Here is a 144,179-nt window from a genome sequence, read left to right on the forward strand (position 1 = left end):
TGCCAGTCCATTCACTGCTACTTTCCCTTTCACACACAAGCTTAGGATTTCAGATTGTGGGCAGGTGTGATGCAAAATGGGGAGGTTCGCTTTAGAGAGGTGCTCTTCCATTGGACCAAAGAGACGGAGTTGGGAAGAGGGTCAGTCCTCAGCAAGTCCCGTCCAAACCGCGCCCTTGCTGTGCGGGTGCCAGTGGCTTCCGAGGGCGTTGTTTCGCGGGGCAGCTCGCCTCAGTCACCTGCGTCACCGCGTGCGACACCGTCTCGCCACCGTGACTTCACCCGCCGCAGCCTCTCCCGCAGGCTCCAGTGAGGCCCGCGAGGGGAGCCCCGTGGCTGCCTCTTTCTTCCAACAGAGTCAAGCAGCCAGTTTCCAGAGAAAGGTAGGATCTTCACGTTTTGTCGTGAGAGTTTCTTCTGCCGTTGCTTTGGTAGCGAGAGGGCTAAGGGTGCACTGAAGGCCTCAGGGTACTCAGATACATGACACGGAGGAGCCTCCGATCAGCCGTGCCCTCCACATGGTGGCCTTGAGCACGGGGATGTTGCTCCTCACCGTTGCGTTTGGGAACTGACGTTTGAACTCCGAGCAGAGACCCGTTCTTGGCGTGGCTACGGCGAGCACGTGGCTCTGCTGCGGGGATTTGCTAATGCACGTTCCCTCGTACAGACAGGGCTCGCCTTTCCAGCGAACAAAACCGTACTTACGTCCCAGCCCGCTGGGAACCGAGTGCTGCCGACGGCTGTCCAGCCTGGAGACAGGGGCTCCCGCGGGAGAGCAGCCGGTCAGCGCAAGGGTGAGCCAAAGGGATGCCCGCGTCCTGCTGGCCACTGTGCCTGCTCGCTGCAAGTCCCCTGTAAATAAGAGGCTTCATCTCTCAGACAGCCACGGAGGGCGCCGGGATGACGCTTGCCCAGACGTGTGCTCGTATTTGCTTTTCACCAGAAATCAAGGAGGAAGATAGCGAAGATAAGCTTACAATCTCCTCTTTACAACTGGGGAAACGGAGGCCAGGGCTGGATGTGCCTCGTTAGTGGTGACTGCCTGGGTTACAGGGCTGAGAGTCCATGCATGGCATATTTTTATCAACTTCGAAATGTGAGCCCTTGGGAGCAGGGACAGTATCCAGCCACCTCCTCATCTCTGTCCAGCCTTGCAGCCTGGCGGAGGTCGCTGTGCGGCGGCTCAGGAAGCCACGCTCCTGCTCCATGGTGAACATCGGAGGCCGCACGCTGGCTCTGGGTGCTGTGTGTTGGTGCTGTCGCTGCAGAGGCCTCTTTGAGCGATGTCACGGAGGTGGAGACAGAGTCAGGGGGACTCAGGCTGATTTATGAGCCCTTATTTGGAATATTCCACATGATTCACAGTGCAGCGTGGGAAGGGAATCAAAGCACGGTTTCCCAACACAGAGTTACTGACAAAGGCAGGACAGGGTGGCCACAGGCTGGCTGAGAATCCGGGAAGCCACCCCAGTGCCAAATGCGAGGGGACCAGTGAAGTCTGGGGCCCCAGTGGGTGACAGCGGGGGACACGGAAGAAGCCGCCTGTGGACAGAGCCTGACCCTAAATGCACGGCAGATCCCCTCCTGCTGCCTGGTCCCCAGCCCCAGCAGTGAAGGTGCTGTCCTGCAACAGCGATGGACCCAAGCCGAGCGCATGTTTGGAGCAAGGTACAAAAACAACAATAACAACAAGCACAGGACTGCAGAGGAAACTCTGAAGGGAAACTTAAATTTAAAAAGATGTTCTGTTACATCAGCCCTGGCCCCACACAGCGCCCAGGCCCCCAAGAGTCACTGCAGGGCTTATTTTGCTCTGTGTTCTTCAGATTTAAACATGTCACTTTACAAACTGCCACTCTTTGACATCTGTAAGGGCCAACTTCTCCAGAGTGACAATGTTGTCTGTTCTGGGATTAACTGCGTTTCCCCAAAACGTGTAAGTTGAAGCCCTGACTCCTGGTGCCTCAGAATGGGACTGCATTTGGAAATGGGGTCTTTTCAGGGGTGATTAAGTTAAAATGAGGTCCTTGGAGTGGCCCCTAATCCCATCTGGCTGGTGTCCTTGGAAGAAGAGGAGATGGGGACACAGACACACACGGAGGGATGACTGCATGAGGACACAGGGAGGAGGGAGGCCTTGTGAGAAACCAACCCTGCCCCCACCTTGATCTCAGACTTCCATCCCCCAGAACCCTGAGAGAATGCGTTTCTTTTTTTTTTTTTTTACATTTTTATAACAGTTTTATTACTTCCATATGTAGTCTTAAGTTCTATGTTGCTCAGTTTTGCTTATGTTTATTTCCCTTTAGAACATTTGTTTTAGACAATAACATAATCCTTAAAAAGTGAATATGCATTATGTCTCTTAATTAAGTAATAAATTGCTTTAACAAGTATTAAGTTCTCATGGTTAAACTTAAGATTCCAAATATGACAACATGAGATCACATCAGAAGGATCATAAAGGCCTTATTTCCTATTGAAAAATCTCCTTCAAATAATGCAAATCAGCATTTAGATTGGGCTTCATTTCTGTTAAAAAACAAACATACCCAGAATTTCAAAGTAGTTCTCTCTTTCTCTCTCTATGTAGTTTTGCTTGTTTTTGAGATTGATACGGAGTATCATATTTATGCAGTCTTTTTGGCCTCGCTTTTTCCATTCAATAGCCTCTAACACATTCATTCATGTTATCCCTGCAGTTGTAATCTATCCATTTACTCTGCTGAGGACATTCCACAATTCAGTTATCTATGTCCCTGTTACTGAAAGGGAGAATGCGTTTCTGACGTTTGAGCCGCCAGGTGTGTGGCACCCTGCCGCGGCGGCCGGAGCTAACACACCCTCCAAGATGGTGCAAATGGCTTCCCTTGAGCCGGCTCTGGCTCCTGCAGGGGAACTGGGTTTCAGGACACCCTGATCTCATTGAGAGGGCCGTGGGGCGTCTACCCAGCCTGCCACTGATGGGTCTTTTTGTTATCCTCACAGATTATTATTATGCTTTAAAAGACTTATTAGTTAATGATTATTTTTCCAGTTTTATACCTCATAATCAGAGCCTTTGGAGCAGCACAGCAATATTAGTTTTGCATGTAAAGTTGGTAGAATTCCAAAACAAAGACTAAATATTTTGGTCAGCAATGTTGGTGTAATGGTGTGATTTCTGTCAGGTGGATGCTTTTTCCTGCCTTTCTGGTCCCCTAGCCACGCAAGGGCTTGGGTAAATTTATGCCAGGAAAGCCAACAACAGACAGAGCAGACAAGTGTCCCGGCCTTCGCTTAAGCACGCTATGTCACTTCTGGAAACACGGGCACTAAGGAAAAGCTGCTCAACGAGAAGCATTTCCCCTAATGTTAATGGTAACAACTATGAGGTGTTTCATCCAGCCCAAGTGATGGAACAATTTTCACAGATAGAAAAATAGATCAATGGAACAATGAAAGCAAGTTTATAAAAGTTACAGGACAATCATTTGAAAGCAAATAAATAGAGTCTGCGCATGAAACACAGTTTAATGAAGTTCTGTTGTTCTGGACAGAGGAGAGAACTAAGACCTGGAGGTGTGGGGGTTGGGGAGGAGGGCATGGGAGAAACTTCTGGAAGGTGCAGCCTTCCTTATATACCATTTTCTTCAATACTTTTTGGCTCATGGTTATCTTTCACTCAAACTGCACTAAAAAAATAAGGTGTTAGCACAGAAAAACACTTCAAGGTAAAACAAATGGTGCACACCAGTACACTTAAAAATAGGTGGAAATACAGTAGTACCGTGCACCCGACAAATGGAGTCACGGGAGCCTCTGCCCCTAGGCCCCAGTGCCTGACGTTCAAACACAAATAAAATGTTTGGGTTCAGCCTTCACAGCCGCCCAAACTGCTTCCACATGGTATTCTCTGTCTGGAAACCGGCTGACAAAATTGGTGGATGTGTTGTGTCTTTGCTCGAAACTGCAATGTTAAAATCTCACACATATTAATTTAGTACGTTTTAAGGTGAAAAAATCATTATAGCAAAAAGTAAGTCATCGTCCGTAAGGCAGTCTCACGTTCTGAGTATAACCAAGCAGCCACGTGTGGCATGTCTGTGCGTGCAGTGCCCCTGGGGTGGCAGAGAGGTGGGTGCGTGTGCACAGGATGAAGAGATGGGGTGCCCATCCCGGGTAATGTGGGAGTGGGGGCCCCTGGACTGGGTTTCTAACTCCAGCTGGGGGTGACCCCTTCTCTGCCTTGGCAAAGCTGCACTTCTCTTAGGGACTAGGTAGATTTTGCCTGTGGACTCTCTGATGCTCGCAGTTAGTTGGTTTTCCTTACCCAGCAGTCAGCTCAGAATCCATCTGTGCTCACTTAGTGACTGAGGGCAGGCCACGTGGGCCACCCGTGCCACCCAGGCCACCAGGCCACCCTGGCCACTTGGCATTTCAACTTCCCTGTTCTCTTCTCACCTTGCACTTCTGTTTTCCTGTCTTCCTAATGTCTCTATCTTTGGGCCTATCCTGTTGTGTTGAGTATATTTCTTTAAGCCTCTTCAGTTCTTTTTGGAATAAAGCAGAATAGAAGTAGAAACAACTTGTTGCCAGTTTGCATGAGAAAAAACATGAAAAGGAAACAAACGTCTTATTTCGGTTTTGGAGGTTTTCGTATTTTATTAGGCTTACAGAACAGTCTTTAAAAAAAAGTCACTTCATAAGCTTTTTGTTGTTCACCAACATTTGGCCAGCTATTCAGTTATGACATATGTAAAGAATTAGGAACAAGCTTTCTTAAAGTCCAGAAAGTAAAAATATAGGGGCAAAAGTGTAGGGAGCTGAATATACAGACCAGAGAGGAAGGGGGAGCTCTGGCTTCGCCATCAAAGCTCGATTTCTTTGGCTTGCACACCCCAGGAGGGTGGCAGGTGGAGTGAGGTTGGTGGTGCTCCTGGGGACGAGGGGACATTCTAGACTGCTCCATATTGGAGCCTTGTCAAAACCTGCTGGATTGCCTGCCAGAAATAATTGAGATTATCCTCTCTAATTTGACCTGTGGTGGCATATTCATTCAAACAAAGGTGGTAGGTGAAACTGTGGAGCTAGAAAACACATGCTGGGGGCAGGGACTGTGGTTCTCAAACCTGAAACACAGGAGAACCCCTTGGATGGCTACTCCAGAGGCTCTGTTTCAGCAGGCTGGATCAGTGGCATTTATGACATGTTCCTGGGTGACGCCGATGCTGCTGATCCAGGCAGCACACACCGCGAGCTGGTGTGTGGCTGGGTAGGACACACTAACTCTGTTGCAGAGGGTGCACACCCTGTCCCTGTGTGAGCTCCCAATTTCCTCATAACAGCGGTGGGTGGCTCTGGGGGGACAGTTCTCCCTGCCACCCTCCCAACAGGACCCCTCTCTACTCAACACAAGCTGACCAGAAAATTAGTTTTTAATAAAACTTAAAGGTTTGCAAAGAGGAGAATTCAATAGTGAAGACTAGTAAAACAGACCAAATGCTAGTTGAGAAGTCTGCTTTTAGGGAGAAAACTTGTCATCAATTAACAAAAGATATTTTTGCTTACATTGTCTGCCCTTTTGGTGTCACACCCAAAAAATTGATACCAAGACCAATGTCCAGGAGCTTTTCCCCTATGTTTTCTTCCAGGAGTTTTACAGTTTCAGGTTTTACACTTAAGTTTTTAATCCATTTTAAGTTAATTTTTGTATATGATATAAATTATGGGTCTAATTTCATTCTTTTTCATGTGGAAATACAGTTTTCCCAGCCCTAGTTATTGAAGAGACTGTCCTTTCTCCATGGTGTATTCTTGGCACCATTGTCATGGATTAGTTGACTGTATATGAGTGGGTTTATTTCTGGGCTCTCAATTTGGTTCTGTTGGTCTATGTGTCTGTTTTTATGCCAGGATCATGCTGTTTTAATAACTATTGCTTTGTAATATAGTTTGAAATCAGGCAAGTGATGCCTCTAGGTTTATTATTCTTTCTTAAGATTGCTTTGGCTATTTAGGGTCTTTTGTGGTTCCATATGAATGTTAGGATTTTTTTCATTGCAGCATATTCACAATAGCCAAGATATGGAATCAACCCAGTGTCTATTGACAGATGAATGAATGAAGAAAATGTACATATGTGCAATGGAATGTTTTTTCTTCATTTTTTTTTCTTTTTGTTTCAGGATATTGTGGGGGTGCAAACATTTTGGTTACATGTTATGACTTTGCCTCACCCATGCCAGAATTGGAGGTGTGCCCTTCCCCCACACAATGCTCACTGCATCCATTAGTTGTGAGTTTACGCACCCCACCCCCCCAACTCCCAGTGAATGTTACTGCCATGTGAGCACCTCAGTGTCGATCAGTCAGTGCCAAGTTGATGGTGAGCACATGTGGAGCCTATTCTTCCATTCTTGTGATACCTCACTTGGGAGGATGGGCTCAAGCTCTATCCAGTATAATATAAGAGGTGCTAGATCACCATTGGTTTTGGTAATTGAGTAGTATTCCTGCAATGGAATATTTTTAAGCCATAAAAAAGAAGGAAATCCTGCCATTTGCAACAACATGGGTGAACTTGGAGGACATTATGCTAAGTGAAATAAGTCAGACACAGAAAGACAAATAACATATGATCTCACTTATATGTAAAATCTAAAAAAGTTATATTTATAGAAGCAGAGAATAGAATCGTGGTTGCCGGGGGCAGGGGTGGGGGAAACGGGGAGATGTTGGCCAGAGGGTACAAACTTGCAGTTATAAAGTGAATGAGTTCTGTGGGTCTAAGGTACAGCACGGTGACTATAGTTAAGAATACTGCGCTGTGTATTTGAAATTTGCTAAGAGAGAGATCTTAAGTGTCCTTACCCCACCCCGCCAATAGTGACTATGTGAGGTGATGGACGTGTTAATTAATTTGATTGTGGTGATCATTTCACAATGTATGTGTACATCAAATTATCATGTTGTATATCTTAGATATATTCAATTTTTATCTATTAATTATACCTCAATAAAGCTGGGAAACAAAAACAAAAACAGAAAACCAAAAAGAAAGAAAAAGAAAAAAGGCCGAGAAGTTAGCATTGTCCATGGCAAGCAGATGTAACAGGAAGATGTGGCCTGTTCCCTGGGGATGAGTGACAGCATCACGGGATAAGAAGACATGACTAGAAATAGCAAAATGCAGCAGCTCCTCCCAGGCGGCCTCGGGAAGCAGCAGAGCCTGCGGTAGCGACTCTGGAGAATGAGCTGCGTCCAGCACAGAGCCGGGGAAAGTTCTCGTTGTGTAGGACTAGAGGCTTGCCTGCACCATCTGTCCTTGACGGCGTATTCTAAATTTTTCCCTTGATTTGAATACTCTGCAGTATCCATTTCCCAGCACAACCAAGGCAGTCTAATGAGAAAACAAACGCCTGTGTTATTCCTGGAACTTGCCCAGAGCCCGGAGCGCGTCTCTGGCCCCCCGTCCTGCTCTGCTGCGCCCCAGTCAGCCTGTTCCTTCCCCAGCTGCACATGCAACAGCCGCCTGAACTCTGCCCCACTCCATCATCCTTGGAGGATCGCGGGTTGCTCTGGGCTCCACGGAGCCCCATGGGAATGCATCCCCAGGATGCTGACTGGGGAGAGGGGTAGGGCTTGGGGTACCTGGAAGATCAGACGGAGACATGGGCGTGTGGCACACAGAAAGGAGAGCTCTCACTTCAGGTTGTGTCCTTCCCTTCGCTCTTGCGGCTGACGCACGCCCACAGCTAAACTCTGAGGCCTCGGTGGAGCAGGAGCTGGCTCACTAGCATTCGTCCCTGGTGGTTACGGGAGGAGAGGCCGCTGCCCAGGGAGGCAGGTGTCTTCTAGTCCTAGTGAGGACAGCCTGCTTGGGTGATAGCTCTCGCATGGCAGTGTGGCCCGTCTGGAAGCCCCGTGCTTGCCTTTTCCAGGGGAGGGCTGGGCACCGTCTACCAGGGCTTTGTTAAGGGACTTCCTTCTCGTCGTGAAAGATGGAACTAAATTACCTTAAAATTCCTTCTAACTCAAATTTTAAAAGTTGATTTTGTACAAGTACCTACTCTTACAAAAAAATGAACCATAGAAACAATTAGTTTTAATAGAAACAGAGAGATCACTGACATGACAAAACTTTAATGGTGGCAAACAAAGGTCTTAAAATATATTTGGGAACAATGAAAAGATTCACACTCCAAAGATAAACCCTTTCGAAAGACATTGCTAGAAGTTTATGGTATCAAAATGGAGAACATCTACCCTACCCTTCCGTGGGTTTTGCCCAAGAGAGCGGAACTTGTGACAAGATTCTATACTTTTAATGCAGAGCATGTGCTTTGTGATTTATTTTTGGTATGTTTCCTGGGAAAACTGTAATTTTCCTTCTAAAGTAGCAACATTTTAAAGTCTAATATTTTATTATAACTTATGGCTAAAACTGTTTTCTGTGGGAACAAATGTCTGATTTTATCATGGAAATCAATGCAGAAACAGGGTTTTGTTTACTGGAATTTACTTTGCAGGCTGTGGAGCAAAGCGGAGCCCCAAAGCCAGCTGGAGAAGGCCCGCACGACGGCGTCGGCACCTGCACACAGCACGTCGTGCCCCTGGCACAGCCGCCTCTGCAGCTTGGCTGGTGGCCAGGCCTGGACCCCTGTGCAGCGTGGGCCTTGAGGCCCACACGTAGTTTCCCCGATGCAAAGGCATCACCACCCTTACAAAGCAGCAAGAATGAACTTGGGGTTTCTTTCGGGTAATTTTCAGGGTCTTTGTTGGGAAAGGAAATAATTTGAAGAGAACAGGTCAAACTAAGCTTTTAAGAGACTCTAAAGCATCCCAAATTAATGCTTCCGTCAGCCACATGTGTCCACCAGGACATACTGGTACTTCAAAGAGGCAGTTCCCATCAAACATCCTTCCAAACCCAAGGATGGGGCTGGGCGGGCTACGCGGGTGGGCAGCGGCCCTTTCACCAGCTGAAGCACTTAGGACCCCGTCTTCCCCAGGAACCATTGCCAGAGACTACTCGCCTGGAACTTTCTGTCTTGGCACGTTTGGAACTCGAAGGAGAGGCTGAGAGAGTTCATGCACGGGACAGTCAGAAACACAGGGACTGTTTGCAAAGCTCACAGCTCCTTGGTGTTCCGCAGGCCCCCCCTTGCAGCGGCGGTAGTGTCCACACCACAAACGTCAAGAGACAAGCAAGAGAGGCCTGTCACAACCAAGTTGTTGCCATCCCTGGGCCTGAGGGCTTGCTGGTGTCAGCCCCTCCCTCTCTGTGAGCACCTGGCTCCCTGTCCCTGTCCCCTGCCCCCTCAGCCCCCACACCTGGGCCTCCCCCACCTGCTGGCCACAGACAGCCTGCCTCAGGCTCTGGGTTCACAGCTCTGCCTCCCGGGGCAAGAAATGAGCGGCTTAGATCTGCAGCCCGCCCTGCAGAATGGAGGCAGCCCCAGGGCTGTGATGTCCTCGGTTTGTAAGCTTTATCTATTTTTTTTTTTCTCATCACAGAATGAATGTGCTTATGGTAAAAAAACAGTTATGAAAATAGAAATATGAAAAGAAAACGGGCTGCACTTACTCTGGCCGACCTCAGTCACCACCGTCGTGTCCCTGCTTACGCCTCTCCGCGCGCTGAGAGCACAGTCCAGATCCCTCGGCCTGAACGCTGCGGCCTCGCCCTCCATCCACTCCCTCTGCGTGTTGTTCTCACTCTTCCTTCTCTGTGCTCACCCTGGGCCGTGGCACTTGCCGTCCTTGTGTGTGGGATGTGAATCTTGGATTTCCTCGTGCCTGGCTCCTACCTGCCACCCTGTCCCTCTCAAATATTAGCTCTGCAGACAGGGGTTCCCATGCCCTTCCCGTCCCTCTCTCTACGTTCTCTGAACAGATCTCACCAGCATTTGCATCCTCTGCACTCGTCTCTTTTATTCACTAGTTCACTGCCATCTCCCAGCTAGAGGAGACAGCAGTGAGGTCGGGGCCTTGTTAGTCCAGCGCTCTGTCAGCAACAGAAAGAGTGAATTCCTCAGGGTCATCTGCCAGGTTAAAAGATGTGACAATTTCTGGGAGGTATTGTTGAGTTGTTCTTCAGAGAGTTTGTGTCAGTGTACACTTCTACCAACACACCCTGGAGCCTGCCTGTTTCCTCCCACCCTTGCGAGTCCTGCAGGGAACTTGCCCCGGTTCCCAAAGCTGTCTCCCGCCTCAGCCTTAGGTGGACATTCACCGTCCGTGCCAGCTCTCCAGTACCCCAGGCGACAAATACTAACTCTGTGACTAATCCACTCACTAATCCATCCCCCTCCTTTCACAGTCACTCTATCACCACTCCCTTTTCCTCCAAATGTCCGTGAAGGAGATTAAATTCTCAGAAGAAAGGCGTTGCCTTTAAGGAGCCAGGACTTGCCCAGTGAGCCTGAATCAAACCCCCTGCCGCGCGGTTAACCCCAGGCTGCCGGGCTGCCCGGCCACTTCTCGGGAGCGGTACGTGCTCAGTACCCGTGTGTATGTTTTCTGCTCTCATCTTCAAGGCAACCCAGAGAGAGAGTTACTGTAATACATTTCCTATTTTGCAGATGGAAATTCTGGGTTTTGAGCCGCTTAGATACCAAGTGCGTGACCCAGGATTTGAATTTTTGTGCCGAGTGCATTTATTACTTCATTGACTCTCTGACCACACCATGTGCTGCCCCGACGTGTAAGATGCGTGACACCAAGCCTAAGAAAGCAATTCTGAACACGACACTGTTCCTGTCCTTGCGGCGTTCACACTGGACTAGGGAGGAAAGACGTTTGACAAATAATGCTAAGCTTTAAACTGTGACTGTAATAAGGACAAGAAGGGGGAAATACAGAGGCCATGAACATAAAGCAGGGCTTGGGGACTGTTCTGGGGGTTCAGGACGGCTTGGAGAGAGGCATGTGGAGGGGACTGAGATGTTCCGGCCACCCCAGCACCAGCACCCAAGCCCACGACCTCCCAGCCCAGCCCAGCCCCAGCTCAACTTTGCCACACGAGTGACCCCAAACGAGACCAGAAGAGGTCAATCCACCACGAGAAACACACATTACTGTTTTTAAGCCACTAAGTTTTGGGGTGGTTTATACACAAGGACAGAAAACCAAAATAGAATCCAATGGCTAAACAGAAAATTACACCTTACATTTTTGCCTGTGGTCTCTTGGACTGAGGTGCTCAGCAGAGGCAGTGCTTTTGTAGCTGATCTGCTGCCACGATAAGACAGGATACGGAATATTAGCTGCTCAAGGCCACTAGGTCTCTAATGTAGGATGATTCCTTTTACTGGCACTTGGACAGATGAAAGAAAAAGTATTTCAAAGCCTAACATACATCCCCACACCACGGTCTTCCTAAGATGTGTGTCAATAGAATCTCTCATCTCTGGTTCCCACAGGGTGATGGTGGCTAAGAATCACACCCAGGTTGGGGAGCAGTGACACTGAATGCTGCCACAGGGAGATGCGGGAGGGCCCCAGAGCACCTGGGCCCAGAGACGCGCCTCAATACACTCCCCATCCCTCTTTTTGAAAATGCTGTCAGTCCTGGCCACAGAGAATTACCCTGTAAGAGGACCGGTCTACAATTATGCTTGCTCCTGGGGGTGAATTTCAGAGTCAAATCACACAAGCGAAAACTTCTGCGGTAGTTTTAACACATGTCCACAGTTCCGTGTGGCCTCCCCTTGAATCTGGGTGGGACTTTGTGACACTCTGTGATGTCCTAGGCTTGGTGAGCAGCTGTGCCCCTTTCTCTTGGGACACTTGCTCTGGGGCCTCCAGCTGTCCTGGAAGAAGTCGGCCACCCTGGGGCTGCAAAAGGACCACATTCAGGAACAGCCAAGAGGCCCCAGCTGTGACGGCTCCAGGTGTTCGCGTCTTTCCAGTCCAGGCCCCGGACATGAATGCAGAAACCTCAAAGCCTTCTTGAAGACGGCCCTCAGCCGCTGCCATCTGACTATAACCGAGCCAGAGACCCTGGTGAGAACTGCCCAGCTAAGCTCAGTTGAGCCACAGAACCAGGAGAGGTTATATTGTCTTAAGCCACTCTTTGGGGTGGTTTGTTTTGCAGTAATAGAAAGCTGGAATGCTCACCTACCAAATAAATTGCAAGGCAGTGCTGGTTTACGACGAGGATTTCCTGGGAATGGGCATGTGAGCCCGTGCTGAGGGTGCAGAGGGCAGCGGGCGCTCTGAGGAGGAGGAAAGAAATCTCATGAGACAGTGAGACGGGTCATTGCACGTGTAGCCTGGCCAGGCTGTGGTGCCCCGTTGTTTGGTCGGACATCAGTGCTGTGAAGACACTTGGTAGATGGGATTAAGAATTACCATCAGTTGATGCTGATTAAGGCAGATTGGCCTCCAAGGTGTGGGTGGGCCTCACCCAGCAGCTGAGGCCTTCAGAATAATGACTCACGTTCTTTGAAGAAGAAGGAATTCTGCCCCCAGACTGCAGCATGGAAATCCTGCCTGGTTTCCAGGCTTTGGACTCCTGACTGCAACCTCCACCCTCACCTGACACTCCAGCCTGCCTCCCTGTGGGTTTGCAGACCTGCCAGTCTCCACACCACCTGAGCCATTTCCTTACAATCTCTCTCTAGATACATAGATACAGATGGAGAAATAGGTTGGAAATAGACATGGATACAGATGCAGGTATAGGTATAGAAATAGATTAGTTATAGCTATGGATATACATACGGACATAGCAAAGATACCCTATTGGTCCTATCTCTGGAGAACCCTGACTGATAGGACAGTGAAGCCTGGCATGTGAGTGAACTTGCTGAGGGTGATGCTAGCACATCCTCTCCAAAGGGAAGGACAATTTGCTGGTCGTCACACCCCCGTCACTAAGAAGGAAACATAATACTTGCTCAGCTTCTTTAAAATGCAGTGGCAACAACACCAGATTGGGCATGCGAGTGGGCTGCCCGGGAGGATGGCGGATGTGCGCGGGGTCGGAAGCCCAGGAGGCTCTCCCACTGGACCAGTGGCACAGCCAGCAGCTCTGCCACCAGCCTTGGAGGCACTGCCTGGCCATGTGGCTTAGGGTCCTTGTGGACTCTGTGGCAGCCCCACAGGGAATGGCAGGGCCACCCCACAGCATTCGGAGCACAGTGGCACCATTGCAGCTTGGTGGCGGGTGCTTCTACAGCTTTGAGGAGCTAAGTTCTGCCAGCAGCCATGAGAACTTGGAAGAGGACCCCAAGCCTGACACGGTATCCAGCCCTGCTGGTCCCTTGACGGCAGCCTTGTGAGACCCTTGGCAGAGCATCCAGCCAAGCTGTACCCAGACTCCTGACCCACAGAAACTGTGAGATAATAAATGGGCATTTGAAAGCACCAACTTTGTAAGAGTTTGTTATACAGTGATAGAAAAATAATACAAACTCTAATTAACCATATAGCCTTTGTCACTGATTGAGCTTCCTGTGTCCTCTGAGTCATCTTTCCTTAAAGTTAAGAGTGTGCACAAGCACTCGTCATCTGGTGGCATCGGCAAGCACATTGGCTTGGTCACACCCTGAAGGCATCACTCTTGTCTCTCTCTCTCTCCAACCCCCTCCCCGAAAGCTGAGGGGAGCCAGATACTCTCTCTCCTGCCTTCTGGAAGCCGAGGTGGGGTAAAAAATCTAGGCTGGGCCAACTGGCAGCTCCCACTGGGGACTGTTGATCAATGACACAAAGATGTCAAGTCACTCAGAGACTGTTCCTGGGGGAAACGGCCCAGCCAGGAGGGTGACTGTGTGGTGGAGGAGGCTGTGGGGGCAGCAGTGACATCCCCAGAGGCAGGAGACCCCCACCCCACCCCATGCACCCTTGGCTCCGCCCTCTCTGCTCCTGCTGTGTTTCTGAGCCTGGCTCTGCAGCTCTCTGCATTCCGCAGTCACCTGATGACCTTCCAGTGCCTTGCTGAAGTTACAGGCTGTCTGCATCCGAGAGCCTTACTGGTCCTTTGATAAATGCTGGTCCCCTCCTTACTTTTCTTCTCCATGCATCTCCTCACTTGGCTAAGTATTAGGGCTAATTAGAATTTATCAATGACATCTCTCTAAGTGTGTGTCCGGCTGATCCTGTCTAAAATGAATGGCAAAACAAAGCAGGAACTGAAGGATTTCAGTGCTGGCTGACAGACAGCCGGTTGTTTTGTCTTAGCCTGTGTGTGCCCTGGTGAAGCTTGCCCGTGCAGCATGCTCTGATCATGCAGGGAAGGGAAGAAAAAGCTTTCTTTCTGCTTACTGTTGTTGCTTCTTCTTCATGCTCAGGGCTATGTCTGAACAATAAGTGATAGTTCCCCAGAAGCAGAGGAACAGCAGTGTCCTCAGTGTGGAGTGGACTGTGACCTGAGTGATATGTGTTAAAGAAATACATTTCTAGAAAAGACCAAAAATGCCCTCTTAGTGAAAAGAAATTGCTAGTAGTTTAGTATCAGAGACGAAAGAAGAAGGTACTATATGCGTGGAAGGAGTGCCTCCCACCCCCACATGCTGCCCACATTGGTTACAAAACTGGGGGTTGTCATGTGCATTCTAAATGGACACCTCCCTGGGACCACACACCGGCCCTTGACCCCTGCAAGGGTGTGGAGGAAGGGCTTGGAGGGGTACCAGGGAGAAAACCTGACTTGTTACTTCCATTAGTGCTTCAGTAACTCAACTTTCTATAAAGGGCCAGATAGTAAATATGTTATATGAGCAAAAGATTTTTTATGGGACTATTTTATCACTGGCATTGCTTAGATATGTTGTTGGCTCAGGATGATAATAAAAAGAACCATGCAAGGTCACAGATCTGGCGAGTGCAGTGCGCAGCTCGGGGAAGCAGAAAATGTTCGCTTAGACTGTGAAATAGGTAATAGAGTTTACCTCTAAGTGGATGCTAGAATGTCGGCAAAAGGCATAACTGAGAAATGGATTTCAGAGTGGTGTCATTAAGCCACAAATATATCCCAGACCCTGAGTCAGAACAGCCAAGTGCTGAAGCCTTATGCTGATGTTGGAAGGCTGGAGCTGCTAGAATTTAGCTTGCCTGAAGCCCAGAGGAGCACCAGGAGGCGAGAGTCCCCAACACCCAGGCCCAGATGCCCGGGGCACCATCACTCGGACTTAGCAAACTTTCTCTCAACTGGAGCTTTGACTTTTGGATTAAAAAACTCAATCAAAAGAGAAATTTCTTTTCTCAGATAAAAGAAAAAAAGATGGGCTTAGAACTAGTTTTATTTAGTGTAATACATTAATGGATATTATAATACAGCGGGAAGGTTAGATGAACTGTCATTTTCCCATTTGATTATTATTAAACACTGGATTCACATGAAAGTATTCACTAATCCTGCAGAAAATTTTATTTGGTGATGTGAATACTGATGATAGGAAGAGAGATTGGTATGGCAAGGGGACTGCAAGGAGTGGTAAGAAATGGTTTGTGCCTGGCTGAGGCCAGGCCCCTTTGAGAATTGCTCCTGACCTAGGGGATATTCTCATGGAAATTATTATCTGTGATCATTGAAGCTACAAGTTATCAAGCACCTACCTCAACCAGCCCTCTGCCAGGCGCGTCACGTGTGTTATCATCCCTGTTAGTTTTTAGTGCAAGAAATCATTATAAACGTATGCATGGGAGGGCCATACTAACACTAAAAATATTAATTGCTGCTTAAATTCGAATTTAACTGGGCGTCCTGTATATTTATTTGTTAAGTTTGGCAGCCCCGGAGGTATGCAAGGATAGAATGCCATCCTTTCGTTAAGTGCTTCCTACAGCGGAGCAAGACAAAACCTTCGTGGCAAGGCCGACTCTCCTCCGTCGCGGGTGTCTGGTCCCTCTGCGAGGGGTTGGGAACATTCTGACTCCTGGCTGCCCGCATGCCAGGCACAGGTGGGTCGCGCCCCTGCTGTGGGGCCTTTCACCTCTCCAAGTGCGTCTGACTCGCTTGGCCTCGCGGTGGATAAGAGGCGCTTTGTCAAAGTTGTGCCTCATTTGCCACTTCAGAGCATCGTGTCTGTTGACATTGCAAAATCGCAGGAGGATTCGACAACAGGCCTTTTCAGAATGTTCACCATGAATGGACAAAGGACAGTCCTCAGCGGGTCAGCAGCTGCCCTGCAGAGTTTTCCGGGTGAGGAATCGCATCTGTTTACGCAGCCTTCCCGTGACCTGCACTCTCCCCGTCGCCTGCTCACCCGACTCCGCGGGACAAAGGCAGCGGCGCGTCCCTCCCTCAGCGCCCTGGCGCTGCTCCGTGCGTGGGAGGCTTCCAGGGACGGCCTCCAACACCTTCCGGCTCTGTGGCATTTGGTACAAAGTTAACTTGTCGGTTGTCGGGGAGGTCCAGAGAGCCGCCACGTCGTGCGCAGTGGGCCTACGGCAGCGGTTGGGACATAAGGCAGTCAAGCCTTCACGCAGCCTTTGTGTCCCTCCTGCCCCTGTCCGCAGGGAGCAGCCGCATCCGCAATGAGCCGGCCTCTGCGCCCCACTGGCAGCTTATGAAGGTTTGGTGGGGGACGGGACTTCCGAGGGCGTGAGGGGCCGGGTGTGGGCCCCGTGCCCTGCGGTGGAGCGCAGCGTGGGCTGCACGGTCAGCGTGGAGCTGGGGACGGTTCACAGCCCCAGGATCGAGAGACCCCAGGGGGAAAGTGCCTGGAGGCCGCACTGCATGAGCCCGTCGGCTGCGTGGAGCAAAACCTTCCCCCAGTTAATTTACCCAGAAGAGTATCGTGGGAGGTTGAGATGCTCCACAAATGTCATGTTAGTGACATGGGCAGCACTCCATTATGGGACTGGAGGCCAAAGCTGTTGCTCTTGGATGATGAGCCGCAAAAGCCACCCGGGTTTGGTTTTCTTACAGCAAATCGTTTATGATTAACCGTCCTTTGCTATTAAGACATAAATAAGTAGTTCGTGCCAGAAATGAAAACACCAGTAACAGATGTCTAACCTTACCTGAAATCAAGTGAATTCATATTAAAACAAAATACTCATTTGATTAAATATTATTTAAAGATTGCAATACTCAGAGCTGACAACCATGTTGAGAAAAGAGCCCTATCCTATATTGATGGTGGGAAAATATTTGGTACAACAATTTTGAAGGGCAATTTGGTAGCACATACCAAAAACTTTAAATATACTCATATATTTTTACCCAGCGGTTCACCTTCTAGAAATTGCCCCAGGAAAATTGAATATGAGCTAAGTTTTAGCTACACAGAGGTTCATGGCAATATAAAGGCTGAAAATCCCAATGTTCAATAAATTATCATATATTCATATAGTGGAATATTCAAAATCATGATACAGATGTGGAAAAGAAAGTGTGTATTAATAGCACAGAAAATTCTGAGAAAGAAGATGAAGGAGAGGGGCTTGTTTTAGGAAGGCATACTACAAAATCAGAGATTAAAACAACATGGTAGTGATTCAGGAATAATAGATACATAAATGAAATAGAAGACAGTCCGTAAAGAGAACCATAATTATATATACATATACAATTTTTTGTTTGATCAAAAAGTATATCAAAATAGTAGGGAGAGGTTTTGGAGTAAGTGGTTATCCATTGAGACCCTTACCATAGTCTCAAAAATAAGCTATAAACTCCAGGTAGATTTAGAGAGGAACATCACTGGTAAACAAATAGTAGAAGGGAACGTAGAAGAAACATTTTTGCCCTTTGAAGGTGGGGAAGGATTTCTAAAGCAAGGAACAAAGCCAATATCTGTGGCCAGAGACTGGCTACATGTTCACCAACTCATGCCCTGTTCTCCTGGGCACACGGGACAATGGCATTTCCCAGTCTGCCCCGCATCTGGGTGGGCATGTGTGAGTGAGTTTGGCTGGTGAAAAGTTGGGGAAAGCGATGGGTACCATGCCCAGCCCGGCCCTCGCTGACGTCCAAGAAGTATAATCTGCTCTGTCTGTCTCCCATCCAACGGCTGCAGTGAGGGCCTCTGGGATGGCAAAGACATCAGTGGGAAGACCTCAGATCCCCGAGTCACTGCCTGGAGGAGAGCAGCCAAGAGGCGTTGCTGGAGTAGAAACATCTGCATTAGAAATAAAAATAATTTGTGTGTGTGTGTGTGTGTGTGTGTGTGTGTGTGTGTGTGTGTGTGAGTCAGGGTTCCTCAAGAGAAACGGAACCCATAGGAGATGTGAGAAGAAATTTATTGGGGAATTGGCTGACATGGTAGGCTGACTGCAAGCTGGAAAACCAGAGAAACTGATGATGTAGCCACCTGTCTGAGGCCGAAGGCCTGAGAGGCCCCAGAGACTGTTGGTGCAAGTCTCAGAGTCCAAAAGCCAAAGAACTTGGAGTCTGATGTGCAAGGGCAGGAGGAAAAAAGGCGCCCACTGCAGAAGGGAGGGAGGGGACGCACAGCAAGCTGAACACCCCCTTCTCCACCTGCTTTGTCCCTGCCACGCCCTACTGAGTGACGGTGCCCACATCAGCGGGTCTTCCTCTCCCAGTCCCTGACTCCCAGGCCAGTCTCCCTGGAAACAACTCTTCACCCACCTTCTAGGTGTCTCTCGATCCAGTCAAGTCGACACCTATTAAAATTAACCATCACAGTGTGAGTGTCAAGTCCCCGAGAACGGAGCTGACCAATAAATCCACAGCTGGCGCTAAGAACAGAATCACAAACGAAAAGTGTCCTGTTTGATCACATGAAAATTAGAACTTACGTACAGCAAAATTGATGCTAAGCAAAGTTAAAAGACAAGTAACAGATTGATAGAAAATATTTGCAACATATTAAAAGATAAAATATTGGTAAACGAACAGCACTCCTATAAATCAATAATAAAATATAAAAACAACTCAATCAAAATATAGGTGAAGGATAAAACATTCACAAAAAAAGATATTCACAGAAAAAATGTGAAGGACAAATGTGAAACTATGCTAGATTTCATTTCTAATCAAATTAAATTAGCAAATTTACATAAAAAGCAAATTAAAGCCACAGTATACCCAGTATCTGCTCATTCAGTTGGGGAATTTAGAAAAATTTGGTTATATTCAAAGGTTTGCAAATATGTGGAGAAAGAGGCATCTATACACTTTTTTTTCCAAATTGTTTTTGCAGCATGTTACAATTTAACATGTGCTGACCTTGGACAGATCAATTCTACTTCTCAGAGTCTACAGTAAAGAGAAGCTTAAATAAATTTTGACCTCTCCATACTTGGAATATAATGCAGTGGTATAAAAAAAAAACCTCATTATAAACAAAGAGTAGAGCTCATTGACCCACACTGTTATAGAAAATACCTTGCAATATTATTTGTGTAGAATGATTTCACTTACGTAAATGTTGCCCCCAGATGTCTTTGGTTAAGTGTATTTATGGGATAAATTGAACTAAATAAAATGTTTACTTATATGGAACTCATTTCTGAGAACTGATTTAGACCCAATTCTCTACCTGGGTCTGGTAGCAAATCAAAACAATGTGCCATCTTGGTCTAGATCCAAGTTGTCATGGTCTTTTTGATACGATTTAAAACCCAGTGCAGAGTTCTGAAAAGAACTTGGTCCTCCTGTTACTGGCATTCTATTGTTCCTTCTCCTTTTGAATGATCTGATGTCATTCCTATAAAAATACCACAGTTGAAAATAAACATTTCCCAGCCATGAGCAGTGTTCTTCCTGAAGACCTATTTCCTGCCAGAGAATGAAACTGCCTGTTCTTTCTATTGATCTGAGACATGGTGGGTCGCACGGGAGCAATTTAAATATCGGCATAATACAGGGTTTCTTAGTCTCAGCACTAGTGACATTTTGGACCAGATAATCGTTTGTTGTGGAGGGCTGCCCTGTGCATTGTAGGATGTTTACCTGCATCCCTGACCTCTACCCACTAGTTGCTAGTGGCACCTCCAGGTCTTGACAACCAGCAGTGTCTCCTGGAGGTTGACAGCTGGTCACGTAATACCACTACATGAACAACCTGCCTCTACTCTGATTTATTTGGCAATCAATAACAGCAGTGGTTGTAATCCAATAATGTGACCACAGATGCATTATTCATTACATATCTTATTTATAGATTTTTGATAATTCATATTTCCACTTTAGGGGGTGAGGGCAGTATGTTTCTCTGGCATGCCAGCTTCAATTGATGTTCCTACTTCAAACAAAACTATAATGAACAAAAATTTCAAATACTGCTTTAGGAGTGAAGATACATAGTTTCTTCATTAAATGATATTTTAGACCTTTTTTTTTCCTGATTTCTAAGAATCCTGTGTTCTCCTCCTACTGGGGAGGTAAGCACTGTGTGTTTGGCTCTGCCATTTTTGGCTGTATTCAAGAAAAACATTCTGCGAAGCTTCCATTCAGTAAATGGGCTTCATTTGATTGAAATCATTGTTCGGCTGGAAGACAGTTCTCATATTACAGCTTTAAAAACTTATAGTTTTCCACTCCCACTGCTTCAATTGACTAGCCTTAAAAAAAACTTGTAGTTTTATTTAAAAAAATTTTTTAGTCATTTCCATTAGTTTAGTACATTTCCCCCTAGTTTTTGATTCCTGATTTAGTTTTCAGAAACTAAATTCTTGATTTCTGGTTTTCAGAAACAATAGATCCTAGAAAGAATTTTACCCTTTCTGATTTGCCTTGTGCAAATTTGATAAGATGCATCATCTAGACTTAGTGCCCTGCAGAAGAGACATGCCGTAGCCATGGAACACCACCGGCTTCCACCTCACAGGGACTGGACATCCAGTCTTTAACTCCCTTGTCTGTAAAATGGGACAGTGCTGTCCTTCTCACAGTGTTCCTGGGAGCACTCAGTGAAAGCCCCAGCCTTTGTGAAGTCATCTCTGACCTTGTCCTACCTTGTCGTGGCAGAAAACACATATTATAAATTTACCCTCTTAACCATTCTAAAGTGTACAGTACAGTGTTGTTAACTACATGCACATGTTTGTACAACAGATCTCTAGAAAGTTTTCATCTTCTAAAACTAAAACTCTATACCCGTGGAACAACTTCCTCCTCTCTCCTCCCCCAGCCCCTGGCAACCACCATTCCCCTTGCTGTCTCCAAAGTTTGATTATTTTAGGTATCTCATATGGGCGGTCATGCACGATTTGTCTTTCTGTGAATGGCTAATTTCACATAGCATCATGTCCTCAAAGTTCTTAATTTCATTTCTTTTTAAGACTGAATAATATTCCATGATATGTATGTACCTCATTTTCTTCACCCATTCATCCATCAAGGGGCATTTAGGTAGCTTCTGTGTCTTGGCTATTCTGACACAGTGGCATAATACTGCAATGAAAATGGATGTGCAAACATTTCTTTGAGATTCTGTTTTGAAGCCTTTTGGATGTCTATCAAACCTGTCCTCCTTTTTATTTCATAGTTCTCTGAACATAATTTTATGGTTGGAATAATTTTTTAGCATGCCTTTCTGCCCCTATGGTTGAGTAACCTGATGTTAGGGACTGTGTGTTATTAATCTTTGTGTTCCTGGCCCTTAACTGGTACTCAGTAAGAATGTTGCTTATCTGACAAATTGAACCAACAAATTCAACTGATGAATGTAAGTGGGGATCTTGGCACAGAGGGCCGTGATAAATATGATGTCTTCTCCTGTAAGTCAGAAGAGTCATTAAGACAGGATTGTAGCAGCTGCAACGCATAAACATTATTCAATAACGTGTTCCCCATTCCCTCTAGGTGACAGAGAACCTCCCATGTTCAAATACGAGGTTTTGAAACATAGCATCAGATATTCTGATAAAACAACACTTTAGTTTGAAGGATACACAATAAATGCCTTTTTTCAATGCCTTCACTAAGATAGTAAACAAGGTAGAATCAGTTGAACACTAATATTTCGTTTAAGGAAGACAGGCCGTACACTAAGCTGGAGTTTTCTTACTAATGTAAGATGAAATTCCTGACGGCAACTTCTAGGTTGAGCTTTGCACCTGTAGACCTCCTTGCAGTTAAGTCAGAGAAGGGCTGCAATCATTCACCCCTGTAATGGACACATTTTTATCCCGCAGTGCCCTCTTTTTTTTTCCTGGCCTCTGTGCCTTCGTAAAACTTAAATGTCCATAGGATGTGAACCATGTCCAGGTGGTTTCCAGAAGATCTGATGAAGCTGATTGATAATTCACATGGACTTCCCATCGTGTGGAATTGATTTCTTCTTTGAAAGGAATCACAGCAGTCACGTCCAAAGGCAGTATTTGAGAAAAGAGGGGCATGAAACATCTTGTTTTGTTCTCTGTTTTGTCTTCGTTTGGTTGTTTTCTGTAACGTGGCACTGGTTGGTATACAATCTGGGGCTCTGTCACTCTGGTTTTTATTCCAAATGTTTTAGCTTGTCCTGAATTAGCTGTGGCTTCTAACACATGTAATTAAAGGACATCAGCCCTGGTCTCTACCTGACCAGAGGCACGCCACAGATGGATGATTTTTTGCAAATTACAACCTTGCAACCAAGGAACTGCGCTGGGCTCCTTTGCGGGTGGCGTAGAGGCAGTCGGAAAGTCTGCTGTGGGTCTCTGGGAAACCGGTGCTGAGACATTTGATAATAAACATGATATCATCATAATATTAACAAAAATACTTTACAAGTGGACACTGACTTACACTTTACCATGTGGTTTCTCAGTCTCCCCTGACGTTTGCTGGCGTACTGTGAAGGCTACCACCCAGGAGCAGCCAGAGGAAGGGACGCGCAGGGCAGGGTGTGGGGGGAGCATCCGCGCCGCTCGGCCGCTTTCCCGCAGCTCCGTGTGTCTGCCACCACTGGGCTCTCTGAGCACCCTGGGTATGGGCTTCCTGGAAGTCCCACCGTGTAGCTGTGACTGATTGCATCACTGGCCATCGGTGACTGAACTCGATTCCCAGCCCCTTTCCCCTCCCCAGAGATCTAACCCTCGAATCCCACAGTTGGCCCGTCTGGCAACCAGCGCCCCCTCCTGAAGCCATCTAGGGCCCCAGCCACCGTCGTCTTATCAGCGTACAAAAGACTCTCTTGCTGTTCTGGAGGCTCCAAAAATATTAGGAGGTCTGTGCCAGGAACTAGCAGCAAAGACCAAATGTATACATTTTCTTGTACCACAGAAATGAAATAACATCCTAAATGCCTGCCCCCAACAGAGATTTAACATAACTGGTCCCTTCTCTTCGTGCAGGATAGAGCCAGGGCCAGGCCCCAGGCCAACTAGTCAACCCCTTATTTTCTCCTAGGGCAAAGTCCTACCTCACAGGACTGACAAGGCAGAATAAAGGTGTCCATTTAGCCCATGAAGGCTGAAGAGCATTCCATTGTATGTATGTACCACATTTTCTTTATCCATTAATGAGCAATATTCTGTTATTATACTGTACTATCCTACTTGCCAAGGATCTTAATATCTCTATTTTCTGTTTGTAGCCAAATTTAGGCTCCCAGGTAGGACCAATTGTATGTTTTTTTGTGCAGCCTTCCACATTCTGTGGAAATAGTCATAATTAGAAAATCTCTCAATATTGTATGGATTCAAAACATAATATTGTACATGTTATAAATACATGCAATTTTTAAATGATACTGGTATTTTAAAATTTTTCTTTAAAATTGACAACTAATAGCTGTGTATATTTATGGAGTATGATGTGATGTTTTGATAGATGTTTATAGTGTGGAATGATTAAATCAGGCTCAGTAACATGTCCATCACCTCACATATTTTTCTTTTTTTATGGCAAAAACATTTCAAATCTACTCTTTTAGCAATTTTGAAATACAGGCATACCTCACTTTGTTGTGCTTGGCTTTGCTGTGCCTCACAGACTCTGCGTCCTTTACTAGTTGAAGGTTCGTGGCAACCCTGCGGCGAACAAGCCTGTCACCTGTTATCCCAACAGCATGTGCTCACTTCGTGTCTCTGTGTCACATTTTGGTAATTATTGCAATATTTCAAAGTTTGTCATTATTATTATACCTGTTAGGGTGATCTGTGATCCATGACCTTTGACATTACTATTGCAATTGTTTTGGGGCACCGCAAACTGCGCCCACATAAGGCAGTGAACTTGATCGATAAATGTCGTGTGTGTTCTGACGGCACCACTGACTGTTCCCGGTCTCTCTCCTCTCCTCAGGCCTCCCTGTTCCCTGACACTTAACAATATTGAACTTACGTCTGTTAATAACCCTACAACAGCCTCTGTGTGTTCAAGTGAAAGGAAGAGTCATAAACCTTTCCCTGTAAATGAAAACCTAGAAATGATTAAGCTTAGTGAGGAAGGTATGTCAAAAGCTGAGACAGGCTGAAAGCTAGGTCTCTTGTGCCAAATAGCCAAGTTATGAATGCTGATAAAAGGTTCCTGAAGGAAATGAAAAGTGGTACTCCAGCGAATACATGAATGGGGAGAAAGCAAAACAGTCATATTGCTAATATAGAGAAAGTTTGAGTGGTCTGGACAGAAGATCAAACCAGCCACAACATTCCCTTAAGCCAAAGTCTAATCCAGAGCAAGGCCCTGACTCTCTTTAATTCTAGAGTTAGAAGGCTGAGAGAGGTGATGAAGCTGCAGAAGAAAAGTTTGAAGCTAGCAGAGTTTGGTTCATGAGGTTTAAGGAAAGACCTGTCTCCATAACACAAAAGTGCAGGATGAAGCAGCAAGTGCTGATGTAGAAGCTGCAGCAAGTTATCCAGAAGGTCTAGCTAAGATCATTGATGAAAGTGACTACACTAAACAACAGATTTTCAGCATAGACAAAAACAGCCTTCTGTTGGAAGAAGATGCCATAAAGTACTTTCATAGTTAGAGAGGCGAAGTCAATACCTAGCTTTAAAGGACAGGCTGACTCTCTTGCTAGGGGCTAATGTAGCTGGTAACACTAAGTTGAAGCCAGTATTCACCATTCTGAAATCCTAGGGCACTTAAGCAGTATGCTAAATCTACTCTGCCTGTGCTCTAGAAACAGAGCCTGGATGGCAGCACATTTGTTTACAGGATGATTTACTAAATATTTTAAGCCCGCTATTGAGAACTATTGCTCAGCAAAAAGACTCTTTTCAAAATATTGCTACTCATTGATAATGCACCTGGTTACCCAAGAGCTCTTGAAGATTAATGTTGTTTCTATGCTTGCTATGATAACATCCATTCTGCAGCCCATGGATCAAGGAGTAATTTTGACTTTCAAGTCTTGTTAAGAAATACATTTTATAAGTGATTCCTCTGATGAATCTGGACAAAATCAATTGAAAACCTTCTGGAAAGGACTCACTGTTCTAGATGCCATCAAGGACATTCATCATGGGAGGAGATTCAAATATCCACATTAACAGGAGTTTGGAAGAAGTTGATTCCAACTCTCATGAATGACTTTGAGAGGTTCAAGACTTCAGTAGAAGAAGTAACTATAGATGTGGTGGAAATAGCAAAAGAGCTAGAATTAGAAGTGGAGACTGAAGATTGCTGCAATTGCTTGACAAAACTTGAACAGATGAGTTGCTTCCTATGGATGAAAAAAGAAAGTGGTTTCTTGAGATGGAATTTACTCTTGGTGATGATGCTGATGCTGTGGACATTGTTAAAATGGTAACAAAGACTTTGGAATATTCCATAAGCTTAGTGGATAAAGTAGTGGCAGGGTTTGGGAAGATTGACTCCAATTTTGAAAAAAGTTCTCTTGTGGGTAAAATGTTATCCAACAGTATCACATGCTGCCAAGAAATCTTTTGTAAAAGGAAGAGTCAATAGATGTAGTGAACTTCATTGTTGTTTTATTTTAAGAAATTGCCAGAGCCACCCAAACCATCAGCAGCCACCACCCCACTCAGTCAGCAGCCATCCTCGTTGAGGCAAGACCCTCCGCCAGCAAAAAGATTGTCTTGCTGAAGGCTCAGATGATTGCTAGCATTTTATAGCAATACGGTATTTTTAAATTAAGGAACGCACTTTTTTTAGACATAATGCTATTGCACACTTAGACTACAGAACAGTGTAAACATACATTTCATATGCACTGAGAAACCAAAAAATTAATATGACTCACTTTATTATGCCGTTTGCTTTATTGCGGTGGTTTGGAATTGAGCCTGTAGTATCTTTAAGCTATGCCCGTATAGTCACCATTCTGTGCAATAGATCACTAAAGGTTGTTCCTCCTAGCTGAAACTTTGTACTTTTTGATCAACATCTCCCTTTTCCCATTCACCCCTCACCCAGCCTGTGGTAACCACCATTCTACTCTCTGCTTCCATGAGCTCGACTTTTTAAGATCCCACATATAAGTGAGATTATGTGGTACCTGTCTTTCTGTGCCTGGCTTATTTCACTGAGCATAATGTCCTCCAGGTTCATCCATGTCATCATAAATGACAGTGTTTTCCTCTTTTTAAAGACAGAGTAGTATTCCACTGTGTATATATATATATATACACCACATTTTCTTTATCCATTCACCTGACGATGATTAGCTATTGTGGATTGTGCTTCAATGAACACGGGCGTGCAGCTGTCTCTTCAGCCTACTGATTTCAATATATGCAATTTTTATTTGTTAATTACATATCAATAAAAGGGGGGAGAAGGAATATATTGGCTCTTTGGCAAAAAAAAAAAAAAAAAGAATATTCTATTCGTCATGTCCTTTGTCCTAAAGCAAGAATGAATGTAACCAGCTGTTTCTGGGAGTCAACGCGAGCTGTCTGGGAAGAGAGAGCAGTCCTCAGCCACAGACATTAGCACTCACTTTCCCCCTCAGCTCAGGGCTCACTAGCTGTGACAGGCAAAAGCATGTTCCTGCCAAGTCCTTCATCAGGAAATTTCTTCCTAACTCAGGCAGATGGAGATTATCGTGAACTTCAAGAGCCCCCAAAAGATCTGAATGCTCCGCTAACTGGGACCACGTGCAGAAGTGCTCGGACAGTGTGAAGCTTCATTAGTTGAGCACTGTGTGGCCCGGGGGGAAGCCCTGGAGAACCAAGCCAGAAGTGTCCAGTCCAGACCCTCTGGCCCCTGTAGTCAAAGCACAGAGCTTCCTTGTTGGGTGATTCCCTTCATCTTAATTCCTTTTATGTACATAATGAAACAGAAAAGCTATTTTTCTGGTTATTTTAAAATGTAATGCATTAGCAGAAAATTTGAAGTAAAGTAAGGCCAACAGATAAGAAAATGATTTCCATTGAAAAGATGGTTTGAAGAGGGGGCGCAACATGCCGGGGGAGGGTAGTCACAGCAGAAACACCAGGACTGGCCATCGGGCAGAGGCACAGGGAGGACTGTGGGCAGGAGCCTTTGTTGTGGCTTCCGTGGGAAAGGACAGATGAGGCAGGGTTAACAGGCTTAGGATTGGCTAGTTTGAATCATTTCAGTGGGCCCTGTGGGGCAGGGTCTGTCCCTGCTTGCCTGGTACCTGCCTTGGGATGATGAGGGCAGGTGACAGTGGCCCAGAGTGTGGGAACCCCGCAAAGGAGGTGGGGGGGATGGACTCTGGGTTGGTTGACTTGAATTTGAAAAGTGTGCTCACAGGCCATCCCTTTACTCTCTCAAGGAATTGGCCAGCCAGGGAGGGGCAGTCCTCCAGGGTCCCCAAATCCCCAAGATGTCAAAGCATCAGAACCCAGACAATAAAAGACGGTTAATACACTGGATCCTGGATGCATTAACACTTGGTTAATCCGTTCAGGATTCACACTGGACAAACACGAGTGGCCTTGCCAATGCCAAGGTGAGCTGCGTGAGAATCCAGATCATCAGAGGCGACTCCTGGCCCCGCCTTTCCCAGGAACCTGCAGCTGTGTTTTACGTTCCGCATGGTGCTAACCGAGGAGCACGAATCTCAGGGGTCCCTCTGGCGAGGGAGGCTCAGCTGAGCTGCACGGGGGTGGGGGTTGGTGGCAGTTTTGACATTTTAGATTAAATTGGGTATTGGATCAATGAACTGCATAAAATATGTCACATGCAACCCAATTGCAGAAGCATTTACATGTCAGTTTTATGAAGATATTAAATTCTCTTTGAAACTGAGATTTTTACCTGGAAGCCTTTTTGTGACTTTCTTAATCTAGAGCTGCCTTTTAATTTTCTTTCTTTCGTCCTTTTTTTTTTTTTAGTAGAAAATTGATAACAGGACCTTAATGTAAACACTTTGCTTTTTTAACTTATGAGGCACAAACCCAAATAATAAAAAAATTCAAGAAGTTAAATTTTGAAACTCTCTATGAGTTTTTTCCTTATCTAAAATTCTTAATGGCTAGAGTTGTACCTTTAAGTATTCAGGCTTGATTCTTTTTTAAATGTTGGCAGGGTATTGACATGCAGTTCAAAAAATAAAGGCCTATTCTTTCCCCATATACACATAGGAAGTTCATCCACACATTCAAACCAGCTGCAAAAAGACTTCTCCAGGTGATATGACACCAAGGGCTCCCGAAATCTAAAGTAATCATTGGGGTATGTTATGAAAAAGGGTCAAAATGTAAAATTCAGTATTATACTCTTGTGTTTATCAAAATTCTCCAGTTAATAATTTCTAAAAATAATTTAAAGACATCTGCTAGACAATTTTATAATTTGAACAGAAACCTCTTAAAATAAATTGTTTTAACCAGACCAATATAAATCTCTGAATCAAAATTGACTTTTAAATTATAGCTTCTATAAAGCTTCCAGATATAAAGTAAGGTGTAAACTAAGATATGAAGTATTGGAATATTCAGTAATAAGCAAGGCAATGCCACCTGGAAGCTCAGAGCAGGGCTTCGCCCTACTCTTATGTAAGGCCAGAAAATCCTCCCTTCCTTTTCTCTCCAGATACACTTCTGACTTCTGTTGGGACCCAACTTTGCCTCCCTTTTCTTTGTCTACTTTTCTTCAACCAATAAACGTTTATTAAGCACCTACCATATGTCAAGCCCTCATTACATTAGGGGTTGGCGGATTAAACAGGGCAGACACAGTTCCTGATCTTGCACAGCTCAGCATCCAGTGAGAGGAAGGTACTTACACAGGCGAGTTTGGTTGTTCACTGTAAGTGTTGTGACAGGCAATTGCAGTGCGCAATGGGAATACAAGAGTCACCTATTGTGGACTTGTGGGAACCGGTCGTCAGTGGTAGGTGACTTACGCTCTTTTCTGAGGGAAGCCCTGGCCTTTTGTGCGATGTTTGAGAAGAAAGACTAAACCACCTGACATGACAAGGAAGTATTACCCTGACTTGCTGACACCACCCTGCCACCACGCAGTGTCAGCCTTCGGATGCATCTTCTCCTGCAGAAAGTGGACAAGAGTTGACACCACAGAACTGCACTCAGCCCTTGACTGAGTCCAACCTACTTGAGTCAATAGATGTCCTTTGCTATTTAATCAAATTGCTTTTTCCCTGCTTGCCCTTGACAGCATCCTAATTGACTCATTAGAAGGGATGGTGGAATGGAAAAGAACATTCTAGAGATAGTGAGCACATGCGAAAAGGCCCACAGTGGCAAGGGAATGGGAGGCCCTAGTGTGACTGGAGAACGGAGAGGGAAGACAGGGAAATCTGCCGCTTGTGGAAGACCCTGCTGGCTGCCGTATCCTCGGGGCAGTGGGAACCCACTCCAGGGTCTTACTCAGGGGAATTGTTTAATGACATTGTCTCACAGGAGACTGGCCCCAGGTCTGTTTCAACAAGCCAGCAGAGCTTCTCAAGCAGTTCTTCTCAGGACTCTTTCACATGAAAACATTATTGAGGATCCCAAAGACCCTTTATTTTTGTGGGTTGTACCTATTCATATTTGTCAAATTAGAAATTACAACAGAAATCTTAAAAAGTTATGTAATTCACTAAAAATAACATTAATTAATCCATTACATATTAATATAGCATGTTTTATAAAACACCTATATTTTCAAAAACCAAAAACTTTATAGGAAAGCATGATATTGCTTCACATTTTTGCACATCTCTTTAAAGCATGGCGGAATGGATGCCAGCCTGGTGCCATCCGCTTTCACAGCCGGTCTGCGGCGCGTGTGAGCGGAGAAAATATGGACTCACCCAGATAAGCAGCTGGAAGTGGGAGAGATATTTTAGTTGTCTTTTCAGATAATTGTGCATATTATTCTTTGATACTACACAACATTCAACAGGTGGTAGTTTCTTAAAGGTTAGTTGTAAAGGGGAATCTGAAACCATATCAATAAACTTGTATTCTGTTACACTGAAATCCACTGGTCTCTCTTGCACTGCGAGTCGCTTTTATCCACTCATGATCATGACCTTGCAGACATCCTGAAGCACCTTGGAGATCCTCAGGGGTCCCTGGACCACCCCTTAAGAATCGCTGCAGTAAATCAGAGAAGCTATGACAGAAGCCTGAATGGGGGGGCTGAAAGGAACAGCAGAGGTGGAGTGAGAGGACAGACACCACATCGCTGGGTACTGGGGAATGACTTGATTTAGGGGAACAGGAAGAGCTGCCTCCCCGAGTTCTGGCCTGGGTGGATGATGGCACATTCTCTGATAATAGAGCACAAGTTGAGAATCAGGTTTGGGCAAAACGAAGTGGACTTTTTTCAGTGTGTTGAAATTAGGGCACTTAGCAGACATCCCAGAAGAGATGGACGTGTCAGTCTGAAGCTCATGAGAGCTCCCCGTCAGGGACAGACTTGGGTTGAAAGTCATCGGTGTATCTGATGATAATTAAAGCCAGAGAGCAGGTGAGGCACTCAGTGGAGGGTTCTCTACAGACTCACAGAGATGAGCACTGAGAGCAGAAACCTATAAAGTATTGGCATTTAGGGGACAAGGAGGAGGAAGAGAAACTCCAAGAGAAGGTGGAGATGAAGAAGAAACATCAGGAAGATGCTTGTAATAGAAGGCAAGAAAGGAAGGGGAGTGCTTCAAGAGGAAAGAAGTATCCCACAAGGGTACACACTGCAGGTGGCCCAGTGAGACAAGAGTTGATGTGCCGCTTGGTTCAGAGCATGGACCCATGAGTGGCAGTGCCTGGGGAAGGGCCAGTGTCAAAGTCAGGACTCTTCCTGCCTCGCCTCAACCTTCATAACTTGCCGTTATTGAACACCTGCTGCACGTCAGGCACAGGGCACATACCATTTTGACCACAGCCCTCACTTTTACGATGATTATAGTTAATATTGCTGGAAGGGTAGAGAATAAACAAGTAAACTAATGTATGTGCTTAAAACTTATAGAAATCCCCAAACAAGCTCTAAAATGTAGAGAAGACAAATTGACATTTCCTTACATTCAATTCTAAGATCAAAATTGTTCTGGAAACTAAAAGTTTTTCATAACTTATTTGATGCCAAACCTAACTGAGAAGACTTTAGGATGGTTACAGTCTTTTTTCCCCCATGGAGTGACAATTAACACTACTCAATGAAGACATATCAGTGTGCCAGTTTTGTGGTTTTGACTCAGACCTTACTGGAGGTATGTTATAAATGATATTACCTCTTTGAAATCTGGCAACTTCTGAATTCCTAACAAATCCACAAATATTTTAGATAAGAGATCCTGGACCTATATTGTCTCCATTTTACAGATGAAGAAACAAGACACAAAAAGATTAAGTAACTTCTTCATATTCACATAGCCATGCCAGGCTATCACATCAGACTGTCTCCTTACTAGGATATCTACTATCAAGTAAAGAAGCCATCTATTCATCCAACCATCCATCCATCCATTCACCCATCCATCCATCCACCCATCCATCTATCCACCTACCCACCTATCCACCCATCCATCCATCTATCCACCTATCCATCCATCCATCCATCCATCCATCCATCCATCCATCCACCGACCCACCCATCCACCCATCCATTCATCTATCCACCTACCCACCCATCCACCCATCCATCCATCTATCTACCTATCCATCCATCCATCCATCTACCCACCCATCCACCCATCCATCTGTCCACATGTATTTGTGGATGAGCATCCACTCATCCATTCATCTATCCACCCACCCATTTATCTATCTCAAAACATTGACTTGAGACTGCATTATGTCCCAGGTTTTAAGACAATGGCTCAAAGTTACTGAAAAAGTACTAGAAACTATTTTTTTTAAATAAACAGGGGTTGCAGAAAGTAGTATTTCCATAGATGTTACTCAAGTGCTCTGGTAACTGAAGGGATGATTTAATCCTGAGCTGAGTGCTGGCTGTGTCAAGTATTGATCAGCAAGGGTTCTTCCAGCTCTCTTACCATTTATTCAAGGGCAGGGACCACATCTCATCTATTATGTCCTTTATATTATTCTCTTGGAGCCTATTTTAGTGTTTGGATACTATGGTCTCTCGAAAAAATGACTGGGAGGAATTTAATGACTGATTTGCTTTGTGCTGCAGAAAGTAGAAGGATAAAAACAAGGCAGTACAAATGCATTTTATATTGCAGGCTCCAAAAGAATTGTAGAACTATTTTCTGAAAAACGGAATAAGAGAAAGGATGCCTTAAAATCTCATTAGAGAAAACTACTTCAAAAGAAGAGGAAAGCCTATGGGAAAGGCACATAGAAAACCAGTACAACTAAGTACATATCCTTTCAATTGTGGGGAGGCCTGTGGGGTAAGGTATGTGCAAGGATGACAGGGCTGACAACATGCTCAGGTTATAGCATCACAACAGTAGTGCTTCGCTGGCTCGGGGCCAAGAAACACATGCCTAAGTGCATGGAGGGAACATCAGATGAGGACATTCAACATGGAGAAATCAGGGGCAAGGGTGAAATTGCATTCTGTGACAGAGAATAGAATGACATCTGCTCTGGAGAGCTGGGCACAGAATTCAGATTGCCTGGGAAGTACCCACACCATTTCTGGGAACTTGGGCTGAATCATGAGTGAAAATCTGGAACTGAAACTTCCCACAGCTATTGCCTGAATGCAGTGCTGTGTTTGGATTTGGCTCTGCTAATAACTCTATGCATGAAGTCGATTTAACCCACAGGTTCTAGGGAAGACCAGGACATTTTGCAGAAGATAACACAAACCATTGTTGGAAGAAATGGAGACAGACTGAGTCTTCATTCCAATGTTGGTATCTTGTTCGTTTTTTGACCCTTGTCCAGGGGCTTACCCACAGATCTGGCTCTGGGAATGCCCTGCTTCCACACTGGTACCTCTTATCCTTGTTGGAGCCTGTGTTCACCCTGGGGCCCCACCTGCCACCTGGTCTTGCCTGGGCATCTTTACCCTGTGACAACAGCACATCCCCAAGTCCTGAGCTGTGAGCAGGAAAGAACCTAGAATCTCAGGATGAGATTATTACTTTAAAACTTTTTTTTTTTTTTTTTTTTAGCATAAGATCCTCCCTCTGCACCCAACAAAATCTGTGCTCAACCACAATTCTTATAACAGATAAAAGAGGAGGCTTTCAGGTAGAGGCCGGGCTGTGAAGGGGTGGGACAGGGTGGACAGAGCCTGCCCCGCTCAGCTTCCCAGGCCTGGGAACTGAGGATGTGGTACCCTGGTAGGTCACTATTTATTACATGGGAGTTTTCATTGTGAAAATAGGCACGGGTATGTGCACCCTTGCACACACGTGTAAGTGTGATATGTGTACATACTTGTGGTATGTGGATCTTTTCTATACTCTATATTATACTTCCATAAAAGATGGAAATACTTTACTGATTAAAAGAGAAACAATAAGGATAGATATCATAAGTATGCATTATTTAGATGACTAAAATTAGAACTTCAGTTTTCCATATTACATTTCAGATCACACTCTAGAGAAATTAGAATCACGAAGTCGAATCTAATCAGTGTATGTATTGCCTATCAGTTTCAGAAAAAAATTATTTAAAAAATCAGGTCATGTCTCTCTTGATTCTGTAATGATTACGATTAAATTAAAACGAACATTGGAGAATTTCTCTCGTCCCTCCAGAGCATGGTTTTGAAGGGACTGTTTAAGAATTCACCACTCTTGGCTTCACTGCGTTTTAATCAGTTTCTCTTGGCTGAAGGGGAGAAATGGAGCTGTAGGGACGGAGGCAAGGAACTGAAAGAAAGATCCAATGATTAGAAACCCACAGCCAGAAACTAAACTCGACTTTTGTATCACTGCACCAGATCGGTCAGGGAAAGGCGGACGCACATCACCAAAACAGAGGAGCACAGACTGCAGGTGTTAGAACGTCAGGGGTCCGGGAAGCAGGGCGTTTCCTCAGCACCCCCTGAGGGTTGCTTTAACCACGTCTACGCTCCTTCCCTCTTTTACAAACCATGTGTTGCTAACTGGGACACATGGATCCTGCTCCACGCAAGGCTGTCTCGGGGGAACGTGCCTTGTCATGAGTGGGCATGCCTTGTCATGGATGTTGTCGGTTGATTATTGAGGGTGCACATTTGCTAGAAGAACATGCTTTTTCCCAGTTATCAGAAACCGGGATTCTATGTCTGTTGGAGAAAACAGTTTCACTGTGCTAAGAATTTTACATGGATACTCTCACTTATGTCTGACAAAGTCCTAGGATATACATATTATTGTCATATGTGAAATCAGGGTTTGGAGACATTAAGTTGTCTAAGATCACGCAATGAATAGGAGGTGGAGGCAGGATTCCTACTCAGCCTTAATTAAAAGCCTGGGACTCTTAATGACTTCACTAGCTATATAAATGAAATATTTTAGTGTGGCAGGAGGAATGAAAGTATATAGCACTCTAATTAGTCACCGGAATGTGTAGCTCATGTTGGCAATGACCTCATTAATTTGTAAGCATCTAATGGGAGGAAAGTTCCACTAATAAAATATAGTTTTCAGAAATGAGATTCGTGATTTCATCAGTAATATATTAACTTATTTCTTGGAATTGGAATACATGTAATGCTTTATTTCAGTTATATACAGACAGCAAAAAATTAATAGGTAGTAAAGATCCAAAAAGGTGAAAATAGAAAAGTAAAAACTCTCATTAAAGCAGCATAAATCATCAAGAGACAACCAAGAGTTTATTTTCCTTTTACAGAATGGAATAAACAGTCTCAGATCTCTCCTCTGCTACTTGCTTGTCTTATACAGACACTTCCTCTTCACACTATTAAGATGTCATTCCATTATCCTCTGTTTTCACTCTGAGAAATCTGCTTATATATGTCCTTACTGTTGCCCCTTTGAAGTTAAAATGTCTTCTAAATTTTTACTGGATGTGCTAAAAAATTTTCTTTTTGTTATTGATTTTCAGCAGCTCACTATGATGTTCTCTAGGTATGGTTTTCTTTGTATTTATCCTACTTGAGTTTCCCTGAATTTGTTTCTATGGCTTTCAAGACTTTGAAGAAATTCTCAAATATTGTTTACACCATAATCTCTTTCCCCTTCCCTCTAGCACTTCAATTGTATGTATATTAGACCATTTCACCATGTCACATTTGCATCTTATGCACTTTTTTTTTGTATTTTATGTTCTTTTTAATTCTCTATATTTTATTTTGGATATTTCTACTGGCCTATCTTCTAGTTTCCTATTTTATTCAACTGTAACCAATCTGCTGTTAAAACCACCCATTCAGCTTTTAATTTCAGTTATGGCATTTTTTAGTTCTAGAATTTTCATTTGGTTTATTGATTTGAATTTTCTGCTAAATCCCCATTTTGTGTTCTAATTTCTTGAACATATGAATCCTAATTATTTTAAAATCTATATGTGGTCATTTTCATATCTGGATCTGTCTCTATTTTTTTTCTCTTGGTTCTACCTTCTGGTATGCCTAGAAATTTTTCACTGCATGGTGGACATTGTGTACAAGAAACTGCAGAAGCTCTATCTGTGCTGTCTAATAAAGTAGCCACTTCAAAGGCTTGACACAATAAAAATAATGTAAACTAACTCATTAATAATTTTTATGTTGATTGTATATTAAAATCATATTTTAAATATATTGCTTAAACATATTATTAACATCAATTTCACCTGTTTCTTTTTGCTTTTATAATCTGGCTGCCAGAAATTTTAAAATTGCTTATGTGACTCAAATTATTTTTCTACTGGATAGCACTTTCGTGCATGACGTGCCTTCCCCCACGGTGGAGTCACTGTCACTGCCTTCGGGCAAGCCAGCAGTGAGGGCAGATCACATCCATCCAGCTACTGCCAAGCCAATGTGAGGCTGTGTGACAGTCTTCAACGCCTGGTGGAGTTTTGGTGTGCTTTAGTCCTCCAGGGTACCTGACCAAAATCCTGGGAGTGTACTGGGACCCCTGCTCAGTGCAAAGCCTGAACTCAAATTCTTCAGCTTCGTGAGACAAAAAAAGGTTCTGTTTCTCTTGCCAGCTGTCTTAGTCAGCTTGGGCTACCACAACGAAACACCATAGACTGGGTGTCTTAAACAACAGAAATTTATTTTCTCACCATTCTCCAGACTGAAAGTTCAAAGCACGGTGCCAGTGTGGTTGGTTCCTGGAAAGGCTTGTCTTCCCAGCTTGTGGAGGGCAGGTCTGGTTGTGTCCTCAAACAGTAGAGACACAGTGAGCCATCTCTCTGGTGGCTCATCTTATAAGGGCACTAAATCCCTCCATGAAGGTCCTACCCTCATGACCTCATCTAAACCCAATTACCTTCCAGAGGCCCCGTCTCCAAATACAGATGACTGCTGACTTAGGATGGGTTAACTTAGGATTTTATGATTTTAGGATGGTGCGAAAGCAATACCCACTCAGTAGAAACCACACTTTCAAGTACCCACACAACCATCCTCTTTTTTACTGTCACTATAGCATTCAATAAATTACATGAGATATTCAACAATTTATTATAAAATTGGCTTTGTGTTAGATGATTTTGCCCAACTGTAGGCTAACGTAAGTGTTCTGAGCACATTTAAAGTAGGCTAGGCTAAGCTATGCTGCTCAGCAGGTTAGCTATATTAAATGTATTTTTTTTTTTTTTTTTTTGAGACAGAGTGTCACTTTGTTGCCCGGGCTAGAGTGAGTGCCGTGGTGTCATCCTAGCTCATACCAACCTCAAACTCCTGGGCTTAAGCGATCCTACTGCCTCAGCCTCCCGAGTAGCTGGGACTACAGGCATGCACCACCATGCCCGGCTAATTTTTTGTATATATATTTTTAGTTGTCCAGATAATTTTTATTTCTATTTTTAGTAGAGACGGGGTCTCGCTCAGGCTGGTCTCGAACTCCTGACCTCAAGCAATCCACCCGCCTCGGCCTCCCAGAGGGCTAGGATTACAGGCGTGAGCTACCGCGCCCAGCCTTAAATGTATTTTTGAATTAAGACATTTTCAACTCATGATAGGTTTATTGTGACATAACCCCAGTGTAAGTTGAGAAGCATCTGTAAGTTAGGGGGCCAACATGAATTTGAGGGGGACACAATTCAGTACATAGCACCACTCAAGTATTTAAAATCTAAAAATGTCTCCAGGGGAAACCTGTCTCTGAATGTTAGGCTCACTTTTCTGCAATTTTCTATTCTCCAGAAGTCCCAGCATTTTGGTAGCCCCAACCCCCAGTGTTATCTTCTCGCCTCCACGTGACTGCCAGGTGCTCAGCCTGTTGCTCCACTCTTTTTATGAGTCTCTAAATTCCAGGAGGGGCAAAGCTGTGTCAAATGCCCAGCTCACTTCCGTGTGTTTCTCTTCTCTCGAGAACTTGGTCAAGTTCTAGCTACCAGGTCTCTAACATCTTCAGACAGATGCTTTGGTACTTTGTCCAGCTTTTCCAGTGAGACATCGGCAGGATCAGACTGCTACAAACTAGACTGTTGGAGCCACAAGTGGGTTTCCACCGCCAGCTCCTGCACTGCTGTACATATTAACCTCCTTTCTTTTCCTCTTCTCTGTTCATCTTTTGAATTCACGAAGTCTACTACAATATACTTTCCAGGGTGAAGTTAGTCTGGAATGTTTTGCACTCCCCTGAAGGTGAGGCTGCCTCATCAGGACCTGCCCATCCTGACCTGTTGGGTCCCTGGAGAGGACCAGGCATGGGCTCTGCTGGGAAGAGACATAGGAATTCTGACATCAACAGCAACATTCTTGACTTCTGTTACACTTACTTGAAAAATTTTGAGGTTAACCTCAAGCTCATATCTATGTTAGAGAACTTTGGGAGCTAGAGTGAGTCCAAAGTTACTGGTTCACTATCTCTAGAATGTTCTTTCCATTCCAACGTCCCTTCTAATGTGACAGTGGTGACCATTCCCTCTGCCTGGGTTGACACTTACGTGTTCACAGATAAGCAGTGACTCTAGCTCCAGCCAGGGAGCATGATCTTGAACTTAGTGCCACTCAATACTTGTCAAAAGCTGAGAAGAGAACGGGTGTGTAGCCCATTTTCCCCTCTAGATACCAATATCTGTGCCTGGAGGAAATCAACCATGGATCCTGAGTGTACCATGACAGGAGCAAGGGAATCTTTACTGAATTCCACATTGGATTAATGCCATTGGCAGCGTGGGAGATGGTAGAAGAAAGACCTAATTTCACTTGTGGAGATGTTCCCTTTAATGAAGGCAAGTATCTTCCTTTGAAGATCCATGGAAAAATTTCTCACTGGTCTTAGGATGAAGAATAACTGGCTTGCTCTTTGGAAAGTGGTTTGTTTTCATTTTGTAAACTCTGTGAATTATGTAGCTAATGGCATTTTCTTCTTGCATTGACAACTTAATAGCTTAGAGTCATAATGACAGCTTTTTCTAACAATAGTATGGGATCTCACCATGTGTGTTTGCCATGCTCATCCCAAGTCTGCCTTTGCATTTCCCCCTAACCTCGGCATGCTCTGTGTGCCTCTCACCCGGGCCCTGCCCGTGGTCTGACCCATCCTTCCCTTGCTGAAGCTACTGCAGCTGCTTCCAGTTGGACTTCCATTACCCCGTGTATTATCTACACTAGCCAGAGGAATCACCCGTGTTAGCTATCCAGTGATGTGTAACAAATTAGCCCCAAACTTAGAGATTTAAAACAATGAACATTTATTTTACCATTTCTGTGGGTCAGAAATCTGAGCAAGACTTAGCTGGGTGGCTCTGACTCAGGGTCTCCTGCAAGGATGCAGCGAAGGTGCCGGCAGGGGCTGCATCTTCTGGGGGCTCAGCTGGGAGAGGGTCCACTTCCAAGCTCGTTTGCACAGCTGTTGGCCAGCCTCAGGGAGACATCAGTTCCTTGACACATGGGTCTCTCCGTCGGGCAGCTCATAGCATAGGAGCCGGCTGCCCTTATAGTGATGGAGGGAGAGAGGGAGAGAGAGGCCGCAGTCCTTTTGTAACTTAATCTTGGAAGTGACCTCCTATCCCTTTTGTTGTTGTATTTTTTTCATTAGAAGCAAGTCACCAAGTCCAGTGTGTACTCAAGGCGAGAGGACCCCGCAGGGATGTGGACAGTAGGACCCATGGTCACGCGGGCCTCCTGGAGGCCGCCGGCCACCCTGATCACGCTTTTTCTGACACCCTTCCCGAGAGCCATTGTGCTCTTCAGGTAAAGTCCAGACTCACGACGTGGCTGGCGGGACTCTCCAGCCACTTCTCACTGCTCTGGTCTCATTTTGAGAAGCTTCATTCCTGGCCCATTTGGTGTTTTCTAGAAAGAAGAAAATGAATTCCATTAAGTCTCATCTCTTCTCTGTCCCACACGACTTTTCAAAAAGTAGCAAACTTATCTAAAAAGCATGAAACAAAATGTTGAAATGTTGCCAGACTAATGTACCATCCAGGAATTGGTCCCTGAATAATGTATGGTCGGCTGTAACTGAACAGAAATGGGTAAAGACTGTAAGAGTGTCTACGGCTTACTACCGTGTGCCAGGCACTGCCCAGAGAACTTCACATGGATTAATTCATTTAGCCCCAAACACCCTGTGCGCTGGGTCCACTTCACAGACGAGGAGGCAGGCAGGCCGGTGGGGGGGTCCGGCTCAGAGCTCGTGCCCTGAAGCACTAGGCATCTTGCTGCGACCAGGTGTGCAGATGGGACCCGACAGATGACTGCTTGGAACCTGCGGCTGCTTCCTCCGCACTTCACAATGCCCAGCACAGTGGTCTGGACGTGATTTGATTCCTGAAAATAGCCTTTAGTCTATACATAACATTGTAAGAGAAACAGCAACGTTTTGAAATACTTTAAACGTGTAGTGGGATCTCATGAATTTAATAATATAAAGAGGTTTTTTTTGTTTGTTTTTTTGTTTCATTTTTTTCCCTAAGTAATCCTTTGGAACATAGGCATTTAAAAAATTAAGGTTTCTTTGAACACAACATTTTGGTTTAGAAGGATTTTCCAGAAAGATTTCAAATGGATTCTTCTCTCTCCTAGAAAAATATAAACAATAATAGTTGTTGGGAACAGTCCTGTGTTGGAAGTTTTCACCATTGGTGGTCTGTCCAGGGTGATTTTAATTTTCTCTTATCTGTTTCTTCTTCATTCATCCTTTAGCAACTGTGATTGATTATATTTTTGAGATCGAGTCAGGTGATTTTCATCCAAAGGAGTGACATGACGACAGGGCTGATGTGGGCTCAACTGCAAGAACTCTCTTATAGTTGGGCTCGGTTTACTTATAATGAAGGAGCCTGCCTGCTGGAGGCCCCAGCGAGGGTGGCCATCCTCTGGGGACACGCAGGGAAGCAAATCACTCCCAGGCAGAAAGTCGGACAAATGGATATGCCCGTTGCTAACTCCAGGCTTCTGTGACATAATAGCTGGGACTCCTTTCCCAGCTCTAATTCTAACCCAGTTACGTTAGAATGACTTCCATGTGGTATGGACAGAAATGCAAATTGAACAATCATGTCTCCCTTACAAGTATTGGCCTGCACATTATTTAAAAAGAAAGAATGTCACTAAAAGATCTAGGTCTCTGATAACAGCACATGGGCCCAATTACTTCAGAAACCAGTTGTATCCCACGTGACCCAGCACACTGGGGACTTTCCAGCACTGTCATCTGCACGGTGCACAGCCTGGAGACCTCAGACTCCCTATATAAGGGATCACTTTTTCACTCATCCCACCCCATTCTCCCTTTCCAAATGCCAAATGTCATTTCTTTGCTTCTTTTACTTATTTAATTTTTAAGCGACAAATAATAATTGTATATATTGGGGTTCTATGTGATGCTTTGATATACCTTTACATTGTAGAATGTTTTAATGTATGTTTCATTAATGGTGAAATGATTTCTGCTAACTACTCATTTTGCAATCCTGAGCAGTGAACCGGAGAGAACAAAAACAAATTTGCCTGTCCCTAAGTGGCATGAGTTCAAACGGGCCTTTTCAGAATCTAAGCGAGCCGTCTGCCTATTAAGTCTGACTTCCTGTCTCCTCTGACCAAGGAAGGGAGTTTATCTTCCAGCTGAAAACATTTTTAAAGGGATCTTTAAGAAGCTAATCATATTAGGGGCTAGCCAGACCCCCTGGCCAGGGGCACAGGGGACCACCCAGCGACAGCTCTGCTCTCTTGGAGCCTCTTTGTCTCTCTCCGATGGCAACACCCTGTGTGCTCTAGGACCGGCCTCCTCCAAAGCACTGGCCCTCCTGCCTGCCTATGTCGACATCCCGCCCACTGAATTTCTCACTGTTGCTCTGCCCAGCAAGGAATCTACCAAAAATCTGTTTTAAAAAATGCATGTTTTCTCAGATCTCCTCACACTTGGAAAAATAGCTTTTTATGTTGAATGCACATCTCAGTTTACAAAGCAGTCATGTCATAGTCTCACTAATTCTCACCCAAACACAAGGAAGTACAGTCACTGCCTGTTCTTCAGGGCAATGAAACTGGCCCAGGGATGTGCCCTTTGTGTGCGGCAAAGCCATCAGGGGACGCAAGCTCACTTACTGCACTGCGCACGGTGCTCAGGATGCAGACGTCACTGGGTTCAGGGTTTTGGCCACATCTGGCTGAGTCTTCCCTCTGCCAGGGTCTCCTTTCTCCTCTCCCCCCACCCCCAGCTCCCCACAATCCCTGGACCCAACACTCACTTCGCTGATTTTTGCACGTGGGGATGTGGGCTGGGTGAGGGTGACAGAAATGTAATGGTCAGGGTGGGGCAGATCCAGGACACAAAATTGTAAAGGCATACTTACCTGAGAAACTTTACTTAGAATGAGAGAAGAAATCACAGTAAATTACACACCTTCAAAAGTTGACAAATACCAGGTATGTCATAGTATCATATAAATAACAGCATTTTATAAATTGTCTGATGTACATCTGAAATACTTGCTCCCTGAGGAATTTTACTGCATTGTCGGCAATTTGCACGTTTCATCAGGAGCCATCTACTTCATGAGGACGAGATGTGCTGCAATCCCTAATCTGCAAACTCCCCTGTCAGGCGGGTGAGATGTGGCTTCACATACACAGCTATTCATGGTGCTACTATGGCCGTTCGCCCTACAAAAGAGGAGCTCTGGTAAGTTCCACTGCATGTGACTCCCATCAAAATGGGAAGAAGTATGTTGCATTTATAATTAAATATGCTGCACTTTAAGCATTTTCCTAACCAAAAAACACTTTGCTTTTGCCGAGACAACAGTGAGAACTGCTTATGTTTGTAAGTGTGAGTTTTCCGTAGATTGTCTCCCGGTTCACGCTTTCAAAGCCTGTTTCTCCTGCACCCTCACACTCCCGGTGCTGCGGGAAACAATAGCACCTCCCGCCGAGACACGAGGGGAGCTGGCACAGTGTGCAGGGGAACGTTCCAGGAAGTCACTCCTATCCGGAATGGTTAGTGATAAGTTAGCTATACATGGAGGTGACTACACCACGAAGATGTACCCCTCCAAACTCAAACTGAGCATGTCTCCCAAACCTTCCCACTAGGTGGATCCCAAAACGCCTGCAGCCACTCCAGTGCCCCCCAACGGAGGAACAGTGTGAGCGAGGGGCAGTGAAGAGACCGTTGGAAACTAGTTGCTGTCACACCATTCTTTTCAAATCTCACAGAAGCAAGACCCTGTGAACACGTTGCTCCCACCCTGCCCACGGCCTTGGAAGGGGCCTGTGTCAATGAGGGGCTGGAAGCATTTGTCTCATGGGCTCAGAGTTGGTGGCAGGGACAACCTGGAAGGGCTCTCTACCTTCAGCATGAAGAGACTGGGTCGAATTCTACTTACAGTGGGTCACCTTGGAGGGCTTTGAGGCTGGGAATGATGTGACCAGCCTCAGCCTTGCAGGGCAGCTCTCCAAATCTCAGCGGAGCCCGGCTGTGGAACGCCAGGATGGAGGCCGTGCACATGAGTGGTGATGGGCCGGGCTCACTGGGGCCGGTGGACGGGGGAAGCGGTGCACTGTGGTCTGTTTTGGAAGCAGAGCCCACAGGACCGTCCACACGCGCCATCAGTAGACTGAGGGGGAAAGGGGCTCACGGTGGATGCTGGCACTCTTTGGTGCCCTCACTGGGGTGGGATTGGTGGAGGAAAGCAGGTTGGGGAAGCCCTGGGACATGGGTGGCAGTGGATGCTGACTCTCATTTGGGGCATGTAAGATAGAGATGTCTACCAGAATCCGAGGGGAGGTGCCAGGCAGTGGCCCCTGAGTTGCCTGTGAGTCAGGCGGGTGGACAGAGGATGCTGCCAGGACAGCTGGTGGGTGTTGCCCATCAAGAAGTAGCTGGCATCAGAACCCCAACTTCATGCAGCCACAAAGCCCAACCATAGGGCAGTCATCCCTGGGGACAATAGGCCAGGGCATGGGTTTGAGGAAGGTGAAATCCTCATCAATGCCTGGTCAGCCTCACTGAGGAAGGTTCTTATAGCTCACGCTGGAGGGGTGGGAGGAGGGTGTGCCATGGAGGAAGGAGTAGATGACAGCAACACTGGGGGAGGGACCCGTGAAGTCAAAGAGCCTGGAGCGGAGAACCCCGCAGGCTACTGTCTGAACAGGTGATATGGGAGGCCTCCAAGCATGCTCCGTGGGCAGCTGTTTGGCTCTGGCACAGACCGAGTGGACTAAAAGCCATTCTGAGATAGCAATTCAGGTAGTGCACAGAGCAACAATGGCTGCTTCCTTGAAAAGCTGGGGTATCAGACTGCCCCCGGAGATCAGTAGGAGTCTAGCAAGGAACAGATGGCACATCCAAATCAAGATATGCTAGGCAGGGCTGAGGAAAGAGGCCACCCGCAAAGGCGTTGGCAGGTGAGAGAGACGGTAAAGGACAGTGCAGCACTCCAGGACAAGGGACAGGCAGCAACAGCACTCCAGGGCCGCAGAGCGGTGGGAAGTCACGCAGTTGCTGAAGGCCAGAAGGAGAGAGTCAGGTAGAGGAAGCCACCTTGAGTCAGTCCCAGGTGACCTCAGGGACGGCCGTGCAGGAGCACGCGCCCTGACTTGTCTCTCATCCCCCCTCTGATTTCCTGCTGGTGCCCCGGGAGCCAGAGGGCAGGCAGAAGGGAGGAGATGGGGGAGGCTGGGAGGAGGTGGGAGGGGTGGGGGCAGAGTAAAGTTGTAGGGGACACGGAAGGTATTCAGGACAGCCCCCAAGGTTTAATCACCCTCCCTGACACCGAGCCAGCCACCAACCAGACTTGTGAGGGGGCTGTCCTAAGAGCTCCAGCCACGGCCACGGCGCCGTCCGAACGTGAGCAGTGCAGACCACCAGGCCAGCGGGCCCACGGAACTGTGGGAAATCATAAATGTTTGTCGCTTTAAGCTTACATTTGGGATGGTTTGTTATGAGGCAAAAGCCAGCTGACACAACCTCATAAGGTTGTCATGAAGAGTGTATCTTTTAAAAGGCTGGTTTAGAGTTTTCTTGTAGTAATTTCCTCAAGAAAGTTCTTTTCTGGTCATTTAAAAAATTCTTTTCGGCGGGGGAGGGGATGGAGGTATGACTACATGATGAGTACCAGGCGCACTGTCTGGAGAATGAGAACGGACGCGCTTGGGACTCTGACTCGGGGGGATGGGTGGGACATGGACAATGTATATGACCTGAACTTATGTACCCCCATGATGAGCTGAAATAAAAAAAAAAAAATTGGAAAAAAAAATAAATAAAAAATTCTTTTCATTATTTAAACAAGGGAAGCCATGTGTCTGGTAATGAGTCTTGTGATATTGAAAAGCTCATGTCAAAAAGTTGGTTTCTTTCCTCAGTACCGTCCCCCCAGCCCCGCCCAGGCCCCCCTCCAAGGGGTGGGCGGGTTTCAGGGACACGCTGGTGAGCCTGCCCGGCCGCCTCAGCCTCCGAGGACCCTCACTGTGCCCCGCGCGGGAGGGGCATTTTCACCCTGTACTATCCTCCACGCTCCTCTTCCGGTTCTGCCTCCCTGAATGTGCTAGTTGTCTATTTTTTATTTTATTGATTAATTTAAATGGTGTACTTAAACCTCTATTTTTCATCCCAGTAACTTTAGGGAGTATCTTGACTTCACCCAACATGAGATAAAAACATTAGTCTAAACCCTCCCTCCCTCCTCCCCCACCTTATGCATCCAAAATTGTCAGTTACACTTTTATATCTCGTTTGTCAAAGTGGGTGATATTTCCATGCTCTTTTGCCAGACTTCTCTGCTCGGGGCATAGGTTGAGTCTGAAAGTTGAATAAAAAATACAGACTTGACATCATAATTCTTATGTCACTCTTATTCACCACTCAGGCCGTGTGTGCCAAGATCACATCTTTTTCTCTAGAGGATTCTGTGTGCCCCCGGAAGATAAAACTCTGTGTTCAAAACCAGACGCACTCTCCTGGTACCCCGAGACTGCTCTCTGTTCCTACCAGGGCTGTCTCTGCAGCTTGGGCTTTTACTCCCGGAGTCTCTGTGGCCTTTAGTTTTCCTTTCTGAAAGAATAACGTGTTTTATTCATTTGCTTGTTTATTCTTCGAACGTTTATTTAGACACCTGTTTTGCCAGGTGGCATTCTAGATTCTCAGAATGAAGATGTGAGTATAACGGGCCCAGTCCCTGCCCTGCCTGGCGCTCCCATTCATTCCGCGAGAGGTGGAGGGGGCACAAACACACCGGGGGGGTGCAGGGGGCCACAAACACACTGGGGGGGTGCAGGGGGCCACAAACACACCAGGAGGGGGGGTACAGGGGGCCACAAACACACCAGGAGGGGGGTGCAGGGGGCACAAACACACCAGGAGGGGGGTGCAGGGGGCCACAAACACACTGGGGGGGTGCAGGGGGGCCACAAACACACGGGGGGGGTGCAGGGGGCCATAAACACACCAGGAGGGGGGTGCAGGGGGCACAAACACACCAGGAGGGGGGGTGCAGGGGGCCACAAACACACTGGGGGGGTGCAGGGGGCACAAACACACCAGGAGGGGGGGTACAGGGGGCCACAAACACACCAGGGGGAGTGCAGGGGGCACAAACACACCGGGGGGGTGCAGGGGGCCACAAACACACTGGGGGGGTGCAGGGGGCCACAAACACACCAGGAGGGGGGATGCAGGGGGCCACAAACACACCAGGGGGGGTGCAGGGGGCACAAACACACCAGGAGGGGGGGTGCAGGGGGCCACAAACACACCAGGGGGGGTGCAGGGGGCACAAACACACCAGGAGGGGGTGCAGGGGGCACAAACACACCGGGGGGGTGCAGGGGGCACAAACACACCGGGGAGGGTGCAGGGGGCACAAACACACCAGGAGGGGGGTGCAGGGGGCACAAACACACCAAGAGGGGGGGTGCAGGAAGTCACAAACACACAAGGAGCGGGGCGCGTCTGGGCGAAGGCTGAGCGAGAGCAACGCGGACTGGGAAGCTGCGGCTTTGAAGGTCGTCATTAGCGAGGGTCTTCCGGCCGAGGTGCCGCCGTGCTTCCCCGGGTTTCCGGGGGATCAGGAGTGGGGGGCGTCAGTGTGTGTGCGCTGAGCCCCCCGCCCGCCCAGGGAGCCTTGCCTGGGCGGGTGCCAGGTCAGTGTCGCGTCTCCCGCCGCCCCGCCCCCTGGCCACCCCCTCACAGAACCGGGCGTCCCAGCGCGGCCACGTCCGCATCTGCAGCGCGAGGGGCGGGGGCAGATTTCACCCCCGGCGCTGGGATTACGGGAAGCTTTTGCTAGAAGGGCTTCGGCCACGGCCAAAGGACAGTAACAGGACCAAAGGCAGTTTTCTGAGACATGGCAGAGTGAGGGTAGCAATTTTGGTGTGGTATCAGATTCATATAAAACCCCATTCACGATCAGAAGCACAGTTTTATTGCCAGGAAATATTGAAAGTGCTGACCTCGGGGGATTGCCGAGGACACAGATTGTGGGTTTCCAGGGCTTCAGAGCTGTCTTTCAGGCAGTCATGGATCCCTTGGAGAAACAGCACATGGCAGGACGGGGTCATCAGGAGGGGTTTCTCTTCTTTTATTTGGTGCTTTCCAAATTCTCCAGATTTTATTTAATAAGCTTGGCTAATTTTAATCTTCCGAGAAAAACTAAGTTTAAACAAAAAGGACACTAGATGTGGATAAGCAGGAGACACGTGTGTGATCCGTTGTTACTTCACAAGTCCCCCTGAGAGAGTTGGAACTCCTGCTGCTTCACCTTTGCTTTTGCACATTTCCGCAGCTGGTCACAGAGGGTGAAGCAACGAAAGCAAAGAAAACTAGGCTTTCTTAACTGCTCTAAAACATTTTATAAAACTGTATCTGGGCAAAGTGGCCTTTTGTTTGGGTTTAGACAATTAAAAACAACACTGAATTTTTTTTATTTTAAAGAAAGGGTGAGAAGATACATGGGCCACTAAAGATCCCTCCTTCAAAAGCATAGAGGCAGGAGGAGACTCCACTCGCCACCAGTCAGGGCCATCCCCGCGGGTGGGGCAGCTCCCCGACTGCCTGCTGCTTCTCCTTCTAAACACTTTGCTTGTTTTCAGAAGTGCTGCACCCAGGCAAGAGGCCTCTCTCTTCTTGGTTTTCCAAATTAACATGTATCTTAGGAAGGGGGTGGAACTGCGTGCCGTGGGCTTCACTGTTGGTGACAGATGACATGGCCATCCCTTGTCCCTAGGGCTGTGGATGGCGTGCTGGCTTGCTGGAATGACACCTCGGGGCTTTTATTGCTTCCGGGCTGGGCAGAGTCTCAGGGCTCCACAGGACACACCCATCTGAGGAAGCACCCGCTGCCTTGGCCTGGGCCTTTCGCAGGAGCTGGGCTCTCACGCGCTCTGCTGGGGCGTTACAGACAATTTGTGCAGTTTGGTGTGCCCCAAATTAACAAGGGCTCTGCTCTGTGGCTGCTTCCTAGCTGTTGATTCAGAGCAAGTGACCCACTGGAGTGGAACTTAGTCCAGCCTGGCATTCTGAAGACAGCTGTTCTAAAGTGGAGCAGAGACAGTCACATGAGCTGCCCAAGGCTGCAGTTTATGACTGGAGCTGGGACATGTGGACCTGCCACAGCCTCTCAGCCCTCGTCACAAGCACCTGAAACTGCAGAAGGAAGCCGATGTGGCAGAGGGAACATGGTGATTTTAAACTATGAGGAACATCAGGGTAGATCTTGCACACTGATTGGAATCTCGGAAATTTAATTTTTCTTAAAAGCGTATTGCAAAAGCATAATTGTAATGTTTTGTACCTTTCCTTCTATTCAATGGAGAAGTTGCACCAAGTATCACTCAGAACCCAGGTCTGGTCTTTTCAGGGAGGGAGACTTTAAAATAATAGCACCAGGTCAGGTATGGTGGCGAGTGCGCCTGTAGTCCCAGCACTTTGGGAGGCTGAGGCAGGAGGGTTGCTTGAGCCCAGAAGTTTGAGGTTGCAGTGAGCTATGATTGCACCACTGCACCCCAGCCTGGGTGACAGAGTGAGACCCTGCCTGCAAAAAAAGACATAAATAAATAAAGGCACTAGGTCACATTACTCTTGGTGAAACTAAATGGGTTTGCTCATTTCCACTCCAGATCCCCACGGAGAGTTTGTTGTGAGCTTTCCCAAGCAGGAAAGTTAAAGTTATAGTATTAAAAGCAACTCTGCATTGTAAATACGTCCGTGGAGGGAGAAGGGAAGAGCTGCGTATCATCAGAAGGCAGGTGTGGATGGGGAGTCCAGCGCTGGCCACACCTGGGCCAGTGAGGTGGGCACTCCCTGAGTGCTGCAACTCAGCCTGTCCTGTTGGGCACGTGGTAGGTACTCAATAAATATTTTTGTACGAACAGGAATTGGTGATCTTCAAGACATTAATAGGATCAAAGGATAAAAAAAAGATAGTAATAGGAGTTTCAGGGGACAAAGGCGTTCTGGAGGCCCAATTAGTTTGTGAAACCCTGGAATAGACAGAGTTCAGCAGGGCTTTTGCCCTGTATCCTCCCAGCATTTGTAATGTGCTGATGGGCATCCAAATTCCCAAATAGAGACACCTGCAGATCCTTCCTCAGTTTCCCTGACCACACACTCTTTGGAGAAGGGGACAGAGGACTTAGTCGCTTCCAATACAGGAATATCCAAGGAACACAAATTTGGAAAATAGCAATTCAGCTAAACCTCTTTATTTCACAGGTGAAAGAGGCCCTTTGGTTTAATGGAAAGGAGATGACCATTTAGAGTCAGAAAATGAAGATGGAATTTGCTTCCGACTGACTGTTGTAATATTGGCAAGTTATTCCCATGTATCCATTTACCCATCTGAGTAAGGGAATAGTTGAGGCAATTATCTGTAACTTTTACTCAGCACGTGGTAGGGTGCCTAGAACAAAGGAAGTGTTTAATAAATGATAACTCTTAAAATTGTAATTGGAAAACTGAATTGCAGAGAGTACTAACTATCCCATGGTCACCCAGTGATGTGGTGCAGGGCCAAGCGGGGTCCTTGGGCTTCTTGTCTCCCACCAACATTCCTGTCACTGCACTACGCTGACTGATAATGGAAGCTGTACATGGATGTATGTCTCTCATAAGCATAACAAATCAAATAGAAGTTGCCAGATGTTTCTGTTTCACAGAAGAATGAAGTTCATGGACGTATATCAGGGTTCAAACCTAAGATTTAAAGAAAGATTGCAGAGCATGAGCAGTCATAAAAGATGTCTAGGTTGGTATTTCAGCATTCCTGGGTAGCACAAACCACCATTTGGTCACATCTGGTCTCCATCAGGACTGAAGTGTTACATAAATATATGCACAGTTTATAGGGTGAGGAGGCCCTATTGAGACAGACCAGGCCCTTATCTGTTTCAGCTCTGCAGATGGGGCCCTGCAGACTGCCCGATAGCCCTGGGCAATGTTCTCCCAAGGGACAGAGCTCGCTGCTCCCATCAGTGCATCTGGGCAGAGATGCCATGCTTATATGTTTATTCCAGCTGCCCTTACTCATGTCCAACACACCCAGGGTTCAGCCTCCCAACAGAAAGTTTTGCTTACAGATGCCTGGGGGAGTTCAGTTCATAAGTTAGATAACAAAATGCTTTAATGATCCTGTGGGCTGCATCCATCTATCCACCCATTCACCCATCCATTCATCCACCCATCCACTCATCCGTTCACTGACCCATCCATCTATCCACTCATTCATTCATCCATTTACTCATTCATCCATCCATACAGCCATTTATTCATTATTCCATTTACCCTTCTATCCATCCCCATCCATATCCATCCACTCATCCATCCATCCACCCATTCATCCGTCTGTCTGTCTGTCCATCTCTCCACCCACTCACCTATCTACCCACCCATCCACCCATCCACCTACACCCATCCATTCACTTATTCAATGAATATGAGCTCCTTGCCTGTGTAAAACACTGGTTTGGGGACAGGGAATCCAGCAACAAACCAATCAGGCATGGGGCTGACCCTCATGCCACACTCTAGAGGGAGAGGTAGACACTGAATAGTTGCACAATTATTTGTTGGCCAGGGGGATGAATTCTGAGAAGAATTACAAAGTTCTCTGAGAGTGTGTGCTGGGAGCTTCCTCCTACTTAGGAGGCCAGAAAGAGCTTCCTGAGCACAGAGCGTGTGCTGTGGGCATCCACTCTGGCTGCTGTGTGGTTGGTTTTGATTCTTCCAGTCCCAGAGGTTTTACTGTTAACTCTTTTCCTGAGGGCATAAGCTTGCAAAACAAGGCTATCCCTTCTGTAGGTAAAATCATTAAAATGTTCCTAGTATCAAGCCCCCCAAGCCATCTAATCTAAAGGATCGAATCTCAAAACATAAACGTCCCTTGTACCACGGTGAGGGGTGCAGGAAAGATCTGGGTTCCCCGCACAGCGCTGTCCTTCCTCCGCAGGCCACGCGGGCTCGTGAAGGCTGTCAGACTCCGGGCTTTTCCTGTGGCCCGAGCTTCTGACCACACAGCATTGTGCATGTTTTGCTTTTTCAAAGGAACAAATAAACACAAATCTTCTCCACTCCCACCCTCACTGACACACACACAGTGGGCCTGGCCCTTCGTTTCCTCCTGGGGTATCATCTCTCTGTTTTATGCCCCTGCTTGTTGAACTTGACCCAGATAAGCCGCACAAGGAAAAGCAATCTCCCTACTGTTTGCCTCAGAGGAGCAGAGCCATTTTATACACATGAATACCTGGAGTGGGGCTGCCTGCTTGGAGGCCTGACCGTGGCCAGACAGCCCACGGCCGGGCGGCTCCACCCCAGGCGCTCAGCAGTAATTATACATGAGAGGAAATTACACTGGTCTTGTTTCCTCTCTGCGTCTATGCCTGGATATTCAAGGAAGAGACCTTCTGGTTTTGTGCTACTTTATAATTTCTTTGGAGGGACAGGGTTTTAATGAGACTCCCAAACCGGCTACTTGTGCCATGGCCACTCATTTCCTATCGTGCACAATAGCAATTATGCAGCCAGAGGCTGGCTGTGGGTGAGTTTGTTCTTCTCTGTGACATGTATTTTGTGAGACAGAAGAGAAGTCCTCTGTTTCTGAAAGCAACTCTTAAAATAAATACACCAGGCTCCTCTAAGGCTTATCTGCATGGGAAGAAGAAGGAAGCTACTGGGGCTAACAGGTTTTAAAGTGCTTTGGTGGGTTGGTAAGCAGGTCAGCACAGGGAGAGCTGGGAAGGGCAAAGACCCCTCCATCAACATGCACGCCTGGTCATGGGCAAGCTGGAATTTGCCCGCAGGAGGGGTGAGCTCAGGGCCTGACTACCTACAGGTGGATGCCAAGAACGAGTTGTGCCCTTTTTTTTTTAAAGCAAAAAAAAAAAAAAAAGAAATTCTTTCCAGCCATCCACATGTTAAAACACTGGCTAGTGTGCGTGAACCTATGTGCAGCACCAAGAGGCCCAAAGTGCTTGGCTGGGCCAGGTGGCAGTGGACGGCTGGCTCATGCCGTCTTTGCAAGATACCGCACAAGGTAAGACCAAGCCAGATGTTCTTTTCTCATCCCCCAGCTTTTCTGAGATACAACTGACAAATAAAAATTGTATACATTTAAGGTGTACAATGCGATGATTTGATACATGTATATATTGTGAAATAATTGCCACAATCAAGCTAATTAACACATCTACCGCCTCACAGTTACCATTTATTTTGTGTGGGAGAGCACTGCAGATCTACTCTCAGCACATTTAGAGTACACAATACAGTATTAACTGTAGTCACCATGCTATACATAGATCTCCAAAACTTACTCATCTTAAACTGAAAATGTGTACCCTTTGACCAAAATTCCCCGTTTTTCCCACCTCAGCCCCTGGTAACCAACGTTCTATTCTCTGCTTCTATGAGTTCAACTTCATTAGATCCTGGTATACACGTGCACAATGGAATGTTATCCAGCCTTGGAAAAGAAGGCATTCCTGCCATTTGTGACAACATGGGCCAGCCTGGAGGATGGCATGCCAAGTGCAAGAAGCCAGACACAGGCAGCAGATCTCGCAAGCCAGTTATTCTTGAGAATCAGAGCCGAAATCCATCCTTGACACCCACCCCTCATGTCGGGGGAGGAAGCTGCAGGCCTGCGGCCAGCCAGACTGTCCCAGGTACCTGATCACCCAGCGTCCAGCAAGCTTGGCCCAGGGCAGCGGAGTCCTTGGCACAACGCACATTTCCCCGTGGTTTGGAATCTGAGAGCTGGAAAGAGCCTCTGCTTTTCATTTTGGCCCTGCTTACAGGATTTGGGCTTGCTTTGTTTCATTCTTGTTGTGTAGGGAGTGACCAGGGTGGGAGAGCAATGTCCCCTGTAATTGTCAGGGTTTGTGCTGCTCTTGTATCCGACATGTAAAGCCTGGAGCTGAAGACCCATAATCTGAAATGAAGTGAGATTCACAGGCCCTGCTCCCAGGGGAGGGAGGCAGACCAACTTCCTTCACCCATTAAAGGAAAGCCCAGGTCTTGTTTTTTCCCAGACTGAAACTGCAGGCCTAGGTAAAGATATCTTTTATCCCACAGGTCTCTGGGTTTCTCTTCCTCTTCCTTTCTATTGCCTTTCCCCCTTTCTCTATTTCTATTATCTGTAATCTGGAAGACTCTGTATATTCTCTAACCTTTCCAAAAATTTTGAGGATTTACATTAAAAGCAACCACAATATTTCCTTCATTCACTCAGACCCCATCTCTATGAGTAAAATGGCCAGTGATCATGTCTCTGGTTGGCAAGGGAGAGACGCTGGGCACGGGAGCAGCTCCAGGCCCGCCAGCTTAGTCTGTACCTGGATACCGTGTGTGCGCTTACGTCACTGCGGTTTGCTCCCCATGCTGAGTGTCCTCACAGGCCGTGCTGACCAGCTCTGACCCCAGGCTGGGACTCTGCACTATGCTGTGGCTCTGCTTCCCCGCCAGTCAGTTCCCGAGCCCATGGGGGTTTCGGGAGAGGGATGCTTAGCTCCGAGTGTCGAGAGTCTTCACCAGGAGCACATAGGGTCCACCGATCAAGGCCCTCCCCGTGCCCAGCCTATGGGATCGCCAGGGAGGAGATAGAAAAGAGAGAAAAAGAAAAGCAAAACTGAAGCTCAATCCACACAGCCAGGCAGGGAAAATGTGTTGCTTCCAAGGGAGCAACAAATGGGGCTTCAAATGTAAACTCACAGAGAGGTGCGACACTTTGTGTCTGTCCATGTGGCATTTCAAAAGGTTTTAACAGCAGAGAAGTTTCAACCACCAATAAATGGCCTAGGGCAGGGATCGTGACTTTTAAATTTCGTGGATCAGCAATATTTTAAAAGGACATTCAAACAACAAAACTGCTATTTATTGTCTCCTTAATTCGTAAGAAAAAGGACAGCTTAACACGACCCAAAATGTAGGAAATACATAGTCTCAGAATAATGGACAATCTTTAAACAGGATAAGTTTGTCTTTATGAAAAATGTATTACAGTGTCCATATTTACCTAGTTTTATTATGGATTGGTAGGGACTTCATTACTGAGAGCCACTGGCCCTATCCTGTGCCGTACAAGGGAGTCAGGTGAGTGTCAACTTCAGGGCCAGCTTCAGTGGATGGCCTGCTGCTGACTGGAACACGGTGTTGAGAAGGACTCTAAGTGTGGTTCAGGCTCAGTCATTAATTAGCAATATCTCACATGGGCATTATGGTGATTTTGAAGTATGTTCACAAATCCTTTCCACTTCTTTTATGGAAACAGGGAATATAACTCTCTTCTCCTCAAATATGGGCTGGATTTAGTGACTCACTTCTGACAAATAGAATGTGACTTTTGAACACTCTCACTTGGAACCCAGCCACCATCTTGTGAGGAAGCCCACGGCCTGTGAGGCTGCTGGCCACACGCGGGTGTTCTGGCTGATGGCCCGGCCAACAGCCAGCACCCACCGCCAGGCGCCAGCTGATTCCGCCAGCTACCGTCAGATGCCGCAGCTGGAAGTGCGTGGAGCCCGAAAGGTGCTCTGGCCACATCCTGCCCATACTGCAGATTCAGAGTAAAAAAAATACTGCCGTTGTTTCAACTCACGAGTTTTTGGGGTGGTTTGTTGCACAGCAGAAGAAAACCAGAATAATCACAGGATGGAAAAGTGGCATTACATTCACTGTCCCTGTCCTAGAGCATTTGAAATTAAAACCAAAACACTCTAAGTTATTCTTTCACTATTTATTGCTGTTTTCATTTGGAAATTTAAAAACTAAATGTGCTTTACCTAAGTTGATTTAAAAAAAAAAAGGCCAAGGTCACATTGATTTCAATAGGATACATTCAAATCGACGAATCTTCTACCTTTCAGCTGTTGCTTCCCTTTCTGGAAACATTCCCCCTCCACCCCCGCGGGTTACCATGGCAACGCAAGCCCTGGCCCAGGGAGAAACGTGAAGCGCAAGCAGGCGGGCGCAGAGCCCCTCTTGCTGGGGACGTTTTCTAAAGATTTCTTTTCTCCAGGCCAAACTATCTGCAGCTGGTCTTCCCTTGGCAGGACGATTTCATCCCACCGTTTATCTTCTCTCCTACGAAAGCAAAATATTCCCTGTAAATAGCAGAGAGATTAAAAATATTTCCTTTGTAGCGCTTAAAAATAAACCTCTCCCGACTGCTATGGGCAGAGTAGACGTCAGTGCAGACCGCAAGGTTAGCGTCTGCCCGCGGCAGGTGCAGGACCCAGCCCCGGGAGCCCCTGCCCGCCCACCGGCGCCCACTGTGCGAGTGGTTGTTAGCACACCCCTATTCTGCTTTCTGCAGCGGTTGCACCAGAACAATCCAGCCCGAGGTTGAACCGGGGCGTGAGAATTTCAGAATTCAGAAGAGAGGCGTCCTGCACAGCAGCAGCCAGGGGACGGCTCGCAGGCTGAACTTGCAGACGCGCTGGATGGCGCGTGCCCGTGGCCGGGTCCTTTGTAAGACACGTCCTCTCACCGGTGACTCGCGCGCATAAACACGGGAGGTATCACGCTGCCGGTGATGGTTTGTGTGTTTCTACATGTACTTAAACTGGTATCCGTGTTAGGGGCTGGGTATGTCGTGATGACTAAGGCCTTTGAAGACTCAAGCAGAGGGGACACGTGGTCAGACACAAAACAGCCTAATTTCAGTGCACCTAGGGGAAACAGAGGAGTGGTGAAGTCACGTTTCTGCAGAGAATCCTCTGTGCTCCTTCCCAGGGACGAATTGAGTTAGCCAGGTGGAGACACAGGGAGGCCAGGGGGCTGGCGTGGCCCAGGGTAGGCACAGGGCAGCAGGTGGCATGTCACTCAGCATAGCAAGGGCGTCTCTGTGGCAGAGCAGCCTCCACTGCCACGGTGCCAGGAGGGAAGCATGCGGAGGCTCCTGCAGGTAGCTGAGTTGCAGCACCACAGACATGATGGGGCTGCCAGGCAAGGGAGAGGCTCTCTGAGACTTGGGGGCACCCCTACCTCCTCCTCCCGGAGCTCCCGCTCCCGTCCCAGGATCTTCTCAAAAGAAGAGGGGCCAGAAGGCTGCAAAAGGAAGATCTCAACTCTGCAAAGGGCTTCATTACTTATAGACATTGGGACTCCTTACCTGAAGTTTAACGCCCTCCGGACCTGAGCCTGTGTCTCCCACCTCACAGGCCCGGACTGGCCCTCGGAGCTTAACTTGCACCCGCACAGCACAGACCCACTCTGTGCTGCAGCCCTGGAGCAGCCTGTGAGGAGATGGGGATGGGGTGGGCAGACCACCAAGTCCCCAGCAGACTGCACCGTCCCTTCCTGACAGCATCAGGGTCTGGGAGTGCACCGTCCCTGACCCTCATTCCTCCCATGACACCTAACTCCAACTCCTGCTCAGGCCTGGACCCCCAGGTACATGCACACGTAGCACCTTGAACCTCGTGCCTATCACAATTTAAATGACAAATTGAAGATGAATGTTGATTTGTCACTGTTCACTATTGAAGTGTTAGCTCTTGAATGCCCACCTGGCACACGGGAGAAGCCCATTCCAGGGGCAGGGCTGAGGGGCAGGAAGAGTTCAGAGAGGAGCTGCAGTGGGGAGGGAGGGGCGGGAGGGAGAGAGAGAGAGAGAGACAGAGATGGAGAGAAAGTGAGGGCTAGAGAGAAAGTGGGGTGGTGGAGAGAGAACCAGGCACTGCCTTTCGTGACCCAGCTTTGGAGATGACACAGCATCACTTCCGCTGCATTCCACGCCCCAGCCCCACCCCGACAGTCACCAAGATTCAAGAAAAGAAAAATAGACTCCCTCCCCTCCTTTTTAAAAAGTTGTGGTATGACACACACAGCATAATGTTTACCATCTTAACCGTTTTCAAGTGTACAGCCCGGTGGTATTAACTATATTCACCCTCAATAAAACTGAAAAAAGGATAAAGTTCAGTTTTAAAATAATGGCTCATGCAGGAGTTCGAGACCAGCCTGAGCGAGACCCCGTCTCTACTAAAAATAGAAATAAACTATCTGGACAACTAAAAATATATATAGAAAAAATTAGCCGGGCATGGTGGCACATGCCTGTAGTCCCAGCTACTCGGGAGGCTGAGGCAGTAGGATCGCTTGAGCCCAGGAGTTTGAGGTTGCTGTGAGCTAGGCTGACGCCACGGCACTCACTCTAGCCCGGGCAACAAAGTGACACTCTGTCTCAAAAAAAAAAAAAAAAAAAAAAAAATAATGGCTTATGGACTATAGTATCATTTGAAGTATGCTCATCAGTGTGCAGTTTATGAGGTTGAAGCTAATAAATGGTACATGGTGGAGGGGAGTGCATTCACACCGTCCTGTAACCATCGCCACCACCCATCTCCAGAACTGTCCTTTGAATTAACCTTACCTGGAGGACCTAGACCCCGCCACACTCTGCAGGGGAAACTTGCTGCAAGAGAACTGGGCCTGGCCCTCAGGCGGCCACCACTCGCAGCACAGGTCCCCCAGCTTAAGCTGGCTCTGAGAGGATCCTGAGCTGGTCCAGATAGGAAGACGGAGTCTTGACGTGAGTTCCCAGCACCCACGCCTCTGGGCTTGGACAGCTCAAGAAAGGTCGACGTTCGAAAGTCCCCCGGATCCTGAAACATAAACACTGTGTAATAAGAATGTTTGAAAACCAAAGATGGTTTCCATCATTTCCCAGCTGTCTGAGTTAATGGGCCGCTCCTCTGAGAACCAGCGAGATTAGCCATAGTAGGACACGCAGATGGCCAAGTGTGAACCCCGGGGGACAGAGCTCCAGGCCCGCGCACAGCTGTTCCCTGATTCACTTTTCTTTTTCAGTAAACACTGTCCTGAGCTGCTGGTTTGGAAGCAGAGCTGGGCTATCGCGGACCCTTTGATGTTGAGGAAGAATGAAGCTGGATGTAGATTTCAATGAATGCAGGAACTAGGCCAAGAGTCTTAAAGGAATTTGTCCAACCCTCTGGAGCACGAGGATGGATGGGCTACTTGTGAAAGCACGACTTCCGCCGTGAGCAGGAGCTGGGGATGCGGTGTGGGAAGACTGCAGACACTGCTCCCAGCCCACCCCAGCCTTTGCCAAATGCTGCTTGTCTAAGGGAGTAGGTGGTTTATCTGGGACCAATATTAATAGAAACATGTCCATTCCTGGTTTCCATAATTACAGGTCAGGGTTTCCCAGCAAGCTCTGTTGAAATATTCCCACGCAGAAATCGAGATTGAAACATGAGGAAGGGATCTCAGGGGTGCCTGGGAACCAGGACTTGTGACAAAATGAAATGGATGTGTCTCTGTCCACGTCCCGCCCATGGGAAGCACGTGCTGGGAAATGGTAAATGGAGTCACAGCCAAACAGCAGCAGGCTCTGGGCGAGCCCTGAACGTCTGAACTTGACACTGATATCCAGACTGGAAAAGGGCGCCTCGCTCTGCAAATCTGACCCGGGTACTGTCACATCGCATGTTATGGAGAGGTGCATATGAGTAGATTGTGGGCAGGCAGCAAGTAGCTGTGTTGGTTGTCCACGTGCCTGAGTGCGAGGTCTGAGTGTGCAAACTGGCAGGGACGGTATTCCCTAGCAGGGCTGCGTTACACACATATGCATAGCCGCCTCACAGGCACCAGGCACAGAGGCCACATCCCATCCTGTTCCCTCTGGCTCTTTCATTTCCTTTATCTGACTGTGGGTGTCAGATACTACTTAGCATAAACATGCTGAAAACGGAACACAGTTTCCTGCTCTATATTTTGCCTTCTTCTATATCATTTTCTCAGAAGCATTTTCTTATTCCTGTGTCTACTGTGAAAGATCAAGGAACCTATGCTCACATTGTTCTGCTGTCCATAGGTGAGGGCTCGAGACCTCAGCCAGCCAGCCCAGAGCCGTAGCGCTGGCACGAAGGCACAGAATTGCCCTCGTGGACACTGACTCCATCAGCCATCGGCCCAGAATTCACAAGCCTGAGGACGTTTCCGGTTGGAAGAGGCCTCAGGCACTGTGATTCCAGTGCTTTCCTTTCCTTTAGGAAGACAGTGAAGTCCAGAGGCTTGGTTTGCCCACACGACAGGAGTAGTCGCAAGGCCCTCCCCAAATGCTCACAGCCTGGGCTGCTGCGTGCGAGGCCATGGATGCAGCCCCAGCCCGTCTTCCGCCTTGGTAGGTGGCTCTGAAACCAGGAAAGCACACTGGTTCTTCCGCAAAGAAACAACAGGCAGTGCAGCAGAAGTCAAGCAAGAGGAGAGTGCTGCTCCCGGTCCTAACTCACTGTCTCCACGCCCACGTGTGTTGCCACTGCGGGCACACAGGAGGGGAGGCAGTGCCCACCTGGCCCCCTCTGCGGCACTGGCCCCGCTTGTGAGTGGCTGGGGATGTGACTCCAGCGTCCGCCTGGATGAGCCACTGGGTGGATTCCTGCAACGGTGCAATGGAAGTATAGAGCTGTCACCACAAAGATCTCCCTGGTGCTGACCCTTTGCTGTCAGCCCACCCCTTCCCACCCTGTCCCCAGGGGCCTCCTGACACCTGACATCATTCATTTGTTCTCTGTCTCCATAACTGTGTCATTCTGAGAATGTTTTATAAATGGAATGATATAGCACGTGATGCTTTGAGATTGGCATTTTTCGCTAAGCATAATGCCCTGGGATCCACCCAAGTGTGTACTGACAGTTTATTTCTTCGTGTTGCTGAGTAGCATTCCACGGTACCTTGTAGCATGTTTGTTCCACCATTCAGCTCCGAGGTTGCTTCCAGTTTTCAGCTATTACAAATAAAGCTGCTATGAACATTTGTATAGATGTCTTTGTGTGGAGATTAATTTTATTTCCCGAGATCAGTGCCTAGGAGCATGATCGCTGGTTGCACGACAGGTGTGTGTTTTGGTTTGTGGGAAACTGTCATACTGTGTTCCAGGGTGGCCGCGCCCCTTTGCACACACACCAGCGATGTATGAGAAATCCGATTCTCTGTGTCACCAGCATCAGGCCTATCACTGTTCCCTGCCACTTGTTCTAACAGGTACGTATTATACCTCATGGCTTCAATTTGCGTTTCCCAGATGATTAACGAATGATGTTGAGCATCTTTTCATGGGCTTATTTGCATCTGCATCCTCCTCACTGAAAGTCTGTTCGTGCCTTTTGCCCGTGTTCTGTTTGGATTGTTGGTATTTTCACTGTTGAGTTTGAGAGTTCTTGTATTCCACGTGCAACCCCTTCGGCAGATCCGTGGTTTGGAGTGACTTGTCCCAGCCTGAAGCTTGTCTTTTCAACTTTTCACCAGGGCGTTCTCAGACCAAAAGTCTTCTACGTTGATGAAATCCATCTTATTAATTTTTTTCTTGGATGGATTGTGGTTTTGGTGTCATGTCTATTCACCCATTGGCCCCAAAGCTTTTCTATTATGTTTTCTTCTGCAAGTTTTATAGCTCTATGTTTTACGTTTAAATCTATGGCCTATTATGACTTAATTTTATATAAAGGTGTAAGGTTTAGGTCAAGGTTCCTTTTTTGCCTATGGATATCCAATAGCTCCAGCACCATTTTTTGAGACTGGGATGTAAGATTTTTTGAAGTTGTTTAAATGCCATTTTATGTGTGAATATATAAGTGAAGTTACATTTCTGTGAGAGAGGAACTGACAGTGCAAATCCTCTTCGGGAAGGCTTTGGACCTCGAGTCTGTGCCTCCTGGGCCAGCCCTCCTTAAGGGTGGGGTCTCACTCCGGGCCTGGTTTGGTGGGTGGGTGGGTTACCCGCTGTGGGTACTGAGTTTGTGGGTTGGCTATCTGCTGGCAGGTACCGACTCCACGGGGCACTGTCTGCTGGTGGTGCCTCAACACGAGCTCTCCCTGTGCGGGGTGCTGCTCCCTCTCCACCAGCTTTTCAACCAACGGCAGCCTGAAGCCCCCCTGGGGTGTGGGGAGAGCACACAGGGCACATCTGAGGCATGAGCCACGTGGCTGCTGTTGTAACTCTGCATACCAAGAGAGGCAAAAATTTTTAATAACCACATTGAATGAATGGATAGTTAAATAGTAGTTAAATCTATAAAACATTGTCAGCATGGCTCTCTTTCCAGGACATGACTTAAGTTTACAAGGCAGCACATGTCACTGCATTCTTGATAAGGGGATTTACCATAAAATTCACTTTTCCTCTCTCCCTGTCAACAAGAATGATTTTCTATCCCTGTCGTGAAGTGCTGGCACCTGGGTGCTCATTCTGTGAGCAGGCCTGGTCCAGGCGGAAGGCGGCAGGAATGGGGGCTCTCCTTCTCTTCCCCGATTGCTCTCTGGGGACCTCGCATGCAAAGGTGAGCTTTGCTCACCTGTGGGCCACTCCAGGGGGATGTCTTCTGTGACCACTCCATTCAGTTCTTTTGTTTTGGAATTTCTGTCCTTTAGAGGGTAGATCTTCATTGCGGACTAAGTGAGCTTCAGGGCAGACAATTAGTGGCAGAAGAAATGATCCCTGTGTCTGCTTAGTCCGTGCCTATGTCCGGCCTCTCAATGCCATCTGATCTCTGCTTTAGGCTGTGGTGGGATGTGCAGGCCAGGAAGACCTGGAGTTTGTCCCCGCCCTGGGGAGCTGGCTGTGGTACAAGATGCCCAGACAGGATCCTCTGAAGAACTCTGGTGCTGGCTGCTTTCCAGCGAATCACTCAGTCTTGCTCTGTCATTAAGAACACTGGGGGAAATTAACACACTAACTGCCACATGAGTTGTATTTAACTCACGCTAGTTTTGAGCCCGGGGCCTCATGAAGCGCATGTAATTCACACGTCTCTTTACTGCTCTTTACTCTTTACAGCATGAACTATTTTTCAAGTTGCATGTAACTCACATACAGAAAAGAATAAAAAATAACAAATGTTTCATTAAATTAGAAAGTGTCATTTTATTTTTGAAGTTTTTATTCTATTTTTATAATAAAACACCATGGCTCCAAGGAAAAAAATTTCTTCTAATGTAGCAGTCAGTGTGTTTGAAAGAGAATGTGAAATCTCACCCCCTCCTATCTACCGCTCCATGGCTCACTGCTGAACAACTCGAGTCCGCTCTGTGTCTAGAGCTGTGGGAAATTCAAGGGCACTGCCAGTGAGCTCTTTCCTTCCTCTTATCCCTCTACCTTAACTTCTAACAGAGCACAAAGAACACAGAGGGCTTTCAACTTACGATTCTTAATTTTTTGGATACCCAAACAAGTGGTATAAAGGAACATGACAAGACTTCAGAGAAGGGAGAGACACTCCCAGTATAGTTTGGAGAGGGAAACTGTCACAGATCAAGGACACTTAAACAAGGCCTGGCAGGGACTGTGCAAATTAAGAGGCCAGGCCCCTTTTTCTTCGGTGTCTTTGCAAGTGTCCAGAGGCCTCTTCATGGCATTGCATCAATACTACAGTGAGTTAGCACACACGGATTAATGAGCACAGCCTGATTGTACAAAATGAATTTCAGGAAGAAACTGAGTTGATACATTCCAGGCACTCTTCCTTGGGAAAATAAAGAGAAAGAGGTGAATCCCAGATGGTGGTGATGCAGAAAGTCCCCCCTGAGAGAGGCCAGCATTCAGGGACTGGGATGGGGGCCGGACGAGGAAGCCCAGACCAAGACATTCCAAACTTGCAGTTCCAAATCCAGAGCAGATGGGGAGTGTTAAGTTGCATTTCTGAGCTGGATTATAAATGACCTAATCAGCACAAGGTAGCCTTGGCATTTCCTGAAAACTCCATGACGGCCTCTTTGGAGTGGGGGTGGGAGGACATTCAACATTCCACTGCAGAGAGCTGCAGTGGACCTGCTGTTTGGGGCAACTAAACTGAAAAGACAAAGATTGGCAGAGTGGATTAAGAAAACATGACCCAATTACTGTCTGCTGTTTATGAGAAATTCACTTCACATTCAATAACATAAATAGGTTGAAAGTAAAGAGAGGGAGAAAGACAATACTATGAGAATATTAATGAAAAAAAGACATGCATGGCTATATTAATACCAATAATGTAGACTTCAGATGACTGAAGACAAACAGGAACATTTTGTAAAGATGAAAGGATCTATCCCCTAGAAAGACATAGAAATTCTAAATGTGTATACAATTCTCTGTGTAAACAACAGAGCCTAAAATACATGAAGCAAAAACTGATAGAGCTGAAGGGAGAAACAGACAAATCCACAGTTATGGTTGGGTGCTGAAACACACCTCTCAACAACTGACAGGACTACTAGAGAAAATCAACAAGGATATAGAAGATTCAGAAAAAAACAAGCAACCTACTTCATCCAACAGTAGCAGAATACACATTTTTTTTTCAAGCGCTCATGAACATTTACCAAGTTAGACCATATCCTGGACCAAAAACCAAATATCAAAAAATTTAAAAGAATTAAATCATTTAGAGTATATTATCTGAGCATAATGGAATCAAGTTGGAAATCAATAACACAGAGACATATGAGACACATAATTCACAAATTGAAAGATATAAAATCAACTTAAATGCTCATTAACTGGTGAGTGTATTAAGAAAATGTGGTATATATGTACCATGGAGTACTACTCAGCCAGAAAAAAGAATAAAATAATGTCTTTTGCAACAACTTGAATGGAACTGGAGGCCATTATCCTAAGAGAAGTATCTCAGGAATGGAAAAACAAACACTGTATGTTCTCACTTATAAGTGAGAGCTAAACGATGGGTACACATGGTCATACACAGTGGTATCATGGACACTGGAGACTCAGAAGTGGGGAGAGTTGGTGGGGAGTGAGGGATCAAAAATTACCTACTGGGTACAATGTACACTATTCAGGTGATGGGTACACTAATAGCCCTGACTTCACCGTTATACAATTTATTCATGTAACAAAAAACACTGTACTCCCTAAATGTACTGAAATAAGTAAATAAATAAATAACCCACAGAGACAAAGGAAAATCTGCAAACATATAGAAATTAAACAACATGCTTCTCAATAACCCATGGATTAAAGAGAAAGTCACCAAGGAAATGCAAAAACTGTAGGACAGAATGATGAATAAAAACAAAAATGCAACATATGAAAATATATGAGATGTAGCTAAAACAATGTTGAGAAAAAAATTCATGTCACTAAATGCTTACATTAGAAAAGAGAAAAAGTCTTGTATAATAAATCTAAGTTCTTACCTCAAGAAACTCAAAAGAAGAGTAAAATAAACTGAAAACATGCAGAAAGAAGAAAATAATAAAGATCATAGAAGAAACCAATAAAATTGAAAATAGGAAAACAACAGAAAAAACTAAAAGAACCAAAAGGTAGTTTTAAAAAAAATTAATAAAATTAAACATCCAGCAAGAAGTTTCACCAACATCAGGAATGAAATAACACTGCAGATCCTGTGACCACTAGAAGGATTAAAAGGATAATAAAAAAACACCGTGGAAGCTTTCTGTTCATATATCTGAATATTTAGAAGAAATGGACCAATTCCTTCAAAACTTAAACTCAAACAACATGAAATAGATAATCTATATAGCCCTATAATTATTAAATGAATTGAATTCATAATTGAAAACTCCTGAAAGAAATCTCCAGGCCCAGGTGCCGTCACTGGAAAATTCTACTAAATATTTAAAGATGAATTAACACCATTTTTACACATTCTCTTCCAGAAAACAGAAGTGGGAACAATTCCAAACTCATTGATTAGGTCTCTGATACCAAAACCAGAGAAAGATCTTTCAAAAACAGAAAACAACAAAACAATCTCTCTCATGAATTTATCTCAGCAAAATATTAGCAAACCAAATCCAATGATGTACAAAAGCGATTATACACTATGGCCAAGTGCGATTTGTTCCAGGAATGCAAGTCTGGTTCAACATTCCAAGGTAAATGTAACCCACCATATCAACAAGGCAAAGAAGAAAAATCGTATGATAATATCAATTGATACAAAAAGGATATTTGACCAAATCCAATACCTATTTGTGATAAAAACCTAGCAAGATTAGAACAGTGAGGAACTACCTAAACTGGATAAAGAGTATCTACAAAGAACATACAGTTAACATAACACTTTGTGGTGAAAGACTAACTGCTTTTTCGCTAAGACTGGGAGCAAGGCAAGAATGTCTATGCTCACTACTCTTATCCAATATAGTTCTGGAAATTCTAGACACTAAAATAAGAAAAAGATGAATAAATAAATAAGTAAAAGGCATATCAATTGTAAAGCAAGAAATAAAACCATCCCTATTTGCAGGTGACATGATTATCTATGCTGACAATTCAAACGAATATACAAAAAAAAAAAAAAGAATAGAAAAGAAAAAACCCTCCCAGAATTAATGTGAGTTCAGCAACATCATGTGACACAGAATCTACATGCAAAATCCATTGCATTTTTATATAATAACAATGAAGATGCAGAAACTATAATTTAAAAATAAAATACCAGTTACAATCACTGAAAAAATGAAATACTTAGGTACATACAAAACTTGCATGCTGAAAACTAAAAAACACTGATGAAAGAAATAAAAAATGGAAATATAAATGAAATATAAATGTAAATATAAATATAAATGAAAGTCATGGATTGAAAGACTCAACATAGTAAAAATATGAATTCTCCTTGAATTGATCATAGGCTTAATGCAATTCTTATCAAAATTCTAGCAAAGGCATTTGTAGACATAGACAAGCTTATTCTAAAATTTACATGGAAAGGCACAGAATCTAGATTAGCTAAAACTGTTTTGAAAAAGAGGAACAAATGGGAAGAATCACTACTCAGTATTAAGGCTTAGCATATGACCATAGTAACCAAGACAGTGTGGTATTGGCAGAGGCATAGACACAGAGATTAGTGGAACAGAACAAAGGACCATGAAATAGACCTTAGCAAATATGCTCAACCAGTTATTGACAAAATTGCAAGAGCAATTCAACAGAGGAAGAATTTTCAACAAATGGTGCTGGAGCAATTGGGCACCCATAGGCAAAAGTATAAACTTTGATTTAAACTTCACACCTTATACAAAAATTATTAATGTAATAACTCAAAATGAATTACAATATTGTTAACACATAAATGCTACTCAAATCTGTGTACAAATTCAATATAATCCCTATCAAAATCCCAATTACTTTTTTTCAGAAATAGAAAAATCCATCCTAACATGTATATGGAATCGTGTTCTGACTATGGGTCAAAACATATAGTCAAAACAATTTTGATAAAGAGGAAAATTTTGGGGTCTCATGTGTCCTGATTTCAAAACTTACTACAAAGTTACAGTAATCAAAATAGTGTGGTGCTGGCATAAAGACAGACATATAGACCCATGGAATAGAACAGAGACCTGAGAATAAACCCTCATTTATATAGTCAAAGATTTTCAACAAGGGTTCTAGAATCATTCAGTGGGGAAAGAACAGTCTTTTCAATAAATGGTACTGGGGAAAACGGATATCCACATGCAAAAGAATAAAGTTGGACCTCTACCTTATGCCATGTATAAAAATTAACCCAGAGACCTAAAAATAAAAATTATAAAATTCTTAGAAGAAAACATAGAGAAAAAGCTTCGTTTGAATCTTTGAATATGACAATGATTTCTTGGATATGCCACCAATAGTGCACGCAACAAAAGAATAAATTGATAAATTGGACTACATCAAAATAAAAAACTTTTGTACATCAAAGAACACAATCAACACAGTAAAAAGACAACACCCACATACACACAAATGAGTGCATGTAAAACTGGAGAAATGTGAATGAGGTCAATGGATTTCATAAATATCAATTTCTTGGTTGTACTGCACTTATGCAAGATTTTGCTGTTGGGTAAACTGGGTGAAGGGTATATGAGATCTCTGCATTATTTCTTACAACTACATGTGAATCTATGATTATCTCAAAATAAATAATGAAAATATTTTCTATCATTGTTAAAGAGAAAAATCTTAAAAACAACCAGACATAATAGGTACGTGGAAACAAAGATAAGAATGACAGCATCTAATTAGTGGATACTATGTAAGTCACAAGATAGTGGAAGAGCACCTCTGACATACAGAAAGAAAAAAATGTTAACTTAGAATTCTACACCCACTAAAAATGTTTTCTAAAACTAAAGGTGGAAAAAAAGGCCTTTCAGGCATACAAAAGTTAAAAGTATTCATAATCAGTAGATGCACACTGTAAAAAATATTAAGGAAAGTCCTTCAAGCAGAAAGGAAGGAGAAATGAAAGAGGGGCTATCACTGATAGTCTACAAACATTAAAAGGATATTAATAGAATATTATGAACAACTTTATGCCAGTATATTCAGCAATTTAGAGGAAATGAACAAATTCCTTAAAGCACACAAATAAAAAAGTTTATTCAAGAAGTAAGAGATAAAAAAAAAAGAAGTAAGAGATAACTTGAATAACTCTATGACTATTAAAGCCATGGAATTTGTAGTTAAAGCTTTCTCACAAATAAAACTTTAAGCCATGATGGCTTTGCTTTTGAAGTCTACTAAACATTCAAGGAAGAGATAATGTCAATTCCACATAACCTCTTCCAGAAAACTAAGGGGGGGGGGCTCATTCTATGAGGAGTACATTACCCTAATACCAAACCTAGATGGAGACATTACAAGGTAACTATAGACTAATATTCCTCATGAATATAGAGGTAAAAATTCTTAACAAAATTTTAGTAAATTGAATCTTACAAGACAAAGAAAAAGGATAATAACTCATGAAATGCAAGATTGGGTAACATTTAAAAAATAATCAGCCAGGCGTGATGGCTCACGCCTGTATTCCTAGCACTCTGGGAGGCCGAGGGGGGGTGGATCGCTCGAGGTCAGGAGTTCGAGACCAGCCTGAGCAAGAGCAAGACTCCGTCTCTACTAAAAATAGAAAGAAATTATCTGGCTAACTAAAAAATATATATAGAAAAAATTAGCCAGGCATGGTGGTGCATGCCTGTAGTCCCAGCTACTCGGCAGGCTGAGGCAGTAGGATCGCTTAAGCCCAGGAGTTTGAGGTTGCTGTGAGCTAGGCTGACGCCACGGCACTCACTCTAGCCAGGCAACAGAGCAAGACTCTGTCTCAAAAAAAAAAAAAAAAAAAAAATCAGTGTACTCCAGCATATAAACAAACAAAAAAAGAAAAACCATTTGATCAACTCAATGGATGCATAAAAACATTTGCTAGAACCCCAAATCCATTCTTAAGTTTTTCAAAAATAGGGTAACTTCATTAATTTGGTAAAGTGTTTTTACCATAAGATGTGCAAATTACATTATCCTTAATGATGAAAGACAGGATCCTTTCTTCCTAGGATCAATATTAAGCCAAGGATGTTTGTTCTCAGCACTTTTGTTCACCATTGTACTGGAGATGCTACCCAGTACCCTAAGGTGAAATAAATAAATAATGAAAGTACTAAAATCATACGGAATGGAAAGCAAGAAATAGAATTGCCTTTATTGGCAGCTAATATGCTTGTCTATATAGATAATCCCAAAGAATCTACAGAAAGTTACCAACACTGGTGAGTTTAGGACAGTTTCGATACAACGCCAAGACAAAGAATGAATTGTATTTTTACATAGTAAGAGAGAACAACTGGAAGTTAAAAGTAAAATATTATCATGTACAATTATATCAAAAATCATAAAATAATTAGGTAAAAACCTAACAAAATGTGTGCCATATCTCTACGCTGAAACTACAAGTCTCTGATGAAAGAAATCTTAAAAAGCCCTAAATAAATGAGGGGGGATACTATGCTCATAGATTGGATTGTCAAGTTGTCAGTTCTTTACAATATAATCTACAGATTCCTTGCTATTCCATTCAAAATGCCAGCAGAATTTTTTTTTGTATAAATTGACTAGCCAATTCTAAAATTTATAAATGAATCTAAAACAATTTGAAAAAGAACAAAGTTAGAGAACTCTACACGAACTAAGGCAGAGTCATATTGGCAAAAATCCAATTAAGAGTGAGTCTAGAAATAGACCTGCACACATATGATCAACTGATTTTTTACGAAGGCACAAAGGCAATTTAATGGAGAAAGTACGGTCTTTTCAACAAATGGTGCTGAAACAATTGGATGTCCATATGCGATAAAAAATGAACGTAGATCCACACCTCACTCCACATAGAAAATTAACAGAATAGTTAATCATAGACCTAAATGTAAAATCAAAACTATACAGTTTTAGAAGAAAATATAGAAGAAAAATTTTGTTACCTTGAATAAGGCAACAAAGGGAGGGAGGGAAAAAGGAAGGAAGGAGGAAGGAAGGGACTGAAAGTGCCAAATGGTAGTAGGAAGGGGGAGGAGCGCTAGAACTCTCACGTATTTTCTATGGAAAGCAGAATGGTACAGCTATTTTGGAAAACAGTTCTGCAGTTTCTCATAAACTTAAACTGAAAATTACCATAAAACCCTGTAATCCCATTACTAGGTATTTACCTATTTGACACGATAACTTACATTCACATAAAAACCTGCATGCAGATGTTTATAATGGCTTTATTTATAATCTCCTAAATCTGAAAACAACCCAAATCTCCTTCAGCTGGTGAAAGGACAAACACACTGTGGGACAATGGTAACCTACTCACCAATGAAAGTGAACAAACTACTGATACATGCAACTGTATGGATAAATTTCAGATAGATTAGTTAAGTAAGAGAAGCCAGACTCAAAGCCTACATACTGTGTGGTTCCATTTATATGACATACTAGAAAAGACAAAACAGAAAACAGATCAGTGGTTGACAGCACTATGAACCAAAACCCAATTGCAGATGCACACTCAATGGATGTGAATGTGAATGTGAAATATGAACAAGAAAGCCTCTAGAAGACAATATAGGAAAATATCTTCATAATCTTGTGGTAGACAAAGAATTCTTAAACAGGTCAAACAAAACACTAGTCATAAAAAATGCTGAATTGGACTACATTAAATTTAAGAATATCTTTTAATCAGAAGCACCACTAAGGGAATTTAAAAGGCCACCCACAGATTTAAAAAATACATTTGCAACACCTACAACTAATAAATATATCCAGAAAATATAGGTTTTCTCCATATCAAGAAAATGACAGATAAGCCAATTGAAAAATAGGCAGAAGACTGGAACAGGCACTGCACAAAATAGACTATCTAAATAACTTATAAATCTATTTAAGAATGGTCAACATTAGACACAAAGAAACGAGAACTTAAAACTGTAGGGAGATACTACTACAAAGTAGAAATTTTACTATGGCAAGTGTTGAAAAAATGTGGAACAATAGAATCTCTCACATACTACTGGGTAGGAGTGTAAAATTAGTACAACCAGTTTACAGAACTGTTGACAGTCAATGTTACTGTAGCTGAAACTCAAGTTAGCTGTGACCCAGCAACTAACCCTAGACAGAAATTCAACAGAAGTACAGGTATCAAAAGATATGCATAAAAATCTTCATGGCAGTGTTTTTTTTTAATAGCCCCAAACTAGAACACACTCATATATGTGTCAATACTAAAATTGGTAAATAAATTGTGGTACAGTTATATAATGAAAATGAATGACCTGTAGCTATATGCAACAATTTGGATGCATCTCATAAACATAATACTGAATGAAAGAAACCAGACACAAAAGAATACATATTATAGGATTCTGTTTTTATAAAATTCTTCATTAGGCCAAGTTAATCTGTGATGTTAGAAGTCAGAGTAATGTTTGATTTTGGAGAGGAGAGAGGAGGTAGCAATCAGAAATAAGTATGAGTGGGCATGAGGGAATATTCCTGGGAGCTGATAATTTTCCATTTCTTGACCAAGGTGGTGGTTACAAAGGTGTGATCATTTTATGATAATTCATTGAAAATTCCTCTTTCTTAGCAGATACTATAAAGAGAGGAATAAGCCAAAAGATATAAGAAAATATGTGCTGTATCTATAACCAACAAAGGATTAGAATCCCAAGATTATAAAGAACTAGAAATGAATAACAAAAGGAAAAACAGCAATATACAAGAATAGGTATTTTCCAAAAAAAAAAAGAAAAGAAAAGGAAAGAGAGATGGTTGATCCACAAATATATGAAAAAATTCCACGCTTCTTTCATCATCAGTGAAATGCTAATATTTAAAACCACCATGCAACCATACAACTATGAGAGTGATAAAAATTTAAAAATCAGAAAATACCAAGCACAGGGGAGGCTGTGGAACACTGGGAACTCTCAGACACAGTGGAAGGTATAGAGAATTGGTGCAACTACCTGAAAAATCATTTGGTATTATCTAGCAAAGTTAAATATGTACTTACTATAGATGCCCAGCAATTTCACCCCAAGAAACATGCCCTAGAGAAACTCTTACATACATACCACAGGAGACATGTTCCTAGCAGCACAGTAATGTCGAAAACCTGATTACAACCTAAATTCCCATCAATGTTAGAAGAATGAATAAGTTTAGGCCGGGCGCGGTGGCTCACGCCTGTAATCCTAGCTCTGGGAGGCCGAGGCGGGTGGATCGCTCGAGGTCAGGAGTTCGAGACCAGCCTGAGCAAGAGTGAGACCCCGTCTCTACTAAAAATAGAAAGAAATTATCTGGCCAACTAAAAATATATAAACAAAAAAAATTAGCCGGGCATGGTGGCTCATGCCTGTAGTCCCAGCTACTCGGGAGGCTGAGGCAGTAGGATCGCTTAAGCCCAGGAGTCTGAGGTTGCTGTGAGCTAGGCTGATGCCATGGCACTCACTCTAGCCCGGGCAACAAAGTGAGACTCTGTCTCAAAAAAAAAAAAAAAAAAAAAAAAAAAAAAAAAGAATGGAATGAATAAGTTGTGTATGCTACTTCCTTGAGGGTGGAGTAACTACATAAATTATTCAGAAGTCTCCATGAGAGATTTGTTTATTCTTCCTTCATTTATTTATTTATTCATCTATTTATATCTGCATGGGCTCCTGGATATTTATTTAATGCTTTGACATTTTATTTTGTTCCTCAAATTTTTCCAACTTTTGCCATTGGGAGCTCTTTCAGTTTGCACCCTTTGACATAATCCCATCATTGTGGGGTTTTTTTTGTTCATTTGTTTTGAGTAGCTTCTTACATCCTGACTATAAGATATTCCATGCTCATCTTGCATATTTTATGTGGCAGTCTGAGAATCATTCATTTTTCCAAGGAGTCCTGATACCTGTTACTGGAGAATGGTGTTAGAGATCAAGATCTGGGCACTGGTGTGCTCATTGTTACTTGGGTGTCATTGCTTCTGGGCTCACTCAGCTGGCACAGCAAAGAAATATTTGCATGTATAATCACCTGTGTATACATGTATCTATAAATATTTCTATATATGACCATCTGTGTTCACAATAAGCTAAACATGAGTTTGTGCTGAGGTCTCCAACTCTAGTACTTTACCACATAGACCATTCTAGCCCCCTCCCCTTGCTTATCAGGAACTTCTTGCTCCAGTAGTCAGCAACCTGGCTCTCACAGTCCTCCACTCATTCACTTCAATTCCGGTACACACGTGTAGCAAAATCAGAATTGTCGACCCATATCCCCATGGAAAGAAACTTCATCAACTAAAGCGCATATAAACAGGGTTTTTTTGTCTTTATTCCTCACCTCCTTCAATGAGGTTGATTCATATATTTGTTATACAGTTAGATCGTTTTTATCATTCTGGCATTCCATTCTGGTAACCTTCCAACCTTTTAAATGATTTCTTAGAAATCTGCATACGTTAAGAGCTTTGTGCTATAAAGTTCTATGGGTTTTGGCAAATGCATAATGTCATGTACTCATCATTATAGAATCCTACAGAATGATTACACCACCCTAAAAAAGAGTTCCTGTACTCACATATCCAACCCTCTCCTCACCCTGAAACCCTTGACAGCCACTGATAATCTTTGTATCATCTTTATAGTTTTGCCTTTTCCTGAATGTCATATGATTGGAATCATGCAGCAGTAGCTTTTTCAGACTGTCTCCTTTCATTTGGCAATATAAGTTTAAGATTCATATCCAAATCTTTTTGTGACTGAATAGCTCATTTATTTTTACCACTAAGTAATATTCAGTTTTATGGATGTGCCACAGTTTGTTTATCCATTCACTTATGGAAGGTCATCTTGGTTGTTTCTGGATTTTGGTGATTATGAACAAATACATGCAGGGTTCATGTCATCACAAATTTTTAAATTGACTAGGTAAATCCCTAGCAGCATGATTACTGTATTGTATTATAAAACTATGTTTAGTTTTATAAGAAAATGTGAAATTGCCTTCCAAAGTGGCTGTGCCATTTTGCATTCCCTTTAGCAATGAATGAGAGTTCCTATTGCCCTGCGTCTTCAATGGTATTTGGTATTGTCAGATTTTAAATTTTAACTATTCAAATAGGTGTGTAGTTTTGTTTCAATGTGCAATTTCCTAACTGCAAACAATGTTGAGCATCTTTTCATATGCTTATTTGCCATCTGTATATTTTCTTTGGTGAGGTAGCTGTTCAGATCTTTTGCCCATTTTTAATTGGGTTGTTTGTTTACTTATTGTTGAGTTTTAAAAATTCTTTGTACATTTTAGATACAAGGCATCTATCAGATATTTGTTTTGTACATATCTCCTAATCTGTGACTTGTATTTTAGTCTCTTAGTAGTGCCTTTCATAGAAAGGAAGATTTTAATTTTAATGAATTCCAACATCAGTATTTTTATCTTATGAATTGTGATTTTGGTGTTATATCTAAAAATGCATCACCAAACCTAGGTTCACGTAGAGGTTTCTCCTTTGTTTTCTTCCACAAGTTTCATATTTTATATTTAAGTCTATAATCTATTTTCAGCTAATTTTTGTGAAAGATGGAAAGTCTGTTTAGGTTCATTGTTTAACATATGAATGTTACAGCACCATTTTTTGACAACTACCCTTTCTCCATTGAATTGCTTTTTGCTTCTTTGTCAAAGATCAGGGTGGGCCTATTTCTGGGCTTTCTGTTCCATTCAATTTATCTGTGTGTCTGTTCTTTCACCAATGCCACACTGTCTTGATTACTACGGTTTTACAGTAAGTCTTGAAATTGAATAATGTGAACCCTCCAATTTTGTTCTTCTTTAATATTGTGCTGGCTATTTGAGGTCTTTTGTCTTCTCTATAAACTTTATAATCATTTTGGGGATATCTAAAAAATAGTTTTCTGAGATTTTGATTGGGATTGACGTTTTAACAGTACTGAATCCTTGAATATGGACTATCTCTCCATTTATGTAGATCTGCTATTTATATCTTTCATCAGAATATTGTATTTTAAGGTATATAGATCATATACATATTTTGTTATATTTATACTTAACTATTTCATTTTTTGATGATATAAATATGTTTTTATAAAATTTCAAATTCCAATTATTCATTACTGGTATAAAGGAAATAAATTGATTTTTGTATATTAGCCTTATATCCTGCAGTTTGTTATACTTGCTTATTATAATAGTTTCAGGAATATTTTTGTCAATTCTTTGAGATTATCTACATAGACAATCATGATATCTGCAACAAAAGGCAATTTTATTTCTTCTTGGCCTATCTGTATATCTTTTATTTCCCTTTTTTTTTTTTTTGTCTTTTGTTGAATAGGAGTCTTGAGAGAAGACATCCTTAACTTGTTCCTAACATTAGGGTGGAAAGGGTCCAGTTTCTTACCATTACATATGAGGTTAGCTTTAGGATTTTTATAGATGTTCTTTACCAAATCGATGAAGTTCCCTTCTATTCTTAATTTGCTGAGAGTTTTTTTTAAAAAAACAGGTATTGGAATTTACTAAAAGTTTTTCTGCATCTATTAATATAAAATTTTTATTCTTTAGCCTTTTGATGTGGTGGATTACATTGATTTTGCCGTCCCCTTCCCATATTAAACTGGGCTTATACAAATCCTTGCTTGGTAATGGTGTAAACTTATTTCTATACATTGTTGAATTTGATTTGTTAATATTTTGTTGATTTTTTTTATCTATTTTCATGAGACATATTGCTTTGTAGTTTTTCTTTATTGTAATGTCTGTCTGATTTTGGTATTAGGGTAGTGCTTGCCAGATAGAATGAATTAGGAAATATTCTTTCTGCTTCTATTTTCTGGAAAAGATTGTAAAAAATTTGTCATTTTTCTTTAAATCTTTGATAGGCTTCACCAGCAAACCCATTCAGGCTTTCTTTTTTGAAAAGTTATTGATTATTGATTCATTTTCTTTAATAGATACAGGCCAATTCGATTCTCTATTTCTCTTTGTGTGAGTTTTTGGCAGTTTTTATCTTTAAGAAATTGGTCCATTTCATCAAAGTTATCAAATTTGTAGGCACAGAGTTGTTCATCATAGTGTTCTTTTAACATCTTTTTAATGTACATGGGCTCAGTAATGATGACTTCTCCTTCATTTCTGATATTTGTAGTTTGTGTCTTCTCTCTTTTTCCCATGGTTAGCTTGAATAGAGGTTTATCAATTTCATTAATTTTTTAAAAGAACAGGCTTTTGAGCCTAGCCACTAGACCACCAGGGAGCCAAGAACTGGCTTTTGATTTCACTGATTTTTATTTACTTCTGTGTGTTTAATTTCCTTGATTTATACCCTAATTTTATTATATCTTTTCCTATTTGCTTTAGATTTCAATTATTCTTCTTCCTTTAGTTTCCTAAGGTGAAAGCTTAGGTTACTAATTTTAGATTTCTCCCCCTTTTCTGATATACACATTTAATGGTATAAAAGCCCTTTTAAACACTGCTTCTAAACAGATATATCCTGTTTCCATTTGCATTTAATTCAAAATATTTTAAAATTTCTCTTGAGACTTCTTCTTTGACTCATGTGTTATTTAGAAGTGTGTTGTTTAATTTTCAAATGTTGGAAATTTTTCAGCTATGTTTTTGTTTTTTGGTTTTTTTTTTTGTTTGTTTTTTGAGACAGAGTCTCACTCTGTTGCCCGGGCTGGAGTGAGTGCCGTGGCGTCAGTCTAGCTCACAGCAACCTCAGACTCCTGGGTTCAAGCGATCCTACTGCCTCAGCCTGCCAAGTAGCTGGGACTACAGGCATGTGCCACCATGCCCGGCCAATTTTTTCTATATACATATTTTAGTTGGCCAGATAATTTCTTTCTGTTTTTAGTAGAGACGGGGTCTCGCTCTTGCTCAGGCTGGTCTCGAACTCCTGACCTCGAGCGATCCACCCGCTTCTGCCTCCCAGAGTGCTAGGATTACAGGTGTGAGCCACCGCGCCCGGCCTGTTTTTGTTGTTGATTTCTAAGTTTAATTATACTGTGGTTTAAGCACATACTTTGTATGATTTTTAATTTTTTAAATTGGCAAAGTGTGTCCTATGTCACAGAATGTTGTCTATCATGGTGAATGTTTCATGTTCCACGAAACAAACAATAGAATGGTAGATGGAACCCCTAATATATCAATGATTACCTTAAATATAAATGTTCTAAATGCACCAATTACAAAGTAGAGATTAGTACTACTCTACTCTAGAGTAGATACACACACACACACACACACACACACATACACAGACACATATACAACCCAACTATATCCTGTTTACAAGAAACTCACTTCAAATTCAAGGGCAATAATAGGTTGAAAGTAAATGGATTGAAAAAGATATTCCACCTAAACATGGATTTTAAAAAGCAGGAGTTACTACATTAATATTCAGTAATGTAGACTTCAGAGCAAAGAACATGACTAAAGACAAAGGGACATTACATAAAGATGAAAGGATCTACCCATCAGAAAGACATAACAAACCTAAATGTGTACACAAAAAAACAAAAGACCCTAAAATACCTAAAAGAAAAATGGTAGAGCTGAAAGGAGAAACAGACAAATCTACAGTTATGGTTGGGATTTCAACTCCTCCCTGTCAGCAATTAACAGAACTGTTAGAGAGAAAATTAGCAAGGATATAGGAGATCTAATCATCACAATCTACCAACAGGATCTAATAGGTGTATACAGAACACCCCATACACCCATGAAACATTTACCAAGGCTTTCTGTATCCTGAATCATAAAAATGAACAATTTTATAAAGATTGAAATAATACAGAACATGTTCTCTAACCACAATGAAATCAGAGATCAAGGACAGACAACATGGAAATCTCTAAGTATTTGCAAATGAAATAACATACTTCTAAATCACCTATGGGCCAAAGAACAAGTCTCAGAGGAAATTAAAAAAAATAGAACTAAATGATGAATAATAATGAAAGTACAACATATGAGACTTTGTAGAATATAGTTAATAAAGTACTGAGAGGAAAATTTATAGCAATAAATGCTTACATTAGAAATGAAGAAAGTTCTCAAAACAATAATCTAACTTTCTACCTCAAAAAACTAAAAGAAAGGAAAAGAAAAATAAACTCAAAGCAATCATAACAAAGTTACTTTGAAATTAAAAATAGAAAAACAATAAAAAAAATGAAACAAAGCTGGATCCTTGAAAAATCAATAAATTGATAAATCTTTAGCAAGAATGACAAAAATAAAAAGAGAAAACACAAATTATCAATATCAGGAATAAAATACGGTATGTCACTACAGATCCTCAAGTCATTAAAAAGATAATAAAAGAATACTATGAACAACTTTATGCTTACAAATTTGGTAACTCAAGGGAAAGGAATCTATTCTTCAAAAATTACAAAACTCAATTGAGATGATGTAGATAATCTGAATAGTCCTAATAATTGACATGGTCATTAACAATATCCTAAAAATAAAATCACCCACTTAATGGTGGTTTTCTGGGGCACGAGATCTCAGATGCTGGTTGTAGGTTTTTCCACATAAGTTAAGGAAGCAGGGCTTTCAGTTTATCAAATTTTGCACTAATGAGTGAATTTCATTTATAAACATAGTGATGGATGTCTAAAGAGAGCCATGATTCACATCTCCAGTTACAGTAACATGATTTCCCCTTCTGTCTTTAGTTCTTTACATTATAAAAGTAAAATGTGCTATTTTTAATTTCATTTATCATGATGATAATTTGGCAGATTTTCTCATGACCCACTGCCTTGATTCTACACATGACCTTTCTGTGGCACTTGCTCTAACCTCCTCTTCAGGCAGAGTTAGCTGTTCCCTTATCCAGGTCTCCAGAGGACTGAAGACACAATGTGAGAATTATTTGTTTTCCAGGACACCCTCCCAGTCACATGCCTTTGCAGCCTGCCTCCTGGCCCAATGTCTGTGCTTAGTAGGCACCCAATCACTTTTGCTGACTTGAAATCCAAATCCGGAAGATTGCTTCAGAGTAAACCACTGAGAACAGAAAGTGGTATCCTCTCCTGATTTTCACCGAGTTGGTTTCAGATTATCAACAGGGATCAAATGGACATCACTGTTTTCAAAAGCACTTGGGAGGTAAAGGTTATCAATCTCCATAAAAATAAAAAATTTGTTTTGTGAGCTCAGTGAAAGATTTTGTAAGTAGTTTTGTTACCATGAGGTAAAAATGATTGGTTTCATGAAAATTATATCTGTTGAGTTTATGGTAAAATCATTTCTGCACAGAAAATCAAATCCCATCTTAATATTGCTAAATAACATATTTTATAGATAAGAAATAGAGTGAATTGTGAGTCTGGTCAGGGCTCAAATGACATTGTGATATTGAAATATCAATCCTGCCATATTTATTTATTTCCAAACAGTTTGAGGATTATATGTAGACATGCACATAATTAATTATTGGTTTTTGTAGTGGCATGCATTTAGTTGACAAACAGGTCTAGGTTTTTAATTCAAGGACACTTGTGGCTGTAGGGTTTCTTGGGAGATTGAATTATTTAATAATTGGCTCTTGACCTTCAACTGTAACGCCCCAAAGGCATATGATGGCTCCAGAGAGTAAGCTTGAGCCCCCAGTGCTGGAGTGTTAACTGGGTCCATGAGGAAGTCAAGAAGGAGGTGTGGGGAGAGCCATGCCACTCACAGAAGGGCACCACGTGCAACTGGCAAAACTCTCTTCAGTTACTGGGATTCCTCCACCTTGCTCTCTCCATTGAGAGGAAGCTCCTTTCTTTTGCGCCTCAGTGATCAAAGTAATTACCCCAATTCTCCAGTCTATGCACAGACAAAGATGCCCACAGAAAACAGAAATAAATTGTGACCCTTTCTGAAAATTTTCTTCCTGAAATATGTTTTTTTCTCACCTAAAAAAGAGATCCATAACTTACAGTTAGGCCTTTGGTGTGTCTGGTGGTTGGAATGACTAAGCAGGTCTTTGGCCAAACTACGTATTTGTTTAACTTCAATCTCAGGAGAACCGAGGAGTAAAACCGTGGCACCAGATTGATTGCAACAGAGGCTTCTTGCTTGATGAGCATTCTTGGCAAGGGAGCCCTTCGTATTTAGAAGGCTGTAACTATTGATGGCTATCAGCTTATGGCTATAAAACCAAAGGAGGCCTGAGGACAGTGCGTGAGCCAGAGGGGAGGGACGCAAATGAGCGAGCGAGGGTCCTGTGGGAAAGCGGAACCCGCTGCGGAGCCGCGCTGGAGCCGGGCTGGAGCCGGGCGGTGAACCAGCCTCCGCAGCTCCCGCCCCGGCGGTGCAGGCGAGAGCGCGCGGCGGGAACAGAGAAGACAGCGGGAACGTGAGCGCAAGGGCAGCTCAGGGAGAAGCGCAAAGTCCCCCGGAGTCAAAGGCGGATTGTCCCGGCTGGGACAGTGGGGATTCACCGAAGGGAAGCTCACTCTGGCCTCAGGCCTTTTGCCTGCGTGGTGGCGGGACCTCGGTGGAAGGAACCCAAGGTGTCGAGTCCTTAGGCACAGAGGATGTTACCCACGTGCATTTTGTAACAAGATAATAATAACTGCCACAAGGATATTGCTTCCTTTGTGATTAACGTCTGTTAACTGTTTCACTCTCACAACTCTTCCTCCCTCCCTCCCCTTTCCTCAGCCTTCTTCTTCCTGCCCCTCCCCCTCCTCCTCCTCCCTCCCCCTCTCCCTCATCCCTCCCCCTCCCCTCCCTCCCTCTCCTCTCCCCTCCCCTCCCCTCTCCTCTCCCCTCCCTCTCCTCTCCCCTCCCCTCCCTCTCCCCTCCCCCTCCCTCTCCTCTCCCCCTCCCCTCCCTCTCCCCTCCCTCTCCCCTCCCCTCCCTCTCCTCTCCCCTCCCCTCCCCTCCCTCTCCTCTCCCCTCCCTCTCCCCTCCCCTCCCCTCCCTCTCCTCTCCCCTCCCCTCCCCTCCCTCTCCTCTCCCCTCCTCTCCTCTCCCCTCCCCTCCCTCTCCTCTCCCCTCCCCTCCCCTCCCCTCCCTCTCCCCTCCCCTCCCTCTCCTCTCCCCTCCCCTCCCCTCCCCTCCCTCTCCCCTCCCCTCCCCCTCCCCTCCCTCTCTCCCTCCCTCTCCTCTCCCCTCCCCTCCCCTCCCTCTCCTCTCCCCTCCCTCTCCCCTCCCCTCCCCTCCCTCTCCCCTCCCCTCCCCTCCCCTCCCCCTCCTCTCCCCTCCCCTCCCTCTCCTCTCCCCTCCCTCCCCTCCCCTCTCCCCTCCCCCTCCCCCCCTCCCTCTCCTCTCCCCCTCCCCCGTCCCCCCCCCAGGAGACCATCACGGCGGGGACGGAGGAGGGAGGAGGGAGACGGACGCTCTGTGGCGGATGTTCAGAGGACTCTCTCCGAGTTCGGAAGGATTAGAAGGGACAGCCAAGTGCGCCGTGGGGACAGAGCCGAGGGGGCCTGGGGCCCACAAGGTCGGAGCGAAGGAGCGAGGGAGGAGCCCCCGCCGGGGCGGCACCGGGAGCGCCCGCGAGCTGCCTCTCCCCGGTTAGGACTTGAACGCTGGGATTTGCTTGTGAGGCTCAATCCCGCCGTGACAGTGTCAAAATTCAGCCGTGACAGTGTGAAACTGACTGGCAGAGGTCACCTGCTTCCCGCAGAGCCGAACCAGAGGGCGGAGCCCGAGACCCGGTGGGGATAATTCCCAGGGCTCGACCCCCATGGAGTTTCCCGGATGGACACTGGGACTGCCTGGCCTGCGGCCTGGCCTCTCCCCGCTTTCGGAACCAGCCCGCCTGCCATGGCCATCCGATGCCCTCCCGATCACTGGGTTTGGGAGTGGGCAGCTCACTTCTAGTTTCACAGGCGCACAGCGGACATCTGTGCTTCAGGAGGGATCGCACCAGAGCCCCATCCACCACTGTTCAAGGGGATTGAAATGATGAGGTTTTGGACTTGGAGTCGGTGTTGGAATGGGAGGAGACCTTTGTTGTAGAGGATGGGATGGGTGCATTTTGCGTATGAGAGGAACGTGGATCACGGGGGCCAGAGAGTGGACTGTAGCAGGCAGAATTCGGGCCTTCTACGACCTTCTCTTCCTGGTGTTAAGCCAGTTCCATCGCATGGCCAAGGGGACTTTGCAGATGAAATTAAGATTGCTAAGCAGCTGACCTTCAGAAAGGATGATATCCTGGGTTATCCAGGTGAGCCCACTATGCTCACATGTGCCCTTAAAAGCAGAGGAGATGATGCAGGAAAGGAAAGCAAAGAGATTGGAAGCTGGAGAAGGATTCCACGGCCCATAGTTGGCTTGATGTTGGACGGGGCCGAGTGGAAGGAGCAGGAAGGAAATGAATTCTTTGAATAAGCAGTGAACTTGGGAGAGGACCCTGAGCCCCAGTGAGGTGCATTCTTGGTTGAGTCCTTGATTTTTGTCAGTTGAGACCCTGAGCAGAGAACATAACTGTGCCATGCCAGACTCGGATCTACAGGACTGTGAAATAATAACTGAGCGTTAAGTCTCTGTGGTTATTTGTTACACCGTGCGGTCGTAACAGTGAAGAGAGGGATCAGAAATCATTGCAGTTTGGCCTTCATAGGAACAGACCTACAAGTCCAAGTGGAATTCATGTTTGCAGATATTCAGTTTTGTTACTACAAGAAAAACGGACGTCCTAAGACTGAAGGCAGTCCAGAGAAGTAGTATCAGAGTCAGAAAGAGAGAATAAAGAAGTCCTACTGTATCATGGGACAGAAAGAAATAAAAAATACAAAATAATATAGAATATCAAATAAATACCTATATTTTGTATTAGAGTCATAACACATGTGAATAATATGTGAATAACATGTGAATATAATATATTATATTATTATGAGTTGTTCTTGGTCTAATATGGCTGTGTCCCAGGCTTGGCCTCTAAAACATTAACCGCCCTACTTGGAGTCCAGGCTCGGAGCACACTTTGCTGAGGAGAAGTCTATGCACAGGGGAGCTTGGCTTGGGAAGTCAGAGTCTGGGTGAAGAGGGCATTTTTAAGTAGTCTAAGGAAAAGTTTGCTTTTCTTAATGCCAGATTTCTGTACTTCAGACATTAGCCATGCAAGGAGATGTAAAAATCAAACAAATAAAAATAACTGAAAGAAATAATAAGGATGGGTACCACGGCTTAGTGATTCATGACATAGAAATAGCAGTGGTCGCAGACAAAAGGCATGGACCTACACGTACACACACCCTGAAGAGAGAACAGACCTGGTAATAACAACTAAAAGGCAAAGAGGCAATGATGACAACCTGCAAGGAAATCCAGACAGTCATCTGCAGAGATAAATAAACAACAGCACCTTGCGTAAGGGAACTCAACACAGGCATTAGAAACAGTGATGGAGCAATTTTTAGTGGCAGTGTAAAACTTGCATATCCTCTTGGAAATCATCCCAAGGAATCCAGAAAGAACCAGAAAAGTTGAGACCCACTCATTGGGAGAAGAGCAGAGACTCCTCCTTGCAGGTCTTTCCTGGTGTTTATAGAGCAGGTTTCTACTGAGTCCTGGTTGAGTGGATGTACCAGTGATGTTGCTCCATGTTCACAGACATCAGGGTGAGACAGAATGTCACCTGGGCCACCCTCCGCACTGTCAGGCCTTGCCTGTCTGGTGGGGCTAAGGAGGAACTCAGATAGACTAAGGGTGTGGCGGGGCATAGGGGAAGACAGCGGGCTGAGCTGTGTAAAGTCACATGTCTTGCATGTGGCTTCAAAAGTATGTTATTTTACTGAACTCCTAGGCTATGAAGATATCATATGTGTGTACATATCATATATGTAACACATGTATACACACCACATATATGCACTATATATGTGTGTACGTATGTAAATTTTAAGCATAACAATTCATTTGCAGTTTCACTTGGGCAGCATGCACAAATGTATTATACTTTATATTTTACCTTTGTTTTATATTGGACTCACTTTGTCTTCCACTCACTTGCAACCATTCTCAAGGACAGAGGCCCCTGATACTAGATATGAGAAAACACATTTCCCGGTATGGCAAACAAGAATGCACCAGGTTAGATAAGAGCAAAGAGAAGTTTGAAAATAAGAAACATCTCATACTTTGAAAATACGAAGTGGGCAAGAAACAAGAGCCTTTAGGAAGTGTATAGGAACACATACACAAAGGTGTTTGTGTGAACAGGGCCGGGCTGTGGACTTGGTGTGCCGAGTGTCTCAGATGCAGCTAATACCTGGCAGTACTGGTGGTTCTTCTTCCTTCTGTGTAGACACCTGCGGGGGGGCCTGCTGTGAGTGAGTGCATGTTCGTGTGTGTGTGTGTGTGTGTGTGTGTGTGTGTGTGTGTAAGGCGGGCATAATACAGTTGACAAAACATCAGAGGAATCCTTGGGCTTTCATGTTGAAGAAATTGTTTCATGGTAATTGTCCTGTACTTTTATAGGGTATTGTTATGTACAACTTTTTCTTCTTTGTGGAGATTTTGGGGAAAGACACAGGGCACGTTTCCTTAGCTGTGGACTTTCCTAATTTCCAGAGGGCTGGCTCTCATATTGCCAAGTTCTCCTTCAGGCCAGGCTGCTCCACTGCCCCCTGCCCTGCAGCATGACAGTCACTTCCGTCCTGTGAGATGATTTCCAGGCCACCAAGGCAGCTTCTATTTTATTCTCTCTCCCTGTGTCCATCCTGGATTCTCTCTTTCAGGATTTGAGGATTGTCTTAATGACTCTTCAGCAGCCCTCCCAGGCTCTTTGTGCGCTTTTCGCTCTGTTTCTCCCCCACTATGTGGGGCCAGAGCCCTCTGAGCCTCATGATGGAATTGAGGTCACCATGCAGAAAATAGTGAGCACAGGAAAACAAACCCCAGGAGGCACAGTCTTAAACCGGAAGGTAGGATTAGGAGCAGCCAGCAAGGACAGCAGGCCAGTTCAACCGGATGCAAGATCATTTCCTGTTCTTAAAATTCCCTTTAAGATCCCCAGCCCTGCCAGCGAGTGGGTGAGAAGCTGGGGGAGGTGCCCTGGCTGGGGTAGGGGCCAGGCTGCAGGGGAGACCTGGGGGGCCGAGGCCTGGGGGGACCTCAGGCCTCCCCTTCTGGTCAGGACCAAGCAGCCTGCTCCTGCTGCTCCGACTCAGAGCACGGGAGGTGGTGTGTGTGTGTGGGAGTGTGAGTGTGTGTGGATGAGAAAGACAGGGTGTGCACACGTGTGTGAGAGTGAGTGTATGAGTGCGTAAGAATGCGCGTGAGTGGATCAACTGTGAGTCTGACCACCAGGACTTAGGAGAGATGCCCACACCCTCCCAGCCTGGCTTTTCCACTGTCCTCGGGGAGGGAACGGGAAGCTCACACCCGGGAGCTCCTGGCACAGGAGGGCGATGTGCAACTCCTTACTCACGAAGAGCTGTGCTAAGTCCTCGGAACAGGCGCAGCCAGGGAATGCTTCAGGGTTGCTGTTAGCCGTCCTAGTGACAGTGACAACGTGGCCTGGCCTGCAGCAACTCGTTCTCAATATTTCAGCACAAGGAAGCTGGATGGTAGGGAGAGGAGACATTTGACCAAGACGAGCCCGTTGTCAACAGGCACGTGTGGCATTGAAGCCCATCTGGGAATGTCCACACCATTCGGCCATGAGCACTTCTGTGCTGCCTTCGCCCTGTCCCCAGGCTGAGGCAAGGGCGTTGCTGTAAGAGCACCCATCTGGTCATGGCCATTTGCTCAGGGCTCCTGGCTCCCAATACACGAATTTTCCTGACAGGGACACTCAGTAAAGTGATCATCGGGAGCCATCCCTAAGGGGAGGAGTAAAAGGCAAATAGTAGGGTAGAACTGGGGACCATGGGGTGGGGGAGTGCCAGCTTGGTGTCTCCTGGCGTCAGGCATGACTGGGAGTATTAGTCAGCAAGCTTCTTTTAAACCTTTCTCCCAGCCCACGTGGCGGAGATAAACGCGAGGTGGGCAGGTTCTGCTGGACGGCATCCCCACCCCTCTGGGCGGCCTGCCCCCTCCCGCCCTGGGCCTGGATGCTGAGTCCCCAGAGGACAAGGGTACCCCACTGGATGGTGCCCCGTGAGTGCCCTCCGAGAGTGCAGAAATGGACCACGAGCTCTCTCATGTCGCTCGCTGGAATTTACCGACCGGCCGCTCCAGCTCTGGGGGGAAGCCATATTTCATCTCCGATTTACACACAAGGAACCCGAGGCTTAGAGAGCTCTGACTTTAGGAAGTCCAGAGCCCACGTCTCCTAGCTTTGGGCCCACGGACTGCCTCGTTTAGCGTGCTCAGGCACGGGTGGAGACAGGTGCGCACGAATTCCAGGGTCGCGCTGACTGTGCTCCTCCTCAGCATGGCCCCACCCTCCCGCAGAACGACCAGGTGTTCAGCAGAATGATTCCTGCCTGTGAGTGAAGACTTTTATTTCAAAACTTTTTTTGGTCTTCTTTATCCTTCTGAACTGGTAAAAATTAACTTCATTTCTCAATTTGAAACATCTTCCTCAACCACAGCCTTTTTTGTGGATACTAATAATTAACTTTTTCCTTTTTTTTTTTTTTTTGGCCTATACTTAGTTTTGAAAGGTAAACACTGTCCTAAACTATGCTTTAGAAAATGACAGTGTTAAATCCCACTTTTTCACATTTACTGATCATCAGTTACCATGTGGATGTTGTTTTATGGTTCAGATCATATAACCTCACTCCTCCTAAGGACCTCATAATATGGTCATTATTATTGTTATTATTATTACTGTTATTTCCAAGGGGGCACAAAAGTTGATAAGTAACTTGTCCAAGAGCCATGGAGCTGGCTTTCAAGCCAGAATTACAGGCCTGTGTCTGTTTTACTCAGCCATTGTCCCCAAGAATGATCTCGAACCATCTGCATCAGAATTAACAGGGCTGCTGACTGAAAATCCACCTTCCGACTCCAGCTGCCTCAGCCGCCAAGGGACCCCCACCCTGTGACTCAGGATCTAATGCCTCACATCATCGTGGTGGAAGGAGGCGTTCTTCTAACCTTCACCCCTTTTATTTACTTCAAGTACGCAAAAGAATAGAGAGAACGATACGGTGAAGTGCTCAGAGTTGCCAGACTTAGCAAATAAATATGCAAGACATCCAGTTACATTTGAATTTCAGATAAGCAACAGATGACTTTTTAGTACAAGTACAATATTGCCTGGGACATACTCATCCCCCAACGTTCCTGTTTCCTTGGCCATCCCATTTCCCCCCACTAGGTTTAACAGGTTTCTGCTCTCAGGTGTTCTGTCCCCCTCCTCCAACTCCTCCCCCAGTCCTGGCTTATCTTAGAGCCAATCTCAGACCTCCTAGCATTCCGTCTGGAACCGTGTATGTCTCTAAAAGGTAAAATGTTTTTTTTAAAAACATAACCACAGCACCATTATTGCACTTGAAAAGCTTAACAATAGTTCCTTAATACTGTCAATACCCAGTCAGCGTCTGGTTTTCTCTGACTGGCTCAGAAATGGTACCGTACAGTTTGTTTGTTGAATTAAACTCCAAATAAGGCTCTTACATTGCTCTCTCCCCCTTTCTCTGCGTATTACTAGTGGGATCAACAGTTCATTTATCCTCTAGAGTTGCTCTCAGCTCGAATTCTGCTTTCTTTCCTATTTTGCATCCAGGGCTTGTCATCGCTATGTTCCTCTGTCCCATGTCTCCCCTGTTAGTTGGTAGTCAGAGCCAATTAGATAGATCTGGTTAGATCTAGAGGCTTGATCTCCTTTAGGTTCCAATTTTTGTCAAGAATATATGCTAGGGGGCTTGTGTCCACATAATGCTGGATTTTTCTCCTTTTTGGAGATAATATTAGCAGCTGTTGCTAACCAATTCCTAGAGGTTTATAGGTGACCCTATACACAGTGAGAGTACAGTAAAGCCGCTCAGACCCGGGGCTAGAAGCAGAGGGGATTTTATGGATGTGCGGGTGTGGGAGGAGGCGGGCCGCGATGGGAAGAGCGCAGAGGAGACCGGAACTGCTGGCTGTGCGTGTTTGGGTTCCTCCTGCTGTGTGGTCTGCACGATGCACCCTCTTTTCTGCCTCCCAACAAAACGCCCAGCGAGGTGCCCACCGCTTGTTAGGGCAGTTGCGTTGACTCATTATTTTGAGGACAAGACACAGGCTGCATCTGGATTCACAGTGGGCCTGGGGGCAGGAAGAGGCGAGCCGTGTGGTCACAAATGGACAAGTGAAGAGGCCTAACGGCCACCGACCGTGAACAATGACGCTTCTGTGCAGACTTTGGTTTCCACCAAAAGGTTGCTTCACAGGGGGATGCCTGCACAGGGGGGCCTAATTAGGGACTCCTAGCATTTTTGTGCTTTTATGTCTTCCAAATTAGACTCAGAGAACAAAATGGTGAATGTAAACACAATTGACCGCTTTGCTGACACAACAGATAATGGTTCTAATGGTGAAAATTCCAAACCAGGTCTGTGACCAGCCTTTTAATAACAGAAAGATGACTAGGAAGTTTGGAAAGAGTCGTTTTGTCAATTGTCTGGTCAATGGCTAAAGAACAGGAGACAGCAGGTGACCTTCACATTCTATTTTCCCTTTTGCTTTTCCCTCAGTCTTTTATTTTTCTCTCCCAAATAGGAGATGTGATGTGCTTGATATTTTTGCAAAAGGAGAAAATGGGGGAGAAGGGCTAGTTCAAAAGTGGCCACTTTCATTTCACAACTCAGTGCTGACCGTTGGTTCTATTTGTCCCGTTTAAGCTCTTTCTCTGACTTCCTTAAGGGTTGTTTCTCATTGCTCTACGGGGCTTTTCCTGCTGCAACTTAGAGCTGGAGTTCCCATGTTCGCCATGAGCTGCCGTGGCCCAGAGCCTCAGTGTGGCCCCCAGCGAGGCAGCGTAGGGGGAAGTCACTGGCCTGTGGACACAGCAGTGGTGGGGCTGTCATGGCTTTTTCTTCTAGGGGGCAATGCAGGGGATCTGTTTTAATCCCCTCATCTTCAATCAGGTGGGGAGGGCGGGATTCCCGCTGCAGGGGCACGGGGGTGGGCAAACACAGGACGCCCAGCACTGGGCAGATAAGATGGACGGGAGTTCATTAGTCACATAGTCATGGCCCAGGGAAGGAGGGCAGGGCCGCATGCGGGTTGCACTCAGGAACAGAGTGCGAATCCGGGGCTGTGGGAGGCAGGCTTTGTAGTGCCAAGAGGGAGCGGTGAGCCCTGTTCCGGTGAAAGGTGGTGACTGGTTTGTGTGATAATTCTTCAGGCCGGCAGAGAACCGGAACCCACTGCAGAGGGATAGGCAGAAACTGCAGCTGGCCCATTGGACGGCAAGGCTGTTTGCCTGGGGGCCCTTGTCTGTGCACGCGGAGAGGCAGGGAGCACTGGCAGTCAGGCCGTGCAGGGCCTCGCAGTACTGCCAGATGTCAAGGCTGCACAGAATACGGAACCTCAGTTTTAAGCTTTACGCCACAAGTGCACCTGGAAAGGGGGTGCTCCAAGAAGTCACTGCTAGTAATGGAGGTGCCTGCCAGGAGGGAAGCCAGACACCTCGCTGGAGACTTGCGGCTGGGGGTGCTCGGGCCCTGCTGAGCTGCCATCACAGGAGGACGCAGGCAAAGAGCTGGCAGAGTATCATGGGCCAAAGCAGGCAACAGCCCGAGCAACCCAGAATAGGACTGAAGGAGACATGAGCGTCCCCAAAGGGTCTGGTCCTCAGTACTGAGGGGCAGGATGATGCAGACCATGGTTTGTAGGGCTCCATGCAGATTCCAGTAGTAGAGGCTCAAATGCAGTAGCTTAAATTGCAGGTTTTATTTTTCTCTCACACACCACAAAGTCCAGCAGTAGGTCATCTAGGGTAATAGTGTGGCTCCAGGATGTCGGCAGAGAGCTGCAAGGTGGCAGAACCTCCTCCACAGCTCGTGTTCCCTCAAGAAGGAGGGCAGGGCAAAGGGCAAAGGTTATGTGCCAGCGGACAGCTCTGGAAACGTTCATGTACATCTCATTGACCACACTTAGTCACATGGCCACTCATCTGCAAAGCAAGCAGAAGATATTGTTAATTAGTGCTGTAGAAACCACAAAGGAGTTTTGGTCTAGGTTCAGTTCCTTGTCACACAAAGATCCAATTATTGAGGCAACGAGGATTGCCAAGGAAGGAGGGAATTTTTAATATGACAGACATGTTGTCAGGAGAACGGGAGAAGCTGCCTCAAATCTATCACTCCTATTAAGAGAGATCATGGGCTTTTAAGGGACAGGCTGCATGTGTTTGGGCAGTTGTGGGAGATGGTGAAGCTCCAGGAGGTCTGCCCAGGGCCTTCATATTCTCGGCTCCTTTGTCTTGCAGAAAATCCACCATTCAACAACTCAGAGGGTCAAGCAGTTAGTCAAGGGAGAGGATTACACAGAGGTCACTGAAATTTGTTCAATGCCTCTCCTCCATTTGCATCAGCACAGAGCCAGCCCCTATGAGACAAGGGCTCAGTAATTAAGGAAGGGGGGGGGGACTAGAGATACGGAGAGCTGTGACTGGGTCTCTGCCAGGGGCAGCAACGCTGTGGGGTGCTCAGAGAAGCAGGCTGCAGACAGCGAGGACATCCCTCCCCTCCGCAGTCCTGCAGGCAGTGTGGGCTTGCAGGACCAAGGAGAGAGCGATCCACAGAGGACACTGGGCAGGGTATTGCCCTCTATCTCCACAGAAAAAGAGGAAATGCTGGCCATCCCAGAACCTGGGTGACAGCCCTCCTTGTCCATGGTCTGGAAAGACTCGTGGGCGCAGCCATCCCCTGACTAGATGAACGAGGAGCCTGTACTGACTGCTCACCCCACAGGGAACAAATGGCCCCACACAGCCCTTGCAAGGCAGTGCCTGGAAATACAGAAGGTGATGGTTTTCATGCCAACATCAAAGTGAACAAATGGAGAATTATGACTAGAGGAGAGGAGGGGTGGGGTCTAATTCACACACTGTTACACACCGTCATATCTTATGTGTGGATACAGCAGATGAGTTTTGTAGGTGGCGCTTGGCTGGTGGTGGTACCCAATGTCAACATGCAGCCTGTGCTCTGAATGCTGCACACGCCATTGTGTGACATGCCAACCCTCAGAACACAGCTTTGAAATAAGACAGCTTGTGTACATTTTGCACTCTACTAGGAATACTGGAGAGTTGGGGGTGCAGACAGGTAGAGTTCCTTGACATATTTCATGAAAATAATTACCTGAGAGAGCTCTTAAAGTGTTGTACACATGGAGATGTTGTATGATTAATCAGCCAACTCCTTGCCTCCCATATCTGAGTGGCCTTGTACCCAGGATCCTGTTAGCACCAGGAGGCAAGCCCAAGGTGTCATCTCTACCTGTGGTGAGTCAGAAACTGAACAGAGATGTGCTACACGCTAGAAAAAGATTGCGAAACAAATCTTGGGAAATCAAGGAAGTAAATAATACTAAAAGTACAACTAGTGGTATGTTTTTCTCCTCACCTCCAAATCTTTCTTCAGAAACAAAAGAAAGAAAGAAAAAAAGTACCAACAATTGAGATCAAGAAAATACCCTGTGGTTTAGAGGTCACGCCCTGGGCCATTACTGAGACTGCTCTACAGGTGCCCAGGCTGGGGGTGCAGCAGGAGGCAGCGGCTCACATCAGCCTGCCCCCAGAGGACGGCCGGAGGGGGCCCTGTGAGTGGGAGGGGGCAAAGGAGAAACTGGGTGGTCCCGGGAGAGCCAGCCGTGTGATCACTGGTCTGTCTCTGCTCCCAGGTCCTCACGAGCGATGCCCGGCCGGACTGACAGGCACTAGGAGATGCTTTTGCTTCCATTCATGTTAATTTTGATGTCTGAATGGCATTTAAAACCTTCTGGACCTTAACTCCGTTGTGCGTGTGGAGTATGTGTTTTTTTTTTCCCATTTTCATTTTTCTCTTTGGTCTGACCTCCCTCGAGGGGGGTCATTCATGTCTTTGGAAAGTCCAGTGAAGCCCTGTCCTGGCTGTGGCTCCTTTTGTGTTAAGTAACATTGGCTAGAGCCATTTCAGGAAAATGGAAGGCTTCTTGGCAGATGGACAGCGTCCTGCGTTAGCTGGAGCTGAAGCGGGAGGATGCAATAGTATGGGAGGTCCAGCATTTTCACCCACTACTAGTTTTCCTCTCTAAACCGACAGGCACAGGCAGACCCACCGAGTGCGTGTCTTACTGGCCAGTGATGGCATCTGTGAGGACTGGCTGTACAGCAGCCCTCTCGGTCCTGACAGGTCGACAACGGATGTGGAGAGGCTGTACCCAGACTTATTGACCATTTGTTTTCAAAATCAGAAAGGAATTTGTATGTGGTCAGCCAATATGGAAATTTCAGGACTTGCTGTGGTCCCCCTAATAACCGTCTAAAATGCTGTGCTTTCAGTTCAAGCTGATAGGAATACTCTGTCTCCCTGTGCGGGCATTCATTCCCGGGTGCTGAGCACGGGCGGCATCAGCCAACCTTTGGAGTTAGACTTTCTGGTTTTTTTATGCAAAGAGAAACCTGTGGATCTCAGAGGGTGGGGAGGAGGCTCCCTACACCCAGAGCTAGGCAGGAAGTGGAGCTCATCATATGACAATGTTTCGGGAAAGGCCTGGGAAACATTTCTGGTATTTTGTCGAATGTTGTTCATGTTTGTTGCCTCCATTTTTCTCTCCTCTCCCCTGCCTTTCTCGTTCCAGCTCCATCTGGGATTGTGCCCCATCCTCACCAGACTCTTCTTGTCAAAGTCATCCAGGGCCCCCATTTGCTAAACCCAATGTGCAAGTCTGGGCTGTCATCAGACTCGACCTGTCATGTTGTTTGTGGGGGCCGATAGCCCCTTGCTTGAGATGCCCCCTCCCCTTCCCATGCTTGGGCCCCCTGGCTCCCCTCGTGCGCAGGCCGCTGCTGTGCACTCCAGAGCTTCCCTGCAGACCCTGCTTTCCCTCCTCTGTCTGACCTCGCTCCAGAGCTGCCACCATCTAGTCTCATGGCGTTTAATACCACCTATGTGCTTATGAACTAAAATAAAATCTTAAGCCTCCCACTGACTGAGCAGACCCCCTCTTGCCCAAGAAGATCCCAGAAAAACCTTAAAACTGAGTCCCTGGCCATGAAGGGAAGGGAGGTTGGACTTGCCTCATTATACCTCCTCCCTCTTGGAGTTTAGATACAACAGTTGTCCTGCATTAATGTTAAAACAGAGAACAAAAGACTGAAAAAAACAGACTCTTTGTCACAACAAGATACTAAATTATTAACAGGACCCAAGGCCACGCAGGGCAAAGGGTAGATCACCTGCAGGTCGTCAATATCCTTAACAGGTCACTGAGTCTATATATTGTGGCTTGTCTCTGATTCACAGACTTCCTTCTCTTAACCTAAAATGCTGCAATCCTTTAGGCAAAACTTTATTTCTTTAACCAATTACAAATCAAATATCTCCGAAACCACCTATAACCTGTAAGCCCCTGCCTCGAGATGTTCCACCTTTTCAGGGTGAACCTGTGTCCACCTTCCATGTATCAATTTATGGTTTTACCTGTAATTCCTGTCTCCATGACTGTATAAAACCAAAAGGTAGCCCAGTGGCCCTGGATGCTTTTTCTCAGGACCTCTTGAGACCATGTTCCCTGGGCCATGGTCACGTATGTTTGTCTCAAAATAAATCTCTTTAAATTATTTTACAGAGTTTAGGGTTTTTTTTTTTTTTTTTTTTTTCTGTTAACATGCTGAAGACTCCCAAATCTGTATCTCCGGCCCAATCTCCCTTCTAAACTTCCTACCTGTGTCTCCACCAGCAAATCTGCAAGGCACCCCAAACCCAGCCCGCAGACACATCTCAGCCACCAACCTGCTTACCCTGAGGTGCCCTCCCCTCAGGAAGCAGCAGCTCCATCCTCCCTCAGCTGAGGTGCGTGCATACCAAGTCCTGCCTTCCTCTCACATCCCACTACAAAGCCTTCAAGGCTCCCTTGGAAATATACGTGGAATCTGACTACTTGTCACCACCTCTGCCATCAACACCTGGTCCAAGGCGCCACCACCGCTCACTGAGATCATTTCTGCAGATCCTAATGAGTGTCCCAATTTCTGCGCTTGCCCTTCCATAGACTATTCTCAACATAGCCTCCAAATAGAATCTTTTAAAGCCTAAGTCAGACCACATTAATCTCCCTGAGACGTTCTCATGATGCTGCTTCACTCTGAGCAAAAGCGAAAGCCCATGATGTGGCCCCCAGGACACTCCACGCTTGCCCTGGTTGCCTCTTTCATCCCGTGTCCAGCTACTGCCCTACCCTCTGTTCAATCCACCCAGCCCGCTGGTCCCTCTCTGCTCCCTGGACACGTGGGGTGTGAGCCACCTCCTGACCTGTGCCCTCCTGACCCGCTCCCTGGGAGACTCTCCTGCCCTGCTCTGTCACATCCTTGCAGGCTGTCCTCAGTGGAGCTGCGTCCGCGTAACCTTCCCTGACACCTTCTAACAGCAGCACCAGCCCCGCTCCCCACAGACACTCAGGAGTCTTTAGTCCCTTTATCTCCTTCGGTTCCCACTCCCACAGCACCAGGTGACATGCTGCTCATGAGCTCACGCAGTTTTGTTAAACTGTCATTTTCTCCCCAGTCTCCACAAAGGCAAGTACTCACTTTGTTCACTCATCCATCTCCTGTACGCAGACAGTGTTTGACACACGTAATATTCAAAAATATCTTTAGAATGAATTCAAGTCTCGATTAATATTCTTTTGGTAGCATGTCCATGTTGCTGTTATGAAGTTTAAAAAGAAACTTCAAGAGGAGACTACTGAAATGAAAACAAAAACAAAACCAAGAGAAAAGAAAAAGAGGAGACTGCTGACCATGTCCTCTGCCAGGTCCTGTGCTTGGGTGGACAGTGGGCGAGAGAAGGAGCTGGGTCTCCTGAGCATCCCCGAGCAGGGACGCACCGTGTGTCACCCACAGCAGGCTGGTCCTGTGCTCCAGTGTGGCCTGCAGTGACTCTGGGCCACACCGGCAGGCTGGGTGTGGGGGTAGCTGCCTTACCAGGGCGGGAGTCTTCAGTGGGCAGGTTCATACCTCCACTGCTCCATACCTTACATTAGTGAGAAATAACTTTTGGTGAGCAAGGTCTTGAAAGTGTAAGTCAGAAAAACCAGTAGTTTATTGGTCCCAAATCCCATTTCAGCGAAATTTTTTTTTTCTTTTAAAAAAAGGAATGCTAGAGACTTGATCATACACGATGTGAGAATAATTTTCACTTGTGTGTAGAACAAGAACAAATTGCTGAGGGGGGTTTCAGAGCTTTTTCATGATGGAGTTGTGTCTAAAAGGTACAGGATTAAGGTTGAAGAGGCCTCAACTGGTCACCACTTAGGCAATTTGAACATCAAGATAAATTGATAGTAACAGGCTTCAACCCACTGAAGGAAATAGGCATCCCCAAGTCCACACTGATATAAATGAATGAGTAAGTGGAGAAACAGAGCAAGCTCTTCCTTAGAGTGCTGACTACTACATGCCAAAGGAATTTTGGAATTAGAAGATTACCATTTGCAAATCACCATTCGGGTGGTGATTCAGGCAGGAGTCCTTACTGGATGCTGTGGCTGGTGGAAGTTGCTGAGAAAAGGATGCAGTCCTAGTCTCAATGCATCACCCACGGAGTACTCATCAGTTACAGAGGAGGAACTGGAGACTTTGCAGACTCCAGGGTTATCAGGGTGACCCTCTGCAGGGTGGGCGGTGTTGGCACTGTGCCCCATGCACAGCGTGGCCTCTATCAAGGAGGCACAGCCTGTGTCTGCCGTGAGCAAACCCTGTGCTTCAGTCTCTAACGCCGTCCAGACACGAGAGACAGAGGTGGGTGAGGAACTGCTCCAGAATGAAGGAGACTGAAAAGACACAACAACTGCAGAGGAGCTGTGAGCCTGGACTGAATTCCGGGCCAGAAAGGAAATAGAGAAGGTGTTGGGAAGGTGGGCAAAGTTTGCGTGGTATGTGTGGGTTGGGTGCCGATGTTGTCTCTGGGTTGAGTCCCTGATTAGGAGAGTTGTGTAGTGTTTATGTAGGAGAGTGGCTTTGGGGGAACACACACTGTAGTAGTTAGGGGAGTCTGCAGTTTGCTCACAAGCAGTTCCAAAAAAGACCAGTGATTTATGATTATAGGTGTGTACAGAGGAAGCGTGATGGAGAAAATGGTCTTACAACTTAAACCACTGCAGGAGACACAGGAATATTTTATACTGTGCTAGTAGCTTTCCTGTAAGTTTGATCTATTTCAAAAAAGATCATTAAAAAGAAAGTGGGGAAATTCTGAGATAAAAATAGTATCCTGATAGTATGAGTTAATGAGTTTTCTATCAGTATCAGCCAAAAATTTAATCATCCATTAGCATAATCTACTCTCTCAGGTTAATTATAGGGAAAATATCCAACACGTGGAAATGAGACACTCAGTTTCCAGTCAGGTCACAAGGACACAGAAGTCTATTACCCACAGCAAAGCAGTGCTCGCTCTCCAAGAATTTCCCGGGGAGACCTGAAGATCCCAACATTTTATTTCTCTTTAAATTTTAAGATAAAATTTTCTCATTTTCACAGTCCTTAAAGAAAATTTTTAAAAAATACTGAGAAGTGGGGGAAAAAAGAACAAAGAAAATCTAATTTTCTTTGTAGCCCTTGTTAACATTTGGGTCCATTTCCTTGCATGTTTTTGAAGAGGCTTTTGTTTAAGACCAATCTAATTGAAATTATGTACTTTTTAATTCTCTGTGTCTCTCTCCTACGTTTAAGTAGTTTTCCATGTTGTTACGTGGTCTTTTTCTATGAAAATATCACTGGCTCATAACACTCGCCACGCAAGAGTGCCTGCAGGAGTCACTTAGCGCCGCCCGGGGACGGCAGAGCGGGGGGCAGACGGATCCTATCCAGCTGCTGAGTAGCCTGCGCCAAACTTCTGCGTCCAAGACAATACGTTTGCCAACTAAGTCGACTTTGCAAAGAAGGGCTTTTCTGTTACTTATGACCAAAATCATTCTTTCTGACTCAGTGAGCTCCTGAATTTTTACCTTTTGACTGGAATGATAAAAGAGCTCATGGTTCAGAGGTCTGTAAATGATCTGTCAGTGACAGAGGAAGGAATGGCTTGGAGAAGACAGGGAAGCACCGGGCCAGGAAATGTTCTCCTTCAGGGCACAACGTAAGGCAACACAAGCAAAGGTTTCCATTTGACTTGGGAAGGCTTTCGTCCTTCATCCACCCAAAGCCAGGGCCTTTCACTTGTGAATAACTGTGACATTGGGCTGCTTTGGGGTGTGGCTTCGCCGTTGCTCTGGGTTCCCTTCGGCAGTGGAGACTCTCTCTGGATGAGGAGGCCTGCAGGATTCCCTCCACGCATCCTCCGCGTGTCCTTACTGCAAGATGAGCACGACCAGCGCTGCCTCCCCCACAGGCATTGCTCTTTATGGCTTCCATGGTGTCTCGACTCATCTCACCTCGGGGGGCTCTGGCAGCCACTCTTGGAAGTAGATGGCACTCTCATCGTGATCCGCTTGGGAGATTTGGAAGTTAGGGACTAGAAAGGTTAACTGTCACATACGCAGGAGGTGTAGGGTCGTTTGTACGTGTGGTTTTTCTAAAAGTGAATGTAATGTCCATGTTTGACTATCAGTAGTGGTTAAGAATGCAATACCGGAACTTGTCATCAACAGGTCTTACTGTCAGTCATTTACTTTAACAACCCTTGAATTTTTAGAATGGTGTGTGTGTGTGTGTGTGTGTGTGTGTGTAAGTTAACACTGATCTAACCCCCCCAGGGCTGTTAGTTACCATTTGGAGGACATTAGTGGGGAATCCACTCTCTAGGAGTGGTTACTTATCACCTGAAGGACTTTAATTTGGAAACAGCTAGGACAAGCTTTCAAATATTACCATCAGAATCAGCAGTAGCAGATCATTGATCAGCATGTAAACTGTTAGAAATAATTTTTCTTTCATGAAATATAATAAGTGGCATAATTATATGTTTTTGGCTGGAAGATTTGAAAAGATACCTCCACTCTTGCATGAACAGAGTAAAAGTATCCAGCAAACCCAATAGTCTCACCCCTTTGGAGTGGCCTCTGAATGTAAAACTCTGTCTGGTTCTTCACTTGTTCCAACGAGAAGCCCAGCTGTTCCTGCCTTGCCGTGAGGGTTGCAATTGGTTTCATGCTCAGCGTGTTTCCCACAGGGCCTGAAAGGACACAGCAGCACCGAGGTTCAAGGGATCAGGTTGTATGAAGGTTTCTTTATCATCTGGTTCATAAATTGAGCCAATAAATGTCTGTATGAGTTCAGTCTGAGGCCTGCCTTCAACACAACTCCTGGTAAGGAAGCTTGAGAAAAGAGACGTGGTTTCTGACCACCTCTAATGTTCAGAGGCTGCCAGTATTTCCCCAAAGAATTTCATGTTTGGGAATAGCCAATGTTCTTAGGTCAGATGGCAGCAATCTCAGATTTTCTTGGATTTTTGTGTTTAGGGCTCTAATATCAGCCATAATCCCTGTATCTGTCTTCACAGATGTAAACTACATGATCATCCTTTTCACACAGGCTCTGGCTCCAGCAGGACCTCAGGCAGGGAATGGTCCAACCACACTCAATATGTCTGGGTCTCCCATAATCACGCATCACTGTGGGATTCCAAGGAGCTTTACATGAGTTGGGGATAGAGAAGTGGTTGGGATCCAAAGACACTGAATTCTATAGCTGCACTCTAATTTACAGATCCAAATCACAGGCCCACAGGGAGCATGCAAAGTGCTCACGCTGGACAGATGGTGAATAATTTAATTGGTGCAATCAGCCTGTAGTAATGTTACCGTAAGTTCGGCACTTGCACCCGAGGCTGCATCATTACTTTGCCAGAGGAAAAATGGTAGACTGTCACCTGAAAATCCAATTTTTCCTGAACATAAGCAGAAATACAGAGTTTTTTTTAAGAGAGAGCCCTCAGTTCTAGGCTATTGTGTTAATGATGCTAATGTCCCATCTTTGCTGAAGACAAAGCCTATGTCCTCCACCCACCTGGGCCCACCTGGGAGGCTGAGCTATCTCCTGTAACACAAAGAACAAAAGACATTCTCCCTGCCTGAGGAGGCAGGGATGCAGGCCAGGCCACAGTTTCCAAAAAGAGTGGAGGAAGTTTTAAAGAGACAGAAAATATTTTTGCCATTTTTTCCCCCAGGCCATTCCCTCTGTTACAATAATTCCTGCAGACTTGTTGGGAGTTCTATTATGGTTTATTCTCTCATGAAGCTGGACTTCATGCAGTCTGGGTATATAGTGGAGAAACTTCCTAAAATTATTTTTTAAAAGTTAATCAGATGTCTGGTTTTAGCTTTGACATGTCAGGAGCTTGGAAGTCATCAATAAGAAAAAGAGGAACAAACTGAAATTCAAAGACTTTCCTAGACCCATCAGAGAAGTGAGGGGACAGAGAAAACTACACTCTGAAATATGTTGAAACAGGTGCTTCCACAGGGACAGAGCTGAAATCTGTCTGCTCACCTGGGCAGAAACTGCTGGAGCCATAACTGGTAGGAAGACTTAAATAGTAATTCTGATGAATTGCTAAAGACTGCATGTGGACTAGTGTGAGAGTGGGCATCTGTTATGGGCTGCAGTTCTAGGGGGCCCCCACTTTTATAGTTTTTACCTTCAGAAATCCCAACAGGTTCTCACGATGAAGAGCCAAGCAAGACCACATCCTGTCCTGGCAGTGAGAAGGGAGCAATAAGCCTCATAAAATTCCCCCAGAAGCTTCTTCACACTGAAGGCCTACTCTTCAGGGGAAAAGACTTGCTAGAGTCTGACCCAGCTGGAGAGAGGGCCTTGCTCCCGCACCAACCCACCCTAGGCATCCTGTCCTGCCAAAAGGGGAGGAAGCCACGCGACTAAAGAAACACTTGTGAGGGTCACAGCCTTGAGACAGAGGCCCATTATAAGACTGAAACCTAATCATGAGATTGTGAAATGCTTCCCCTCCGACCTGTGTCAGCACCACACTCACAGGGGTCCAGCAGAATGAGAGTGGGTTACGACAGAGAGAGCTAAGTCACAGACTCTCTGAGGAAGAGCATTTAGGGAAGCCCAAAGTCAAGAACAGGACAAAAACGAAGAGAAATTTGAAGTCTGTGGCATCTACAGCAAGTATTAATCAAAGCCCAACTCCTGGCCAGCTTAACATAAATTCTCAAACTAAAAGCTATTTACCTGTAGTTTCCATTACTCCATAAGACATGTTCATTTTCCAACAAGGCATGCTAAAAGTCAAGAAACCCAACCCAAAATTCACAGTCTGCAAAGAGAAAGAAAGTGTCAGAAATGGACTCAGGTATTACACAGATGTTGGAATTATCAGACAGGAAATGTAAAATACTATCATTAATATATTCAGAGCTCTAATGGAAAAGTAGACAACCTGCAGGAAGAGATGGATAATAAAAGTAGAAAGATGGAAACTCTAAAAAAGAATCAAAATGAAATGCTAGAAATCAAAAGTACTATAAAGGAAATGCCTTTTATGGGCTCATCACTGGACTGAATGTGGCCAAGGAAAGGATCAGTGAGCTTAAAGGTATGTCAGTAGACACTTCCGATACACATGCACACACACACACACACACACACACACAGACAGACACATACACACAGTATCAAAGAAAGAAATACAATTACAAAAGGTATAACTAAGAGCAATTGTAATAACAGAAGGAGAAGAGAGAATAAAGCAGAAGAAATATCTGAAGTAATAACGGCTGAAACTTTCCAATGCTAATGACAGACAGCAAAGCCCAGACACAGGAAGCTGAGAGAACATAAAAAGCCTAGGAATGTAGAGAAAACATTTACACCTGTGCATATCATGTCAAAACAGCAGAAGACCAAAGACAAAGTTCAAATTTTGAAACAAGCCAGAGAGAGAGAGAGAGAGACCAAAATACCTTACCTATAGGGAAACAAAGATAAGCGTCGCAGCAGAGCTCTCACAGGAAATCATGCGAGCAAGAAAAGAATGGAGTGAAATATTTAAAGTGTGAAAGAAAAACTCCACCAAACTAGAATTCTGTATTTAGCAAAACTCATTCTTCAAAAATGAAGGAGAAACAAAGATTTTAACAAAAATTGAGGGAATTCATCCCCAGCACACATGCCCTGCAGGAAAAGTTAAAGGAAGTTTTTAAAGGAGAAGGAGTATTACGTAGGTCAGAAATGCAGATCCGTATATGGAAAGGAAGAGCACTGGAGAAGAAAAGAATAAAGGTAAAATACAATATTTTAGTTTTCTTAATCTTATTCATCTAAAATATAACTGATTTCTATTCGTTTCCTCTGTTTTTTGTTCCTCTGTTTCTATTTGTTTTGCTTTTGTGGCACTATATATATTAATTTTTAGGATTCCATCTTGTATTTTTGAAAGTATTTTGTGTTTTTTGAGTATATCATATTGTATCATTTTCTCAGTGGATGGTCTGGATAGTATAATATGCATATGTAACATTATAGTCTACTAGTACCAGAATTTTATTACTTTCAGTGAAATGTGGAAACCTTAATTTTATTTAGGTCCTTTTACTTCCCTATTTTTAAATATTGTCTTATGTATGAGATTATGTTATGATTTTTTTTCTTTTTAAAATTTTATTTCAAAATATTAAGGGGGTACAAATGCTTTTGCTAAATGGATAGCTTTTGTAGTGCTTGAATCAGGGCTATAAGTGTTCATTGTACCCACTAGGTAGTTTTTTGCCCCTCCTCCCCCTTCCCCCTGCTTAATTTCCAAGGGCTTTTACTTCCCTCTCTACACGTGTATCCATAGCTTAGTCCCAACTTACTAGAGAGTACATGTGGTGTTTGTTTTTCAATTCTTGAGATACTTCACTCAGGATAATGGTCTCCAGTTTCATCTAAATTGCTGCAAAAGACATTAATTCATCCTTTTTATGGCAGAGTAGTACCCCATGGTATACATATACCACATTTGTTAATACACTCATGAATCGATGGGCACTTGGGTTCATTCTGCATCTTTGCAATTGTGAATTGTGCTGCTATAAACATTCTAGTGCAGGTGTCTTCTCGATAAAATGACTTCTCTTCTTTTGGGTAGATACCCAGTAGTGGGATTGCTGGATTGAATGGTACATCTACTTTTAGTTCTTTGAGAAATCTCCAAACTGTTTTCCATAGAGATTGTACTAATTTGAAGTCCCACAAATAGTGTATAAGCATTTCTTTCTCTCTGCATCCACACCAGCATCTATTGTTTTGGGACTTTTTAAATAATAAGAGCCATTCTGAAAGGGGTAAGGTGATATCTCATGGGAGTTTTAATTTGCATTTCTCTGATAATTGGTGACACTGAGCATTTTTTCATGTTTTTTGGCCATTTGTCTATCTTCTTTTGAAAAACTTCTGTTCTTTTGCCCACTTTTTAATGGGGTTGTTTTTTTCTTACTGAGTTCTTTGTAGATTTTGGATATTAGCTCTTATCAAATGTATACTTTACAAATATTTTCTCCCATTCTGTAGGTTGTCTGTTTGCTCTGTTGGTTATTTCCTTAGCTGTGCAGAAGCTTTTTAATTTAATCAAGTCCCATTTATTTCTTTTTGTTGTTGCTGTAATTGCCTTTGGGGCCTTTGTCATAAATTCTTTCTCTGGCCTGATATCTAGAAGAGTTTTTCCTACATTTCCCTCTAGAATTCTTATGGTGTCATGCCTTACATTTAAGTCTTTTATCTACCTTGAATTAATTTTTGTGAGTGGTGAGAGATAGGGGTCCTGTTACATTTTTCCGTATGTGGCTATCTAATTTTCCCAGCACCATTTATTGAATAGGGCTTCTTTTCCCTACTGTATGTTGTCTGCTTTGTCAAAGATCAATTGGCTGTATGTAGATGGTTTTATGTCTGGGTTCTCTGTTCTGTTTCATTGGTGTATGTCTCTATTTTCTGGCCAGTATCATGCTGTTTTGGTTACTATAACCTTATAGTACAGTTTGAATTCTGGTAATGTGATGACTCCAGATTTCTTCTTTTTGCTTAAAATTGCTTTGGCTATTTGGGCTCTTTTCTGGTTCTAAACAAAAGCATGGAATTATTTTTTTCTAGATATGTGAAATATGATATTGGTATTTTGATGAGGATTGCACTGAATCTGTAAATCACTTTAGGTAGTATGGACATTTTAACAATGTTGATTCTACCAGTCCATAAGCATGATATGTTTTCCCATTTTTTGTGTCATCTGTGATTTCTTTCTTCAGTGTTTAATCATTCTCCCTGTAGAGATTTTTTTACCTCCTTGGTTAAGTATATTCCTAGGTATTTTATTTTCTTTGTAGCTACTGTGAATGGTATTGAGTCTTATGTAGAAATGCTACTGATTCGTGTACAATGATTTTGTAACCTGAGACAGTGCTGAATTTATTTATCAATTCCAGGAGTCTCTTGGTGGAGTCTTTGGGGTTTTATAGATATAAGGTCATATCAACAGCAAAAAGTGATAGTTTGATCTCCTCTTTCCCGATTTAGATATCCTTTCTTTCTTTCTCTTGCCTGATTGCTCTGGCTAGGACTCCCAGCACTATTATGAATAGAAGTGGTGACAGTGGGCACCATTGTCTTGTTCTCATTCTTAGTGGGAGTGCTTTCAACTTTTCCCCATTCAGTATGATGCTGGCTGTGTGTTTGTCATATATGGCTTTTATAATTTTAAGATACATTCCTTCTATGCCTAGTTCATTGAGTATTTTTATCATTAAAGTGTGCTGGATTTTGTCCAATGTGTCCTCTGCATCTATTGAGATGATATGATCTTTGTTTTTGCTTCTGTTTATGTGGTGAAACACATTTATTGATTTATGTATATTGAGCCATCTTTGTATCCCTGGGATGAAGCCCACTTGAACATGATGAATTATCTTTTTGATGTGCTGTTGAATTCAAACAGAAGCTAGCATTTTGTTGAGGATTTTTGCATCTATGTTAATAAGGGATATTGGTCTGTAGTTTTCTTTTTGTATTGTGTTCTTCCTCACTTTGGAATCAAGGTGATACTGGCTTAATAGAATGAGTGGGAGAGAGGAGTCTCTTCTTCTCTATGTTATGGAATAATTTCTGTAGTATGGGCACCAGCTCGTCTATGCAGATCTGGTAGAATTTGGTTGTCAATTCATCTGGTCCAGGGCTTTTTTTGTTGAAAAACTTTTTATTACCACTTCTATTTCGCTGCTCATTATTGGTCAGTTCAGGAATTGTTACTTCCTGATTGAGTCTTGGGAGGTTGTGTGTTTCCGGGACTTTGTCTATTTCCTCTACATTTTCTAGTACATAAACTAGAAAACTCTGTGTGCATAGAGATTTTTGTAGTATCCATGCATGGTGTTTTGCATTTCTGTGGTATCAGTTATAATATCTCCTTTTTCATTTGTGATTGAGCTTACTTGGGTCCTTTCTCTTCATTCCTTGTTAATCTAGCAAGAGGTCTATCAATTTTGTTTATCTTTTCAAAGAACCAACTCTTTATTTCATTGACCCTTTGTATTATTTTATGTTTTCCTTTCATTTAGTTTTGCTTTGAACTTTGCTATTTCTTTTCTTCTGCTGGCTTTGGGTTTTGTTTGCTCTCCTTTTTCTAGTTCCTTGAGATGTGATATTAGATTGTTAATTTGTGATCTTTCTGTTTTTTGATGTAGGCATTTAAAGCTATAAATTTTCTCCTGAGGAATGCTTTTGCTGAATACTGTAGATTTTGATAGCTTGTGTCCCCTTTGTTATCAGCTCAAGGAATCTTTTGATTTCCATCTTGCAGAATTTTCTCCTTCATTTTGACTTTGACCAGATTGATTACTACATGTTTTGGAGATGTCCTATTTGCTATGAATCTTCCTGGTGTTTGATGACCATCTTGTATATGTATGTATGGAGGTCTGGTGATATCAGGGAAGTTTTCCTTAATAATTCCCTAAAATAGATTTTCCATGCATTTAGCTCTTTCTTTTCTTTTATCTCCCTCAGGGATACCTATGATTTTTGTGTTAGCTTGCTTCGTGTATTCCCATATCTGTCTCAGTGATTGCTCAGTCTTTTTTATTCTCTTCTCTGCCTGTTTGAATGACTGGGTTAGCCTGAGAGTCTTGTCTTCAAGATGAGATTCTTTCTTCTCCTTAGTTTAGTCTGTTGTTGAAGCTTTCTGCTGTGTTTTGAAATTCCCTAAATGACTCTTTCATTTCTTTAAGTTCTAATATATCCTTTCTTATATTTTCTAGCTCTTTAGTGACTTTTTCATTGATTTTCTGAAAGATCTGTTTGGCTTCTTTTTCTTTGTTTTCAACTTTCTCTTATTTGCCATCCATATTCTGAATTCCATTTTTGTCATTTCGGCAGTTTCCTTGTGTTTGGGTCCCCAACTGTAGCTCCACTGTGGTCCCTGGAGCTGTTTAACACTGTATTAAACTGTTTTGTTTTTTGATGTTGCCGGGGTTCTTTTGCTGGTTTCTTCTTATCTGACTCTTCTTCTCTTGGCCCTGGGCTAATAGGATTGCTGGGCACCTGTTTTCATTTGCTGGGAACTCTCCTGTTCAGTTAGGGGAAGTGGAGGACCCTGGATGGAGCTTTTGTGACCTACTCTGGAATGTTGACCCATAAGGGGAGGGGCAGGTGCACTGAGAGCCTGTAGAACAGCTGTCCTATTTTGACCCATTCCACTGTGATGGCCTCAGTTTGAGCCAGAGGTGGATGATCTTCATGCAGGGTTGTGGGTTGTTCCCCAGCTTGTTGTTAGAAGTCTGAGTTGGGGGCTGGATGAAAACCTCTCCATGTAGGCTGTTGTTGTGGGAGATTGCTCTGTCTGGGGTCACCCTGTGGATGTGATAGTGGCAGCTGAGTGAGTCTATCTAGGCAGTGGTTGTGGGTGACTGGGCTGTGGGCATTTGCATGAAACAGGTCCAGGAGCAATGGGGTGTCCCAGTGAAGAGTTGGACCTCAGGGTTGTTCTGCTGGTCAAGCAGCAATGGTAGAGACTCAGGGGTGGGGTTTAGGGGCCCAGGCAAAACTCTGGAATCTCAGGGATGATGTGACAGGCCTGGAGGTGACCCTGGAGCCACAGGGCATAGCCTTGGGTGCAGTGATAACCTCAGAGCTGGATGTGGGGATTTTGAGGGCATAGCCACACAGATGGGTGGCTCTTCCACAAGCACAGAGACTGCCGATGCCCAGTCATGCAAGCAGGGCTTTGTCCCAGCAGCCCAGGGACCATGGAAGTGGGCCAGGGCTGCTGGTCGGCCGTTTCTCTCCGCCCAGCCTAGGTCCTGCTGAGGCAGTGGCCCTTTCAGTCTTTCAGAGCTCACCTTTGTTCGTTTTGTTATGTTATTTCCAGGGTTCATGGTTGTGCTTTCCAGTGGGAGGGGAGATGAGTCCAGGCTAACCATTTGGTAGTTTTATTTTAAATAGCAAATTCTGTGTTAATTTTAATTATCATAAAATTATTCAAATAAATATCCTTTTAGTACTTTGTGCTGTAAAGGAACAGGTTCATTTGTCAACTTTGTAAAGTTTCTTCTCAAACTTTTTACAGTTCCAGAAATTTAAGAGGATTCCACCAGCCGTGGCTTCAATTTGTAACCTTCAAGGTGTTCAACTAAAAAGTAAACTAAGATCTCTTTGCCATCTGTGGTGAGAAGACTTTCTCTTCAAAATAGATAATATTAAATACAATGCTGGAATCCTCCAATGAATATTTCTGACATTTTCAAGAAAGAAATCATTAGCAGCTTCAAAATGTTTTAATATGGGACTCAAAAGAAGGGTGCCCTTCTTGAGTTTCCAAAATGTCCACAAAGACTCTGGCATCCCAGAGCTTTCTTATTTGTATCCTGTTCTTTCATTTCTTCCTTCTGGGGTCTCCACCCACCCACCACACGGCTCTGCACTGTGAGATGTGGCTCCCCCTCACATCCATTGTGGCTGTCTGTCCAGGGTGACCGGAGTGTCCCCAGCTTCCAGACAGGAGCTCCCCCAGCCTTAGAAACAAAGTGTTAAATCAAAGTGTAAACAGCACCCACCTTTCTGATTTTTTTTTTCACCAAAACAATTCCCCCTCTGAAAGTGAATAAACACATGGCAAAACAGGGAGTCCTGCTTCTGTTCCCTGATTTTACATTCTTTATTGCTTCTAGTTTTAACATTTTCAAGGTAAAGGTCCTTCTTTTGTTTCATTTTTACATTTTCCTTATTTATTTTTTATCCCTTTTTATGTGGTTTAGGGGAACATAATGCTGCAAGTGACTGAGCGAAGGCACGTTCAGTTCAGGCACAGGTGACCCATCTGATGCACACAGCACCCTCCACGACTCTGCCAGGCTCCCAAGGCCCTTGCAGCAAAAGCAGTGGGCAGCTTGGGGTTTGTCTGTGAGGCAATTACAGAATACAGTTGTGTCTTACAAAGATTGTTTTTAGTAAATGTGAAAAAGGAGCATCTGTAGACATATAGGGATAAATATATATTCTTTGTAAAACTGAAATTTTGGAAATCATGGGTGGGTGAGGGACGGATGCGCGTGGGTCAGAGAAAGATGGTGAGTGGTGGGATCCCTAAAGAGGCCAGAAGAATGGGTCGGGGGCTCTGAGAGCAGGGACACTCCTTTTTGGAAAGACAGAAAGAGTAGCAGGAACTTCGTCACCGATAAAGCTCTTGAAACCCTGAGATGGGGGGAGGCCAGGGGAAACCAGAAGGTTAAATAGCAACATATAAAAAAGGGCAAGATAAACTTCCACCAAAGTGAATGTTGGATTCATAAGATAAATTATATGCAGTTATTAAAAGTACTCTTTGAAGAATATTTAATAAGAGTAAATCGCGTATATCAATGAAAATTACAATCTTAACTTCTTTCAAAAAAAGTATGTGAATTCCCGTTTGAGCAATAAGGCAAACTAAGCGTAAAGGTACCGTCTAGCAATATAAAATAACAAATGTTGTTTTCAGTGCATAACTTTACAGAAAAATGGTTCAAAATGAGAGTTCAGAAAGAGAGCTATTATGTTTGGAAATATAATATGCGACCGACATGGCGTTCTCCTGTCGGGAAATAGAGGCTGTTAAGGAAATGGACTGCTCCGTTTGCTCTCTATGGGCTGGAAATGTAAAACCCAACCCTAGATCTCCATATACGGAAATGTGATGATAGGTTTTTACAAGCAAACACAGAAAATCATCTATGCCCTCAGGGGAGGAAAGCATTTCTTAGACAAGGGTCAAAAGCATAAGCCATGAAAGAAAGAAAGTGATAATTTCAATTAAGTGAAAATTGCTGAATAACAAAGTATACTTTAAGAGTTTCAAGAGATACCCCTGAGTTTAAGAAAGATATGGATAATGCTATAACTGACAGGGGATTAGTAAGAAAAAAATGAATATTTTCTACATCTCAATGAGAAGCAGAAAACCACAAAGACCGTCCACTACATCTGGCCTCTCTGTTCACTAACCCCTCTGCTTAGGCTGGCCAGGTGGCTAAATTTGGCCAATGACATTTGAGCAAAAAGATGTCCCTCACTGTAGGTCTGCCCTCCAAGATGTCCCAGTAATCTTCCGTGAGCTCTGTCTTCTCTGTTTTCATGGGCTTCAAGATGGAGAGGCACACAATGGAATGTTCCTAGATCCCTGAATCCCCTGTGAGAGGGGCCGTCGTCTGGGCTAGAGCCACATCAAGCTAGGATGTGAGCAGGAAATAAACGTTTACTGTGTTAAGCCACTGAGATACTCGAGTTGTTCGTTAGAGCATCCCTAGCCCTGCCCTAGTTGCAGATTTGTGAGCTAAATAAATAATTTTTGTTTTTTTAAGCCAGTAACTTTTGCAAGTGTTTATTACATAGCAATAGATGACCAGAACAGCCCCCAGGCAAGATGCAGGCTTCTAAGGCTGTACATTTCCGAGGAGGAGTCTGGGAATGTTTCTGCACTACCTGTGCTTCATATATGACCAATAAAATGGACAAGGAGGAGCCTCCTAGATGTTGGTTCCGTTGGTTGTCAAAAACAATGGAACCCATTTGTATCCAGTGAGAACCCATTGCAACTTTGATCAGTAATTGTAATGTGTCTTCCATTCTTTGCTTTGCTGAACAAGGTTCCTACTGCAGGTGCACAGCCTGCTCCACTGTGGTCTATGGAGTCTACGGGCAGGAGAGGTGGGTGACTTAACTTTTTAGTCCATTGAGAGACTTCCCATCTGGTCCTGGTGGAGAGGGACATACATCACCTGGAAATTCTGGGCTTTGAACTGGATGCAGAGATTCAACGCCATCTTGTATGGTCTCCCTGGGGGAACATGAGTGTTCTCCATGTATAGGCAGGAGGGAGTAAATTGATATTTTGTGACCAGCAGGGCAGAATTCACAGAGATTATTAGTGCTTACCTGGATCCACATTGCCTTTACATTCCCAGACTCTTGAAGCTGGGTGGATGATGTGAGTGACTTCTGGCCAGTGGAATGCAGGCAGCCCCCTCCCCTTCCAAGCTTGGCTCCTAAAACATCCCACATCATCTTCCATGTTTTCTCTCTCTCCTCTGCCCCCGTGGCTAAAAGCAAAACCCCTGAGATGGTTAGGTTACTCAATAAAAAAGCCCATATCACAGATAGCCCCAATGAGAGCTGATTCACGTCATGTATGCAGTGAGCAAAGTTAACCTTTTTTGATGCTAAGCCACGAAGATTGGGGTTTATGTATTACACTGTGTGTGTTAATTATCTTGCTAGTGTAACAAGCAGAGAATGTGAACAGATATTGAAACAGGAAAAACAAAGGCTGTCAACATGGGGCAAATCAGAACCATTTTCCTACCCACGAGGTTGGCAAGAAGCAGTACACTAATACCAAGGAAAAACAGAAAGTTTTCACCACTGCTGGTGGGAGTGTTTGCAGGTCAGAGTTCAGGGTAGGGAACAGAAATCAACCCAAGTATTTTAAGCAGAAAGAGATTTCCTGCAGATAGTGGCATGCTGGCCGGATCAGGGGAGGGACTCTGTCTCCAGGAATTTCCTCAGAACATGCAGAGATCCACTTGGGTGGCAGAAAATCAGGAGGCTCCTGTCGGAAACTTTGGGGTCAACAGCAAACCCCCTTTACCTGTGTCCAGAGGTAAGAGAGCTGGAACGGCGTGGCCGCGACAGCTGCATGGCGTGGGAGTCAGCTGAAGGCAGCAGGGGGTCTTTCTCTGTGTACACCCACTGAGGGGAGCGCTCTGCCAATAAATACCATCACAGGTGAAACCACACATAACCTGTGGCTGGAAATCCTCCTTTCTGGTGAGCACAGGACACGTGGGTAAAGGGGTTTTTCAGTATTGTCCGTAACTGAGAATTTTGCAAACAACAAACTGTCTCTCAGCATAGGAACAGAGAAATGGTTTATTCATATAAAGGAATATTACATAGCAGTTAAAATAAATGAACCAGATATACATATATCAACAAGGCTAAATAGCAAAAACATAATAATTCAAGGAAAAGACATGTAAAAATATTAACATATGATGCATAATATCAATGAGGCATATTTTTTAAAGTATCCAAAGCAATCGCCTTATTTTTAGATATACACATTGTAATGATAGTTCACAACATGTATGGACCTACTTCTACCCGGGGGTTACCTCTGCAGGGTGGGGGGGTGGGGCAGCAGATAATGGAGGGATTTTAACTTTATCTCTAATATTTTATTTCTGGAGCAATGATGACAAAATTCTCACATGTGTCGATTCCTGGTGGTCTGGTATGCCATTCTGTGTGTTGGCTGGCTTTGAAATGTTTTCTCAATTAAAAAGAAAATTAGAAAGTGTATTCACAACAGAATTACATAAATATAAAGAAAACTGAAAGTAACTGAGATTGCTTCTATCTGGAGAAAAGATGAACCATGATTGTAATTTGACGTTCATACGATTTTGTATTTTCCATATACACACACATAACACTTACAACCCATGTCAACATCTACCAGCTAAAGATCAGCAGGGACACATCTGTAGTTGACAAAGTTAGATTTCTTGTTAGCTGCAGCCAGGGGACCACACACCGTGGGGAACCACGGGTACTGAGGGTGGGGCAGGGCTCTGCTTGGAGGTTGGTTGGACGAGAGGGTGGAGTCAGTTGTAGGAGGGTCTTGCCAGGGACTGGTCAGACCTTGCAAACGAGGATCTGCTGGAAGAGTGAGTGGCCTTATCTTTAGAAAATTTGTTTCCATGTGAGAATCTTATCTGGGAACAGAGTCAGGGAACATTTCAGAGAAGGGCCATTGGTTGCCAGGTAGTTGATGACAATGAATTTGGGCCCAGTTTCTTAAGGTAGACCTTTGAGAACATGAACAACTAACTGTCTCTGGTTTCCCCAAAGTAAAATGTAGGGTCATACTGGATGGTCTCTATGAAATAGAGTCATATTTATCCTTTCTCCTTATACCTTGTACTTCTTTACAACTTGCCTACTTCCATATTTTGAAAACAGTGATTAGATGTACTAGCTTTGGCCTAGAGTTCTATTTCTGGTTTTTCTTTTTAAGGAAAAAAATAGTTGAGTGGGGAAAATGCCTGATTTTTTTCTCACTTCATCTCTCTTTGGGAAAGGAACACTGACCATGTGGTCACATGTCTTCGTGACAGAGAATGCATTGAGGATAGAATAAATAGCTTTGACATATCTGCCCTGAAAAACACAAACTTATGAAGTGACAGCAACGGGACATAACCAAAGGTCTCCTGTGGTGAGGAAGCTGAGTTTCTGGAGCCAGCCTTGGGCCCACGACAATGTGTAATTACGGCCACAAACTTGTGTTATAGTCCCTTTTCCTTTCAGCTTTTAGCTGTGTCTCCAAAATGCTCCATTGGGGATACCAAGCTGTGGGTTTATTTTGCTTTAACTTATTTATTTTGTTATTTTTCGTCAAGAGAATGTGACTTTGGAAAGCCCGTCTTTCATAAGATCATTGCAGGGACCATTTCTGGTAAGCTCGACTTCATTCCTTGTCATCTCTCTCTCAAAATAATCACCCCACCAAACGACAGATTTGTATTCTAGAAGAATCGCAGCCTTCAACAAAGGACAGGGGAGAATCTGCCTTCATATCTGAAGGGAATGTGGATTGGTTTGAAGAGGGAGCTGCAAAGAGGGTGCTGGTGGGCACAGTACCCTCCCTGAGGTCTGGGTTCAGAGGTCACGGGGTACACGCGCTCAGCCTCCACCCACTGCCGCTGAGCTCTCCTGGATGAGGTCCTTCAGTGTCACAGATCTCTGGGAATCAAATATTGAAGTGGAGGAATGTCTCCTGACCCAGTCTAGTGGGGCAAGAGTCCCAAGTTCAACAGTAAGAGGCACTACGTGGTCGGTTCCTCCTTCCTCCCTCTCATGGCGCCGCCTCTTCCCTGGGCATGTGGTTTGAGGGGCTGGCCCCACCTCCCACCCCTGCGCCCAAGAGCGGACGTGACCGCCTTAACCCAATCAAGACAACCCCCAGCACGTTGGCTCCGAGGTAATCGTGTGACCCAGGCCAGTCCAGGCTGGCTCAGCAGCACTCCAGTGCAAGACGGTGGGGGGCCAGGCCCGCAGGAGGAGGAAGCAGCGGGCCGCTATTCTGAGGGGATGGAGGAAGGTTCACCCAGCACTGACGAGGCACACTGGAGACACAGAGGGAGGAAAGGCCTGCCTTCGGGGAGCCGAGCCGGCATGAGGCCGAGAGCCCTCTGCCTGGGAGGAAGGTGAGGCCGGTGGGAAGGAGGGGACGTGTGAAGGGACGCCCCGCCTGTGCAAACCAGTGGGCAGGTGAGGGCCCTGTCCCCACCACAGACCCACCCCAGGGGCTGCACTTCTACTCACTGTGACAAAGGTGGCTGGGAGAGTGACCTTGCTGCTCTGAGTCCACAGAGCGGGCACCTGGCCTGACAGGCTGTTGGCGAGGATTCGAGGGTTTGATTCCGCAGAAGGGCTCCGAATACTTGGGAGATGACTTCTTCCATGTCTTTGAGAGCTGCTTTGAGAAGGTCTCAAAGATTTGCTCATTAATCCATGTAGTATCTCCAGGAAGCAAGTTATTTTCTTTGCTTGCAAAGAAGTCAAAAGACCTGGGAAGACAAGGAGCCAGTGGCAAGCGCCTGGCCAGCTGGAAACACAGGCGCACAGGCGGGCAGTGCTGCCTGGTGCAGGGTGGCTGTCTTGCCCGAGGCCCCGGCTGCCTCTGGAGTGCCCACTGGCAAGCGGCCCCTGCCAAGTCCGGCAGGGTCTGCTACTCCATGTGTGGAGGCCTGCTCCGTGGGAGAAGCAGCTGGGCCCGCCAGGCTCATGGGCCCCATGGCCACACTCCACGCTTGCTCCAATAAACAGCTCCACAGGGCAGCTCTCCCGCCTCCCCAGCCTGGGATGGCTTGTGTTGACTGTGTCTTTTATTTTCTGTGTGTGATGCTTTGACATCCGTGGCCTTGCTGGCCCTGGAGGGGCTGCCCCTGGTAGTAAATGACTCATGCAGGAGCATGCTTTTCAAACAGAAACTGACCAGTCCAGAGCACACACCCCACCACCTCCCTTGTTGGACTCGCACACTCTGGGCCACTATGCCCCGGAGACGGCCTCTAGGCCCCAGCGCCCACTGAAGTTAGGTTTGCTGCAAGCCAGTCCTGAGCCTGCTTACCCTACCCGCCTGCTCCTTCCCACAGAAACTTCCATAAAGGCTCTTGCCTATGTTCTCCTCCAGCTGCCCCAGCCTTCTGACTGGTCCCGGCGCTGCCCAGTTGGCCCTGCATGATGTGACATGCCCCCCTCTTGGAATCTGTAACAAAACCATCCTTTCAACCACAGTCCTCTCCTGACCTGTCGGCCTTGCTGTACCTCTGGTTTTCTATTAACGCACCACATTTGGAAACCTGGGCGTGGTGACAACAGCCCTCACTCAGACTTCTGGTTTCAGCCATATGTCCCAAGAGGAGCTCAGTTATACTTCTTGCATTTCACAAATGTCAAATCATTGTTTTTTTGTTTTTGTTTTTTATTTCAGCTTATTATGGGGGTACAAAAGTTCAGGTTACATACATTGCCCATGTACCGCCCATCCTCCCGAGTCAGAGCTTCAAGTGTGTCCATTCCCCAGACAGTGTGCATTGCACTCATCGTGTAGTTATACCCCCGTCCTGTCCCCCACTCCCCCAATTCATTGTTTAAAGCTTCAAATTTCTCAACAGAGTGGGAAGCAGTTGTTGTTGTTGTTCTTTCCATGTCTCCACAGCCCAAGAGATAAACATCAGGCTAGAGTTTGGAGAAGGAGTTGCTTATTATTCTTGGAAAATGAAGGAGAGAGGAGGCGAGTCTTGCATCAGCGAGCTTGCCCCTGGAGAGCTGTTACGGCGCCTCTCCCCCCATGAGCAGGCCACCTTGTGAACGGCAATAGCTGCTACCTCCTTCCTTGGCACAGTGGAGGGTTCACGCAGGATGGAAGTGAGGCGGGTGGCATGCCCTGCCCTCGGGACTCATCAGCTTGGAAGCTCCTGCCCTCAGGGATGCAAACTTCCAGCCCCAAGTGGCTCAGAGTTAACTGCTGCTCAATCCCCCAGCATGTGGCTTTTGCTTGACTCGTTCCAGTTTGGAAAGACAAAATCTATGTGGATAAAATTCACACATGAGCCAGCCGGCCTCATCATCTTCATCACTGCACACTAGCGAAGTCAACAACAGTCTAGTAACCGAACTCAGAGGAAGTTTCCCCTTGTCTATCACATTTATTTTTCTTTTTTAGCATAGCCAGCACATTTCACGTTTTTATTGTCCCGTCTCCAAACAACGCCAACATTCAAGCACAGCAGACGTCCACGGTACGTTAGAGAAGCTGATGACTTAGGAACAACATCAAAGGACAATGAGTCAAATGAGGATAAATTGACCCTCATTTGCTTGCTTGCTGCCATTTTATGTACTAAGGGAGGAAGGGTGGATTTTATGGATCTTGAAAAATAGTCTTATGTCATTTTAATTAATTAGAGCATGCTGGTGAAATCATGAGGATGAAATGGGGATTTTTCCATTCCTGGCTTCCCTGCAAGCTCTGTAAGGACAATCATGAGCCAGTTCTTTGGGGACAGTGGGTCCTACATGCCCTGCACACAACCCCTCTGTAAAAATTCCGAGAACTAATGATGATGCCCTATAACGCTACAACTGCAACACACTGGAACACGCCACGGCCCACCCTTTTTACACGCTATGAAAAGGAACCTCATTGCAAGAGGCATCTGAGTGCAACTTACCATGTTTGCAGGTAACGCTGCTCTGAGGAGATAGTCTACGCATACCTCCCGGTGAGGGTCCCCAACAAAGTCAAAAACAGCAAAGTCTGATAGCAAAGTTCTCCCTCACTCCTTTGCAGGTTCACTCTCCTTAGCCTCTCTCCCAGGTGTCCTGACTGCCTCTTTCCAAGAAATGGCTGGTCACCTCCCCAGCATCATTTATGCCTTTTGTCTTGAAAAGGAATCTGATATTATTCTGGGTGTTGGTGTGTCAATGTATAAAAATGAAACTTCTCATCCTCCACTACAGCTATGGGTGTTCAGGGGACACAGATCTAGCCAAAGAGAAGTACGTCGAAACCAGTGGGAAGGGCTTCCAAGAACAATACCTAAAGATCTACTGATATTCCTTTAATTCTTCTTCCTCACTGGTATCTTCTTTTTAAACCTGAAATGCAGATTTGATGGTTGAAGATACAGCTGCTATTAGAGATAATGAAAAAATTCTGAGTGTAGAGGCCATGTCTGAGGAGCAGGGGCCCTGAGTGTAGAGGCCATGTCTGAGGAGCAGGGGCCCTGAGTGTAGAGGCCATGTCTGAGGAGCAGGGGCCCTGAGTGTAGAGGCCATGTCTGAGGAGCAGGGGCCCTGAGTGTAGAGGCCATGTCTGAGGAGCAGGGGCCTGAGGTGAGGCCATATCTGAGAAGCAGGGGCCCTGAGGCAAGGCCATGTCTGAGGAGCAGGGGCCCTGAGTGTAGAGGCCATGTCTGAGAAGCAGGGGCCCTGAGTGTAGAGGCCATATCTGAGGAGCAGGGACCCTGAGGTGAAGCCGTATCTGAGGAGCAGGGGCCCTGAGTGTAGAGGCCATGTCTGAGGAGCAGGGGCCTGAGGTGAGGCCATATCTGAGAAGCAGGGGCCCTGAGGCAAGGCCATGTCTGAGGAGCAGGGGCCCTGAGGCGAGGCCATATCTGAGGCGCAGGGACCCTGAGTGTAGAGGCCATATCTGAGGAGCAGGGGCCCTGGGTGTAGAGGCCGTATCTGAGGAGCAGGGACCCCCCGAGGTGAGGCCATTTCTAAGGATGGCCGAGTATAAAGTTAGCAATAGACTGAGACTTTGAGTCATCATGGAATCCTCTACCAGACCTGGACTCCCTTCCTGGGACGTTCATATTATGTGGGTGAAAAGTAGGCCCCTGTAGCCTTCAGTAAGGTATTGCTTACACTTTCATATTCCTACCTGCCCTGCACACACACAAACAACCTGGACACTTGTTCCTGTATAGAATCTGTGTTTTGGACTTCTGTCCATTCAATTTTCTCTTCTCTTTTTTTTTTGAAAAGTGACCCATTTCCTTGGGTGGTGACCTATTTTTCAGTGAGAAAGAAATGTCATTGGTAGAGAACAATTTCTTAGTGTCTCCCACACAGGACAAGCTTTTGCACCGTCTTGCTTTCCCACGACCTGCTGTCCCTCAGGGACATATGTTCCTCCCCTGGTGTCTCTCTAATAACTCATGCACATCTTTCAAAACTCAATATAGTATACCCTCTTCTGAAAAGCTCCCCTAACCTGCTTGGGCAGGGTCTGGGGCTCCTTTTCTGGGACTTGAAAATGACTTCTTGTCTCCACCAAAACCTGCCACTGGGGTAATTGGCTATTATTTGACTCACCCCTCATGGGATCTTGGAGAAGTCAGGGTTGCTGTTCATTTATCCAGCCTCTCCCTAGTTCCTGGCTCTCTAACAAATGTTCATTGAATGAATAATGAGTGGCTGGACAGTGTCCTTCAAATTTAGCTGAATGCCTCTGTTGTGACACTGTAGGGTACTTAGCCATCCTAAGAACACCTACATCCGGCATGGCCCAGAGATTCCTCTGCTCCCTGAGGAGGCAGTGGAGAGTGGAATAACATCTCCAGCTGCATGCATGAGTGATCTCATGCCAGCGCAGCAGCAAGCTGCCCTAAAACCTACAGAATTGTGCAATGACAGTATCATGTTCAGCCACTGAATTTTGGGTGGTTTGTTACTTGACAGTAGATAACTTCTATATGATCCTTTCTCCCTAATTTCTTATTGCTCCCCTAAGGAAGCAACCTGGGCCTGTCTCCTGCACCCTAAAACAGTGGACAAGAGGTCAAAGACCTGAGAGAGACACATGCATCACCTCGAAATGATGTGTGCCCCAGTGACTCCAGAGCAAAGACACAGCCCCTTCCTCTGGTGATGGGTACAGTGACACAGGCCTTGGGCCAGGAAAGAGGACACTGGTGCTGTTCCAGCCCAGCTTCTCTGGCCTCGGTCTCCGCTGCCACATGAGCAGCCTGAGTTGGTACAATGAGTTTTCAAAATGGGCTTTAAAAACTGTAAGTTTTCCACTCAGGCGCCACGGGGCAGGGCCACGGGCATCCCCATAACCTGGGTGGTAGTACCACCCCTTCTGGGGGAGACGGATTTCTCACTCTTGCATGGGTCTTATATATTGGGACTTAATATTTGAAAATCACTGAAGGAGATTATTTCTAAGGGCCTTTGGGGATGTAATGTTGAGTCAGTCAAAGACCACGGCCTCAGGATCCCACTCTCATTCAGCGTCTTGACGCAAATGTCCAGTAGGAGCTCGTGCCCAAAGCCCCGTGGTTTCACAGTTTCACACGGAGCCACAGAGCGTGCAGGTGAGTGACGGGTGCTCAGAGTAAGGACCTGACAGGCCTGCTGAGGTCGGCAGTGCGGGCATTCATGACGTCTTGAGGACTGCCATTTCAACGTTCTCAGGTGCAGCTAAAGTATCACAGACTCTGGTGACATGTCACCCATGGGGGGAAGGGTTTGAAGCAAACATTCTGCTGCAGAATAAAAGTGGCCAATTTTAAAAAGCTACTTTAAAAGGGCCATATATTTGCACCAGGGATAAACGTGGGTTTATCCTAGTCCCAGCTCATGCACCCCTCTGTGTGCAGATGCCGGGTGCTGTGCTCACTCTGAAGGGGGCTGACAGTGCCTTTTACTAAAAGCATCTGTTGTGTAAAATTTAGACTCAGTCAAAAGGCTGCACTCACGGATCCAGAAGGCCACATGTGGCCCCAAGTCTGCAGGTTCCCACCCCAAAACCCTCTGCCCTGGCTGGAGGTGGAGGGAGGAGGAAGGTCGGTGCTCCTGTCCACCCCCCTGCCTCCTGCCCGGACAGCCAACCTCAGCAGCACAGCTCTGACCGAGACTCTGCCAGACGCCTCCTGTGCAGTGTCACGTTGAATTCAGATCACAGCCCCATTGCATGGAAGCTGATTACCTCCAGGCTACAAATGAGAACGGTGCACCTGAAGAGTTCAGCAAAGTGACCCAGACCAGCCGGCTACAATTTGACCAGGGTAATTTCCTTTGAGCCTCCTGTAAAAGCTCAAGTGAGTGGGTGCCACTGGGCCTCGGGTGGGTGTATGTTCACCCTGGAACTCCCCCAACATCATACAGTTCTACAGTCTTTCCCTGAAACTACTAGAAACCCATCCAGACCTTGCAGGAAGACAGAAGCAGAATAGGATGTCACTTCCATGATCCACCAGCATCCTATCTTATTAATAGGGGAATTAACTATCAGGGAAGCAGCTGTCAGCATGCTTTCTGCCACTACTGGTAAAGCAGCTGTCTCTTTGATGAGGACAGCAGGGGGTTTGCGCAGGAGTATTGGCAGTTCCAGCCACATGTCACCAGGAACATTGTGGCCTCCTACCTGCTATCCATGGACCCTAGTGTCCTCTGCCCTCATCCATCCCCGGCCCACGTTCTCAGACATGTGGCTTCTAGCAAACATCAAATGCAGTTTGGAAAGCCAACACAAGGCTGCTTTTCCATGGAACCATGGATACTGGCCTCAAACCTGCAGCCCACCCTCTCGTGGGTTCACTGCGTCAGCAGGCGGGAAAGGTGGAGCCCAGACAGCAGGGCCCCCTGAGCCTGCAGAGGCCGGTCCCTCCTCTGCCTCTTGCTTCAGTGGAATCTTATCTTCACACGAAAAGATTTAGTTCAAAGAAAAAATAATATATTTCTTTTTTTCTTTCCTGCGTGGTATTAGAAGCAAATGCCTCCATTCCCTTGTAGCCACCAAGTTCTCAGGCTGCACCAAGCTCTTGAGGCGATTGGGGGCCGCTGGTGGCTACCGAAGGACCCTGGGCAGACTGCGGCCGCCGGTCTATGATTGGCGCTCACAACGGGCTGTGACGTGCAGCACCAGTGCCATCGACCGGGACACAGGGACATTCAGTGTGGAAGGCACACTGCTTTTTTATATAAAATCACTCCCCCCAAAATCCCCCATCCAAATGAAGCAGAGCATATTCCAAATGGAGAAATATAGAGGGAAAAGGGAGACAGGCAGGGACAGCCCACCCTGAATCCTGCCCAGGCTGGGTCCCCAACCCTGTGCTGGCCTGTCCTCAGACCAACGCCACTTCCTGTGGACCACCAGACCTCTCTGTTTCATATTCTGAGTGTTGTTTTCTTTCTGGTTTCCACCGTTGGATTTTCTAAATTTGCATCGTTCATGGAAGTATTAATATTTCCAATCCCTCCTCCATGTAGTTCATGTGACTGCACTATGCAGAGTCCGGACTCAATTGACACCAACAGAAAATAATCTCTTTGCCTCTCTGTACCTTTAGAAAGTCTTTGGTGGAGGGATTCCTTCCCCTGCCCTTGGATGGTAGCGCCAGCAGGCTTTGTCCTTCTCTTGCCATCCTTTTAAGCCCTTAATGGAAGGATTCTGGTTATTCACATCATCAAACGTCTCAGAACATAGTATAAATTCAGGAATTTGTGTTCAGTTCCCGTCAATCAACCCTCTGCCAGAGGCCCGTGCTGGCCAGCCTGGGGGCCGGCGTCTCCCTCCCGCTCACTACCAGGCTGGACTGGCCCACACCAAGGCTTGGCAGAGGGGGAGGGGCAGGAGAGCCCCTAGGCACCTGTCCTCTGGGCCTGGGGAGTGCCTCCAGCTGGCCCTCTTAAGGGGTGTTCTGGCTGCCGAGGCTCCCCCCTTGCTGGGGGGTCTCTCACAGCAGCCCCTTCACCTGCAGTCGGGTTTGCTTCTTCCATGGTTGCTGATGTGGGAAGTTAGAGGTCAGCTTCCCCTCACTGGAAGCGCGGAGCTGGCCCTCGATGCCGCCTCCTGCAGCAGGCCCTGGGAGGGCATCGCCCCACCCTCGCGGCCAGGCCAGCGAGCCTGGTGGAAGCTCCAGTTCTTACCCAGGAGGGGCAGGGCGAGCTCTGCACAGGCTCCTGTGGAGCTCTGACTTGAGGTCAGATGGAAAATGCCCTCCACTCTTGCCAGGGGGCTGGAGACACCACCCAGATCATCGGCCTCACGAGTGGTCTCCCAGCCTCCCACTGAGGCCTGCATGTGCTCTAACAGGGCTTCAAGTGGCAAGACCAATTTTTAGTGAATTCCTGTGTAACTTTTGCGTAAGATCCAGCATTTTGTTCGAGATGCAGCCATTAATGTGCCCTGCTGTCCAAGCTGCAGCTTCATTTTAACATCTTCCATCTCTGGGAAGGAATTATTTCAACTGAAATATATAGATAGCAATGGGATTTATAACTCTCTTTAATGAGCAAAACAACAGGCGTGTGGAAACCTCTAGGAAATGATCGCGTGGGGTTTCCCCACTCGGAGCCCCACCCCGGGGGGGTGCAGTCCCTCCTCCCTGGTCAAGGTCAGAGCCCGCAGGTTCCCCATGTACCTTGGTTGTTCTACTGAAACAATCCTCTGCTCTTCTGCTCTAGGGCACTTTTTTGTGACCTATTGACCATAGACTTTTCTAGCTTTTAGATAGAAAACTGCATTAAAAAGAATTGGCAAACGAGCGGCCCCTCTTAACATTTGATACATCTCGCAAGCGGAGAGGGTCTAAATATACCCTCCACCCCTGCGCAGCTTGTTCCAGCAAATGTGGTTTTAATCCAGAGCAATGAATTCTGCAAACTCACGTCTCAGGCACGTTCCTAATAATAGACGCCTCCCCGCCCCCACGCTGGCGGCCGAGTGTGGCGGGTTCCCGGGAACACTCTGTCATGATGCAGCGCGGCTGTCAGGGCTCCGGCCCAGCGGCAGCCGCGCTGATTACGGCTCGGCAGCCGGCTGTTTCACTTATGACCCCCCTCCTCCCTTTCAAATTCCATCGGGGCACACGCATGGAAGTGAAATTAGAGGCCCCAGCCAGGGCTTGGGCTTGGGAAATGCACTTTCCCCTCCTTCCTCTCAGGACGGTGGCATCCGAGGAGGCCGCAGGGGGCTGCACGGAGGGAGAAGCCCACGCTAACAGACTCATGGTGCTTTTAGTTTTTTTCTGAAATCCCGTCTTCCTCTCCTTCTACCACCCTGGCTTGAGTCCCCACTCTCCGTGGATATTTGAGGACCTGTGCTCACCTTCCAACTGTGCTCACCGCTGCTGCGGACACTTGGTGGGAATGAGCGTGCCCTTCAAAGTCACCGACTGTCACTGCGCCTTCAGTCCCTGCCCACATTCTGACTTTCCTTCTAACTAATGACAGTCATCCTCACCACTGAGTGACCCCTCCCAGTCATCCTTCCGGCCTGCTCTCTGGGGGTGGGGGTGTTGTCTGAGCTCGCCTTTCCCTCCACAATCTGGGCCAGGGCCCACCCATGCTCGGCCTCTCTGGTCCATTCTCCAAGCCGCCACCTTCACTTCCGAATGTGAAATTTCTATCCGACAAAACTGCATTCTTTATCCGTCTCTGGAGACACATACTCATTTTCAAGAGCTTTTGGCTCCTCATTAAAACAAAGGGAGTCACTTGGTCAAGGACTTCATGGAAAGACATCATTAGCTGGAGTAGCTCTTCCCTGTGGTGGCCCAGAAAGCGTTTCCAGTGAAGGCTCGGTCCCGAGCACTAGTGGCGCTCACTCACGTGCCAGGGGCACGTGCAGGGTGCTCAGACGAGGTTAAACCGAGCGCTGGCCAGCGCAGTAGCAAATTAGAGAAAGAGCTGGAGGAAAATTAAGAAGAAATGAGAGCGTTCAGATGCCAGAAGAGAAAAACAACAGCTCTGACAGTGGGGCATCTGCTCAAAAGTTTCAATTTGTGAAAAAAGCCACAAACCAAAGCAAAAGGGATTATGTTCGCTCAAATGTATGTTTTGATGGATGTATACAAAATCAGTTGTTCTAAGAATTTTCTGAGCATTTCATGCAGGTCTCTCAAGGGAGAGAGGACTCTGCAGCCCTCCCGGCCCAGTCTCTTGCTGGGAGTCCCCGAGGGAGGAGTGCTCCTGACCTGCCCGCTCCAAGTCCGAGACAAACGCCAGGCATGTGCTGGGGTCTCCCCGGAGAAGTGCCTTAAAGTCAGAGCTCACGAAAGACCTGGGCTGCCTCCTCCCATCCACACCTGTAATCGCTGGAGAAAGTTAGAGTCTCTCTCTCTGCCTGCCCCATCCTCCTCATGCCAGTTATTCCAAGCATGCTGGTCCCGAGATATGGATCTGTAGGGGACGGGTGAGGAGAGTGAGGCGGAAACCCAAGTTCTCCCAAAGCCCTGCGTGGGAGCTGCTTGTCGCCTTCCCAGCCCCCGACAAAGTGCTTCAGCAGCCTCCAGTTTGCTCTTGTTTTCCTGCCTTTGCCTCCTTGGCTGAGGTCTGAGCATCACACAGATCACCTGCCTTCTCTGTGGGTCCTTGGGGTCAGTTGCTGGGTTGGGACGGGGCAGACATGAAAGCCTGTCTTCACGGAGCAGGGTCTGGCTATGGAACTTTCCCCTTGTCAGTGTCCGAATCGGGAGTGATGGTCACTGGTCTGGAACAACAGCTGACCATGGGAAGGGAGGGATGGACAGGACCGAGATCCAGGGCTTTCAAGTTATGGTCCTCCTAGGGCCAAGAGGTGGCGTGGTGTGTGAAACTAAGGTTTCATGATTAAATTTTGAAAGTTTAGGACTAAAGTTTGAAAAGCAGTGATGAGATAACTTTTTGATGTTTTGGTTCTTTCTTGGTAAGTGTTGATAAATGGTTCCAGGGTAATCACATGTGCTCCAACAACTAGCCTTCTGAGCGGACAGCCGCACAAACTCCCTTGCTTCAGGCACACCAGGTGTGCTGGGATAGCCGGTGTGCCGGGGGCACCGGGTGTTCCTGAGGTATCAGATGTCCCAGAAATACCAGGTGTTCCAGAGGTACCAGGTGTCCCAGAGGCAACAGGTATCCCAGAGGCAACAGGTGTCCCAGAGGTAACAGGTGTCCCAGAGGTACCAGGTGTCCCAGAAGCAACAGGTATCCCAGAGGCAACAGGTGTCCCAGAGGCAACAGGTGTCCCAGAGGTAACAGGTGTCCCAGAGGCACCAGGTGTCCCAGAGGCAACAGGTGTCCCAGAGGTAACAGGTGTCCCAGAGGCACCAGGTGTCCCAGAGGCAACAGGTGTCCTAGAGGCACCAGGTGTTCCAGGGGTGCCAGGGGTAGCTTAGCACTTTCTCTAGCTGAAGATACAGTATTGACTATTTTCTTTTCCTCTAAAATAAAAATTTTGTTTACTCCTTTTCACAAGTGAAAATGTTTTCTAAAGAAAAAAATATTTTTATAGAAAATGCAGATAGTAAAAATTAACTACAAAAATTATTTTTATAGTAAATACAAATAGAAAAAAAGAAAAAAATTAAAACTATTTATAATCCCTCATTCAGGAATAACCACTTTAAATACTTTAATGCCAGCCATTCCAATAATTTTTGGTTTTATATATGAATATGCATATGCATACAGATATGCACCTCCATGGGGACTTGTCAGGATTCCACCATGGTCTGAAGTGCAGGAAACCGAGCTCTGTGGGCCAGGAGCCAGATTAAGCAGGACGGACTCCAGATGCTCTGCAAGGCCAATGCCAGCCCAGAGGTGGAGGTGGGAGATGTCCCCTCTACTCCCTCCCATAGGCGTAGGGACCTTCCAGGACAGGTGGGCACTGTTCCCTACTAATTCTGCCATTTCAAGGATGTTATGCAAGGGGAACCATAGAGCATGTAACATTTTAGGATGGGCTCTTTTCACTCAACATAATTCCCTTGAGATTCACTCAAGTCATGGTGTGTTTCAAAGCTTTGCTCCTTTTTTGTTGCTGAGTAGTGTTCCACGGTAAGGGTATGCCACATGCATGCAGGCCACCTGAGGGCTTTTGCTTCCATGTGGAGGAGACTGTGGCTAGGTTATGGCCAGGCCACAGCTGCCAGGTCACAAGGGCATTGTGCTTTATCAGATGTCCCCACACAACTGACCCTACCTTCAGCCCAATATAGAAATGGCAGAAATCCTCCTTCTCTGGCGAAGTTCCTCCAGCAGAGGGAAAGCATAGCATGGGGTGTCAGAGGAAAGCTTAATGGAATTCCATTCTTTATCATAGAGCACATATTGAAGTGTGTTTTAGAACTGAGAGACAATAAATAAAAAACTGGCATGGTTGACACGGTATACATAAATGTGTTTATCTCTTGAGTCTCTCTTCTATTTGATTTATCTATGTGTCTCTCCCTCCACCAGTATGAGACTGTCTTCATTACTGTAGCTTAACATAGAAAGCCTTAATGTCAGATACAGTGATTTTTTCCACTCTGTCCTTTTTCAGATTGTTTTAGACATGTTCCTTTCCATATAATTTTATAATAAGCTTGCCAATGTTCACAAAAAAACTTGCTTGGGTGTTTAGAGGAATTGCATTAAACATATGGAACAGAATTGTCTTTATTATGTTGAGTCTCCCAGTTCATGAACATAGTATGTCTTTCCATTTATTTAGGTAAGTCTTCTTTGATTTTTTAATTAGCACTTTGTAACTTTTAGTACACAGATCCTATCTATGTTTTGTTAAGTTTATATTTACGTATATTTATTTTACCTCTTTGTTTTTCAGATCTGGTAAATTCTATTGATCTGTCCTCATGTTCATTAATTCTATCCTTCTCAGCTCCATTCTACTATTGAGCCCATTTAGCAAGTTTTCAAAATAAAAATTTGTTATTGTATTTTTCAATTCTATACTTTCCATTTGATTCTTTTTAAAAAACTTCTATTTATTTTCTAGGATTGTCTGTTTTTAAATTTTATCAAGATAATTTGTAGTTGCTAATTGCATCATTTTTATGATGGCTGTTTTACAATTCTTGTCAGACAATTCCAACATCTAATTCATCTCAGTGTTAGCATGAGTTGATTATCTCTCATTCAAGTTGTGATTTTCTTGGTTCTTGACATGATGGGTGACTTTCTACTGTATTCTAGACATTTGCCTATTGCATTGGGAGACCCTGAGTTTTATGAAACTCTTTATGTTAGAAGGTAGACACTGTGCTGGGGTTAGCACACAGTTTGCCCATGTTTGTGTGCTGTGGTTTCAATCCCGCATAGGTGCTCCTTGTGGTGTGATCACCCCGATGGAGCTGCTCGGCCTCTCTGGTCAGGGGAAGGAACTCTTCCGATTGCAAGAAACAAAGTGCATCCTGCTGGGCACATGTTGGGCTTGCCCTGCCTGTGCTGCCCGGCCTCCTAGTGTCTCTATGCAGGAGGGGCTCTCGGCCCCCAGGGACACAGAGCGCTTCTTGGCTGGGCCACCAGCTGTGGGGGCATCTCCCCAGCTGTCCCACTGCCCAGTGTCTCTCGCCAGGGGAGGTTCTCGCAGCCCAGGACCAGTGGGGAAGGAGAAGGCCTTTCGGAGGGCCCCAAAACCCACACCCACCGCCAGGCTCTGGGCACTGACAGAGGAAGAGCCCACCTGGCCTGGCCTCTGTTGCTAGACCGGGCATTGAGGAATGCAGGGTCTAGATCACCTCCTGTTGTTGGGGTCAGGGCTCATAAGACTATGATGCTGTTTTGTTCCTTCAGTCCTGGAGTCACCGGCCAGTTCACCTTTCTCTTTCTCTCTTCCAGAGTCCCTGGTGACCTCTTCTGCCATTTCCAGGGCTCATAGTTGTTCTCAATGGGAAGGAGCAGAGAGAGACACGTCTATCCATCTTATCTGGGCAGGAAGTCTAGAAGAGAATTTCAAACAGAGATTGGCAGGAGCACAGCGTGCATGGCGAGTGTGTCATCGTGGTGTGTTTGTATGTGGTATGTGTGATGTGTGTGTGTGTATGTGGGGGTGTGTGTGTGGTGTGTGCAGTGAGTATGTGAGTGGTGTGTGTGCGGTGTATGTGCGTGTAGTGGTTTATATGTGCTGTGTGTGGTGTGTGTGGTGTTTGAGCATGCATGACTGTGAACGTGCATGAGTGTGTGTGAGTACGAACATGTGTGCGAATGCATGTGTAGGAGTGTATGAATGTATAAGAGAGAGTGTGTGATGTGTATATGAATGTTGTGTGCATGTGTGTGTGAATGTGTGTGTCTTCATGATGAAGACAAGATAAAGTTACTAACTGGGTTATTTTTGGCACACCATGCCAAGTACAGAAGCATCCGGACGCTCTTACTGACTTCCTGACAGCATCCTTGTCCCTCTCTTTCTGGGTTGCCTCGACCAGCTCCGCTGTGGAAGGTGCCACAGCACTGGCACTGAAGACGTGAAGTCAGTATTATTTTCAAGTTCAGGCAGGAGGTTGCCAGCCCCACCTCAGCCTTCCTTATCTGTAACTTCTTTTATTTCCCTTGGTGACCTAAAGCCAAGAGAGACATCAACAAACCCAAACCTCTGCAAAGCCAGGAAGCTTCAACTCTCAAATACCCACAAGGACCTGAAAAGGTGTAGACTGATCACCTGCTCAGAATGGGTGTGGTCCTGGGCAGGGGTGGGGCTCCAAGGCCAGCAAATGTTTGACTCCTACCAACCAAACCTGCTTGAAATGCATGAGTTTAGCCTGTCATGTGATGTATTGCACCAGGGGACAGAGCCCCAGACCATGGCCTATGCAGGGGCACAGGGAGAGACAAGACTCCAGCCACCCAGCTGTGGGCTGCCTGGGCCCCACGGCCACCAGGCGGGGAGATCAGAGCAGCACAGGCCATCGTGGGGCTGGGGAACCTGAGGAATCTCTCTTTTCCTCTTCCTCTGGGCAATTTGAAAAATGAGGCCAGGGAGGGGTGATATCTGAGACTCAGAGCGCTTGACCTCTAGTTGCTGTGGGACCAGCTCTAAAGAGGCTTTTCCCTGCTCTCCACTGTAAGTGGAGATTCTCAAGGAAGAATCCTGTGGACTGAATGTCTGTGTCCCCCCGAAACTCATATGTTGGAATCCTGAACCAAAAGTGATGGTATTAGGAGTTGGGGCCTTTGGGAAGTGATTAGGTCACGAGGGTGGGGCCCTCATGAAGGGGATTAGCGGCCTTATAAAGGAGGCCCCAGAGAGACCCCTCACTCCTTCCACCACTTGAGGATGCAGCAAGAAGGTGCCATCTGTGAGGAAGGGGTCCTCACCAGACACCAAATCAATCGGGGCCTCCATCTTGGATTTCCCAGCTTCTAGAACAGTGAGAAATAAATTTCTGTTGTTTTATGTCACCTAGTTTATGACATTTTGTTATAGAAGCTTGGATGAACTAAGACAGAAAATTGGTACCAAGGAGTGGCTGTGCTGCTGTAAGGACACCTAAAAATGTGGGAGTGGCTTTGGAACTGGGTAATGGATACACGTTGGGAGAGTTTTGAGGTGCAGGCTGGGAATAGCCTACACTTCCACGAATGGAGCAGTATGGGTGATTCCAGCTAGGGCTTGGAGGAGGAAGAGAGCTGTGGGAAAGCCACAATCTCTAAGAAAGTAAGTAAGTGATCATAAACAGAATGTCAGTAGAAGTACGGATGGTAAAGGCCATTCTGGTGAGGTCCGGACGGAAATGAGGACCATGGTATTAGACAGTGGAGGAAAGGCCATCCTCGCTATAAAGTGGAAAAGAACTTGCTGAATTGTGTTCTTGTTCCAGGGATCCGTAGAAAGCGGAACCTGTGAGCCATGAGATTGGACATTTGCCTTATGAGGAAATTTCTAAACAATGTGTTGAAGGTGCATTTTGCCTTTTCTTGAGTATTTATAGTCAAATGTAAGAAGAGAGAAATGACTTAAGGACAGAATTGTTAATCAAAAGGGAAGCAGAACTTAAAATTTGGAAAACTGGCCTATTCGTATTGTAAAAAGTGAGAAAGCGTGTTCAGAAGAGATCATCGAGGGTGTGGCCCAGGGACTGTCTGATAAAGAGATTAGGATAGATGACCGTCTTAGCAGAAATCAGGGGCTATTCACCAAGACAAAGGACGAAAGACCCAAAGGCTGCCCTTCCGTCACAGGCTTGGGGAGCAGGGGCCTGGGGGCGGAAGGGCTGCCGCTGCCTGGTGCCACCTCACGCTGTGGGCTCTGCTCCACCTCAGCACAGCTCTGGTGAGCCCCAGTACTGCCCGTGTGGTGCCCAGCAAAGCTGTGGGGATGAGGCTGCCTCCACCTAGATGTCAAAGGATGCCCCAGACAGCCACAGGGTCCGGGCGGAGAACTGCTGCAGGGGTGAGGCCACCATAGGGGGCGGGGCCTCTCCTGAGACCCCCTCACCAGTAGAACCACTGGAGCATGATTCCAGCCCAGGGCAGCCAGGGACACGTGACCAAGGCACAGAGCTACCACAGAGGTGAGGCCATAGCAGAGAGCTGCCTCAGAGCCTTGGCGGTGAGGCCAGCAGCCCAGTGGGCCCAGATGGCAGAGCAGTCAGCCAGAGAACATTATTTTCAAGCCTTAACATTTGGGACTCATTTGAGATCTGTGATCCCTTTCTTCCTTCCTATTTCTCCCTTTCGGAATGGGAATGTGTATCCTGTGTCTGTCCTGCCGTTGTCTCTGGAGGCTCACACCATGCTCGACTTCCCAGGTTCACAGACGGAGGGGGGGGGCAGGAATCTGCCTCAGGGTGAATGGCACTTTGAGTCTCACCCATATCTGATTTAGATGAGACTCTGGACCTTAACTTTTGAGTTGATGCTGGAATGAGTTAAGATTTTTGTGGCTATTTGGATAGAATGAATGTTTTTTGTATGTAAGAAAGGCATAAATTTTGGGGCCAGGGCAGAAAGCTATGCTGTGAATATTTGTGTCCACCCCAAATTCATATGTTGAAATCCTAACCCCCAAGGTGATGGCATTAGGAAGTGGAGCTTTTGAGAGGTGATGAGGTCATGGGGGTGGAGTCCTCACAAACGGGATTGGTGCCCTTATAGAGACTTCAGAGAGCTAGCTGTAGTGCCTTCCACCGTGAAAGGGCACAGCAAGAAGGTGTCATTTATGAACCAGGAACTAAGCCCTCCTCACACTAAATCTGCTAATGCCTTGATCTTGGACTTCTAGCCTCCAGAACTGTGAGACATATTTAATAAATTTCTATGTATAAGCCATCCAGTCTATAGTATTTTGTTATAGCAGCCCAGACAAACTAAGACAAAAACCATACTCTTTTGTTTTTGTTTTTGTTTTGGGGTACAGGGTATCATTCTGTTGCCCAGGCTGGAGTGCACTGGTGTCATCCTAGCTCACTGCAACCTCAGACTCCTGGGCTCAAGTGATTCTCCTGCATCAGCCTCCCAAATAGTTGGGACTACAGGCACAAGCCACCATGTCTGGCTAATTTTTTTTTTTCTTTAGTTTTTTGTATAGTTGGAGCCTTGCTATGTTGCTCAGGCTGGTCTCCAACTCCTAGGCTCAAGTGATCCTCCTGCCTTGGCCTCCCAGATTGCTGAGATTACAGTCGTGAGCCACCGTGCCCAGCCCTAAACTATACTCTTTGGAAATAGAGGTTGTAGGATGAAAATCTTGAAACCCATTGTAATTAAAATCATACAATTAGAAAAAAGCAACAAAGCAAAACAAAACAAACCGGTCCTTTTCAGGAACATAAGGACCCTGAGTCAGGTGGGAGGCTGCGAGCCCTGGCCTCAGGCTCCCCAGCTCACCCTGCCCCCACCTTCTGAAACAGCTGGAGTCTAATTCCCAGCAGAGAAGCCCGTCGGGGCTCTGATACACCTCTGGTTCTTTTCCTATATTTCCTGCTGGACAAACAGTAAAAGCAAAAGAATTGTGCAAGTATTCATTAGGTTATATGCTGTGGTTACTTTGCTTGTTTTTCAGAAAAAAATATTTGTGGGCAAAATAAGAATTTGAGAACTATAATCTAAGAGGGAAAGGACTGTTGCCCCCACAGGTAAAGGTTCCCTGGAGACACATAGGCCCACTGTGGCCAGGGGAGGACAAGGGAAGGCTGACAGGCCCTGAGGGTCATCTGGAAGCCCTGCCTTTCTACCATCCAAAGCACTTTAAGGTGGATATGCTTGAAATTTAAAAACTCTCCTTATTTCTCTCTTCTAAACCAGGACCTTCCAAATGGAACAGGCATGTGACTGGAGGATGCGGAAGAAATCTTCAAAGTTGAGGCTAGGAAGAAAACACACTCAAGTTGCATGTGCATGCTTGTGAAATACACCCCCTCCTTCACTCACCCCGCAAACGCATCCCGCGCCGACCTCTTGTGTGGAGCAGGCCACGGGCACTGTGGTCTGAACTCGCAGCGAGGGCAGGTGGACAGGAGAATTTGGGGTATTGAAAGCAGCGGCTGTGGTGACAGTAATGCCTAGGGAACTAACAAAGGGGACCTGAACATCCTTAAAGCAAGCAGGAGGACCAGGGGGGCCTTGGGGGCTCTCCCGGAGGCAGCGAGACCGCCTAGCTGGGTGCATGGCGGAGCTTGGGCGCCACCCCCCTGAGGGCAGCCCCGAGGCCATGCAGCGCAGCGGACACAGGGTTCGGGGACAGCCGCGGCGCCCCCGGACAAAGACTCCCCAAGGCCGTGACTCTCCTCTTTTCAGTGAGTGGGCGTGCGCAGAGGCCGTGCTGAGGACCGGTCGGGGAGCCATGGGATCTTTGGCCTGGAAGAGGAGCGAGGGGTCAGAGTGTGCTGATTCCATCTCTCACAGCCAGTGGGCAGGGTCTGGGTGAAAGGGGACCCTGGCGGGGCGCCGAGAGGGGGCTGCCCTCGTGTACCACCAGAGCACCTCCGCGGGTTCCTGGGACAGCCGCGGCCCCATCCCTGAGCACCCGGAGTCCCAGATGCAAGAGGTGCTCGCCAAGGGGTGGGGGAGACGAGCAGCCAGGCCTGGGCGGCCCAGGTGCAGCAGGGAGAGGACTGGCCCCCGGCTGGGGAACAAGTGGCACGGAGAGGCGGGAGAAAACACCGCGAGGGCGGCGGCGACCGGGAGGAGAGACTGGACCATCGCCGCGAAGGGAGCGGAGCCGCGCGCCTGTGCGCGCTGCGGGTGGAGGCCCGTGGAGGGGGCGGCGGGATAGGTCTAGAGAAACTGGAGGAAGGACGCAGGAGAGGGTGGGATTAAAAGAAAAACAACCGGTGGGAGCGCGGACGGCGGTGCAGGAGCCTGGGGTGCAGCCCTGCTGAGCGGGAGCCTGGCCTGCGCACCCAGGAGCCTCCCGCTGGGAAGGCGCCCTGCGTTCAGGACGCCGTGTGCGTGGACACATTTTAGGACAGCGGAGACCTCTTCCTCCTGTGCTCACAGGCGCTTGCGGGCCAGGAGTCCAGGGTGGGGGAATTTCAAGGACATGCACTTCGAACTAACGCAAAAGAGATGGAGAAAGCAAAAGGCTGCGACTAGCAGTAAACGTTTCCTTTCTCTTTCAGATTTCCCAAGTGGCTTCAGAGGCTGCTCTTGGCTGTTGTCATCCTGGAATTATCCCAAAGGCCATGTTTCCCAGGGACAGAAAGTAACGAACAAGAGTCTTTGGGTCTGGACCTATGCAATCATGCACATGGTGGTTTTACAAAACCTGACAGGCTAGGCCAGCCGAATTAAAAAAAAAAACATCAAAATGAGGTGTTTAATTCCCTGGGCATTTGAAAATACTTAGCAAAATTCTTTCCTGCTATAATCCATGTCAGATTTTTAAAAAAGTACTGTTGAAATACAAACCCTGGCTACTTTTGTTTAATGCAAGCCCAGAGCGACTGGCTATCCGCTCGAGACCATGAGTAAATGCAGGACTTGTAAGGCCATTTACCCATCGAGTTCACCAGCTTGAATTTTTGCCAGCCATTTCCCCTCTCAAAATGATACGGTGCAGCCCTTGGTCTCTGCTGAAACTGAGGGTCGCAGCGTCCCTTTGTCTGCACTCTGGGCTGATGTGGGCAAAGGGAACAGCCAGAGCACGTGTTTTGGCTTCCGTAGAAATCCACAACCCACCATGGAACTATGGCGTCGTAGACACGCGTATCGGTTCCAACCTGGTCTCCTTAGGAGCTGTGTGGTTTTCAGTGCCTGACTTCACTTCTCTGTTTATCACAAATTAAAGAGAGTTCACAATATGTCTGTCATGGAGCTGATGCCATAAAGCCTTCCCAGTGTGGGGCACAGCCAGACGCACAGGCTGGTAAGTGGTAGTGATTACTATTACTTATCCTGTGGAATTTTCCAATGTGTTGTGTAATTATTATTCAAAAGAAATAAACCTTACAAAACCAGACTCACTACTGGAGCTGAACAACCCCAGACACGGTTCCAGGCACACTGAGATCTGTGTGCTGGTGACGAAGTTTAGTGGCACTTGCTCTGTGATATTCGTGAGGCTGCGGGACAATGAACTGAGAGAGTAAATAAGAAGGCACTTTATGCTCCATTAAACCACAGGCACTGGATGGGGTGACACTCCACGGAAACAGGACTAGGGGTTAACTCATCACCTTCCTCTAGTTCTGCTGAGAGTGTCAGGGCATGAGACACCCAGAACACAGTGAGCTTGTGACCTATGAGAACAGGAGCAGTCCCTCAAGCACAGTTCCCTCCCCACAAGGCTGAGAGCTCTGGGGAGGGGACTCTCATCCTCTGTATCTTATGATGGACCACACTGTGTCCAACAGGTTTCTTTTTCCTGCCATAACCAATGCAGACAACCCAGGAGGAGGACTCGGGGTACTGAGCCATCTCCATGCCCAGGTCTGCTCCCCAGGGCAGGAAACACAGGCAACAACAAAGATTCCGTCTCCCTGGGGAAAGGAAAGACACAAAAATGGGGAATGCTGACGCTGAAATGTGTGCTTGATACTTCCTGTTTCTGCCTTGACCGCTTTGAGAGGGCACCCAGGGAGCTTGGATGCTGCCGGGCCCTCAAGGATCTCCAGCCTTCTTTCTCATCCTCAGCCCTGACCAACCCTTGTCCCCACTTTTGCTCCTTCCAGCCTGCCCTCCTGCTGGACTCTTCCTTACACAAACGCCTTTGGGGCTCTTTTCTTCACGTTGCCGTTCTCGCATACGGCCACAGAATGCAACTCCTGTCTTCTCTCCGCGGAGTAGGCCCCACACAGCCCCTCTGCCTGCCTCTCTCTCTGAAACCTCACTGTGAAGCCACTGGCACTGTACTGTGCTCCTCCAGCCCCCTGTGCGGCCACGTGGGGCTGGCGGGAGGACCCTGGGCTCGAGAGGTCCAGCCTGGGTTGTGCATCCCACCCCCACCACTTGGCAGTTCTGTGTTCTTGGTCATGGTCTTTGAAACTCCTGTTTATTGAGATTTTGCCTTGCTGGTCTTCTGACCATTTTGACTGGGTGTTGTTACCTGTTTCATGTATGAGGAGACCATGCCTCAGAAAGCGGCTTTGCAGACTTGCAGAGCCTGTGAGCACCACAGGTGAAGTTCACACCCAGGCTCCTGGGCACCCGAGCCGGCGCCGCTGGACACTTGATGATTCCTCTGGTCTTGGCTCTTCCTGCGTGAAGTGGGGTGGCGATCGCTGCTCCTCAGAGTTGTTACAAGGTGCAAATGAGCCTCCAGCCCTACTAGGCCGTGAGGTGTATGGGAGATACATGTTTTATCCACTGCAGTCTCCCTAGCACTCAGAACACGGTGTCTGATGCGTAGAACAAGTACGAAAGCAGTATTTATTTGAGTGGATCATATAAGCAAGTCCCCAGCTCACTACCTGGCAAAAAGGTGGGCATTCCAGACACGACAGTCATAGGAGGAAGATATTATATATATATGTGCACACACACACATCCTCAACCAAGTTGCCATGTATTTCATCCTCACCACCACACTGCGGCCAGGGACGTCCGGCCCAGCACGGAGCCTGCACACACGCGTCACTCAGCACCTGGGTGTCTGTCTGCTGAGGAAGTGGGTGGCCACGTGCAGCCCAGAAGGGGCCTGCCGACCCTCCAAACTCAACAGTCCTGAACGGCGGATCCACGTAAGGAAAATCGAAACATTTATGTGGTGCTCACTGTTAGGCAATGTAAACTTATTTTTCTGTGATTCATTTAATTCCCACAGAAAGCAAGAGGGCGTGGTGCTTTTGCTCTGCCCTTTTCATAGGTGAGGAGACTAAGGCCTTGAGCAGTTAAGTTGTCCACAGTCATGAGAATTAAATGAATCATGGAAGAAATAAGTTTACAACATCTAACATACAGTAAGCACTAAATAAATGTTTTGATTTTCCTTATTTGGAGAGGACTGCTTCCCCTTACCCACTGCTCCGTGTGGCTACCGAGGAGGCAAAGTCCCAAGGACACCTGTACCCCCATGTCCCTCGCAGACCTTGTCTGGGGAGTCCGCACTGGGAGGCGCCCTGGGGACAGCCGGAGGAGGCCGCACTCGCTGCCTGGAGCCCGGAAGGAGAAGAAGGAACATCTGGGGTTCTTCCTCCTTTCCAAGTACAGCACAGGCTGCTGTTTCTCTTCATTTTATTTTTTTAAGTTAATAAAGGAAAAATATCCCCTCACAAGTCTTAGGGGAAATCCAAAGACAGTTATTCCCATCACGTTTGAGGAAGTCTTGAGCCCTTCACTGGCTGGTAGCAGATTCTCAGAAAGCAACTGACCTGCAAAAGCCATTAAACAACCTCATCTGGACCAGGCTTTCAGGAATGAAATACTGCAGCCCCGCTGGGCAGGAAAACAAACCCAGCCTCGGAGCCTCCGCGGGGCACGGTGCACGTACCGGCAAGCGTGGAGGGAATCGGGGCCCCGGGGCGCACACGGGCTGAGCACACATGGAGGGAATCGGGGCCCCGCGGTGCACACGGGCACGAGCACACGTGGAGGGAATCGGGGCCCCGGTGCGCACACGGGCACCAGCACGAGTGGAGAGAAGGGCTGCAGCCGCCCTGCTCTCCCTCAGAGGCCGGGGGCCCTGGCACGCCGCGTGCTCCCACTCCAGCAGGCCAAGGTGAAGCTCAAAGGAATGCTTCATTTCCCAAACGGGCCACTTCCTTTTTAGTGGGAGAGGAGGCCCACACTGGAGTGTCCCCAGGACTGCCGTTAGGGTTTTTCACTGAAGTAGAACTTTTTCCTTAATAACAGCAAAAAAATGAACTCACATTTGTAGATAATTCTGGGTGATATACTGTGTGCAACGGCCTTAGCTCTATTTCCAGTTGTGGGAAATGAGACTCGGACAGAGAAGTAACTCGCTCAAGTCCACGTAACTAGTAAGTGGAGCCGGTGCCAGGGCCCACACCCACCTCAGAGCCACGCCCCGATGGTGGTCACGCAGCTTCCTGTCGACGCTGTGTGACCTCCAGTCTATCATGTACCTGCCAACCGTCACGGTGATCTTGTCTCTTCCTTGCTTAGACCCCTCCCCGCTGCCAGTGCAGATAAAGGTTAACCATTCCCCTGTGGCTCCAGACTTCCAGGACCAGGTCCATGCGAAGCACTCGGGCAGGTGACGAAGGAGGGTCAACATATTATCATATGTCTAAATACTTTCAAGCCCCGGTCCCACCCCAGCCCCCAGCCTAAAGAAGACCCTTTTGTACTCAGGTACTGAGGTCCCCGTGCCCAGTCAAGTGGACATCCCAGCCTGTACTCCCAGCCTCTGTGCACGTGCATATGCTCAGCCACCCTTGGGCCCAGGGGTGCATAGTGGATGGGTGGTCAAGCCTCAGGAAGAGACCTACTACAAATGAGCTTGGGGCATTTGGGCAAAGAATCCTGGGGTTTGGGGCCCCCCAGTGTTATCTGGAAGGCAGTGTACAGGCCCCAGGTGGGCACATCTTTTGTCCACATCTTGTGGACAGGCGCCCTGCAGGAATGGACCCAACGGAGCAGGACCAGTGTGGACTCTGTAAGGGCCAGCCCAGGTCCCTCCTTCAGGCTGAGGGCCTCTCTGGCCAGGCCCGCATCCACCTGGCCTCATCTCCTGTGTGTGATGCCAGCCTTTGCAAGCCACTCACGGTCCCCAAGCACAAGCTCTGTCTCAGATCCTCATGGACACATTGGCCATGATCCTCCTGCCTGGGATCCTCCTCACTTGGTTCATTCACTGAACCCTTAACCTCCAAAACCCCAGGATGGCTCTTACCACAGTGTTGCACTATTATTATTTTAGCGTCTGCCTTCCAGACCAGATGGGTATTCTCAGAGCAAGCACAGTGCCCAACACAGAGTTGGTGTTTAATGAATATATTTCCTGAACGGATGCTTTTGCTTTGCCCACATTCTAGAAAACCAGCTTTTGTTTAGAGAGTCGCAGATGTCTGGAAAAAGGAAGGAAGAAAGAGCAGTGTGTGCTCAGATCAACTTCTTCCAGGCAGGCCTCCGGCTGAAGGGGTGGCAGACGCCAACTGCACACCAAGTTTTTCTAATCTAGGAGAAATGTGGGAATTTCACTTAGCATCGTGCGACAGATGGGTATTGAGCACTGACTGCCTACTGCGGACACTGCAGGTACCAAGTGCGGACAGTCGGCACGGACGCGCACACCCAGATGTCGCTTGAGTAGGAGCAGCAACGACACACCAATCCACGTGTACCTATGCGAGGTCAGTGTCACGCCAGTGGGTGGGGGAGGCCTGGATCGCTGCTTTGTCCTGGGACACCAGAGTGAGGAGGTGACACTAACCTTGAACTAACCTTGAGGCCCACATGCCAGGCATGAGCTGGCCGCACAGGAGCGGAGGTTCTGAGGCAGGAGGGGAGCCAGCGCTGAACACTGGTGGCGAGGGCCCCGCGGTCCCGAGAGCAAGTCAGCCTGTGCGGCTGAAGCGTGAGGGGACTGGCCTGCAGGGGCGAGATGAGCTGCCTGGGTGGGCAGCGGCTGGGCCTTGTTTTATGTATGACCAGAGCCGCGGCAGGCACCGGCGTGGGGAGTGACCGCGGCGAGCGCTGCCTCCTGTCGATCACCTGGCTGAGTGCACTGATGGGCACCAGGACGCCACTCCGAGGGGACTGGAGAGTTGAGGGACTTGACCGGGAGGGTTGAAACAGAGATGCCACGACACAGGAAGAGTTTGGTTTGCAAGTCTCATCAGCAGGACTCAGCAATGGACTTTGAGAGGGCTGGGGCCCAAGGAATGAGTGGCAGGTGCCGAAAGGCTGTTTGGCCGGAGCACCTGGCTGCGGCAGAGCCCGACTGAGCTGAGCTGCACAGGCCAGGCTGTGGCTCCCGGGAGGCCAGGCCGGGGAAGGGCAGAGCGGGCAAGAGTTCTGTGAGGCTGATGTTAAGGCAAAACTGTGCTTTCTGAAATTTCATTTTTAAATTTGTCATTTTGAACTTGAAATGCCTTTTCCTGTCGGCATGATAAAAGCTGGTAAGACCCCAGGCCAACCCATAAACTCCAGTTTAATCCGCAGTGTGCTGACCACAGGACAAATGAACCCGTGTGTCCAGGGAAGCGTGTCTGGAGTTTCAGCCTGGGGCACTGCGGTCATAGTTCCCTCCTGCCCGGGGCCCCTTCCCTCGGAGGGGATCATAGCTACTGTAACCTTGATCCTCTCACCTTGAACTCCCAAGTAGCTGGGACTATAGGAGTGTGCCACCTGGCTAATTTTTTTTATTATTATTTTTTGAAGAGATGGGGTCTTGCTATGCTGCCCAGGCTGGTCTTGAACTCCTGGCCTCAAGTGATCCTCCCACTTTGGCCTCCCAAAGTGCTAGGATTACAAGCATGAGCCACTCTGCCCAACCTCATTTCTTTATGCAACAAATTTTTATTAAGACAGATGTTGTTCTAAGCTCCAAAGAGATGGCAGTGAACGACAACAACAAAAGTTCCTTGCCTTATCGAGATACTATTCCAGTGCAGGAATAAGCAAATAATCAAATAAAGAAGTAGCCTGTATGCTGTGTTAGGTACTGACAAGATTTTGCAGAAAAACAAAACAGGAGGACTTCTATTTCCCAAAGATGGAGTATCTCCATTTGTTCCAGGTCTTCCTCCTTACAACCAAAGAACCCTGGACAGAACAGCATTGGAAGAGTCTAAAAGAAAGAAAGAAGAAGATGGACTATGGACTTCCCAGGGACCTCAGGGCTTGAGGAGTGGCATGGCAGTGAGTGCCCTGAGTTTCCTTACTACCTCCCTGTATCCCAGATGGAGTATTGCAGAAGGCCCCAATCTGGGACTGCCAACAGACATAGACAAAAAGTCTCCAAGAAAAGCCTTTTCTCTTGAAATACACATCTACCATCAACTCAGCAATTGTGCTCTTGAGCATTTGTTTCAGATAAATGAAAACTTAAGTGCACAGGAAAATCTGCACACAAATAAATATAGCAGTGTTACTGGTAATAATAAAAAGCTGTTAAAAGCCAGATGTCTGTCAATGAGTTAAATGAGATGGTACACCCATACCATGGAATAGTACTCAGAAATAAAAAGGAACAAACTATGGATGTTCGTAATAATTTGGATAAATCTCCAGAGAATTATGTTGAATGAAAAAGCCAATTCCATGAGGTAACCTACTGTATAATTCCATTTATACAACATTCTTAAAATGACAAAATTGTAGAAATGAACAGATCAGAGCTTCGGTCCTTAATCCCTGGGCTGTGGACCAGTACCAGTTCGTGGACTGTTAGGGACCAGGCAGCAGAGCTCTGCTGCTACCCCGCCACCCTCCCCGCTTTCCCATCCCATCTGTGGAAACATTGTCTTCCAGGAAACTTAGAAACTGGGTCCACACAGCAGGAGCTGGGCAGCAGGAGAGCAAGAGTGAAGCTTCGTCTGCTGCTCCCCATCACTCGAGTCACCACCTGAGCTCCGCCTCCCCCACTCCCACCCCGCACATCAGTGGAAAAACTGTCTTTCATTAAACCGGTCCCTGGTGCCAAAAAGTGGAGGCGCACTGGGGATGTCGGGAGTTAGAGATGGGTAGGAATGGGGTGGGGAGGTGGAGGTGGGTATAAAAGTGTAACATGAAGGCTATTTGGCGTGATGGAAATGTTCTTTAACTTGACTGTATCAATGTCAAAATTCTGGTTGTGATATTGTGCCACAGTTTTCCAAAATGTTGCACTAGAGGAAAGTAGGTAAATGGTACATGGGATTTCTCTGCATATTTCTCATAGTTGATCATGAATTTATAATTGCCTCAAAATAAAATTTTTTAAAAAGGAGGATAGTGAATGGTAGGAAAAAGTGGAGAAGAGAGGTCTCATGGAGAAAACGGTGCCAGAGCAAAACCGTGAAAGAGTGAGGGGTCTGGCCAGCACAACATCTGGGGAAGATAACGCCAAAAAGGGAAACAAAAGAGTTTTTTATCAAAAAACGAAGAGGTGAAGACATCAGCACAACAATTGTTCCCCAAAGAAACATAAACAAACAAACAAATGAAACCAGAGCTGTCTAAACCAACTTCATAGCAGCTCTGGAAAATAGTCAAAGGTTTACAGCAATGAAGAAAACACCAAATCAAGAAGAAGCCATTTTTGAAATGGTAGGAAAGTTTTGAGGTGTTTTATTTGCCCTTGTCCCCCCCTTTCCAGCAAGGCAGTGGCCTTGGTTTTGGGTTGGTAGCAGCTCTGTTCCCAGTCTCTCCCCACCCTAGAACCAGAAGGAGCAGAGTGGATGTTATCTGCAAATTACTGTGCTCCTCTGTTCTCAGCTGTCTGGAGAATACCTGGAGGACTAATGTGACTCAGGGGCACAGCAAAAGCGATGCTCCGAGGGAATTTCATAGCTGTGAATGTGCACTGTGAAGCAGGACTCAAACCAGTAGCATAATTTTATACCTTAAGGATCTAGAAAAAGAATACCAAATAAAGCCCAGAACTAGTAGAAAGAAGGAAATTATAAAGTTAAGAACAAAGATAAACAAAATAGAGAATAGAAAAGCAATTAAGAAAATCAATAAAATCAAAAGTTAGTTCTTTGAAAGATTAACCTTTAGCTTGATTGACTGAGAAAGAAAGAGAAGGCTCCGATTACTAAAATCAGAAAAGGACATTGCTACATACAGAACAAAAGGATTGTAAGAGAATGATATGAACAATTGTACACCATCATACTGGATAACCTAGGTGAATGAACAATTTTCTAGAAATATACAACCTATCAAGGCTGAATCATGAAGAAATAGAAAATCTGAATAGACCTGTAGCTAGTAAAGGGATAAAATCAGTAACCAAAAATCTCCCAAGAAAGAAAGTCCTGTGATCAGATGGCTTTATTGGTGAATTGGTAAATTCCACCAAACATTTAAAAATAATCTATCCTTCCCAAACTTTCAAAAAAGTTGAAGAAAAGGGAACATTTTCTAAATCATTCTGTGAGACCAGCATTACCCTGGTATTAAAGCCAGACAAAGACACTATAAGAAAGAAAAACTACAGACCAATATCACTTTCAAATATTGACCCTATAATCCTAAACAAAATACTCAAACCAAATACAGCAGCATACTAAGATAATTTTACACCAGGATCAAGTGGATTACTCCTGAAATGCAAGGATGGTTCAACATATCAAAGTCAATCAGCGTAACACATCACATTAACAGAAAGAAGAAACATATAACACATGCCCCCACACACATATATAATCATCTCAGTTGACAATAAAAATTATTTGAAAGCATTCAACACTGTTTCATGATTTAAAAAACACTCAATAAACTAGGAGGAGAAGGAAATTTCCTCAACATATAATAAATACTGGATATGAAAAATCCACAGGTAATATCATAATTAATGGTAAAGGACTGAAAGCTTTCCGCTAAGGTTAAGAACAAGACAAGGATGCCTGCTTTAACCACTTGTATTTAACATAATATATGTCCTAGTCTTATCTCACTCACACCATATACAAAAAATAACTGAAAACCCACTAAAGAAGGAAATTATAAAGTTAAGAACAAAGATAAACAATAGAGAATAGAAAAGCAATTAAGAAAATCCATTAAAGAAAACCCATTAAAAACTATAAAATTACTACTAAAAGAAATCAAAGGGAGTAGGGAGAAAGCTTCATGGCATTGTAATTAGCAATGACTTCTTGGCTATTACACCAAAAGCACAGGCAAAAACAACAACAGCAAAAAAAGATAAATTGGAGGAGTGACTCCAAATGAAAAATTTTGTGCATCAAAGGACACTATCAACAGAGTAAAAGGCAACCCACAGAATGGGAAAAATATTTTCAAATCACATATCTGATAAGAAACTAATATCTAGAACATATAAAGAACTCCTAAAACTCAACAGACACACACAAAAACCCAATTCAAAAATGAGCAAAAGATTTGAATAGAAATTTCTCCAAGTAATATATACATAATCAATAAGTATGTGAAAAGATGCTCACTAATCATTAGGAAAATGCAAATCAAAGCAATAATTGACATCACTTTATATCCATTAGGATGGCTATTATCAAAAAATCATAAAACAAAAAGTGTTGATGAGGAGGTGGGGGAGTTGGAACATTTATGCTTTGCTGTTGGAAAACAGTACAGCAATTCCTCATAAAATTAAGCATAGAATTACCATTTGATTTAACAATTCAAATTCTGGGTTTATACACAAAAGAATTAAAAGTAGAAACTCAAACTGGTATCTGTACATCAATATTCATAGCAGCATTATTCAACTTACAATAGCCAAAAGGTGGAAACAGCCCAAATGTGCACTGATGGATGAATGGATAAATAAAATGTGGTATATGCATACAAGGGACTATTATTCCACCTTAAACAGGAAGGAAATCAAGATACATATTACAACATGGATGAACCTTGAAGACATTATGCTAGGTGAAATAAGCCAGACACATAAAGACAATGATGTGATTTCACTTACATGAGACACCTAGAATAGGTAAATTCATAGAAACAGAAGGTACAGCAATAGTGCCCACAGACTGGAGGTGGTGGGACGTTATTATTTAATGGCTACAGAGTTTCAGAATAGGGTGATGGAAAAGTTCTGGAGATGGATGGTTGTGCAACAGCGTGAATGGACTTAATGCCACTGAACTGTTCACTTAAAAATGGCTAAAATGATAAATGTTATATTATGTATATTTTACTGCTCACTGAAAGGATTGGTAGAAACTAATGAAACTGGCTACCTATGGGGATCGGAAGGGAACGTGGAAGGCAGAAAGAAAGGAAGCAATAATTGTCATAGCATATCTTGTCACTTGGTTTTGACTTTCTGAATCTATTCAAACCTATTCAAAACAAAAATAAATAAAAATTTCATTGGCTAAAAAAAGAGCTAGGAACTCTTCCCTCCTATTTAGTCTCTGAAAGAAATTGTGTAGAATTGGTGTTAATTTTTCTTTAAATATTTTGTAGAATTCTTCAGGGACACAATCTGGACCAGGATATTTGATATGTGAGTTTTTGTTTAAAATTGGAATTCAATTATATATATATATATATATATATATATATATATATATATATATATATTTAGAGAGAGAGAGAGAGAGAGAGTGAGAGAGTCTTAAGGCTTCAGCATTTTACCAGCCCAAATGAAATATAGAAACTTTCTCTCCAATAATATCTTTTCAATCATTTTCTGTTTACAATATATTGTATTAAAATATTTTCTCAACATACATTGAGAATAATATCAGTGTGCTACAATAATTTTTCCTCTAATCATCAAACAACTTAGGTAACTCAAGAGAAAAAGGAAAGTCTGTTGTATTCAACTTTTGTCTCCATTTTTCTTTCTTTCTTTTATGTTCCAAGATTTCTTATTTTATTATATCCTTTCTGTTGAAAGAACTTTAGTCTTTCTTTTAGGGTAGGTCTATTGGTAACAAATTTACTTAGTTTTACTTCATCTGAGAATGTCTTGATTTTCCCTTCAGCCCTAAAAAATGTTTTCACTGAATATTGAATGCTTATTGGTAGGATTTTTTTCCCCCAGCACTTTTGAAAATTGTTGAGTGACTTCCTTCTGACCTCTGTGGTTTCCAATGAGAAATTATCTCTTGAATGATTTTTCTCCTGTAAGTAAGGTGTCATTCTCTTTCACTACTTTCAAGATTTTTTTCTTTGCTTTAGTTTTCAGAAATCTGACTGTAATATGACTTAATATGTCTTGGTATGGATTTTTTGGGTTTATTCTGTTTGAGATTTGCTCAGCTTCTTGAATCTGTAAATTTCTGTTTTTTGCCAAATTTGGAAAATTTTCAGCTATTATTTCTTTAAATACCTGTTAACCCCATACTCTTTCTCTTCATCTTTCTGCACTTTAATGATATGAATGTTAGACATTTTGTTATAATTCCAAATATTCCTGAAACTCTGTTGTTCCTTTTTAAGTCCTTTTTGTCTTTATTTTTAAGATTGGGTAATTTCTATTATTCCATCTTCAAGTCCACTAATTCTTTCCTCTGCCTCTACATTCCATTGGTTAGCCCATCCATTGAGGTTTTTATTTCAATTGTCATATTTTTCAGTTCTAAAATTTCTAATTGGTTTCCATAATACCTTCTGTTTCTTTGCTGAGACTTTCTATATTTTCATGCTTCAACTCAGTTCATAATTGTTACAGCATTTTTATGATGACTGCTGTAATAGCTTTGTGAGATAATTCTAGCATCTGTGTCATTTTGACGGTAGTGTATGTTCTCAAAACTGAAGGGCATGCATCTCCAGATTGAACATACCCTCCAGAAGTCCAGCACAATAAATTTAAAAAAGACAGGCATATGTACATAATTGTGTGATTTCAGGATGCAACTACAAAACATTTTTTTTTGAAAACTCCAAAATAGAAAAACAGACTACCTTTAAAGGAACACAATTAAGAATGTCACTAACCTGAATGAAGAAGGCAACAGAACAATGCTTCCAAAATTCTGAGGGAGAATAAATAATTTAGAACATATAATTCTAATATCCACATCAGATATTAAATAAATGTGATCACTGTACCAAGACATTTCAGGCATTCAAGGGCTCGAAAAGTTTACTTCTCATTCAACTTTTCTTTGGAAGTTATTTAAGGTTGTACTCACCTAAAAATGGGAGACTAAATCAAATCCATGACGTAGAGCAATGTGCAAACCTTCAAGACAGAAGCTGTTTATTAACAGTAGCCCTTGAAAACAGCCAGCCAATACCAGGCAGGAGAATGGAAGGATCCCAGGAAGGAACTAAAATAATAAGGTTTGGAAGTTAAATG

At 45.5% G+C, this 144,179-nt stretch overlaps 1 long non-coding RNA gene across 1 annotated transcript; it reads right to left on the reverse strand.

The window, feature by feature from the left end:
* Positions 1 to 54,969: 54,969 nt before the first annotated feature.
* LOC123645855 lies at positions 54,970 to 79,630 on the reverse strand. The gene is made up of 3 exons (XR_006737725.1): positions 79,461 to 79,630; positions 57,564 to 57,795; positions 54,970 to 55,270 (listed from the first exon to the last, which is right to left on the reverse strand). It is a non-coding gene; the product is annotated as an uncharacterized LOC123645855 (long non-coding RNA).
* Positions 79,631 to 144,179: the final 64,549 nt, after the last annotated feature.

The sequence above is a fragment of the Lemur catta genome, chromosome 10, assembly GCF_020740605.2.
Source record: "Lemur catta isolate mLemCat1 chromosome 10, mLemCat1.pri, whole genome shotgun sequence".
In the NCBI taxonomy this organism is placed as follows: domain Eukaryota; kingdom Metazoa; phylum Chordata; class Mammalia; order Primates; family Lemuridae; genus Lemur; species Lemur catta.